General features: G+C 46.8%; 2 protein-coding genes and 2 pseudogenes across 4 annotated transcripts; 2 read left to right on the plus strand and 2 right to left on the minus strand.

The window, feature by feature from the left end:
- Positions 1 to 24,970: 24,970 nt before the first annotated feature.
- On the minus strand, positions 24,971 to 78,027 carry LOC112205630 (putative rhophilin-2-like protein RHPN2P1). The gene is given in 16 exon segments (XM_054665881.2): positions 24,971 to 25,987; positions 35,703 to 35,858; positions 36,998 to 37,144; positions 39,173 to 39,249; positions 41,227 to 41,421; positions 45,478 to 45,597; positions 48,159 to 48,315; positions 48,725 to 48,912; positions 54,040 to 54,206; positions 58,649 to 58,773; positions 59,608 to 59,685; positions 67,655 to 67,730; positions 72,713 to 72,841; positions 74,100 to 74,190; positions 77,337 to 77,442; positions 77,974 to 78,027. Coding segments are annotated over 16 exon segments (2,127 nt in total). The 3' UTR covers positions 24,971 to 25,726.
- Positions 78,028 to 78,688: 661 nt separating this feature from the next.
- Positions 78,689 to 87,549, plus strand: LOC107968503 (serine/threonine-protein kinase Chk2-like). 3 transcript variants are annotated; one of them, XR_010151294.1, is made up of 6 exons: positions 78,691 to 78,939; positions 79,457 to 79,620; positions 80,088 to 80,203; positions 81,211 to 81,295; positions 86,090 to 86,170; positions 87,324 to 87,549. XR_010151294.1 is itself a non-coding variant. In XM_063793944.1 (5 exons), exons 2-5 carry the CDS (start codon positions 79,502 to 79,504, stop codon positions 84,219 to 84,221), a joined length of 363 nt encoding a protein of 120 aa, XP_063650014.1. In that variant the 5' UTR covers positions 78,690 to 78,939; positions 79,457 to 79,501; the 3' UTR covers positions 84,222 to 84,406. The 3 variants fall into 3 exon arrangements, 1 of the variants encoding a protein (XP_063650014.1); XR_002942192.3 differs by lacking the exon at positions 81,211 to 81,295 and having other exon boundaries at positions 78,689 to 78,939; XM_063793944.1 differs by lacking the exons at positions 86,090 to 86,170; positions 87,324 to 87,549 and adding an exon at positions 84,179 to 84,406 and having other exon boundaries at positions 78,690 to 78,939.
- A 20,390-nt stretch (positions 87,550 to 107,939) lies between these two features.
- Positions 107,940 to 108,779, plus strand: LOC112207755 (uncharacterized; annotated as a pseudogene).
- A 32,240-nt stretch (positions 108,780 to 141,019) lies between these two features.
- On the minus strand, positions 141,020 to 141,115 carry LOC112205513 (small nucleolar RNA U13; annotated as a pseudogene).
- Positions 141,116 to 144,179: the final 3,064 nt, after the last annotated feature.

Raw genomic sequence — 144,179 nt, forward strand, 5'->3', positions numbered from 1 at the left:
GACGGGGTTTCACCATGTTGGCCAGGCTGGTCTCAAACTCTGGACCTAATGATCTGCCCACCTTGGCCCCCCAAAGTGCTGGGATTACAGACATGAGCCATAGTGCCCAGCCCAGATGACTACACTTTATGAGGGTGATGTTGCTGTTCTAGTCTCTTTCTAATGACAAACGGATCTTAAGTTGCTCAGGTGACTACATTTCAGTCCTTTTCTCTCATTGTCTCCACACTGTCTTCTCTTTTCATTCCCCTCCTGTCCCGAGCTGTTCTCAGCAATAACTTCACTAATGTTTACCCATGCCTGTGCAAAAGCCAGCACTCCCAGAAGGTCCTAGCATTCTCCAACTCTCTACAAAAAGGGTCTTGGCTTTTGTTTTCTTTCAGAATATTTATATTTTAAGCATGGAGAGCTTTAAAAAAGAATCAGCTACTAAATATTCTTTAAAATGACTATCCCACACCTGTCACCCTGTTTATTCTCTTTTTTTTCATAATTACACATTTGTTTTATTCCACATTATACATACAACAGTCTCAGAACAATAATGCCAATACCACCACCGCTCATGTAATTACTGAAAACAGCTAAATCATTTTTGTATATACTTTCTTCATCTTCCCCACTTTTAAAAAATAGATCTATAGCACAATTGCACTGTATCAACAATGTTAATGCATATATAATCCTTGCATACAATATGCTTTTATAATTCTCATCTAATCTTAGTTCTTTTTTTTTTTATTGATCATTCTTGGGTGTTTCTCACATAGGGGGATTTGGCAGGGTCATAGGACAATAGAGGAGGGAAGGTCAGCAGATAAACAAGTGAACAAAGGTCTCTGGTTTTCCTAGGCAGTGGACCCTGCGGCCTACCGCAGTGTTTGTGTCCCTGGGTACTTGAGATTAGGGAGTGGTGATGACTCTTAACGAGCATGCTGCCTTCAAGCATCTGTTTAACAAAGCACATCTTGCACCGCCCTTAATCCATTTAACCCTGAGTGGACACAGCACATGTTTCAGAGACCACCGGGTTGGGGGTAAGGTCACAGATCAACAGCATTCCAAGGCAGAAGAACCTTTCCCAGTACAGAACAAAATGGAGTCTCCCGTGTCCACCTCCCTCTACACAGACACAGCAACAATCTGATTTCTCCATCCTTTCCCCACATTTCCCCCCTTTCCATTCGACAGAACTGCCATCATCATCATGGCCCGCTCTCAATGAGCCGCTGGGCACACCTCCCAGATGGGGCGGCGGCTGGGCAGAGGGGCTCCTCACCTCCCAGAAGGGGTGGCTGGGCAGAGGCGCCCCCCACCTCCCGGACGGGGCGGCTGGCCGGGCAGGGGCTGGCCCCCACCTCCCTCCCGGACGGGGCGGCTGGCTGGGTGGGGGCTGCCCTCCACCTCCCGGATGGGGTGGCTGCCAGGCAGAGACACTCCTCACTTCCCAGATGGGGCGGCTGCCGGGCGGAGGGGCTCCTCACTTCTCAGACGGGGTGGCTGCCGGGCGGAGGGGCTCCTCACTTCTCAGACAGGGCAGCTGCCGGGTGGAGGGGCTCCTCACTTCTCAGACAGGGCGGCCGGGCAGAGACGCTCCTCACCTCCCAGACGGGGTCACGGCCGGGCAGAGGCGCTCCTCACATCCCAGATGGGGCAGCGGGGCAGAGGCGCTCCCCACATCTCAGACGATGGGCGGCCGGGCAGAGATGCTCCTGACTTCCTTGACAGGATGGCGGCCGGGAAGAGGCACTCCTCACTTCCCAGACTGGGCAGCCAGGCAGAGGGGCTCCTCACATCCCAGACGATGGGCGGCCAGGCAGAGACGCTCCTCACTTCCCAGACAGGGTGGCGGCCAGGCAGAGGCTGCAATCTTGGCACTTTGGGAGGCCAAGGCAGGTGGCTGGGAGGTGGAGGTTGTAGCTAGCCAAGATCACGCCACTGCACTCCAGCCTGGGCAACATTGAGCACTGAGTGAACAAGACTCCGTCTGCAATCCCGGCACCTCGGGAGGCGGAGGCTGGCAGATCACTCGCGGTTAGGAGCTGGAGACCAGCCCGGCCAACACAGCGGAACCCTGTCTCCACCAAAAAAAATATGAAAACCAGTCAGGCATGGTGGCGCGCACCCGCAATCGCAGGCACTCAGCAGGCTGAGGCAGGAGAATCAGGCAGGGAGGTTGCAGTGAGCCGAGACGGCAGCAGTACAGTCCAGCCTCGGCTCGGCATCAGAGGGAGACCGTGGAAAGAGAGGGAGAGGGAGACCATGGGGAGAGGGAGAGGGAGAGGGAGAGGGAGAGCCACCCTGTTTATTCTCAACACCCTATAAATGATACTGCTTTAGGCAAGACTGGTTGTGTGAGCATTTAACCAACAAATATCAGCAACTGGGAAGCCCATAAATAACAGCAGAGAGGACAAATAGGATGACTCAGTAAGCCCTCTGAGTCGGACTGGCAGAGACTGGCCTGCCTTCATAATTATGGGGCATTAAACCCGTCATCTGTGAAGTCACCTCCAAGTCTCATCTCACCAATATCATGCATCTAGTTTCCTTTGAAGATGTGCAATCTTCCTCCTTGTAGCTACTAAGAAATTAAAGTGCTTGGGCTGAGAGGGCTCCTGTAAGCTAATAGTCTATGTCTTCAGCAATTAACCCCTTTCTGAGATCGGCTGGTGTTCATGCTTTTAGCTGGTCCTAGTCCTGGCTTGGGCACCCTTGAGCATGAGTCCTCAGATAAGTCACTTCATCTCACTGAACTTCTTTCATCTGAGATGAGATAATAAAACTTGCCTAGCTACAGAGTTGTCATGAAGATTAAAGTCAATTTGGCCAACTACATGACATTTTGGAAAAGGCAAACTATACAGACAGGAAATAGACCAATGATTGCCAGGGACTCGAGGATGAACAGGTGGAACACATCATATTTTTAGGGCAGTGAAACTATGCTCTATGATATTCTAATGGTGGATACATGACATTTTACGTCTTTCAAGGCCCACAGACTGCACAACACAAAGATGAGCCCTGATGTAAACTGTGGACTTCATTTAATAATAATGTATCCATACTGATTGATGAATTGTAACAAATATACCTCAGTAATGCCAGATATTAATAGTAAAAGAAACTGCAGGGAGAAGAAAATATAGGTAAGTGGGAATCCTCTTCACTTTCAGGCCAATTTTTATGTAAACCTAAAACTGTTCTAAAAATAATTTTTTGTGACATTACCAGGCCAAAATGAATGAATTAATTTAATTTAAAAAGTAAAATACAAATAATTTTTTAAATCAGTTTGGATAAGATATGTGAAAGTATTTGACAAACTCTAAAGAGCTAAATAAACATAAGGCATAACACCCAAATGATCTTAAAGAACTTAATTGTGAAACTTCATTTGGGGATCTGACAAGTAGAGCCCCAGGTGATGTCTTAATTACTTGTCTCCATGCCTTCGAAGTTGGTTGAGATAGAAGGGTGGGTAGGACTTCTATGACCAGTTTGCCTTCACTGCTGACTGAAAAGATTTCTACCAAATCCAAATCATGGTACAAATATTCTACCCTTCACACAACTACTACCTCTTTGAAATTGCTCAGGAAAGTTTAATACACATACACACTACCTTTCAGCATGTTTCCTTTTGATTCTCTGTGGCTCTCACCCTGTCCAATATTTAGCAGTCATGTTTGATTAAGGTCACATTTTTCAGAGGTGAAAAAGCGATGAGAAGATTTCAGGATTAAGTTCAGGATTAAGTTCAGTTAGGTTAGGAAGGAAAATCTTTCCTCCTTGTAAGCCAGAGAATGCCTGACATAGACAAAGCTTCTTACAGTGTTTCGTTGTTGGGACTGGGGGCTGAAAGGGTGGCTCTTGCTGGAGCCTGGAAAACATTATCTCTGATGCCCGCTATATCCATGTCAGTTAGGGAGGATAAATTGTAGGGCAAGAAAGAGGACCAGTGGGGTCAAAAATTAGCATAGATCATGCAGAAATGACAGACAGGGATTCAAACTCAAGACAGAGGAAGCTGTTGTTCAGGCCTTGCCAAGTGAGATTAGCTAGCTAATTTCAGCCAACTTATTCTGGGATAGTGGTGGTCAATTGCATTTCCTCTCCTGGATAATGCATGTATTTTTGACAAGAACCTTCAAAGCTTCTGAAAAAGACCTTCAGTGTTCATCACACAATGATCATTGGAACTCTGTTCTAGGAGCTATTAATAGACTTGCCATGAAAAAAGAAGTTCTATGGTCAAATAACTAGGAAATGCTTAACATGATGGAGCCCTTTGTGAAAAATTATGACACACATTCACACGTTGCAGGCTCTGGGCAGCCTGCAGCTAAGAAAACTATTTAGTTTTGTTTAACTCCAACATGTCAGGTTTATGTGCACTTTGAGCACATTTTACTGTATGCTTACTAACATTTCCTGGAATGCCAGCATAGGAAAAAATTGGTTTTAAAAAAGGAAGCAGGCTGAACACGGTGGCTCACGCCTGTAATCCCAGCACTTTGGGAAGCCAGGGTAGGCAGATCCCTTAAGGTCAGGAGTACGAGCCAGCCTGGCCAACATGGTGAAACCCTGTCTCTACTAAAAATACAAAAATTAGCCGGGCGTGGTGGTGCATGCCTGTAGTCCCAGCTATTTGGGAGGCTGAGGCATGAGAATCACTTGAACCCAGGAGGCAGAGGTTGCGGTGAGCCGAGATCACGCAACTGCACTCCAGTCTGGGCAACAGAGTGAGACTCCATCTCAAAAAAAAAAAAAAAAAAAAAGGAAGCAACTAATGGTGGAAGTAAAGCCACCCTGACATGATAACAAAAGCGTCATTTTGGGGAAATGACCTCATATCAGCAGTTTCCCCACTCATCCAGAGGTGAGTATGGTGTACTCTCCATGTAGTGACAATAAATATATTTATTAAATAAATAAATCCTGTGTCCATGATTTCCCCACAACTCCATGTTAGATCCTGTTATCGTCCATTAGGTATTAAAGTGCTCTCAGCCAAGGAGCACTCAGGGGTTAGCTCTAGATTCTGAGGTAATACTACCAGAAACTAGAAAACGAGGAGAAACAGGTGTCTGAAAAGAGAATCAGAATAGAGAACAGAATCTGATGCGAGGAACTGAAGAAAAGCAAGCTGCAAAACTGACATCTCTTGCACTGCCTCCACTAACTATCTGACTACGTAGACAGAAACATCTAGGTTTTAGGTTGGTGCAAAAGTAATTGCGGTTTTTGCCATTAAAAGTGTATTTAAGAATTAACATCCCTAATGAAAGGTACTAGAAGTTTAAGCCACTCTAAATACTAATAAGATACATAGTGTTTGCACACAGAAGGATGGAAAAACAGGCAATGAGAAAGACTTCTTTGCTGCATATAACTGTCAATGAATGTGGAAGCTTAGTTGTTCGGAATCTAATAGTTGAGACCGGTTTTCAAAACCACTCCCAATTTCAGGGCGCAGAATGTCTTAGTAACACCCACAAGTTTCGTCTAACGAATATGACTAAAGCCAGAAAGCAGCCCTGAGGTTTTTCCGCAGAGAGTCCACCCTGCCTGGGTCATACATGCCCCTATGCAAAGTGGGCCCAGCTGCTGTCCCCTCCTGGTGCTCACCCTGTGGGGGAGCAGAGCCAGGGTGGAAACCTGCTATGGGCAGAATGAGGCTGTGCTGGGCTGGAATGAGCCACTCCTTTAGAGAATCTAAATGAGGATAAAGAATTTCTGAACCAGCTAGGGGCCAAAACCCACCCAAGAATAGAAGTGGAAGGGACTCAAGCTTTTTAAGTTTCTTCCACAGCAATCCAGATTCCAACATTGTTTCTAAGGAGGCTTTTGTTTCCCTGGAGAACTCTAGTTTCAAAGTGGACTTTCTTGCACAAAGAGCACTTCAATAAAATTGGTTGCGTGAGTGAGTGTTAAATGTGAATTCAAAGAAGAATATTAGGCTGGGTCTCAGGCATACGTTACTATTACACTATGTATCTTATTAGTATTCAGAGTGGCTTAAACTTCAAGTACCTTTCATTTGGGATGTTAATTCTAAAACATACTTTTATGGCAAAAACTGCAATTACTTTTGCACCAACCTAATACCTAGTTTCTGTCTACATCTCAGAAGCCAGACGTGCCTCATGAGAACACTGAGGTACCCAGACAAGGACCACATCCAGACAGGAAGAACACACAGCACAGTGGCTGTGAGCATGGGTTTTCCATGAGATAGACCTCAGTTAGAATCTCAGCCTCAACACTTACTAGCCATGCAATCAGGGGAAATCTTGCTGTATGATCCTGCTGAGCCTTGGTTTCCTTAACTGTAGAGAGACTAAGAATCTCTAACTTACTTGGGGATTCAATGCAATAATATGTATCACAGACCAGGCACAGTGGCTCACGCCTGTAATCCCAGCACTTTGGGAGGCTGAGGTGAGTGGATCGCTTGAGCCCAGGAGTTTGACCACCCTAGCAACATGGTGAAACCCCATCTCTACCAAAAATACACACACACACACACACACACACACACACACCAGCCAGGCATGGTAGCACTTGCCTGTAGTCCCAGCTACTTGGGGGGCTGAGGTGGGAGGATCACCTGAACTTTGAAATTTGAGGCTGCTGTGAGCCAAGATGGCACCACTACACTCCAGTCTGGGAGACAGGAGTGAGAGCCTGTCTCAAATAATTATAATAATACATGTAATATTTAGCATTTTACCTGGCATATCATAAGTACTTGATATATTGTAGTCATTATAAAGGTCAAATTTCTCTCTAGGACTGGGTTAGAAAATATGAGGAAAATAGATAAGTTCATAGAACTAATTAGAAAAGAGAGAAAGTTAAACTCTCCTATGACTTGATAAAATGTCTGTAGAAAAAGACAATTTCAGCAGGGTTGCATCAGATAAATTGAACCCATCCCCTGCCACATTTGTCCCTGGGCCTTTATATCCTCAGCATGACATTGAACTGATAGGACCAGAAGGTACTGGGAGAAATGTAAAGATGGGATGTGACTGAATTTGGGGTGGGTGCTTTGCTTCATAGGAATTCTTTGGTTTTTGGAGAAGAAGGCCAAACTGTGATTTTGTCATGAAGCTGTCATGAAACTGGCATTTTATGGTCATTTTTAAACTTCCATTATAGTTTTAAATAAGTTCCTGGCAGTCTTCAACTTTTACAAAGTCTTCCTGGAAACAGGGTCAGAAAACAAAAAGGGTGAAGCCAAATCCCTTTCCCCTGACATTTGCTGTGCTAGAAAGACAGACCAGGGTCCCTCTCAAAGCTGGCTGCCCCTCACTTCCCAGTTCCCCTGGTTCCTGTGTGCCATTCAGACACCCCACTGCAGTGCTTTCAGCCCACAGGATAGAAAGGAAAAGCTCATGGCTATTGTTATAAAACACAGTTATAACATCAATGGAATGGTTTTGAATGCATTTGCTTGCTAATGGGAATTTTTACAAGAGGGAAATAAAAGATAAATTAGTTCAAATTTCCCTAGACAGATGTCTTAAAGAAATCTGAGCCTTCCAAAATGCTACCAAAAAGCTTTTCTAAATTCTGCAAACGAAGCAAAATTGTTGTTAGTTAAATGCGTAATGTTTATTATCACCAGCATATTAGTTTTAGAGCAAATTTACACCACAGTGGAGTTGTATTTTCATGTACTATGAGTACATTTTGTCAATCATTAGGGTCCCTGCTAAAATCAAAGTAACAATATAGTAAGCCCATTTTAAAGAAGCTAGAAAACAGTTTTACTATTTTTTTTATTGGTTTGAAAACTTGTGCTGTTGTGTTTTTTCTTTAATGATATCATTAAGTATCCGGCCAAATATCCCTGTCCAAGGAATTCAGTCTTTAATTATTACATTATTTCCATGGGAATAAACACTGTCACTGAGTGTTACAACTTAGTTTCTAAAAGTACATGGTGGCCAGAAGCCTGCTAGCCTCAGAGGTATTTCCACAAGTTTAGCAGTGTCCAAACTAACTGAGTTACATCAGCTATTTGTTGAAAGAGTCCCACCAAAATCTGATAAAAGGCCCATAAAGGAATCAGAATGTTTGCTTATTTGTCTGTTTAAATAGTGTCAGAGTAACAGATCAATACAAAATAGGGGCTGCCTATATTGTTCAGAGGAATAGTATATTAAAAAATGCTATTCTTGATCAAAGTAGACCCCCAACATGATAACACATAAGAGAATCTGGAATTCTAAAACTACAAGAAATGGGGAGAGATAGGAAGTAAGCACAAAATAAGGAGAAACCTTCAATAATCAGCTTTAGTTTAGCTGATCATTGAATGACAATATTTACTATAGTGTTTTCTGTCTTTGCTAGTTTAACCACATGTTCTGTTTTTCAATTCAAGATCAGGGCATTTTTATATTCACTTTAGGGAAATCATATGTCAAGAGACATTTACTTGTATAACCCCAAACATTCAGATTTCATGGTAAAAATTAATGTATATGACATACATTTAGACAACAGCTACTGGTTGCCCCCTCCAAAAAAAGTCAAGGTGCCACAAAGACTGAGCTCTTGATGTGAGGAAAACAGTCATTATAAGCGGTCCTGTGGTCCCTGAGAAAAAGGATTCCTTCACTCTCTGAAGAGGAATTTATTTATACAGCATGAACAACTATCAGCTGAATTTTAATTCCGTCCTTTCTCAGAAATAAGTTTGGGCTCTGCTTTTAAAAACAAGCCCAGGAAATAACAGTTTGCAGGGGCCTGAAATCAGAAGCCTGCAGACTGCTGGCAGGAATGTTCAATATTCATATTCCTTCTACAATCGACCTCATGTACCAGAAGGCTTTTCCTCAACTTCAAATCTCAGTGTTCCCTCAAACAAGTCGCAGCATGTGTTTGCCTCACGCGTGACACTAACTCTTACTTTTGGACTGAAACAAAAGCCAAAGGTGAATCCTGGTGACCGTCAAGACTCCAGGAATGACCCAGCATTGATTATGGGCTCCTTGGAGAAATTCAGACAAATATGAGAAAACAAATAGGGGTGGAGTCAGAATTTAGGGTGGTGGGGCACTGAGAAACTTTTTTTCTCATTTGCATATTTTCCTTTATTGTTGTAACACATGCTTCATTCACAGGGTATGTGACAATCCAGAAGGACACCACTCTCCAGGATGACCTGTGTCTGAGTGTAGAGTTTCAGAGACCAGGCCATTCACTTGACACAGTTACCAAGAATGGTCTTTTGGAGTTTTTCAGAGTGGTTGGAGTTTCTCAGAGATACGTCCTCATTGTTTGATTTTCTTACATAATATGTACTCCCTTGGTAATCACATCCGCATTTTTAATTATTAACTATATTCAAATCCTCTGGCCCCTCCACTGAGCACCAATGATATATAGCCAACTCTTGTGGACATCCCCACTGCTGGTCCTACAGCCCATCACATTCAGCAATGCTTGCATCATCCCCCTCTCTTTCCCAAACCACTCCCCTTCCTGTCTGCTGCCTAAGCAAATAGCACTTCCATCCAGCAAAGCTCCTCAGCCAGACACCTGACTTTCTCTCCCTCACAACCACCCATGACCAAGCCTGTCAATTTCACCTCCTATTAATAATTTCCCCTGAACCAGTCCACTCCCCTCCATCTCTATCATCACCATCCTGGGGGAGGAGACCACTACCATCTCAAACCTATGTTACACACAGTCTTCCTAACTGAAATGCTGAGCCTCTTCTAAAGCACTAGGACTTTCAAAGGCTCAGTCCTAACTTTCTCACCCTCCTGCTCAAAACCTACTCCCACTGCCATTGGTCTAAACAAAACTCTTTTATGTGGCATGAAAGGCATTTCTTGATCTATCTCTTTTATCTCGAAAATTTCATCCCTTGCACTCCATAATCTAGTCATGCTACAATCTAGTCATTGTATTTTGATTATCTGTTTTGTTTTAATTTTGTTTTTCGTGTTTTTTTTTCAGAGACAGTGTCTTGCTATGTTACCCAGGCTGGAGTGCAGTGACTATTCTCAATCCTGATCATAGTGCACCATGGCCTCAAATTCCTGGGCTAAAGCCATCCACCCACCTCAGCTCCAAGGACTACAGGCTCACACCACAACACCTGGCACTCTGTTTACTTCTCTTTTTCCCCTACTAGGTTATAAACTCCTCCAAGGCAAGGATTTAGTCCTGCTTACAGTTGTAACATAACACCTAGCTCAGTGCCTGCACATAGCAGATGTTCAATCATTAAACTAAAATTTATTTCTCCCATAATTTTTTCTTAAGTTTTGGTGGTTCCAATTGAAAAAAAGACAACATGAATGAACATTAACAAATAAATAAAAAAGCTCAGATGCGTGAGACCTGCCTGCATCCTTATAATAAAAGCTGTATTTTCTTCAAGTAATTTTTCCTGTTTTATGTGAGGAATTAAATATATCAATATGTCATAGTGTTAGAAAAGGAGAACTTTGGCCTTCAGGTAATACAACAGCTCAAAAGTTTTATGTCATTTGTATTAGAAAATGTCACGTTCCTAGGCTGCTTAGATACTCAGGATTCACTAGCTATTTCTCATTGCAAGTGCCAGAAAAGTGCCAGAAATCCAACTCAATCAACTTAGACACTCCACCCTCACAAAAACTGATAATCGGTTCATGTAATCCAAGAAAAGATTGAATAACCAATACACAGAAAGGACAGTCATGCATTTAGGTCTCAGAAAGGACTCAAAACCAAGATTCAAAAGCTATCAGACTCACTGTGACTCTTCTCTCAAAAAAAAAAAAAAAAAACCTGCATACTCTCACTGGTTCTCTCCACTCCATATGATGAGAAAAAAAAAAAAAAAAACACAACACAGTATTATTTTCTAGGGCTGCTATAACAACACACTAAAAATGAGTTGTCTTAAAACAACAGAAATCTATTGTCTTACAATTCTGGAGGTTAGAAGTCCAAGCTCAAGGAGTTGGCAGGGCACGCCCACTCAGAGGACTCGGGGAGAATCCTTTCTGGCCTCTCCCAGCTTCCCATGTTTGCGGGCAATCCTCTTCCTTCTGTGTGTGTCTGTCTCTGAGTCTAAATTTCCCTTTTTTATTATATAAGGACACCAGTCCTATTGATTAGGGCCTACTCTAATGACCTCATTGTAACTTGATTACATGTATAAACACCCTATTTCCAAATAAGGTCACATTCTGAGGTACTGGGGGCTAGGACTTCAACATACCTTTTTTCAGGAGACATAATTCAACTACAACAACGAATAATAACAGTTTCCAATATTTGCATCTAAAGCCTCCCCTACCAGAGGAAAAGTCTAGAAGTCCTTGACCTGGTTTGTATGGTGTCCCCAACCCCTGGGCCAAACAACAAGAGATGGGGGCAGCAGAGTTCTATAAGAACATGATTGTTTCTGTGGTAGTCATATAGATGGGGAAAGTGGTACTATGGAACAGCTATGCTCACATCTGCTTCCCTTCTAGTGACAAGGAGATGGGTTAATGTTAGAGGGTAAAAAAAAGATACAGACACTCAGCAGAGTGACAGGTAAACATTCACAAGGAGAGGAGTGTTAGGAAAAATATCAGGAAAGGAGTGTGTGCCATGACATATCAAATGTCTTCTTTAACACTGTAAGTGGGAAACAAAGCAAAGCATTTGTTCAATTTACTGCTGCTACAAATGAGAGATGCATTATTTTTGTCAGGGGTTATGGTCAACCCAATTTTCTCCCTACATACAGCATTGCATTACATATATTTTGCTCCTAACTTATTTTCTATTCCGTAGGTGAAAGCATATAAGAACAAATCTGTAAAAACTGTGGTGATATTTTGGCACCAGAAATAAAGTTCTTTTTTAACATTATGAACTATGGCTAAACCAGGACAAAGGTGACTCAAAATTTCCTTAACTTAAGCTGGGTATGGTAGCACCTGCCTATATTCTCAGCTACTCAGGAGGCTGGGGCAAGAGGAGTGGATGGCTTGAAGCCAGGAGTTCTAGGCCAGAGTGCACTGTGATCACACCTGTGAAGAGCCACTGCACTCCTAGGCAACAAAGCAAGGCCCTGTCTTTAAAAAAAAAAAAAGTTAAAAAAATTTCCTTTACTTAAAGGTTTGCATGACTATTTAGACATACATTGAAGCCAAGTGTGGTGGCTCACATCTGTAATCCCAGCATTTTGGGAGGTGGGGCAGCGAGGATTGCTTGAGGCCAAAAGTTCATGACCAGCCTGGGCAACATAGCAAAATCCTGTCTCTACAAAAATTTTTAAAATTAGCTGGGCCTGGTGGCATGCGCCTGTAGTCCTAGCTGCTTGGGAGGTTAAGGCAGCAGGATCGCTTGAGCCCAGGAGTTTGAGGCTGCAGTGAGCTATGATTATGCAGCCTGAGTGACAGAGCAAGACCTTGTCTTTAGAAAATATAAAAGTAAAAATAAAATTAAAATAAAAACATACATTGCAATTGTTCTAATTGTCAAATTTATTTGCTCCAAAATAAAACTGGGCAGGTCTATTTTGGATACCATTTAAACTCCACCATTAAAGAAACTGTATTTTAAAGTATTTTTTAATTATAGAAAAATAATATTTGTTAATTTATAGACATTTTGGAAAAATCTATGAAAGACTGTTTAAAAAATAAAAGTCACCTATAATCCCATCACTAATTACCGTTAACATTTCAATATCTTTACTTAGTTGTTTTCTCTATTTACATAAGTACATTTTTTAAAACTTTACAGAGTTAGATTTATATTATACAGTTTTTGTTTTTTGTTTTTTTGAGACAGGGTCTCACTCTGTCACCCAGGCTGGAGTGCAGTGGCATGAACATGGCTCTCACTGCACCTCTGCCTCCTGGACTCAAGGGATCCTTCCACCTCAGCCTCTAGAGTAACTGGGACCACAGGCATGAGCCATCACACCCGGCTAATTTTTGTATTATTTTGGTAAGGTTCTGCCATGTTGCCCAGGCTGGTCTCCAACTTTTGGGGTCAAGCAATCCTCCTGCCTAGCCTCCCAAATTGCTGGTATTATAGGCATGAGCCGCTGCACCCAGCCAGATACATATTAAACAGTCTTATGTCCTCATTTTTTCATTTTATATTTTGGAAATACCATGTTTAATCACAGCATAATATTCTATGCTATGCCATAATTCATATAAACACTATTTTATTGTTGGACATGTAGGTTGCTTATTTTTTATTATAAGAATGTTCCAAATATATATATGCACAGTTTTATTGTAAGCATAGCTAATCACCCCTAAAAGAGATGCAAAGCTTTCTGCCATCACTAAGCAAATTTCAATTTATTCTATACAATCTGCCTCTAAAATGAGATAAAGTATCAATCATCACAAGAAATATACCAAAATGCATACATACAATTAACAAAGATATCTAATTCCTAATTACAAATTGTTTCATATATTGAAAAGCACAGTATTCAAGTTCCTTGAGGGCAGGCACAGTGGCTCACACCTAGAATGCCAGAACTGTGGGAGACCAACGTGGGAGGGTCGCTTGAGGCTGTTACAGTAAGTAGCTAGTCAGACATGGGTGGAGCAGGGCAGGGCAGGAGAGGGGACGAGTGGGCAGGAGAGGGAAGGAATGGGCAGGAGAGGGTTCCCCCATCCCCAGCCCAGGAGTCTTGGGCAGGCGAGGGGGTTGTTAACTGTCTCTCTAAAGTAATAATTGGTCCCAGCCGGTGCTAGGGAAAGGCAGGCTCACAATAAATACAAAACACCTGAAACTGATCAACTTCTGGATAAGCTTTCAGGAGTGGGGAGAAGTAACCCAAGATCCTGGAAGTATGCCGATGTATAAAACCCCAAATCAAAAGGTCAAACTACACATTTGTCTTTCAGGTCACCCACTTGGCCCTCTTCCAATTATATTTTCCTCCCTTTCATTCCTGCTCTAAAGTTTTTAAATAAACTTTCACTTCTGCTCTAAAACTTGCCTCAGTATCTCCTTCTGCCTTCTGCCCCTCAGTCGAATTCTTTCTTCTGAGGAAACGAGAATTGAGGTTGCTGCAGCCCTGTGGGATTTGCCGCAGTAACAAAGCCAGGAGTTTGAGACTAGCCCAGAAAACGTGGTGAGATCTTGCCTCTAAAGAAAAGGGGGGAAAAAAGTTTTTTGACTCTCTTCAGATCTTTTGGAAATCTTATCCCTTGCTAATAAATATTTGTAGAGTCAGAAAGAGGAGACGGCATTAATTTCTGCATTGATGTTTATATTTTGGTGGTATATGGCTGGGTCAAAGGGCTACATATTCCACCTCTGCTCCAGAGCTGCTTATCCAAGTTCTCTGGGATGTAGCTGGTATACCTAGGAATTATGTCCCTAGAAAGACGCAACCCTGCAGCAGCTAGAATTAGTGCAATTTAGTGAGAAGAGCACAGGACTTTCTCTACACCTGGGTTCAAATTTCAATGCCAGCACTTCTGGGAGCAAGTCTTTGGGCAACTCAGTGTTTGTGAGTCAATCTACTATTTCTAAAATAGGGAAGGAGACAGGTGAACATTCATTGAATACAGAGGCTTTACACAAGTGATCTCGTTTAACTCTCACTAAAAAATGACTGATCCTTTTAAAAATAAGACAACAGGCTCAGACTGGGTAAGTAATTACTCAGACTGATAAGGAGGCAAGGCAGGATTTAATTCCAGATCTGTCTAGCCCTAAAGCTCACATTCCCTGCCCCACTTGACATGTTGCTTCCTGGACTCACTTGGATTGTGGAGAAATTAGTTGGATTTGAATGTCTCCTCTAGCGTAGTCAGCATAGTTTTCATTCCTGTAGCAGTTTTTGTATTATAGTTTGTTGGGATAGAGGGTTGGGACCAGGGCCAGGAATAGGTTAAGGCAAGCGAAACACTAACCTCAGGCAGAAAATATAAGGGACGGGGCACAAAAACTCAGTCGTCAAGATAAATAATATTTTAATATAATATTTTTTTAAATCTAAATTAATGCAAAAATCCATAAAGAACAAAATAACATTTTAAATGAAAACAAGAACTGATAGTGCCGTGTTAAGCCATATTGGAGCCTACAACAGAAAAACATACAACCCTATTCACATGTTTTTTATGTATTTTTGATGTTTAATTATGATAAATGCTATGTAATAATACCTTGGCCGGGCGCGGTGGCTCACGCCTGTAATCCCAGCACTTTGGGAGGCCGAGGCAGGTGGATCATGAGGTCAGGAGATCGAGAACATTCTGGCTAACACGGTGAAACCCCGTCTCTACTAAAAATACCAAAAAAATTAGCCGGGCGCAGTGGCAGGCGCCTGTAGTCCCAGCTACTCAGGAGGCTGAGGCAGGAAAATGGCGTGAACCTGGGAGGCGGAGCTTGCAAGTTTGTGCCACTGCACTCCAGCCTGGGCGACAGAGTGAGACTCCGTCTCAAAAAAAATAAAATAAAAATAATACCTTAAGCAGATATGAATTTTTTTCAGAACACTAGTTTTAAAATATTGAAACAATTGAAAAGTAGATATATTAAAACTCACATTTTAAGTATTTGATCAGAATTTATTATAAATTTATTTTGCTGGTTTTAATGGAAGCAAATTCATAGGTGGTATTTTTATCTAAGTCAATAGCCTTTTTTTTTTTCCAAGACAGTTTCACTCTTATTGCCCAGGCTGGAGTGCCATGGCGCCATCTCGGCTCACTGCAACCTCCACCTCCTGGGTTCAAGCGATTCTCCAGCCTCAGCCTCCCGAGTAGCTGGGATTACAGGTGCCCGCCACCATGCCCAGCTAATTTTTTTGTATTTTTAGTAGAGATGGGGTTTCATCATGTTAGCCAGTCTGGTCATGAACTCTTGACCTCAGGTGATCCACCTGCCTCAGCCTCCCAAAGTGCTGGGATTACAGGTATGAGCCACCGCGCCTGGCCGCCAATAACTAGTTTTAAAAATACGTAAAATCATGTATCCAGTTATATAGTATGTAGTACACATCCTTCCTTTTGCAACATGGCTCAGCACAGCACTGGCTGGAACTATGACTTGCGGCTACCAGCCTCAAAGATTTTCAGGACTCTGTAAATGGAAACAGAACATCTGATAATATCTGACTCCTCAGGTCTCCTATCACAGCTCCTTTGGGTAGTAGTCTCTCTTTTCATAGAAGAATATCACTGTCAGGCTGACTTTTAGGGTCATGTTCCTAAAGGCCAATAAAGACAAGCTGTGTTCTCATGACAACAGGCAGAAATCAACCTCACACATCTGCTGATGCTCCAGAACATCTATGTGGACTTCCAAGCACTAAATATCTGAGAGTTACTGTCTTTTAAATACCCCCAAATGAAGGTTTTGAATAACTTTTCTGGAGCACATATGTTCATTTAACATTTATTGAAGACTACATCCCTACTAAATAAAACAGCCTATATCTGGGTTTGCAGACTCTATTATCCAGCCTTATGTTCTTTACCAATTAGTAGTGTATGTCATTATATCTTTTGTCGTTTAAAAAGCATGTATTATGCATCTTTTATTACAGTAAGGGCTATATAATAATGCCTTATGCTTTTACGATTTTTCGCTTGCATTCAATGCTTATGAAGGTTCTATGAGGTAGGTAGATATGATATTTTATAGAAATTAATGTATTAACTTTTCTTTGAAGCTGCAGATTATCTAGTGATCAGCCCTCTCACTTTTTACTCACTGTCCTCTGATTCCAGTTCTAATGCTCTTTCCACACTGCCAAGTTGCCTCTTCTAACAGACACACAGCCTAATAACATAGGATTTCAGATAGACAAGTGTAGACAAAACAGGACTGTATGGTGGAATATAGGATGTCTAAAGTGATCAAATGAATATGAAATTATGATATAACCTGCCAAGGAAAAGATGAATTTTCCAGAAGGGAGAGTGAAGAGGAGTCATAGGGTGACTCAGTCCCGGACACAGCCACAGAGCTGGGGAGGCCTGGGCCTGCCGGAGAGGTGGTGCCATGTGTGGTTACCATATGGCTGGGGGCAGAGGCGTGGTCGGCAGCACAGGCAGAGCTCAGAGCATGACAGCCTCACCAGAGACAAAAAGTTGAGTCACAAACCTGACCTAATCAGAATCAAGAAACAGACCAGGCCGGGAGCAGTAGCTCATGCTTGTAATCCCAGCACTTTGGGAGGCTGAGGTGGGTGGATCACAAGGTCAGGAGTTCAAGACCAGCCTGGCAACACAATGAAACCCTGTCTCTACTAAAAATACAAAAATTAGCTGGGTGTGGTGGCGGCTGCCTGTAATCCAAGCTACTTGGGAGGCTGAGGCAGGAGAATCACTTGAACTAGGGAGACAGAGGTTGCTGTGAGCCGAGATCGTGCCACTGAACTCCAGCCTGGGCGAGAGAGCTAGACTCCATCTCAAAAAAAAAAAAAAAAGAAAGAAAAAGAAAAAAGAAACAGACCAATTCTCAGAATGAATGCCAATGAGAAGACCTAAGAAAACAAGAGACAGGCCAGGTGCGGTGGCTCACGCCTATAAACCCAACACTTTGGGAGGCCGAGCAGGTGGATCATGAGGTCAGGAGACTGAGGCCATCCTGGCCAACATGGTGAAACCCCGTCTCTACTAAAAATACAAAAATTAGCTGGGTGTGGCGGTGGGCGCCTCTAATCTCAGCTACTCGGGAGGCTGAGGAACAGGAATCGCTTGAACCCAGGAGGCGGAGGTTGCAGTGAGCTGAGATCACACCACTGCACTCTAGCCTGGAGACAGAGTGAGACCTCGTCTCAAAACAAAAAAAAGAAAAAAGAAAACGAGAGACAAAACAGACTACTGTCCGTGATTTCTTTAAAAAACCAGGAGGAGAAGATAAAACTGTTCTGGAGATGGATAGTGGTATTGGTTGTACAATAATGTGAATGTTTAATGTCACTGAACTATACATTTAAAATGGTTTAAATGGTAACTTTTATTATATGTAAATTTTTAACATATATTGTGTTATATATAATTGTGTATATGTGCACAATTTTTAACATAAATAATTTTTTAAATCAGACTCAAGTTGACCTAATTCTCTGTACCTCAGAGGAAAATCCTCCCAGGTCCAAAAAAGAAAAACAGTCAGGAGCTGCTTAACCAGTGATTGAGGTGAAGGCAGGGGAATTATACCCACCTAAAGGGACAATTTGTAAGTTTGTCAGTATTTGGGGGTTTTGCTTTATTTTTCTTTTTTGAGACAGAGTCTCACTCTGTCGCCCAGGCTTGAGTGCAGTGGTGTTATCTCGGCTCACTGCAACCTCTGCCTCCCAAGTTCAAGCAGTTCTCATGCCTCAGCCTCCCAAGTAGCTAGGATTACAGGCACATGCCACCGCACCCAGCTGATTTTTGTATTTTTAGTAGAGACAGGGTTTCACTATGTTGGCCAGGCTGGTCTCAAATTCCCGACCTCAGGTCTACCCGCCTCAGCTTCCCAAAGTGCTGGGATTACAGGCATTAAGTCACCATGCCGGGCCTAGTTTGTTTGTATTTTGGCTCTAACAATGAATGGGGTACAACTGGCTGGGGTCCTGGGATTAGAGATGCCCAATAATATGTGGGTCAGTCGTGCAAAAAAAAGCTGTCTCATGTCAGACATGAGCTTTGAATGTCTTTCAAGTAGAGGAACAATCTATTTACAATGATGTGAGCCTAAAACCTAACTTTAATTTACACATAAAACACAAAATACTTTTGAGTAGTTTCAAATGCACTGAATTTTCTAGGAATACAATTTATAAATGCAAAGAAAATTGGACGTTGCCTCACTGAATTTTTAGGAATGCACTTTATAAAGGCAAGGAAAACTGGATGTTGTTTCACGCATAACTTAACCCATTGTAGTTCATCATTCTGGAAAATTACAATACCAATGGTGATGCCCCCTGTGGTATTTGAGTCATCAATGTATCACTCCAGTATCAGTCTGCATTTGTAGGTGTCACATTCACAACGATTCTAGGTATAAGTACAAGCATCTGGCTATAATGTATGTTTACTATAAATTAAATTTTTAAAATTTCTCCTTTATGTTACGCTTAGGTTATGTGTGAGATTAGCTTGTATTTTCTATTCACTTTCTTTTAGAATAGAAGATATTTATGAAAGAAAAAGGGTATTGAGACTGGTGAAATGTATCTACATCCAACCAGGATGGCTTGGAGTACACAGCTACTGGGGATTTTCCAAGCACTTTGGGAGAATGCATGCATTCTATTGTTTGAACAGAGACAACCCATTTATCACTGACATCCTGTATCCCTTTTCTGCTGCTATCGGGGGTCTAACCTTGTACGGACAAGCCAGAAATATCTCGTTTTCTCTTCCAAGTACTCTGCAGCATCTTCACTGGAAAAGAGGAATTACAGATGTTTGACTATTAGAGGCTTGACAAGGGCAGAGAGAGCAGACACCTAGCACAGAGTTTAGTCAGTAGGAACTCTGAGGAAAAGGGCAATGATCAGTTAAAAAAGGTCAGCTATAATATGTTTCCTATCCTCAAAGCCTGCTGCTAAATTAAGGGAAAAAATTTTAAAGATGTATGCAAAAAATTTATTGTACACAATCAAAAGGAAGTTGAATCTAACTACAATTGCAATTATTCATTAGGTTTATCAATTTGTAGATCATTTTGAAGAATTGACAAAATTTTGTATGCTCCTAGGGGAGACACTGAAAAAGTCATTAAAGCAAAGGAATCTCATTAGCAAACATGGTCTCTGTCCTCACTGAAAGTTAAAGAATGACTCAACTGACAGATAGTTTCCATACTTCCTTTTTAATAGCCATATCTTATATCAGTTTGCTCTCATACATGAGAATTAGAGACCACATATTTTTTCAGAGCAATTTAAAAACAACTGTTTCGCCAAGCGCGGTGGCTCATGCCTGTAATCCCAGCACTTTTGGAGGCTGAGGCAGGTGGATAGCGAGATCAGGAGTTCAAGACCAGCGTGGCCAAGATGGTGAAACCCCGTCTCTACTAAAAATACAAAAATTAACCAGGTGTGGTGGCAGTGCCTGTAATCTCAGCTACTCGGGAGACTGAGGCAGAGAATTGCTTGAACCCGGGAAGCAGAGGTTGCAGTGAGCCGAGATTACACCACTGCACTCCAGCCTGGGCGACACAGTGAGACTCCGTCTCAAAAAAAAAAAAAAAAAAAAAAAGCAAGAAAGAAAAGAAAGAAGGATGTGCATGATATATTTAATTATGAGAACATTACTGAAATCCTTTAAAAATGCATATATTTACACATATGTGCTTAGAAAAAAAGGATACACACCAAAGTGTTACAAGTCATTGTAACATTGCATTTGTGTAACAACATTTTCTTTGGCTTGTCTGTAATTTCTAAATTGTCTGCGTATATATTACTTTTGCAATAAAAACAATGTCTTATCAAAATAAATACATTTAACTTTTATTGACAATATTTTCTCTGGGGCTGTCACGTTTTTTTCTAAGGCCTCAATAAACTAAACAACTAGACAGAACAGAAGGTAAAAAAGTGAAGCTCACTTTCTTTATTAGTTGTTTATGACCATCATCATCTCTACTCATCACCTTCAAGCACCAAGCTGGTTCTTCCCCACCATCCCTGCCTCATGAATGGCATCACCTCACTGGCTGCCCAAGTGAGAATTTGTTACCTTTACCCATCCCCAATCCAGGGGCCCACCTCTAATGTTTCTCCATAATAGCTCCCAAACTCTAACACCCTCCTTATCATTTCTACCATCTTGTTGCTCTATGACTGCAGCAAGCCCTGTAACTGGCCTCTCTGCCTCCAGGCTTCTCCCTATCTAGACTTGCTTATATTGCCGTACAAGTGAGGTTTTTGACATTCTCAGTCTTGTCACTCACTGCTTAAACTCCTTCAAGAGTTTTTACTCCCTTCAGGCCAAGGGCTATATGAAGCCCTTCAGATGTGGCCCTTGCTTGCGTCTCCAGCCCCATCTCTCAGCAGTGCTCTTAACACTCCCAACCATCATGAGCTAATTACTATCCTTCCAACACGCCATGCTCTTTCACACTCCTCTTGCTTTGAACACGCTGACTCTTCTGCCTGAAATGCCTTTCCCAGTTCCCTTCTGATATGGTTTGGCTGTGTCCCCACCCAAATCTCATCTTGAATTGTAGATCCCATAATCCCCATATGTTGTGGGAGGGACCTGGTAGGAGGTAATTGAGTCATGGGGGTGATTACCCTCATGCTGCCATTCTCATGGTAGTGAATGTGAGTTCTCACAAGATCTTATGGTTTTATAAGGGGCTTCTCTCCCTTTTGCTCAGCACTTCTTGCTGCCGCCATGTGAAGGACACGTTTTCTTCCCCTTCCACCATGATTGTAAGTTTCCTGAGGCCTCCTCAGCCATGCTGAACTGTGAGTCAATTAACTTCTTTCCTTTATAAATTACCCAGTCTCGGGTATGTCTTTATTAGCAGTGTGAGAATGGACTAATACACCCCGTTCACTCACTTTTCAGTCTTCAAAGTGCACAGCCATCCTTTACTGCCCCGTGCAGCACCTTCAGGCCTTGAGCTCTATGCAGGGAGGTAAGCCACAGAAGTCACAAGCACATCTTTTATACTAGTGCACACAGCTGAAAACTCACAGACTGGTGCCAAACCAGCTTGGTTCTGTTCTGCTTCCACTGCCTGTCAAGACTGTGTGCTCTGGGCAAGGTACTTCAACCACTGGGTCTTGGCTTCCTCATCTGGAAAATGAAAATAAAACTGCAACTTTATAAAGCTTTTCTGAAATCAAATGCAGCAATGTACATAAAAGGCAAATAAGCTCACCCTATGTTTTACCTAATTTTCTTTTTATCCTGCTCTGTGTATTTCTTAAGCCAACCATCTTACTTCCTTTTTAGAATGCATCAGGATAGACACAAATAAATGGAAACACCGTTACAAAGCCCCTGTTCACACTTCAGAATTCAGATTGCATTACCTCCTCCAGGAAGTCTTCCTTAATCATTCTCTGCTCGAGTCTCATTTAGATGATCTCCTGTGTGCTTGCATATCGTCTGTGCATACCTCTGTGTTGAGAGGAGTGGTAAGAGATGGGGCTGGAGACTCAAGAAAAGGCCACATCAGAAGGGCCTTGATCCTTTCCCCTGAAGGGAGTAAAGGCTCTCCAAAGAGTTAAAGCAGTGAGTGAAAAGACCAGCCGAGAATGTGAAAAACCTCATCTGGACACAAGGAAAAATAATTATTTTCTCCCTTGGTTACCTTTTCCATTCCCTTTCTTCAAGGGAAAGAACCATGTCTTAATTTACTTGGCATCAGCAGCTCTCAGAACAGTGGCTTGACCAATACCAAGCATTCAATAAATGTTTATTGAAGGAATGAATCAATGGCCACCCACAACCTATACCTCTTACAGCCCATTTAATGCCCTTTAGCCCCTTCTATAGGTATTTACCTGGAATGTTTGTAAGATTTTTGAAAATCTCAGAAACAACACCAGCCCTCCACCCATGGGAAGATGTGTTTCAGGCTAACAGCCCTCCACCCATGGGAAGATGTGTTTCAGGCTAACACCTGTGCTCTTGTTGATGCCATTGCCCCAAAGAAGACCAACCTCTCCTTCTTGCCCATATAAGTTGGCTCTAATTTCAATGCTGCTGAAAACCTCTCCTCTTCCATAAATTATTTTTTCAGATTGCTCCAGCCCATTGTGATCTTTCATCCTTCAAACTCCTTTAACATCTAGGGCCTACACCATTAATCTGACAGTCACCATATACTGCTTAATATTGTTGTAGTCTGCTATTTACCTTCAGTCTGCAATTTAACTTCCTTAAGTTTATTTCTTGTTCCCCATTGTAGAGAATATCTCCCTTAAATAGCTGCCAAGTCTTGCCAATCATGGCCTTTCCTGTAGTGTTTTGCATGTGTGTGCACACATGTGTTTTTAATTCACTTGAAGACAAAGAGACTCCCCTTAGGAAGCTTTATTTTCTGTTTGCCACTTCCTTAGGACCCAAGATACCCTGATCCCCCTCAATTCATTCTCTGCCTTTCCCTGCTCTTCTTCCCAAGGAAACGAACACCGTCCAACTTTATCACCAGGGCTCCTTTGCCTTCTAGCTTGCATTTGGGTTCAACCAATAGAAGGCACAGATAGGTAATGGATGGGTGGGAGGACAGTGGTAGGGAATGTCTTCCCTTGCTTGGCCCATTCTGTAGTGTTTGAGCCTTTCCAGGACTATGGCTTCTCTAGGGCAGCCGCTCTTCAAAAGCTGTGTCCCCCAGGTAAGCTCCAATGGCATCATTTCTTCCCTTTACCTTTTCAGGCCTGGTGCCTCAACATCCTTTTTTGATGCTCTTAACTCTGCCCACACTTCTGTAAATAGTCCCTTTATTAAAGTGACTTTTATCTCTTCAAAAATCCCCACAGAATATTCTGTTTCTTGCTGGGATCTTGACTAACACAGGAACTTTCCGTTTAGTTGGGATAAGACTATGGGAACCTTCTAATTTATCATCCAAACCAGTACACTTCTGAGAGTGAAAGGGGGCACTATTAATTAAACCATGGCAACGGGCGCAAATCAGAACTGTTCCAGGCTACCTGGAATGAATTAGCATCCTAGGTAAGTCAGGCACATAAAAAGATAATTGTTATAATGAAGAGATAAAAACATTTCTAAAAGAGATAATATTACAGCATAGATTAAGGTAAGTGCCAAGGGTGTAATAGACTTTCAGTGCTACAGCCATTCCAAGACAAGAGAGATTATTTCTCCTGGGGAAAGACATTTGAGATCAGTGGGTTGCTCAGTTCTCCTCCAACTAAATGAAGTCACACAATCCACGTATGCTTGACTGATTTTGTAGATTTTCTCCAAGAAATTTCAGTCCCAGTTGGGTCCCCCAGTGTAACTGTTCCTATTTCTATTGTTTAGGCTCTGGGTTTTTAAGGAAAGCAAATTAATTTAAATCTTAGCCAATTATTCCTTTTAAAAAATACCAAATGCATTCCTGATTCAATTATAAATCATTGTAAATATCTTATATTTTTGATTCTTTAAACCATGTTTTAGCTTCATTTTGCAAAGATATCTAAGAGGTGATTTATAAGCTTTGCTTGCAAATACAAACATTTCTGCTAGTAATCACATAAAGCCTAAGTAACCCTAGAAAGCTTCTCTATGTATGTATGTATGTATGTTTACCTTGTCTCTTAAACAAAAGAGTTTGACAATTAACCAATACTCTAAAGCCTTGTCACCCTGAGCAAAGTGAACCCAGACTCATTGCACCCCTACTCCTAGCTGATTCAAGGCTACTTGGCCAGGAAATGTTTCTAATGCTCACGTTGCTAGCAGAAGCAAGTTACTATGAGCCCCAGTGTGTGACTTCAGGCTTGCCAAATCACTGCTTTGTTCAGGCATTTCATACTCAAGAGAATAGTATATAAAAACACCCACACCTCTGCCCAGGAGCAGAGAGCACCATGTAGATTAGGGCAGCCAGAGTTCCTGCTCTACTTCCCAACCAGCTGGTGCTGGTTAGGATTAGACCAGCGGGAGTTGGGGTTGAAAACGTCCCTCTTGAGAGAGTCAGAAAGGGTCCTGCAAGAACAAGACAAACAGGAAAAGAAAGCAGTAACTAGAGACAAAAAGCAATGGCAGACGTGCAAACCACACACAGGAAATAGCACAAATCAAAGCAGATAGTGTCAATAAATGCAGATAGTGTCAGATATTGAACCAAGTAGGTCCATGCTATGCCCAACATCAGAGAAAACAGTTAAGTATGCCTCACCATGTACCTGAAAGGCAGATAGCTAGAAGGCTTTTGCTATTGACACTAGCAAGACTCTATCTCAAACAACAACAACAAAAAAGTCAAATAGAGCTTTAAACCTGAATCATTTACATCTTTACTTTATAAAATGTAAAACTACATTTTTACCCAAGACTTAAAATATAGAATTATGTAACTTCTACTTTAAACAAAATGAAAAATGTTTTGAGTATCAAACAGTATATTATCTACCTTGTAGACAGCATCTTCATCTAACACTGCCACTGTGTTAGCAATTCTTAAATGACATCAAACTAGAAGAAAAGCTGCTCCTACGTTGTTTTTATTTAATAAGACAAATTTGGCACTAGACTTTTTCTAGAAATAGCATTCATAGTATATCGATATAATAGTAACATCTTGTTTTAGGTTAACGAATTCCTATTAGGAAGCAGCACTTTGGGACAGTTTTTAGTGACACTAATTTAATTCTATCATTATAGTCCTCTGACCTGCCTTAATTCCAGGATCATCTGAATTCTAGGTTAAGGAATGATTATTAGCCAAACCTGGAAACAACTACAAATTGTATTATTATAGGTAACCCAAATTTAATAGTGACTAAAAGTCATAATTTTCACCATTAAAAATAGCCATATTTCATATCTTCAAAACTATTCTATTTACAATACTTTATATAATAAATAACTTACAGCAGTATAGTAACACGCCTCAAAAAAGTTCTTTTTTCACTAATTCCCAGAGGTTTCTTGGTTACTTTCCTTCATAAAAACACATCAAATGTGAGTTTACACTATGAGAAGGACAGGATTTGAGAATAGATAGATATTTTCCATTATGGCACAAATGTTTAAGGCCGAGTCAGCACCAGAAATGTTCGGGGCCTGAACGTGTTTGTTTCCTCACATTAGTATGGAGAACTGTCTGAGTTGAGAAGGCTGAAAGGGGAGGGCAGCTTCTTCTTGACCTGAGGCCGTGCAGCCCCGACCGATGGGAGGCACAAGGTGCTGGCTGACTTCTGTCTGTTCTTTTTGGTGCCCCAACTCAGGAAGGAAAGCTTCTTGGAGATTTTCTGGGTTTTATCAGTTTTGTCGTCATCATCAATGGCTAAGCAGATCATGGAGTACGTTTTCTGCATTCCCACGGAGTATGTGGCACTCTTATTATGCTGCACATAGAAAAGAAAGAAAAAGGGCGTCAGGCATCATCAAGATAGATGATAAAAACTACGAAGTTTGGCCAGGCGCAGTGGCTCACACGTGTAATCCCAACACTTTGGGAGGCCGAGGAAGGTGGATCACTTGAGGTCAGGAGTCCAAGACCAGCCTGGCCAACATGGTGAAACCCCATCTCTACTAAAATACAAAAATTAACCAGGTGTGGTGGTGGATGTCTGTAGTCCCAGCTGCTTGCGAGGCTGGACACGAGAATCACTTGAACCCAGGAGGTGGAGGTTGCAGTGAGCTGAGATCGCACCAGTGCACTCCAACCTGGGTGACAGAGCAGGACTCTGTCTCCAAAAAATAAATTAAACAGACATAATTCGGAAACTCAGGTGACCAATGCTTATATAGAATTAGGTTCTTAAAACAAGGACAAACTGTTTTTCTTTTTTGAGACAGGGTCTTGCTATGTTGCCCAGGCTGGTCTTGAACTCCTGGGATCAAGTGATCTTCCTGCCTTGGCCTCCTGAGTAGCTGGGGCTCTAGGTGTGTGCCACCAGGTGCAACAAGGATAATTTTTTGTTTGTTTGTTTTTTGTTTTTGTTTTTATTTTTTTTAAGATGGAGTCTCACTCTGTCGCCCAGGCTGGAGTGCAGTGGCACGATCTTGGCTCACTGCAAGCTCTACCTCCTGGGTTAATGCCATTCTCCTGCCTCAGCCTCTCTGAGTAGCTGGGACTACAGATGCCCGCCACCACACCTGGCTAATTTTTTGTATTTTTAGTAGAGACGGGGTTTCACCATGGTCTCGATCTCCTGACCTCGTGATCCACCTGCCTCGGCCTCCCAAAGTGCTAGAATTACAAGCGTGAGCCACCGCGCCCGGCCCAACAAGGATAATTTTTAAGGAAAGTACTCAATGTAACAATTTAAGCTTAGGAGCCACAACTCACATTTTAAGGTTCTTCTTCTATTTGAGAAAGTAATAATACTAATGGTCACGAATATGAAAGTACAGGGTGGGGCGCGGTGGCTCACGACTACAGTCCCAGCTACCTGGGAGGCTTAGAGGGGAGGATTGCTTGAGCCCAGGAGGTTGAGGCTATAGTGAGCTGTGATTGTGCCACTGCACTCCAGCCTGGGCAACAGAGTGGGACCTGTCTCAAAAAACAAAGGGCGGGGGAGAGGGGAAGAGGGGAAAGGAAAGGGAAGAGGAGAAGGGAAGGGAAGAGGGGAAGGGAAGGAAAAAAAAAAAGAATATGCAGTGAGCAATAGGTCTCCCTGTCACCTGGGCTTCTAGGCCCTCCATGTTATACTTCTAGAGATGATGTGCATGTACAGGTATTTCTGTATGTACATAAGTATATTACCATTCATTTTCTTAAAAGGCATATACTATGCTATTCTACACCTGATTTTCTTTTTTCTTTTTCTTTTTTTTTTTTTTTAAGATGGAGTCTCGCTCTGTTGCCCAGGCTGGAGTGCCATTTTCATCATTTTCAAGTGTAGAGTTCAGTGGCATTAACTACATTCACATCATTATGCTCCACTGCCACCATCCATCTCTAAAACTTTTTCATCTTCCTCAGCTGCAACTTTGTACCATTAAACACTCTCTACTGTTAACTTTCCAAGAATCATGTAGGATTCAAACTGGAAATCTAAGGAAGCTTGCTTTCTGAAGACTTCCACATGGGCTATCACCAGCTTCTAAGGTTTGCCTAACATTGAGATTGTTTAGTTCGCCACATGTTTATTGATGGTCTACTGTGTTCTGGCACTAACATTAGGCATACAATATATCGCTGCAATAGTTGAGGACACTGTTCCTAATATAAACCCTAAGAGGGGCCGGGCACAGTGTCTTACACCTGTAATCCCAACACTTTGGGAGGCTGAGGTGGGCAGATCACTTGAGGCCAGGAGTGCCAGACCATCGTGGCCAACATGGTGAAACTCCATCTCTACTAAAAATACAAAAATTAGCCGGGTGTGGTGGCGCACACCTGCAATCCCAGCTACTCAGGAGCTGAGGCAGAAGAATCACTTGAACCCAGGAGGTGGAGGTTGCTTGAACCCAGGAGGTGGAGGTTGCAGTGAGCCAAGATCACGTCACTGCACTCCAGCCTGGGCGATGGAGTGAGACTCTATCGCAATAAATAAATAAATAATGAATAAATAAATAAAATAAACCCTCAGGAATCTGAGTTATGCAGCAATAAAGTAGGGGGTACTTTGAGCCCCTAAGGATGGAGATGCCTCTTCCTTTTCTGGAAAACTGACCACTAACTCCACCATGTTTTATGGAGCACACACAATGTCATTTAAAACAATAATAAAATGAATAATCCTGGAGACAGATGTGAGGCCTGAAAGCATTTCCCAACCCTCAGCTGCTCAAAGTCCATTGTGTATCAAAACCACTGCCTTATAAATATCCTCAGTTCTCTTCCATCTGCCCCCAGCAATGCTAACTCGCTCATCTCCACCCTCTGCCTCCCCTAGGGCCTGTATCTGAAAGGTTGTGCATTGCAGGAGGACACTCACCAAGGCTTCCCTTGGAATTCTAACCTGACCCCAAACCTCTAATAGGCACCCATTTCCTGGCACTCTTGTGTGTCCCTAGTAATTTCATTTCCTTTTCTCCTGTATGCTTGTTTCTTATCTTCGCTCTCCTCCTGAAGCCACTCACGCACCCTCCTGAAATCCCTGTCGTATACTTCATGGCATCCGTCCCCCAAGACCAAGCCCTTCTGTGTGCCTGGATCCCATTCCCTCTCTCCTCCAGGCACCCTTGCCTCCCAGATCTCTACACACACACACACACACACACACACACACACACCCCTCTCTCTCCACACACACACACACCCCCACCCCTCTCTCTACACACACACACACACACCCCTCTCTACACACATACACACACCCCTCTACACACACACACACACACACACACACACACACACACACACACACTCCTGCAATGCGTACCATCACATTCTTTGAAAAGCCTTTCTTGGCCAGGCACAGTGGCTCATGCCTGTAATCCCAGCACTTTGCGAAGCCAAGGCGGGCGGATCACAAGGTCAGGAGATTAAGACCATCCTGGCTAACATGGTGAAACCCGCCTCTACTAAAAATACAAAAAATTAGCTGGGCGTGGTGGCGGGCACCTGTAGTCCCAGCTACTCAGGAGGCTGAGGCAGGAGAATGGCGTGAACCAGGAGGTGGAGCTTGCAGTGAGCTGAGATAGCACCACTCACTGCATTCCAGCCTGGGCGAAAGAGCAAGACTCTGTCTCAAAAAAAAAAAAAAAGTAAAGCCTTTCTTGACCCTGTTCCCCAGCACTTTTGGGAGGCCAAGGCAGGCCGATCACCGGAAGCCAGGAGTTCAAGTTCAGCCTGGCCAATGTGGTGAAACCTCATCTCTACTAAAAATACAAAAATTAGCCAGGCATCATGGTGGGTGCCTGTAATCCCAGCTACTCGGGAGGCTGAGGCAGGAGAATTGCTTGAACCTGGGAAGCAGAGGTTGCAGTGAGCCAAGATTGTACCACTGCACTCCAGCCTGGATGACAAGAGCAAGACTCTATCTCCAAAAAAAAAAAAAAAAGCCAGGTACAGTGTCTCACACCTGTAATCCCAACTATTCGGGAGGCTGATTCAAGAGGGTCTCTTGAGGCTAGGAATTCAAGATCAGCTTGGATAACTTAGTTAGATCCCATCACTACAAAATTAGTTAAATAAAAGACAAAAGGAAATTACTTTTGGCCTGGTGCACTGGCTCATTCCTGTAATCCTGACGCTTTGGGAGGCGGAGGCAGGAAGATTGCTTAAGCCCAGGAGTTTGGGACCAGGCTGGGCAACAAAATGAGACTGTCACTACAAAAAAAATTAAAAATTAGCTGGGTATAGTGGTGCACGCCTGTAGTCCCAGCTACTTGGGAGGATCTTTTTTTTTTTTTTGAGATGGAGTCTCCCTCTCTTGCCCAGGCTGGAGTGCAGTGGCATGATATCGGCTCACTGCAACCTCTGCCTCCTGGGTTCAAGCAATTCTCCTGCCTTGGCCGCCCAAGTAGCTGGGATTACAGGCACCCACCACCACCACACCCAGGGTTTCACCATGTTGACCAGGCTGGTCTAGAATTCCTGACCTCAGATGATGAGAAGGGAGGATCTTTTGAGCCCTAGAACTCGAGGCTGTAGTGAACTATGATTGCACTATTGCACTCCAGCCTGGGCAACTGAGTGAGACCCTGTCTCAAAACAAACAAAACAAAACAAAAAACAACAATAAAAGAAATTATTTGGCCGGGCATGCTGGCTCATGCCTGTAATCCCAGCACTTTGGGAGGCAAGGTAGGTGGATTGCTTGAGCTTAGAAGTTAGAGAACAGCTAGGGCAACACGGTGAAGCCCCATCTCCACAAAAAATATGAAAAATTAGCTGAGTATGGTGTTGCATGCCTGTAGTCCTAGCTACTCAGGAAGCGGAGGTGGGGGGATCACTTAAGCCCAAGAGTAAAGGCCACAGTGAGCCAAGATCGCACCAGGGCAATGAGAGCGAGATTGTGTCTCAAAACAAAAAACAAACTTTTTTTTTTCTAGACAGGGTCTTACTCTGTTGCCCCGGCTGGAGTACAGTGGCACGATCTCGGCTCACTGCAACCTCTGCCTCCCAGGCTCAAGCGATTCTTATGCCTCAGCCTCCCACGTAGCTGGGATTGCAGGTATACACCACCACATCCCGTTAATTATTGTATTTTTAGTAGAGACAGGGTTTTGCCATGTTGGCCAGGATGGTCTCCAACTCCTGGCTTCAAGTGATACACCTGCCTCGGCCTCCCAAAGTGCTAGGATTATAGGAGTGAACCACTGTGCCCAGCCTAAAAACATTTTTTTTTTTTTTTTTTGAGACAGAGTCTCGCTCTGTCGCCCAGGCTGGAGTGCAGCGGCGCGATCTCAGCTCACTGCAAGCTCCACCTCCTGGGTTCACGCCATTCTCCTGCCTCAGCCTCCCAAGGAGCTGGGACTACAGGCACCCACCACCACGCCCAGCTAATTTTTTGTATTTTTAGTAGAGATGGGGTTTCACCGTGTTAGCCAGGATGGTTTCGATCTCCTGACCTCGTGATCCACCTGTCTCAGCCTCCCAAAGTGCTGGGATTACAGGCGTGAGCCACTGTGCCTGGCCTAAAAACATTATTTTTAAAAAAATTAAAGACATCCTGCTGGGTGAAAAGAATAAACATCATGATCATGGTTATCATCATTATAATGTCTATTGTGAATTGAAATGTAGCTCATGTTTGGCCCTCTTGGAAGGGCTTTATGTAAACTCAGTTTATCCTGAGGCTCACAGCTATTCCCTGACTTGCTGAAGGCCACACAATGGTGGTGGAAAGCCAGGATACACATCTAGACTGTCTGAGTGCAGAACCCTTGCTTTCAGCTACTACAGCAGCCCCTTCCTTGGCCTGGTGTAAAGATGTCACAGGCTTGAAAGTCAAGCCTTTGCACCTCTCACAGGGGGCAGGGCATGCCCCATAAACTCAGGCCTCTGCTGATGGGGTCCCTACTCCAACCTTCAGTGTGTGGCTCGGCTCTTTTCTCTAACCTCCTTTTGGACAAACTTCTTTTCTGTTTCTGCTGGGGACCTTAATCACTTGTCCATAAACTCCATGCATTTTTGTCCCTAAAAATATAATTTCTTATGATCCCTTCTCCCAAGATGTTCTGAGTCCCTTGACTTTATCTTCTTTTAAAATTTGACGTATATCAGGTGTGGTGGCTCACGCCTGTAATCCCAGTACTTCGGGAGGCCGAGGTGGATGGATCACGAGGTCAGGAGTTCGAGACCAGCCTGACCAACATGGTGAAACCCTGTCTCCACTAAAACAAAAATTAGCCAGGCATAGCGGTGCCCGCCTATAATCCCAGCCACTCAGGAAGCTGAGGCAGGAGAATCACTTGAATCCTGGAGGCAGAGGTTTCAGTGAGCCAAGATCATGCAACTGCACTCCAGCCTGGGCGATAGTGTGAGACTCCGTCTCAAAAAAAAAAAATTTTTTTTTGAGATATAATTCACATACATGCATAAAATTCACCGTTTTAATACCCTTCTGTGGCTTTTATTTATTATTTTCGAGACAGGGTCTTGCTCTGACACCCAGGCTGGAGTGCAGTGGTACAATCATAGCTCCCTGCAGCCCCAACCTCCCTGGGCTCAAGTAATCCTCCGGCCTCAGCCTCCCAAGCAGCTGGGACTACAGGTGTGTGCCACCATGCCTCGCTAATTTTTATTTTTTGTAGAGACAAGGTCTTGCCATGTTGCCCAGGCTGGTCTCGAACTCCTGGGCTCAAGCGAACATACTGCCTCAGCCTCTCAAAGTGCTGGAATTAGAGGTGTGAGCCAGTATGCCAAAACATCAGTGATTTTTTAGTATATTCACAAAGTTAGGTGACCATCACTACTACCTAATTTCAGAACATTTCCATCCCCCCAAAAAGAAACCTTCTACCTTATGACCCTTCAGCAGTCCCTCCCCACTCCCATTGCCCAGCCCCAGCACCATCTACTTTCTGTCTCTGGATTTGCCTATGCTGAGCATTTCATATCCACGGACTCAAAATCCACTGGCTTTCTGGCCCTCTCTCAACTGACTTCTGTTGCCACCTCTCCACCAAAGTGTCTTTTCATCCTGCTGCCAAATACAATAGGCACAGCTAAGCCGACCTCATTCTCCACCTCTCAACTGCATTCAATGCAACCCATCACTCTCTCACTGCAAAGCTTTCTTCTCTTAATTTGAGAAGCTCCTTTCCTCCAACATCTCTGAACTCTCCTGCATTTTCTTTGCACTTGCTTCTCTTCCAACTGATCTCTAAATGTTTAGCCCTCAGCCCTAGCCCCCTTGAAGGGAACTGCATTTTGTCTCACAGCCTCAAATACCATCCCTGTGCAGTGATTCTCAAATATTGATTTCTAGCTCTGATTTCTTCCTCGAACTGAAGACTTCACATCCAATCTCCTCCTTTATGCTTATGTCTGACTGCTAATAGCATCTGAAACATTCAAAACACGACTCTTGATTTCTCTCTCCTTCACCTCCCTCACACCCATTACCCATCATTATGAAAAATAACCAGGCCAGGCATGGTGGCTAATGCCTGTAATCCCAACACTTTGGGAGGCGGAGGTGGAAGGATCATTTAAGGCCAGGAGTTTGAGGCCAACCTTGGCAATATATCAAGGCCCCATCTCTACCAAAAAAAATTTACAATAGGTAAATAAACAAATTAGCCAGGCATAGTGGTACACACCTGTAGTTCCAGCTACTCGGGAGGCTGAGGCAAAAGGATTGCCTCAGCCCAGGAAGTCAAGGCTATAGTGAGCTATGATTGCACCACTGCATTCCAGCCAAGCAACAGAGTGAGACCCTGTCTCAAAAAACAAAAAACAAACAAAAAAAAAACAACAAGAGAAAAAGGAAATTAAAGGTAGAAAAATAACCACTACCCATGAGATTGATCAAGCCAAAAACTGAGGCCTCACCTCCCTGTTCACTGTCTCCTTTACACAAATCATCCACAAATCCCCCATCAGCTCTACCTCCAAACTATGTCCCAGGGACACTCATGTCTCTCCAACTCTACAGCCACCCCCATCACCTCAGCCACTAACGTCACCAGCCTGGACAACTGCCATGGCCAGTCTCCGGCAGCAGACGCCCTTCTAAAACAAACATCACACCACGCCGTTCCCCTTCTGAAAATGCCCAGTGGCTTCCAAGCTCCCACCACTGCTGCCGAGGCCTCCTTCCTACCTCACTTCCCACGGCTCCCTTCCTTGTCCTGGTGCTCTTGCCAAAAGGCCTTTCTTTTGCCTCTCTGGTAGGAGAAGCTTATTCTGCTGCAGGGGCCCTGTACCTGTAGGTGCCCCTGCCCAGAAGGCCTTTCTTGTCTCTCTGCCACTGGCTCGAACCTCCTGGTCACTCTCATGTCTGTTCCAGCCCTGCCTAGATAGAGCCTCGCCTCCTCCCCAGTCATTCCACCCCATTACAGGTCTTTTTTCCTTTATAACACTTATCAAAATCCTGACCATTTATTTGCTGACTTAGTGCCAGCTTCATGGGGGGGGGGGGCAGGGACCTTACCTGTGTAATGTAAACTGGAGCTCTGACACCTAAGAGAGTGTCTGGCACCCAATTGATCCTCAATCAATATTTGTTGAATGAATAAATGAGTGTTGTTACAGAGGGAAGGTTGAGGGTACGTCATTAAGTGTGGCAAAGTGCAGAGGAGAACGTCATTAAGTGTGGCATGAACCCTAGCACTTGGGGAAAATTTTAGGGTTTTTTTTGCAGACAGAGTCTCACTCTGTTGCCCAGGCTGGAGTGCAATGGCGTGATCTCCACTCACTGCAACCTCCACCTCCCAAACTATTCTCCTGCCTCAGCCTCCTGAGTAGCTGGGGTTACAGGCACACACCACCATGTCCAGCTAATTTTTATATTTTCAGTAGAGACAGGGTTTGCCTTGTTGGTCAGGCTGGTCTTGAACTCCTGACTTCAAGCAATCCACACACCTCAGCCTCCAAAAGTACTCAGATTACAAACATGAGCACCGTGCCCAGCCTCACCTGGGGAAAATTAAAGGTGGTAACTGTGCAGGTGAACTTGAGAGACTCAAATGCTTCCCAAGTCTCCCAGAACATGGCTGACATTGCCTCTAGGGTGTACAGAGGAATTGTCTTAACTTTCACAGGTCGTCTTAAGCTCTTCTGTACCATTAGAATTCTTTTTGGTTTTTTGTTTTTTTCACTATGAGTATGTATTACTTTTGTAATTAAACAATTTGATCAGAAAAATGGATCAGTTGATTATTGTTATCTACAGGATATTTTTAAAAGTTTGCTAGCAGGGTGCAGTGGCTCACGCCTGTAATCCCAGCACTTTGGGAGGCCAAGGTGAGAGGATGGCTTGAGTCCAGGAGTTCAAGATCAGTCTTGGCAACACAGCGAGAACCTGTCTCTACAAAAAATAAAGAATGGGCTGGGCATGGTGGCTCACACCTGTAATCCCAGCACTCTGGGAGGCCGAGGCGGGTGGATCACGAGGTCAGGAGATCAAGACCATCCTGGCTAACACGGTGAGACCCCATCTCTACTAAAAATACAAAAAATTAGCCAGGCGCATTGGCAGGCGCCTGTAGTCCCAGCTACTTGGGAGGCTGAGGCAGGAGAATGGCGTGAACCTGGGAGGCAGAGCTTGCAGTGAGCCGAGATTGCACAACTGCACTCCAGCCTGGGTGACAGAGCAAGACTCCGTCTCAAAAAAATAATAAAATAAAAAAATGAATAAATAAATAAATAATGAGCCAGGGGTGGTAGTGGGTGCCTATAACACCAGGTGTTCATGTGGCTGAGGTAGGAGGATCACTTAAACCCAGGAGACAGAGGCTGCAGTAAGCCATGATCATACCACTGCAAACCAGCCTGGGCAATAGGGCAAGACCCTGTCTTTAAAAAGAAAAAGTTTGCCAATTTTCTCTTTGACCCAAGGTGAGCACATTACAGTGATTACAAGCCTGGGAGTCCAGTCATTTGTACCATGTTACACAGGCAGGAGACAGAGGGTCTGATAAACACCTCTGGGGCTGAACTCATGCAGATTTCACTCCACACCACTACTGACTGCCCAGGGAGGTGTCAGTGCTCACCATGGATGATGTGGAGTCCAGGAGGCTCACAACTTTCATCTCGATCTCGTCCTCACCAAAGCTCTTCAGCAGCTTCATAACCTCACTCACCGTCAGCCACTTACAATCCACAAGCTGAATGGAGACAATATAATCTCCTTCCCGGGCTCCTGCCACCTGAAAAAGTATTGTTGAAAATAAGTCAACGTTTTGTTCACTCAAATCCTTGAATCAGTCCCCATTAACAAAATAGGTATTTGCGTAAGTTCGCATCAAGAAAGCAAAAATTCACTTTGGGTGGCTGAGACGGGTAGATCACTTGAGGTCAGTAGTTCAAGACCAGCCTGAACAACACGGTGAAACCCATCTCTACTAAAAATACAAAAATCTGCCAGGTGTGGTGGTGGGCACCTGTAGTCCTAGCTACCTGGGAGGCTGAGGCAGGAGAATTGCTTGAACCCGGGAGGCAGACATTGCAGTAAGCCGAGATCGTGCCACTGCCCTCCAGCCTGGGTGCAATTAAAAAAAAAAAAAGTCAAAATTGGCCAGGCACAGTGGCTCACGCCTATAATCCTAGCACTCTGGGAGGCCAAGGCAGACAGAATACTTGAGGCCAGGAGTTCGAGACTAGCCTGGCCAACATGGCAAAACCCCGTTTCTACTAAAAATACAAAAATTAGGCCAGGCCAGGTGGCTCACACTTGTAATCCCAGCACTTTGGTAGGCCGAGGTGGGCAGATCACAAGATCAGGAGATCAAGACCATCCTGGCTAACACGGTGAAACCCCGTCTCTACTAAAAACACACAAAAAATTAGCTGGGCATGGTGGCACGCACCTGTAATCCCAGCTACTCAGCAGGCGGAGGCAGGAGAATTACTTGAACCCAGGAGGTGGAGGTTGCAGTGAACCAAGATCGCGCCACTGCACTCCAGCCTGGGCGACAGAGCGAGACTGTGTCTCAAAAAACAAAAACAAAAACTAAAATTAGCTGAGTGTGGTGGCACGTGCCTGTAATCCCAGCTACTCAGGAAGCTGAGACAGGAGAATCACTTGAACCCAGGAAGCAGAAGCTGCAGTGAGCCCTGAGATCGCGCCACTGCATGATGACGACTCACTGCAGCCTCCACCTCCCAACGTCTAAAAAAAAACTAAAAACAAAATAAAGACAGTAAAAATTAATCCTTTTCTTTTAGGGAATGTAGCACCCATGAGGCCTTTCACATCAAGTCAGGCCTTTGACGTGGGTGAACCCGCCCTAAATTCAATCACCCAGATATCTGTATTTGCTGCCAACCAAGAAAAGCATGTGCTTACCGAGGCAGAGCAGTAAGGATCCAGGAAGTGAACCTCAACGGGGGCGTTCCCTCTTAAGGTGAACCCCAAGTCCCCTTCTTCTGCAGTGAAGCGGATGCTTCGAGGAGGCATCCACTGCTTGTTAGCCAAAAACACAGATAAGGGGCCCTTTGGAAGAGAGCATCGTTAGGTGTAGGATTTGAGGCTGGATCAGACGCTTGAAAGCTAAAGGGAATTTTGCCTGCTGTCCTTGAAGATCTCACTTGGCTTTGTTCAGGGACAAATGACACATCTGGGGGCATACATGCTACAGCAGTCATGCGAGAACCTGGAAAGCCATCTTCTCAAACATACCCAATATATTTTCAATAAAATTATCTTTTAGACATTGTATTAATTATCTTTTTCTTTTTTTTTTTTTTGAGACATTGTCTCGCTCTATCACCCAGGCTAGAGTGTGGTGGTGTGATCTCGGCTCACTGCAGCCTCTGCCTCCCAGGTTCAAGTAATTCTCCTGAGTAGCTGGAATTACAGGTGCGAACCACCATGCCTGGCTAATTTTTGTATTTTTAGCAGAGATGGGGTTTCACCATGTTGGCCAGGCTGGTCTCAAACTCCTGACCTCAGGTGATCCGCCCGCCTCAGCCTCCCAAAGTGCTGGGATTAAAGACGTGAGCCACCGCACCCAGCCAAAATTATCTTAAATAAAATCTCTAATATAACCAATTTAAGACCAGGCATGTCATGCCTGTAATCCTAAGCACTTTGTGTGACCAAGGCAGAAGGATTGCTTGAGGCCAGAGGTTTGAGACCAGCCTGGGCAACATAGCGGGAACCATTCTCTACTAAAAACATAAAAGAATTAGCCAGGCATGGTGGTGCACGCCTATGGTTCCATCTACTCAGGCTGCTGAGGCAGGAGGACTTCTTGAGCCCAGCATTTCGAGGCTTCAGTGAACTGATTGTGCCACTGCACTCCAGCCTGGGTGAAAACAGAGTTAGACCCTGTCTAAAAAAAAAAAAAAAGGAAAAAAATCTCAGGTCAGGCATAGTGGCTCATACCTGTAATCCCAGCACTCTGGGATGCCTAGGCAGGAGGATAGTTGGAGCTCAGGAGTTTGAGACCAGCCTAGGCAACATAGCAAGACCCCATCTCTACAAGAAATAAAAATTAGTTGGACGTGGTGGTGTGTGCCTGTAGTCCCATCTACTAAGGTAGCTAAGGTAGGAGGATCGCTTGAGCCCAGAAGGTTCAGGCTGCAGTGAGCTATGACCATGCCACTGTAATCCAGCCTAGGTGACACAGTGAGACCACATCTCTAAAAAAAATTTAAAAATATTTAAAAAAATTTCAAATAGACAATACCTAAAAACTACTTTTAAAATATGCTATGGGGCCGGGCACAGTGGCTCAGGCCTATAATCCCAGCACTTTGAGAGGCCGAGGTGAGGGGATCACTGGAGCCTGGCCAACTCCTCCGAGGGAGGAGTTCAAGATCAGCCTGGCCAACATGGTGAAACCCTGTCTCTACTAAAAATACAAAATTAGCTGAGCGTAGAGGCACAGGCCTGTAATCTCGACTACTCGGGAGGCTGAAGCTGGAGAATCACTTGAACCTGGGAGGTGCAGGCTGCACTGAGCCGAGATCGCACCACTGCACTCCAGCCTGGGCAACAGAGTGAGACTCTGTCTCAAAAAACAAATAAATAAAAATATATAAATAAAATAAAATATGCTATGGTCTGAATGTTTGTACCCTCCCAAAGTTTGTATATTAAAATATTAAAATTTTATTAATATTTATTAAAATTTAAAATGTATATTAAAATCATCAATGTAATTATTAGGAAGTGGGGCCTCTTGAGAGGTGATTCAGTCTTGGGGTGGAGCCCTCAAGAATGGGATACATGCTTTTAAAACAGGCCCAAGGGAGCTCATCACCTTTTCTGCCATGAGGACACAGGTAGAAGGCCCCACCTATAAACCAGAACATGGGCCTTCAGCAGATACCAAATCTGCCAATACCTTGGTCTTGGACTTCCCAGCCTCCAGAACTGAGAAATATATTTCTGCTGTTCATAAGCCACCCAGTTTGAGGCATTTTGTTATAGCAGCCCACATGGACTAAGATACCATACTCGCCAAAGTGAAGAGCTGTCCCCTCAGGTCATTTATGTAGAGAGCTTTCAACATACCAGCTTCTAGAAGAAGTCCGTGACTGTCAGCTTGGAGAACTGGGGTAATATAATGTCAACCTCTTGCTCAGTTTTAGCTAGAATAGAGGATTAGAAATGGGAGGAAAAATGTTTCTGTAATTGAAAGTGATCCTTATAGCCCGGTGTTGTGGCTCATGCCTATAATCCCAGCACTTTGGGAGGCCGAGGCAGGTGGATCAATGAGGCCAGAAGTTCAAGACCTGTCTGACCAGCATGGTGAAACCCCGTCTCTATTAAAAATACAAAAATTAGCCAGGTATGGTGGCAGGCGACTGTAATCCGAGTTACTTGGGAGGCTGAGGCAGGAGAATCACTTGAACCCAGGAGGCAGAGGTTGCAGTGAGTTGAAGTCTTGCCACTGCACTCCAGCCTGGTGACAGAGTAAGACTCCGGGGGGGGGGGGGGAAAAAGAAAGTGATCCTTGGGAAGGAGACAGTACAGAACTTTCTCTTAGTCACACATCCTTCCCCTCGGTTTAGACAAGTAGTACAAGAAGATGGAACACAGCTCAACCCCCGACCTAGGTTGAACTCTACCTTCCATTTGGGTACCTCCTGTGAGCCATAGGAGGTATAACTCATTCCCGAGCTGGGACCAAGGAGTGATAACCAGACACATTCCCATGGGGTTTCCTGATATTTAAGGGGCTTAGTGGGCTTCTCTGGCACTCATAAAACCCTAATGAGGAGGCTGGGCACGGTGGCTAATGCTTGTAATCACAATACTTTGGGAGGCCGCGGTGGGAGGATCATCTGAGGTCAAGAGTTCAAGACCAGCCTGGCCAACATGATGAAACCCCATCTCTACTAAAAATACAAAAAATTAGCCAGGCGTGGTGGCACGCACCTGTAGTCCCAGCTCCTTGGGAGGCTGAGGCTTGAACCAGGGAGGCAGAGGTTGCAGTGAGCTCAGATCACACCACTGCACTCCAGCCTGGGTGACAAGAGCGAAACGACCTCTCAAAAACAAACAAACAAACAAACAAAAAACCTATTGAGAAGTCATCTATGTTTCAAGTGTTATTGTTATGGAAGTTCCATGCCTCACTGGACACAGTCCCGGGATACTGAGCTTTCTGTTTTCAACATTATTACTATTTTGAGACAGGGTGTCGCTCTGTCGCCCAAGCTGGAGTGCAGTGGTGTGATCACAGCTCTCTTGCAGCTTGACCTCCTGGACTCAAATGATTCTCCTGCCTCAGCCTCCCGAGTAGCTGGAACTATAGGTATGCACCACCACACCTGATGAAGTTTTTAAAATTTTTTGTAGAGATGGGGTCTCACTATGTTGCCCAGGCTGGTCTCAAACTCCTGAGCTCAAGTAATCCTCCTGCCTCGGCCTCCCAAAGTGCTGAGATTAGAGGTTTGAGCCACCGTGCTTGACCTTTTCATTATTAATGTGGTATGAGGATTGCCCAGTGAAAAGGAGGTTTGGCAAATCATAACCATTGACAGCTACATACCCCCACCAGCATCTTCACAGCACGCTCGGACTACCCTTAACATAAGGCTGGTCAATTTCTAACAACGGATCCCAGGGCAGGCTGATTCTACATGAGAACAAATAGCATAAAAAGTGTATCTAGGCCAGGTGTGGTGGCTTACCCTCGTAATCGCAGCACTTCGGGAGGCCAAGGCAGGCGGATCACTTGAGGTCAGGAGTTCGAGACCAGACTGGCCAACATGGTGAAACCCCATCTCTACTAAAAATCCAAAAATTAGCTGGGCGTGGTGGTGGGCGCTTGTAATCCCAGCTCCTCGGGAGGCTGAGGCAGAAGAATCACTTGAACCCAGGAAGCAAAGGTTGCAGTGAGCCGAGATCATGCCACTGCACTCCAGCCTGGGCAACAGAGCGAGACTCCATCTCAAAAAGAAAAGAGAACTCCAGGGCAAAATAAGCACCTCGGTCCCTGCCCTGTGCAGCCCTCCTTGTGCCAAGCACACAGCAAGGGCTTGCTCAACCCCCACAGGCCAGGCGTACTCTTTCCGCGGCACAGGCACCCCCACAGGGGGAACACAGTCTAGGTTACTCACCAGCAACACTGGGGGCATGGATCAGGTTCAGCAGGTCATCATCCTCCTGGTGCTGGGCGTACATGAGCCGGGAGCGTTCCTGTGCCACACACAGCACCTTCTGTAGCACCTCAATGCTCCGCAGCTTCTTGCAGAGGCTGGCCTCCCACACTGACTCCTCGTGATGAGCCATGGCTCTGCGCAGGTGGGACTTCCCTGCAGATGGAAGCCAGCACCCACGTGACTTGGAGATCCACCAAACAGAGCATAAGGGCCCAAGGGGCAGCCAAAGAGGTTGGACGTTCTCTTTTCTAAAGGATCTGCCTGGATAGCTAGAGCCCGTGATACCCTACCTTGTTTTAACCTGAGTGACTCTCTCCTAGCAGAGAGAGCCGGACAGACTACATTTTAGTTTCTTCACTTGCAGCCCCCTTTATCCCCCTTAAGGGAATAACTAGTGTAAGCTGACTCCAAGCACATCCAGGAATGCAAACTGCTGATAAGATACTGAGGCAGGCTGTACCAGCAGCTCCTGGGGATGTGCTCAGTGGCAGGTACCTAAAGCCCCTGCATTTATCTCTCAGTGATAGTTTAAGCCCCTGCACCTGGAACTGTTTATTTTTTGTAACTGCTTCTATAACCAATTACTTTTTATAACTTTTTGCCTATTCTTCTTCTGTAAAATTGCTTCAGTTAAACCCCCCTCCCCTATTTAGACCATAGTATAAAAGAAAATCTAGCCCCTTCTTCAGGCCCGAGAGAATTTCGAGCATTAGCCGTCTCTCGGTTGCCGGCTAATAAATGACTCCTGAATTAGTCTCAAAGTGTGGCGTTTCTCTACAACTCGCTTGGTTACAACAAGCCTTTTATTAAAATATTATTTTATTTCATTTTATATTTTATATTTAGAGACAGGGTCTCACTTTGTTTCGCATGCTGGAGTACAGTGGTGCAATCATGGCTTACCACAGCCTCAAACTCCTGGGTTCAACTGAAATTCCCGCTTCTGACTCTTGAGTAGCAGGCATGCACCACCACACTTGGATAATGTTTTCATTATTATTATCATTTCATTATCATTGCTATGTTGCCCAGGCTGGTCTCAAACTCCTGGCCTCAAGCAATCCACCTGCCTTAGCCTCCCAGAATGCTGGGATGACAGATGTGAGTCACAGCGCCCAGCCCAAGCCTCCCTTAAATGCATATGTAATAAGCTCACTTGTGTCCATAAGATGTTCACTCAACAAATATTTACCAAATGTGCTGGGCACTAGAGATAAAGCAACGAGTAAACAAACTGCCCCCACATTCATGGAGTTTACATGTAGTGGTTGAAGACAGATAACTAACAAGACAAGAAATATGTAACGGATGGGGTGGTGATGAGGTTATAGAGAAAAATAAAGCAGGGTAAGCGGAGATGGTAAGAGAAGACTGGGAATGGGGTTGTCCTATGATGGGTGACCAAGAAAGGCTTTTTTTTTTTTCTTGAGACGGAGTCTCACTCTGTCACCCAGGCTGGAGTGCAGTGGCACAATCTCGGCTCACTGCAACCTCCGCCTCCCAGGTTCAAGTGATTCTCCCACCTCAGCCTCCCAAGTAGCTGGGACTACAGGCACACACCACCACATCTGGCTAAGTGTTTGTATTTTTGGTAGAGACGGGGTTTCTCCATGTTGCCCAGGCTGGTCTCAAACTCCTGACTTCAAGCTATCCTCCCACCTCAGCCTCCCAAAGTGCTGGGATTGCAGGCATGAGCCACCACACCCAGCCAAGGAAGGCTTTGTGATATGGTCCTTTTTGAGCAGAGCCCTGATGGATGTGAAAGAGCAGCAGGTGCGAGGGCCCTGGAGCAGGGGCACACACAGGTGTTCAAGGGCAAGGAGGAGTTAAGGTGTGCCTGGAGGCAGGGAGGGCAGAAGAGAATGAGTGCAGGGAAGGAGCAAGGCCAGATCATGGCGGATCTCACGCATGTGAGATGAGGGCTCTCACTCCTGTTCTGCGTGAGATGGGAGCCCACTGGGGTGTGAGCAGGGGACTGATGTGATCTGGCCTGCATGAGCAGACTCTGAAGGGGCAGCAAGAAAACCAGCTATGAGCAGGGCAAGCCACGTGACCGCTCTGGGTCTCAGTTTCCTCAGCTGTAAAATGGGGATGCCATGAGACCCACCTCATAGTGTTGTGTGGGGTTTAAGTGAGTAAATGTTTCTTACATAAGCACTATACACATGTGGCTTCCACCAGGGCAGCAGGGTTAAAGTGGCCAGATTTGAGTGTGTCCTCTAGGTACAGCCAAAGGGATTTGCTAATCAAATGTAGGGTGAGAAAGTAAGACAAGAGGTTAGGTGTGGTGGCTCGTGCCTGTAAACCCAGCACTTTGGGAGACAGAGGCAGGAGGATCGCTGGAGGCCAGGAATTCAAAACCAGCCCGGGCAACATAGTGAGACGGCATCTCTACAAAAACCTTTTTACAATATTAGCCGGGCATGGTGATGCATGCCTATAGTCCCAGCTACTCAGCAGGCTGAGGCAGGAGGATCACTTGAAGCTAGGAGTTCAAAACCAGCCCGGGCAACATAGTGAGACCACATCTCTACAACAACCTTTTTACAATATTAGCCGGGCATGGTGGTGCATGCCTATAGTCCCAGCTACTCAGCAGGCTGAGGCAGGAGGATCACTTGAAGCCAGGAGTTCAAAACCAGCCCGGGCAACATAGTGAGACCGCATCTCTACAACAACCTTTTTACAATATTAGCCGGGCATGGTGGTGCATGCCTATAGTCCCAGCTACTCAGCAGGCTGAGGCAGGAGGATCACCAGGAGTTCGAGGAGTTCGAGGCTGCACTGAGCTGTGACTGCACTACTGCACTGCAGCCTGGGGGACAGCAAGACGCTGTCAAAGAAAGCAAATGAAAGAAAAGGAAAGAGGAAAGGAGGGAGGAAGGGTAGATGGGGAGGAGAGAAAGAAAGAAAGAAAGAATAAAGGAGAGAGGGGAAAGGAAAGGGAAAGAAAAGGAAAGCAACAAGGAACAAGAAAAGGGGAGGAGAGGGGAGGGGGGAGGGGAGAGGGGAAGGGTGAGGGGAGAGGAGGAAGGATGAGAGGAGAGGGGAGGGGAGAGGGGAAGGGTGAGGGGAGAGGAGGAAGGATGAGAGGAGAGGGGAGGGGAGAGGAGAAGAAAGGGGAGCGAAGGGGAGGTGGGAGAGGGGAGGAGAGGAGGGGAAGGATGGGAAGGGAGGGGAGGGGAGGAAGGGAGGGGAGAAAGGGAAGGGAGGGGAGGAGAGGGAGGAGGGGAGGGGAGGAGAGGGAGGAAGGGAGGGGAAGAGAGGGAGGAGGGGGGGAGGAGAGGGAGGAGGGGAGGAGAGGAGAGGGAGGAGGGGAAGGGAGGAGAGGGAGGAGGGGAGGGAGGAGGGGAGGGGAGGAGAGGGAGGAGGGGAGGGGAGGAGAGGGAGGAGGGGAGGGGAGGGGAGGAGAGGGAGGAGGGGAGGAGAGGGAGGAGGGGAGGGGAGGAGAGGGGAGGAGAGGGAGGCCGGCGGAGAGAGGAGAGGAGAGGAGGGGAGAAGAGAGGAGGGGAGAGAAGGGGAGAAGAGAGGAGGGAAGAGAAGGGGAGAGGAGGGGAGGGTAGGGTAACAGACAGGAGGGAAGAGGAGGGGAGAGAACGGGAGAGGAGGGGAGGGGAGCAGAGGGGAAGAGAGGAGAGGGGAGCAGAGGGGAGAGGAGGGGAAAGAGGAGGAAAGAAAAGAAGAGTAGACAGTGAGTCCAAGGTTTCTGGCCTGAGCACCTAGAGGGGTGGGAGTTGCCATCACTGAGACGGGGAAGCTGCATATGTGTGCGTGGGTGCAGATTAGGGTGGTGGAGGTGAGGTCTGCACATGGGAAGAGATATTCACACTGAGACATGGCAGAGACCAAACCAGGACACTTCATTACAGTCATTAGGTGTTCTTAGTAATTCAGCCATGCATAAGGAAATCAACAAATGTCTCCTTCCGTTAGCATGATACAGGCCACCCTGTGGACCCCAAGGGAGATGGTTAAAGTCCTGGCTCCACAGTGGGAGGCCTGGGTGCTATGGAACCCATGAGAACACAGCCTGGGAAGCCCTCTGAGGCTCAGGACTGCGCCTCATGACTTCTGAACCCAAAGTGGCCACAATGACTTGGAACACCCCCCTCTCCCGGGCCCTCTTCAGGGACCTCTCTGTGGCTGTCTGTGAGCAGGACCAGCTGGGCACCAAGTGGGACCCACATCTGGGTGCAGAGGGACACGCACCCAGCTGTCGGCGCTGCTGATCATTCTTCAGTGTGGTCAAGGGTGTCAGCCCCTCTGGCATGTGGTCGTAGAGCTGGGACAGGCACTTCTCCTGGTGGTCCAGATCCGTGCCTGGCTTCACTGCAAAGAGAACCACAGGTTAAATCCCCTCTCATGGACCTGGCCACAGACCCACATAGAGATTTCTCTTTCTACCATGTCTCTAGTTTCCTTTCTTCTGCAGTTTCACAAGGCATTTGGGATCATGGCTCTCCTTTCTGCCCCTGGACACACCCCAGGCAGTCTGACCCTCAAGCTTTTTTTTTCTTTGAGACAGTCTCACTCTGTCACTCAGGTTGGAGTGTGGTCTCACTCTGTCACCAGGCTGGAGTGCAACGGCACAATCATAGTTCACTGCAGCCTTGAACTCCTGGGCTCAAGTGATCCTCCCACCTCAGCCTCCTGAGTAGTTAGGACTACAGACATGCACCACCACATGCCAGGCTAATTTTTAAATTTTTTTGTAAAGATGAGGTCTTGCTACATTGCCCAGGCTGGTCTCAAACCCCTGGGTTCAAACGACCCTCCTGCCTTAGCCTCCCAAAGTGCTGGGATCAAATGTGTGAGCCACCATGCCTGGCTACCCTGAAGCTCTTGCTCATTGGAACCAGTCATGCTCCAGAGGTTCAGAATTTTTTTTTTTTTTTTTGAGATGGAGTTTTGCTCTGTCGCCCAGGCTTGGGTGCAGTGGTGTGATCTTGGCTCACTGCAACCTCCACCTCCCGGGTTCAAGTGATTCTCCTGCCTCAGCCTCCTGAGTAGCTGGGATTACAGGCACGTGCCACTATGCCCAGCTAATTTTTCTATTTTTAGTAGAGACGGGGTTTCAGCATCTTGGCCAGGCTGGTCTCGAACTCCTGACCTCATGATCCACCCATCTCGGCCTCCCAAAGTGCTGGGATTGTAGGTGTGAACCACCACACCCAGTGAGGTTCATAATTTGACCCTGAGCCCCCACACGCTACCTCCTCTGACTCACCCACCACACAGAACCAGCTAGCATAGCCCAGACCCTGTCATGCCTGGCCTGCACCCCTCTGCAGGCCTGCACACCTGCAGCACAGCCCCTTCCTGCTTCAACCACACCCTCCCTGGTGCGTATCCTGCTCTCAAACCTCACAAAACCACTCTCCACTTCCCCGGCACCCTCGGCCTCTGTTCCTGTGCTCAGACACTTTACTCCCTCTAGGCTGACCCTGCCCTCCTGTGCAGATGGAAAAGTTGAACTCAAATGTCATCGCCTCTGAGACGCCATCAATGACTGCACCATGGAGTCCACCTGCTGCTGCATTTGTGTCTCTGCAGCGATCACCAAGGCACTATATGGTATTTCTATTTGTTTCCACATTTTGTCTCACCTAATAGACTATATAGTACTAGGAGTGGTGGCTCACACTTTCAGAGAACCTACAGCGTATAAAGCATTATTGAGCTTTGCATACAGGCCCTTCATTTTCATGACAGCCTGTGAGGTAGATTCTCTCCATATACCCATTTTACAGATGAGAAAATCGAGGCAGAGGACAGCTAAGTAACTTGCCCAAGGTAATACAGCTCATTCATGGCAGAGCTGAGATATGAACCCAGGAAGTCTGGCTCCAGAGGCTGTCTTTTTAATTCCTTGGGAGGCTGCCTGGATTAGTACTCATTAGATCAAAAATCCCTGGCCAGGCACCGTGGCTCATGCCTGTAATCCCAACACTTTGGGGAGGCCAAGGCAGGACAATTGCTTGAGGCCAGGAGTTTGAAGCCAACCTAGGCAACATAGTGAGACTCCATCTCCTCAAAAAAATTTTTTTTCAATTAACTGGTGTAGTGGCATGTGCCTGTAGTCCCAGGTATTAAGGAGGCTGAAGTGGGAGGATCGCTTGAGCCCAGGAGTTCAAGAAGGCAGTGAGCCATGATCATACCACTGCACTCCAGCCCCATCTCTAAAAATAAATAAAATAAAATAAAATAAAATTCCGATCATCACAGTTTTTTTTGCATTATTTTTTATTTTATTATTATTAGTTTTTTTGAGATGGAGTCTTGCTCTGCTGTCCAGGCTGGAGTGCGGTGGCACAATCTCGGCTCACTGCAACCTCCACCTCCCCGGCCCAAGCCATTCTCCTGCCTCAGTCACCGGAGTATCTGGGATTAGAGGCACATGCCATGCCCGGATATTTTTTGTATTTTCAGTAGAGACAGAGTTTCACCATGTTGGCCAGGCTGGTCTCGAACTCCTGACCTCAAATGATCTGCCTGCCTTGGCCTTCCAAAGTGCTGGGATTACAGGTGTGAGCCACTGTACCCGACCTGCATTAATTTGGATTCTTTTAAAATATTACCTTAAAATGTTACTTATCTTGATGCCAGCATTTTTGGCATTCCCTTAGATTCTAGATTCCAGGTGAAAATTCATCCTCTTGCACACAGGCAGAATTAAAGGTGCCTCCTCTTCCTCCCTCTAAAGAAGCTTATAACCCCTAACCCCACCATGGCCTGTGCAGCAGCTGCCTCAGTCATGGGTCATTCTCATCCTCTGCCTTCAGCCTGTGAGCATCTCCAGGGAAGGCAGTTAGCTCTCGCTCAGCTCAGAATCACCCCTGGGGCAGCTGGACCACAGCCCTGGCCAAACCCCTGAACCCCACAGGCCTTACCCTGGTGGTCGATGAGGAGGATGGCAGTGAAGTAGTGGGCCAGGGCCGCGTAGTGGTGGGCCTTCACGCAGGCCAAGCTGGCCCAGGAGTAGGGGATGTTCTCTTTCACCGGCGCCTGGCTCATGGCTGCGTGCAGCTGTTGGTAGACCTCTCCCACCTGAAATAGAAGGGGCATTGGGAAGGGACAGCCCGGCACAAGGGCCCTCACGAACCCATTTGCAGAGAAAGAGCCCTTTCTTCTTCTCATACAACAGCCCCTGCCAGGGGCTGCTCCAGAATCTGGGAGCAACTCCAAGCAAGCCCTCATTCTGTCATTGTCACAGTTAACAGGGGGATCAGGCTGCTGTCATTATGCTGGTTTTTAGGTTAAGCGGCAGATGGAATCAGTGATCCATATCTGAAACACCAACACTTGCCAAGAAAACTCAAGCCAGCAGTACTGGCCGGAGCTGGCACAATGCCCAGGTCACAGGCAAGCTCCCGTGGGAAGGCCCCGCTACTTCCAGTGCTCCTGTGCCAGCATTTCCTGCCCACTCCCCAAAGTCACAGGAACCAGGGAGTCTTACCTTGGCAGCCTCCTGAGCCACCTTCACCAGCATGAAGAATTCATTCCGGATCCCAGGAAGGCTGATTTTCTCAAACACGCTTTCTTGGGCTTCTGCAAGCATCATTTTGACAAGCACGCTGAGCATGGCAGGGCTCATGTCATAACTTGGAGTATGGGTAAATGTCTCTTTCAGGTAGTTTAAAACCCCTAAAAGTGGAAAATGTTTTGCCCATTAGTTCGGGTTTACATTTACTTCATCACGTTGCTGTAGAGAAAGATAGGAGGCCAGGTGCGGTGGCTCATGCCCATAATCCCAACACTTTGGGAGGCCGAAGCGAGCAGATCACTTGCGTCAGGAATTTAAGACCAGTGTGGGCAACATGGTGAAACCCTGTCTCTACAAAAAATACAAAAATTAGCTGGGTGTGATGGCGTGCGCCTATAGTCTCAGCTCCTCTGGAGGCTGAGGCAGGAGGATTGCTTGAGCCCAGGAGGCAGAGGTTGCAGTGAGCTGAGATCTTACCACTGCACTCCAGCCTGGGTGACAGAGCAAGACTCTGTCTCAAAAAAAAAAAAAAAAAAGGAAAGATAGGAGAAAAAAAAAAAGAACCAGTGTCCTACAACATATTAAAAAGTTTGATTCTCAATTATATGGTCCAGCATTTCCAATCCTATGATATATATCCCCAAACAGTTGAAAGTGGGGGCTTAAATGATACTTGAACACCCGTGTTAATAGCAACATTATTCACAAGAGCTGAAAAGTGGAAACCACCCAGACATCCATGAGCAGTTGAATGATTAAACACAATGTGGCCTATCCATACAATGGAATATTTTTCAGCCTTAAAAAGGAATGAAATTCTGACATATAGTACAGTGTAAATAAGGGCATTATGCTAAGTGAAACAAGCCATTCACAAAAGGACCAATATTGTAGGATTCCATTTAGATAAGGTACCCGGAATAGTCAAATTCACAGAAACAGAAAGGAGAATAGAGGTTAGCTGGGGCTGGGAAAGGGGGCAATGGGAAGTTATTGCTTAACTGAGTACAGAGCTTTGCTTATCCATCATCCAGATGAAAAAGTTCCGGAGATAGCTGGGCACAGGGGCTGCTGCCTGTAATCCCAGCTCCAAGGGAGGCTGAGGTGGGAGGGTGGCTTGACATTAAGAGTTCAAGACCAGCCTGGGCAACATACTGAGACCCCTATCTCTTAAAAAATATATACTTTTTAAAAATGTATTTATTTTATTTATTTTTGAGACAAGATCACACTCTGTTGCCCAGGCTGGAGTGCAGTGGCACGATCATGACTCACTGCAGCCTTAAACTCCTGGGCTCAAGCAGTCCTCCCACCTCAGTCTCCTGAAGAGCTGGGACTACAGCCATGCACCACCCCACACCCAGCTAATTTTAAAATTTTTTGTACAGATGGGGTGTGCCTATGTTGCCCAGACTGGTCTCCAACTCTTGGATTCAAGTGATCCTCCTGACTCAGCCTCCCAAAGTGCTGAGATTTCAGGTGTGAGCCACCTTGCCTAACCAACAAAACAAAATTTTAACTTCTGGAGATGTTTAGTGGTAATGGCTGCACAACACTATGAATGTACAAATGCACTTAATGCCATTGAACTGCACACTTCAAAATGGTTAAAATGTGCTTCTGGTTGGCAGGATAATTTTAAAATTTTAAAAATTTAAGATAATCGTTAAAATGGTAATTTTATGTTGTGTTATTTTACTATAATAAAAAAACTGGTTAAAATAGTCCATTTTAAGTTATATATGTATATTTTAACACTATTTATTTATTTATTTATAAATAAACGCCCAGGCTGGAGTGCAGTGGCATGATTTCAGCTCACTGAAACCTCTGCCTCCCAGGTTCAAGCGATCCGCCTGCCTCAGCCCCCCAAGTAGCAGGGGATTACAGGTGCCCACCACCATACACAGCTAATTTTTGTATTTTTAGTACAGACGGGGTTTCACCATGTTGGCCAGACTGGTCTTGAACTCCTGACCTCAGGTGATCTGCCTGCCTCGGCCACCCAAAGTGCTGGGATAACAGGTGTGAGCCACCCCACCCAGCCTTTTAACCCAATTTTTTAAAATTGGATTATCTTCCAAAACACTTACATCTCTATTGAGTAGAGAAACCAACCTGCTCCCCACAACTCCTGTGTCACCTGGGACAAAATTCCATCACGACAGGTATGGAGATGCAAGCAGAGAGCAGGCAGAAGGACTGAGGGGCTCACAGGCAGCCAGGCTCACACATAAGATCTGAGTCATTCAGCAGTCCAGGGCTTTTCCCCTGGACCTCAGGAAAGATCTATTCTGGCCAGGCGCGGTGGCTCATGCCTCTAATCCCAGCACTTTGGGAGGCCGAGGCGGGTGGATCACCTGAGGTCAGGTTCGAGACCAGCCTGGCCAACATGGCAAAACCCTGCCTCTACTAAAATTATAAAAATTAGCCAGGCATGATGGTACACACCTATAATCCCAGCTACTCAGGAGGCTGAGGTAGGAGAATCACTTGAACCCGGGAAGCAGAGGCTGCAATGAGCCAAGATCTCACCACTGCACTCCAACCTGGGCGACAGAGTGAGATTCCGTCTCAAAAAAAAAAAAAAAAAAACTCAATCCGTCTGCTCCAATGGAAATTTTCATGCTGCAGCCTTCCACTGACTTCTTTATAGTTTAGAAAATTAACTGTCCAAAGCGCTAACTGACAATCAATCTGGAACTGAAATAGATTCTCTCATATGAATCCCATCCAACTGGGTCCTCTGGTTTTGTTGCTAAGCAAAAAAAAAAAAAAAAATCCCCGCCCTGCGGAGGGATGGCACCTGCTGTTTTGAGCTGTGAGCTCCGTGGGGGTTCCCTCACCCTCCCCACTGCTCTCCCACTTGCTTCATTTCATCTGTAATTTGTCTCCACTGCTATAATCTCAGGGACAGGACACAGAGTGCCTGCCTAAGATTCCCCAGAAAGATGAGTCCAGAAAAAAGATTTACAACAAAAGAAATCAACTCATACTTGGAATCTTAGCATATCGCTTCATCCCAAGAGACCAATCTTTCATTTTTTTAATTAATTAATTATTTTTTGAGACAGGTTCTTGCTCTGTCGCCCAGGCTGGAGTGCAATGGCACGATCTTGGCTTACCACAACCTTGGCTGATCCTTCCATCTCAGCCTCCCAAGTAGCTGAGACTACAGGCATGCACCACCAGCTAATTTTTGTACTTTTTGTAGAGATGGAGTTTTGCCTTGTTGCCCAGGCTGATCTCAAATTCCTGAGCTCCAGCAATCCACCCACCTCAGCCTCCTAAAGTGCTGGGATTACAGGCATGAGCCACCATGCCTGGCCTATTTCTTTAATTAAAAAAAAATATTCTTTTTGACAATCATAGTTCACTGCAGCCTCAAACTCCTGGGCTTAAGTGATCCTCCTGTCTTAGCCTCTGGAGTAGCTAGAACTATGGGTGTACACCACCACGCCTGGCTAATTTTAAATATTTTGTAGAGACAGGGTCTTCCTGTGTGGCCCAGGCTGGTAGGACCAATCATTGTAACATCAGAAATTTCACAATGAGTTGAAGTGGCAAAGCTCTGGTTCTTCACAAGCTTGCAGGGCAAAGTGATATCAAACAATGATCCACATGGGTGGAAGGGGATCACACCCCAAAGCAGAATGTCGATGATCAACCTAGAAGGCAACACACTATAGAGCTAGTGTGGAGAACACACTGTGGTCTACACTGTGCCCTGCTCTTGCATCCATCCCCACGGGGAGTCTGACCCAGACACAGGCCCTGCTATGGGGGAGCAAGGCAGAACCCGTAGGCAAGGGTGAGCCGTGCCAGGCTCACCCACAGCACTGGGTCTGGTGACCCCGGTCCTCTACAGGTGTAAGCACTAGGCTGCTTTTCTCCTCGACCCCACACCTCGTTCTCATACTAGGATTACCTGAGGTCAGGAGTTTGAGACCAGCCTGGCCAACAGGGCAAAACCTCATCTCTACTAAAAATACAAAAATTAGCCGGGCATGGTGGCAGGCGCCTGTAATCCCAGCTACTTGGGAGGCTGAGGCAGAAGAGTTGCTTGAACCCAGCAGGCAGAGGTCGTAGTGAGCAGAGATTGTGCCACTGCACTCCAGGCTGGGTGACAAGAGCAAGACTCTATCTCAAAATAAACAAATAAATAAAATAAAATAACAAAAGACAGTTCCCAGAAGAAGGGAACTGAGCTATGAGAGACATCCTTTGAATGCATCACTTGACAAAGGGTTGAGAACACCCACCTCATGCTGGAGAAGTTGGCAGAATGCAGGTGACATAAAGGCATGGAGGGGCAGGGTGCGGTGGCTCACCCTGTAATCCCAGCATTTTGGGAGGCTGAGGCAGGCGGAACACCTGAAGTCAGGAATTCGAGACCAGCCTGGCCAGGATGGTGAGACCCCATCTTTACTAAAAATACAAAAATTAGCCAGGCGTGGCAGCGGATGCCTGTAATCCCAGCTACTCAGGAGGCTGAGGCAGGAGAATCACTTGAAACTGGGAGGTTTCAAGCAGTGAGCCAACATTGCGCCACTGCACTCCAGCCTGGGCAACAAGGGTGAAACTCCATCTCATAAATAAATAAATAAATAAAGGCACGGAGAGTAATACGCACAGATAGGGTACACCTAATACAAGAAAAAGAAGCCTACAGTTTCACTATTTGGGAAAAGTTATTCTGCTCTTCATGACAGTGTTGAAAGAAACAGTTATGCACTGCCATCCCAGGGCCACTTGTCTGGAAAAGATCAATCATCAGCCACAGGATTCACCATGTACATCAGCCATCCCAGACTGAGGTCTGAACCACCGAGCAAGTTTCTTTTTTTTTTTTTTTGAGATGGAGTCTGGCTCTGTCGCCCAGGCTGGAGTGCAGTGGTGCGATCTCGGCTCACTGCAAGCTCTGCCTCCCAGGTTCATGCCATTCTCCTGCCTCAGCCTCCCAAGTAGCTGGGAATACAGGTGCCCACCACCAGGCCCAGCTAATTTTGTGTATTTTTAGTAGAGACGGGGTTTCACCATGTTAGCCAGGATGGTCTCGACCTCCTGACCTTCGTGATCCACCTGCCTCAGCCTCCCAAAGTGCTGGGATTACAGGCATGAGCCACCGCGCCCGGCCAGAGCAAGTTTCTTAATGGGAAGTTACACCAGAGCTGAAGACTGGTCTGGCCCTTGCAGGGGATGACCTGTAGACCCTCTTCAGTGGTGGGTCCCCTGGTGCCACCAGGCGGGGCCAAGGCTCTGTCCAGTCAGCCCTGGAGGAGACATACCTGCAGCTCTCTGAAAGGCATCTATGGCACTCTGCAGCCCAGCCTGCATCTGCCAATAGCGCCGGGTCCCAATCTGGGTGTAGAGGGCCCCAGTGTTGAACAGGACACTGGCCTTCTCCAGCAGCAGGTTCTGCTGGCTGACCAGAACCCCAGTGAGGGAGTCATACCTATGTGAAAGAAATGCATTCAGGGAATACAGATTACTTGGCTAGTTAATGCTACTTTTGGATGCAAGTGGAAAAAATTATTATTATTATTATCATTTTTTTTTTTTTTTTTGAGACAGAGTCTCGCTCTGTCGCCCAGGCTGGAGTCCAGTGGCGTGATCTCGGCTCACTGCAAGCTCTGCCTCCCAGGTTCACACCATTCTCCTGACTCAGCCTCCCAAGTAGCTGGGACTACAGGCACCCGCCACCACGCCCAGCTAATTTTTTGTATTTTTAGTAGAGACAGGGTTTCACCGTTTTAGCCAGGATGGTCTCGATCTCCTGACCTCATGATCCGCCCACCTCAGCCTCCCAAAGTGCTGGGATTACAGGCGTGAGCCACTGTGCCTGGCTCTATTATTATTTTTTTAAGAGTCAGGATCTCACTCTGTTGCCCAGGCTGCAGTGCAGTGGTGTGATCATAGCTTACTGCAGCCTCCAACTTTAGGGCTCAATTGATCCTCCCGCCTCCACCTCATGAGAATAGCTGGGATTACAGGTGCATGCCACCATACCTGCCTAATTTTTTTTTTTAATTTTTGTAGAGATGGGGTCTTACTATGTTACCCAAACTGCTGTTAAACTCCTGGGTTGGCTGGGTGTGGTGGCTCACACCTGTAATCCCAGCACTTTGGGAGGCCAAGGCGGGTGGATCACCTGAGGTCAGGAGTTCGAGACCAGCCTGGCCAACATGGTGAAACCCAGTCTCCACTAAAAATACAAAAATTAGCCAGGCATGGTGGCGGGCGCCTGTAATCCCAGCTACTCAGGAGGCTGAGGCAGGAGAATTGCTTGAACCCGAGAGGCAGAGGTTACAGTGAGACGAGATTGCACCACTGTGCTCCAGCCTGGGTGACAATAACAACAACAACAAACTCATTTCTTCAATAAAATTCAAGAATGCACATGCACTGAGGCTTTTGTTTCCAAGCAAGATGACAGGACTAATCACACTGACCGCCACAGCCACACACACAAATATCTGATGGGGTAACTTTATAAACACAGCATGGGACATCCAGACAATGGACTATTACTCAGTACTAAAAATGGAGCCTTTTCAAGCAAGCCTTGAAAAGATGCAGAGGAAACATTACTAAGAGCCAACCTGAACATTGCTACCTACTGTATAGCACACTGTGTGAGTCCAACATTCTGAAAAGCCAAAAACCCTGGAGACAGAAGAAAGATCAGGGGTTGCCAGGACTTAGGGGGGAGGGAGGGAGGAACAGGCAGAGCACACGGAGGATTTTTTCCAGCAGTGAAACTCTTCTGTATGACACTGCAAAGATGGATCACTGTCACTCTATGTTGGCCAAAAGCCGCAGAATACACAAGTGCAAGAATGAACCCTAATGGGAACTATGGACTCTGGGTGATAATGATGTGTCAGGTAAGTTCCTCAATTATAAAAAAAAAAAAAAAATGCGCCGGGTGCGATGGCTCACGCCTGTAATCCCAGCACTTTGGGAGCCCGAGGCAGGCAGATCACAAGGCCAGGGATTGAGACCAGCCTGGCCAACGTGGTGAAACCCCATCTCTACTAAAAATACAAAAATTAGCCAGGCGTGGTGGGGCACACCTGTAGTCCCAGCTACTCAGGAGGCTGAGGCAGAAGAATCACTTGAACCCAGGAGGCGGAGGTTGCAGTGAGCCGAGATCACGCCACTGCCCTCCAGCCTGGGCAACAGAGCAAGACTCCGTCTCAAAAAAAAAAAAAAAAAAAAAAAAGGCCGGGTGCAGTGGCTTACACTTGTAATCCCAGCACTTTAGAGGCCAAGGCAGGTGGATGGCTTGAGCTCAGGAGTTTGAGACCAGCCTGGGCAACATAGTGAAACCCCTCTCTACCAAAAATACATGGTGGTGGCATGTGCCTTTAAGCCCAGCTACTTGGGAGGCTGAGGTGGGAAGATGGCTTGATACTTGGAGGCAGAGGTTGAAGTGAGCTGAGATCACACCACCACACTCCAGCCTGGGTGACAGAGTGAGACTCCGAGTCAAAAAAAAAAAAAAGAAAGAAAAGTGTGTGTGTATATATATATATAGCTTCTCCTAAATGAAATATAGCAATTACTAACCCCTCATAATTCTTTCTGAAATCTAAAACCTCAGGATTTGTTTTACTTTTTTATTTTTTCAGACCAAGTCTCACTCTGTTGCCTAGGCTGGAGTGCAGTGGCATGATCATGACTCACTGCAGCCTCAACCTCCTGGGCTTAAGCGATCCTCTCATCTGAGCCTCCCAAGGAGATGGGACTACAGGCATGTGCCACCCATGCCTGGCACATTTTCTCTAATTGTTTTGTAGAGATGGGGTCTCACTGTGTTGCCTAGACTGGTCTCAAACTCCTGGGCTCAAGTGATCCACCAACCTCGGCCTCCCAACATGCTGGGATTCCAGATGTGAACCACCACACCCAGCCTAGGACTTGTTTTATTTATTTATTTATTTATTTTTTATTTTTATTTTTTGAGACAAAGTTTTGCTCTTTCAACCAGGCTGGAGTGCAGTGGCGCCATCTCAGCTCACTGCAGCTTCTGCTTCCCGGGTTCAAGCAATGGTCCTGCCTCAGCCTCCTGAGTAGCTGGGATTACAGGCGCCCGCCACCACACCCGGGTAATTTTTGTATTTTTAGTAGAGACATGTTTGTCAGGCTGGTCTCGAACTCCCGACCTCAGGTGATCCACCCACCTCGGCCTCCCAAAGTGCTAGGATTACAGGTGTGAGCCACCGCACCTGGCCCTAGGACTTGTTTTAAAGTTTACTCATGAACCAAGGGGTATGCAGACAGCTTCTCCCTAATTCATGACTAAGGAGAAACCACCTTTCACCATGCAGACAGCCTGGTGCATTGTTAGGAAAAGTCATCCCCCTTTCCTTTGCTTTCCATGACGAAGGCATCAGTAGCCAACCATCGGCTATAGAAACATTCAATTCTGATATGCCCCGACCTTCTAGGATGTATTCTCCTTTCACTGACACTCCTAACGACATTCACAGAAGGGGTGCAGCATCTCCAAAGTACTTTTTTTTTAGGTTTTTGGTGGGTTTTTTTGTTTGTTTGTTTTTTTAATACAGACTCTCACTCTGTTGCCCAGGCTGGAGTTCAGTGGTGCAATCTTGGCTCACTGCAACCTCTGCCTCCCAGGTTCAAGCGATTCTCCTGCCTCAGCCTCCCAAGTAGCTGGGACTACAGGCATGCACAACCATGCCCAGCTAATTTTTTGTATTTTTTAGTAGAAGCAGGGTTTCACCATATTGGACAGGCTGGTCTCGAACTCCTGACCTCGTGATCCACCTGCCTCAGCCTCTCAAAGTGCTGGGATTACAGGTGTGAACCACCGCACTCAGCCTTTTTTTTTCTTTTTTGAAACAGGGTTTCACTCCTATCACCCAGGCTGCAGTGTGGTGGTGTGATCTAGGCTCACTGCAACCTCTGCCTCCTGGGCTCAAGTGATTCTCCTGCCTCAGCCTCACGAGTACCTGGGACTACAGGTGCATACCATCGTACCCAGCAAATTTTTGTATTGTTTGTAGATATGGGGTTTTGCCACATTGCCCAGGCTGGTCTCAAACTCCTGGGGTCAAGTGATCTGCTTGCCTCAGCCTCCCAAAGTGTTGGCATTATAGGCGTGAAAACCACTGTACCCGGGCTCCCAAGTATTTAAAGTATACTAATCTTTGAAAACACCACTTGGGTCTACGGCCATACCACCCTGACGTGCCTGATCTTGTCTGAAAATACCAATTGTGGAGAAGAATCAAATCCTCTACTTCCATTTTTTAAATCTGATCTAAGCTGAGTGTGTAGCTCATGCCTATAGTCCCAGCTACTCAGGAGGCTGAGGCAGAAATATCACCTGAGCCCAGGAATTCAAGACTAGCCTGGGCAACACAGTGAGACCCCATTTCAAAAGAAACCTGATCTATTTCTGTTTGGTGCTTTTGTCTCACTGGACAAGACCGAATTTTCTCTCTCTCTCTCTCTCTCTCTCACTCACTCACACATACACATGCATGCCCCAGTCCAATCTGAGACAAGAATCTTGCTTCTGACTAATTCCATTTCAGAGCCCTGTGCTTCCCCAGTGATACAACAAGCAAGAAAAATGTCTCCTCTCCTTGGCTCACTTGTTCTGAGAAGCAAGAGGCCACAGTCTGTTGGGGCCATCTCCCTCGGATCACCTTCATAAATAAATACCAATGTATTGACATCTTTCTAGACTTCCCTGGATAAATGCAAGATAGGAAAGGGGGCTGAGGTGCACACGGGTGCACCCCGGATAAATGCAAGATAGGAAAAGGGGCTGAGGTGCCCGCAGAGGGGTGTCTGTGATGCTGAGGCTCCGAAACTGTGGCTGCCATAACACGTGAAGCGCCAGCGCAGACCTCAAGCACCTACCAGGTGAACAGGAGTCCCATCTGCCGCGTGGGTGGGAAGAATCAATTCTCAACAAAGCCCAGCTGCATGAAGTATGTCATCAGCAGTTCCACCCTGGCCTCATCCGGGCTGGGCGTCCGACAAGCCTGCGAGGAAAAGAACCCCAGAGGGCATGAGCAGAGGAGGACACAGCTGACAGCCCTTCCCGGAAGGTGCCCTGCACATACGAGCAGGTGCCTGTAACTATTTCTGCAGTATGACGACCTCACTGCTGGCATCATAAACTCTAGGAGGGGTGGAAAGAAACTGGCAGGAAGTCAGAAATCCTGGAATCCAGTCCCAGCCCTGCCAGGAGGCAGGTCTCTCCCCTTCTATGGTTTTCCTTTTTTTTTTGAGACGGAGTCTTGCTCTGTCACCCAAGCTGGAGTGCAGTGGTGCGATCTTGGCTCACTGTAACTTCCACCTACCAGGTTCAAGTGATTCTCCTGCCTCAGCCTCCCGAGTAGCTGGGATTACAGGTGTGTAGCACCATGCCCGGCTTGTTTTTGTATTTTTAGTAGAAATGGGGTTTTGCGATGTTAGCCAGTCTGGTCTCAAACTTCTGACCTCAGGTGATCCACCCGCTTCAGCCTCCCAAAGTGCTGGAATTACCAGCATGCACCACCACGCCCAGCTAATTTTTGAATTTTTAGTAGAGACAGGGTTTCACCATGTTGGCCAGGATGGTCTGGAACTCCTGATCTCAGGTGATTCTCCTGCCTCCGCCTCCCAAAGTGCTGGGATTACATAGGCGTGAACCACCGCGCCCGGCCTCCTTCTACAGTTTTCTTATGCAGCAAATGGAATGGATGATTCCAGCACCCCCCAACCATCACCTCAATCTGCCCACGATTCTGTTAAGACCACAAGCATGCAATAATGGGGTTCCCTGAAGACTTGGAAAAGCTACCCTCCCCTCTCTGCTGCACACAAAAACTTACTTGTCTCGGATCCATAAGATCTGTGATTTCATCTTCATGTAAATAGCCATCTTCACTGTAATGTTCCAGGATAAAATCCTTAAAGAAAAATGAGGTTAGATACTATAAAATGTGATTGAAAACCATGTATGTGCATAACAGTAATATGTCATTTGTGAACCTGTTTCTAAAAAGGCAGAATAAAGAAAAACTTACAGTGATTTTCAAAGTGGGGGAATTTATTTTCTTAATTTATGTAGTTATTTTTATATGGAGTCTTGCTCTGTAGCCCAGGCTGGAGTGCAGTGGCACAATCTCGGCTCACTGCAACCTCTGCCTCCCAGGTTCACGCAATTCTCCTTCCTCAGCCTCTCAAGGAGCTGGGGTTACAGGCGCCCACCACAACGTCTGGCTAATTGTTGTACTTCTGACCTCAGGTGATCCACCCACCTCACCCTCCCAAAGTGCTGGGATTACAGATGTCAGCCACCGTGTCTTGCCATAGAATTTTTTTTTTTTTTTTAAAACAGGGTTTCACTCCCGTTGCCCAGGCTAGAATGCAATGTTGCGATCTCGGGTCACTGCAACCTCCACCTCCCAGGCTCAAGTGATTCTCATGCCTCAGCCTCCCAAGTAGCTGGGATTACAGGCATGTGCCACCATGCCCAGCTAATTTTTGTATTTTTAGTAGAGATGGAGTTTCACCACATTGCCCAGGCTGGTCTCAAACTCCTGGGCTCAAGCAATCCATCTGCCTCAGCCTCCCAAAGTGCTGGGATTACAGGTATGAGCCACTGCACCCCATGCCTATGTTTTTAAATGCTGTGTTGCTTCAGTAAAAGTGAGAGTTGAAGTTAATTTTTTGCTTAAAAATGTCTTTGTGTCTGCGCATCATGGCTCATATCTGTAATCCCAGCACTTTGTGAAGACAGGGCAGGTAAATCACTTGAGCCCAGGAGTTTGAGACTAGTCTATGGCCTATACATTCAACTATACTGCAAACACTGCAGATATTCAGGGGCTCAGACTTGCAATTCTGGGCCTCCCTCAGGACCCAGACAAGTTTCCCAGCACAGACCCTGAGGGTAGTCATAACAGTCCCCAGATACAGGTTTCCTTTGCCAAGAAGACCCTTAACCATGTTATAAAGGCATTTTATTTTATCTTATCTTTGAGGCAGGGTCTCACTTGGTTGCCTAGGCTGGAGTGCAGTGGTGCGATCGCGGCTCACTGCAGCCTCGACTTCTCTGGGCTCAAGTAATCCTCCTACTTCAGCCTCCCAAGTAGCTGGGACCACAGGCACGTGCCACAAGCTAATTTCATTTTTGTATTTTTAAATAGAGATGGGGTTTTGCCCTGTTGCCCCACCCCCGCCCCTACAAGTGCTGGCTCCCCCAAGCTGCAAGAAAGGGGATCACATAGATGGCTCAATTATGTCTTCCCAAGTGACTGTGTAACCTCTTTACACAACTTCTACATTAAAGCTCCTCCTGTTTTTGTGTGTTCAACATACAGACACACAGACAAACACTTGTCTTACAAAAATGGATTTGTACTAAATATACAACTTTGCTGTGCCTTCTTTTTCTTTTTTTAAGAGATGAGGGTCTCGCTCTGTCATCCAGGGTGGAGTGCAATGGTGCAATCATAGCTCACTGCAGCCTTGAACTCCTGGGCTCAAGTCATCCTCCCACTTCAGCTTCTCCAGTAGAGGGGACTATAGGTGTGCACCATCACACTCAGCTAATATTGTTATTTTTCATAAAGACAGAGTCTTCCTATGTTGCCTAGGCTGGTCTCGGACTCCTGGCCTCAGGTGATCCTCCCACCTCAGCTTCCCAAAGTGTTGGAATTACAGGTATGAGCCACTGCGCTCAGCTGACTATGCCTCTTTTCTTTAAACTTGGCCATGGACTGGGTATGGTGGCTCACACCTATAATCCCAGCGCTTTGGGAGGCTGAGGTAGGTAGATCACTTGAGGTCAGGTGTTCCAGACCAGCCTGGCCAACATGGTGAAACCCTGTCTCCATTAAAAATTTAAAAAATAAAAAATAAAATAGCTGGGCATGGTGGTTAAAAGGGGTCAGGTGTAGTGACTCATGCCTGTGATCCCAGCACTTTGGGAGGCCAAGGTGGGAGAATCACTTGAGACCAGGAGTTTGAGACCAGCATGGACAACATAGTGAAACCCCATCTCTACAAATAATAAAAAATTAGCCAGGCGTGCTGAGGCAGGAGGAGGATCACTTGAGCCCAGGAGGGTGAGGCTGCAGTGAGCCATGATCACGTCACTGCACTCCAATCTTATGTTCACCTCATAAAAGTCAAAGAGGATTTTGATTAAATTATATATGTGATCCTGAATTTGAAACTTAGTAAGCTAGGGTAGATTAACGTACTTAGTGGGATAAAAAAAATTATCTAACTGGCCAAGCATGGTGGCTCACCCCTGTAATCTCAGCACTTTGGGAGGCCGAGGCAGGTGGATCATTTGAGGCCAGGAGTTCGAGACCAGCCTGGCCAACGTGGTGAAACCCCATCTCTACTAAAAATACAAAAATTAGCCAGGCATGCTGGCAGGTGCCTGTAATCCCAGCTACTCAGGAGGCTGAGGCAGGAGAATAGCTTGAGCCCAGGAGGCGGAGGTTGCAGTGAGCTGAGATTGAGCCATTGCACTCCAGCTTGGATGACAGAGCAAGACTTCATCTAAAAAGAAAAAAAAAATCCTAACTGAAACCCACTGTAAACATTAGGGACAAAACGAGAATTTCTACCATCACTGTTATTACTTAGCCTAATTCCAAACATTCTCCAGCCCACACATTAAGAAAAATAAGAGACATAAAATATTGGAAAGAAACAATCAGAATAATTTTTTGCAACACAACAGCATGTTTATAAAACCCAATAGCATCAACTGAAACATTACTAAATTAATAAGAATTCAATAAAGTGGCAAAGAAGTTAACACATGAAAGTCAATAGTAAAAAAGAAAAGTCAATATTCTTCCTTTCTTATACAAGCAATAACCAATTAGAAAAACTTAACAGACAGCCAGGTGTGGTGGCTCATCACATCTGTAATCCCAGCAGTTTTCAAGGCTGAGGTAGGCGGATCATTTGAGGTCAGGAGTTTGCGACCAGCCTGACCAGCAAGGTGAAACCCTGTCTCTACTAAAAATACAAAAAATTAGGTGGGTATGGTGGCAGGTGCCTCTAATCCCAGCTACCCAGGAGGCTGAGGCAGGAGAATCACTTGGACCTGGGGGGCAGAGGTTGCAGTGAGCCAAGACTGCACCACTGTACTCCAGCCTGGGCGACACAATGAGACTCTGTCTCAAAAACAAACAAACAACAACAAAAAAAAACCTAACAGAGAAACAATACCTTTCACAATAGCAACAAAAATACATTTCTAGGGATAAAATTAATATAATTAAGCAGAAAACTATTAAACTTTACTGAAGAACAGATGTGATTTCATTTTCTTTCATTGATTCGATTTTTTTTTTTTTTTAATGAGACAAGGTATCATTCTGTTTTCCAGGATGGACTGCAGGGGCTCAATCACAGCTGACTGCAGCCTCGAACTCTTGGGCTCAAGCAAGCCACCTCAGCCTCCTAAGTAGCTGGGACTAAAGGTGTGAGCCACTGTGCCTGGCCCTATTTCCTCAAAATAAAACAAAATCAGCCAGCTGCAGTGGCTCACGCCTGTAATCCCAACACTTTGGGAAGCTGAGGCGGGTGGATCACTTGAGGTCAGGAGTTCGAGAACAGCCTGGTCAACATGGTGAAACCCTGTCTCTACTAAAAATATAAAAATTAGCTGGTTGTGGTGGTGGATGCCTGTAATCCCAGGTACTCAGGAGGCTGAAGCAAGAGAATCGCTTGAACCTGGGAGATGGAGGTTGCAGTGAGCCAAGACTGTGCCACTGCACTCCGGCCTGGGCTTCAGAGCGAGACTCCCTCTCTAAATAAATAAATACGTAAAATAAAATAAAACAAAATCACACTGTGAAGCTTCACTGATTATTAAAAAAAATCACACGGACACACAAGTCAGATTTGAAATGGAATTGCCCTAATTCAGTCTGCTGAACCACTTCTGCAGTACCTGTGTTTCTCTCAAATATGGAAGGGAAAAAATACAACAGAAAGCCCCTCAAACGTTCTAATTTTCATATGACTGACATTTGTAGCATCTCTTTTAGGCTAAAATGACATGGTTGGAAGCCTGTGCCGAATGGCAGTTGGCCATGTCCACAACATGTGAATATTTTCATTTGCTTTAATGTGGAATTCAGAACATGACCCAGTTGAATCCTTAAAAATGCCTATAAAATTCCTAAGTTTCTCCAAGAGACTCTTCCTTTAAAATGCTTGCATTCTTGGCCGGACGCAGTGGCTCACGCCTGTAATCCCAGCACTTTGGGAGGCTGAGGCAGGCGGATCATCTGAGGTCAGGAGTTCAAGACCAGCCTGGCCAGGATGGTGAAACCCTGTCTCTACTAAAAATACAAAAATTAGCCAGCATGGTGGTGGGTGCCTGAAACCTCAGCTACTCAGGAGGCTGAGGCAGAGAATTGCTTGAACCTGGGAGGTGGAGTTTGCAGTGAGCCGAGATCACGCCACTGTACTCCAGCCTGGGCGACAGAGCGAGGCTTCACCTCAAAAAATATACATATATACACACAAAAATTAGTTGGCCATGGTGGTGCATGCCTGTAGTCCCAGCTGCCCAGGAGGCTGAGGAAGGAGAATCGCTTGAACCCAGAAGGTGGAGGTTACAGTGAGCTGAGATCGCACCATTACACTCCAGCCTGGGCAACACAGTGAGACTGTGTCTCAAAAAAAAAAAAAAAAAGAGAGATAGAGAGAGAGAAGGCCTCATTCTGTTGCCCAGGCTGGTCTCCAACTCCTGGCCTCAAGCTGTCCTCTTGCCTCAGCCTCCCAAAGTGCTAAGATTATAGGCGTGAGCCATTGCATCTGGGCATAAGTCTCACGTAAAAGTTCAGGCAGGCTGTGGCAGTGTGGCATAAAGCTGCAATTCCTGGATTGTTTTCATTGCTTTCTACCCAGAACATAAACTTTCCGGTAAACTTGAGTCCTGAAACACTCAGAATACCAACTTCCCTTCTCCAGTTCCAAAATAAACCCCAAACTCACAGGATTTAAACAAGGCAGCAGTCAAAAAGGCCTCTATTTATGTCAAACAACTCACCGTCTCTGAGAATGAAGGTCAAGTGCTTCCAAAGTATTAACCAATTGCTTTTAAAAGTAGTAGTTGGCCGGGAGCGGTGGCTCACACCTGTAATCCCAGCACTTTGGGAGGCTAAGGCGGGTGGATCGAGTTCGAGACCAGCCTGGCCAACATAGTGAAACCCCATCTCTACTAAAAACACAAATTAGCCAGGCATGATGGCGGGTGCCTGTAATCCCACCTACTCAGGAGGCAGGAGAATCACTTGAACCTGGGAGGTGGAGGTTGCAGTGAGCTGAGATGGCTGTCACTGCCCTCCAGCCTGGGCAACAAGAGCGAAACTCCAGCTCAAAAAAAAAAAAAAAAAGAATGAAAAAAAAAGTAATAGTCAAAATGTGATAAGATGTTTTCTTTTCTAAACTAAAAGTAGTCCAAGATGAGCCAACTAAGAGGATTATCATGGAAAGTAAAATAAGCCAGGCACAGTGGCTCATGCCTATAATCCCAGCATTTTGGAAGGCTGAGGCAGGAGGACTGCTTGAACCCAGGAGTTTGAGACCAGCCTGGGCAACAGTGGGAAACTCTGTCTCTATGAAAAATACAAAAATTGGCCGGGCATGGTGGCTCACGCCTATAATCCCAGCACTTTGGAAGGCCAAGGCAGGTGGATCACCTGTGGTCAGGAGTTCGAGACCCACCTGACCAACATGGAGAAACCTCGTCTCTATTAAAAATACATAATTAGCCAGGCATGGTGGCACATGCCTGTAATCCCAGCTACTCAGAAGGCTGAGGCAGGAGAATCGCTTGAACCCGGGAGGTGGAGGTTGCGGTAAGCCGAGATCATGCCATTGCACTCCAGCCTGGGCAACAAGAGCTAAACTCCATCTCAATAAAAAAGAAAGAAAAATGCAACAATTAGCCAGGCATGGTGGCACACGCCTGTAGTACCAGCTACTCAGGAGGCTAAAGTGGGAGGATCAACTGAGCCCAGGAGGCAGGGGTTGCAGTGAGCCAAGATCATGCCACTGCATGCCAGCCTGGGTGAAACAGTGAGACTCTGTCTCAAAATAATAAAGAAAAAGAAAAAAAAAGAACATAAAATATTTCTTCGAAGCAATTTTCACAATGCTAGGATTAATTCCTATAACCAATGCCTGGGCTGCATGATGCAAACCTGGGCCACCCTGCACCTCATCCCCTTTCCCTTCCTTGAAGGAATTTGGAGGTGACTGGTTGAAAACTCAAATTGATGGAGTTGAAGAGGGAAGGAAGAGGAGGGTATTCCAGGCACAGGACGGTCTCCCGGCCCCAGCCTCCGGGCACGGTCTCTCCTGTGTTCTCCATTGAAGCACCCCTTCCACTTCCCACTTGAATCCCCCACTGACCCAAGGGCCCCGCAGGCAGTGTTTGTGGCACCTCTGGCACCCAGCACAGTGCCAGGCACAGGTGGGCTTATGAGGATCTGCCAAATGGGAGAGGAGTCCAGATACCCAGGAATGTGGCAGGGGGACACACAAGCAAGGACTCTGGTTATTCAAATATTTAAGGGGAGTGAATTGACATCTTTGATTTCCTTTGAAATTGCATCACAAATAAGACAGATTGATATTAGCCATTACTTTCATTCTCTTTTTTTTTTTTTTTTTTGAGACAGTTTCACTGTTGCCCAGGCTGGAGTGCAGTGGCACAATCTCAGCTCACTGCATCCTCTGCCTCCTGGGTTCAAGCGCCTCTCTCGTGCCTCAGCCTCTCGAGTAACTGGGATTACAGTCATATGCCACTATGCCCAGCTAATTTTTTTTTTTTAGATGGGATCTCGCTCTGTCACCCAGGCTGGAGGGCAGTGGCGTGATCTCGGCTCCCTGCAACCTCTACCTTTACCTCCTGGGTTCGAACGATTCACGTGCCTCAGCCTCTGAAGTAACTGGGATTACAGGTGTGCACCACCATGTCCAGCTAATTTCTGTACGTTTGGTAGAGACCAGGGTTTTACCATTTTAGCCAGGCTGGTCTTCAACTCCCGAGCTCAAGTGATCCGCCTGCTTCAGCCTCCCAAAGTGCTGGGATTACAGGCGTGAGCCACTGTGCCCAGCCTTTAGCCATTACTTTCAATGGCAAAAACTGCAATTACCTTCAAACCAACCTAACAGACACAAGAATGCACAGATGGACAAATATGTCAGGAAGCAATGCTGACAGTATGTTCTCAGAAGAAGTGAGTACACAGGGGTTTGCTATAAAATTCTTAAAATTTTTGAAAAGTTTGGAAATTTTCATAATCAAATGTTAGAGAAAAAACTTTAGCTATTCTTCCAAAGACATAACCTAAACTGGATACATGATTTAAGAAAAAAATACACTATTAATAAAAGAGGATGTAAGTTTTAAATTTGAAAGCATATCCACTACAGACCCTTTGACTTGGCCTCTCGGGGAAGGCCCTCCTGGGTTTCCAACCTGCCTTGTCCAAGACCCAGGAGGAGCTTCAGAAGCCATCAAAGGCAACAACAAAAATATGGCAGGAATAAACATATCAATTATGCATGTAGCTGGCTGAGAAGGGCCTCAGGGTCACTCTGTAGATATCAACTGACTCTGCCTGTTGAGCCTAAGGCCATTGCAAGGGATACATATTTTCTCTATATCCATTTTTTTGCTTTTTTTTTTGGAGACAGGGTCTCATTCTATTGCCCAGGCTGGAGTGCAGTCGTATGATCACAACTCACTGCAGCCTCCAATTCCTGGGCTCAAGCGATCCTCTTGCCTCAGCCTCCCAAGTAACTGGGACTACAGGCATGCACCACTGCAAATGGCCTATTTCCATTTTAAACACTGAGTCCGGTGCCCATGGCTTTGAGATTTACCTTGAGGATGACTGAAAAGTCGACGTCTTTCGTTTCCTTCAGGCCAAGAGGAATCAGGGGAACTGTAAATGCCTCCCTGAGGAACACAACAAGGTATGTATGAACACCCCCAACCGGACCCCTGTGCATGCCACAGCCTTGCCCTCAGCAGCCCAGCTCAGGTGTGTGCCCCCTCCTTGCCCCATCCAGTACTCACCTGGCTGACAGGCTCATTTTCCATAAGGATGACTCTGGTCATGCCCCACCCTCTGCTCTAAAACTGACCCTGCTCCCTAAGACTGCTGGACCACCCCGCCTAACACATCAGGCCCCTGGCATCTTGACACTGATTTATCTTCTGGTTTCAATGCCTCAGTGGTTCCTTTTTTATTTTATTTTATTTTTTTTGAGAGACTCTTGTTCTGTCGCACAGGCTAGAGTGCAATGGCGCAATCTCAGCTCACTGTAGCCTCCGCCTCTCAGGTTCAAGCAATTCTCCTGCCTCAGCCCCCTGAGTAACTGGGATTACAGGCACAGGACACCACACCCGGCTAATTTTTGTATATTTTTTTAGTAGCAATGGGGTTTCACCATGTTGACCACGTTGGCCAAACTGGTCTTCTGACCTCGAGTGATCCTTCCACCTTGGCTTCCCAACGTGCTGGGATGACGGGCACAAGCCTCTGCACCCAGCTCAGTCTCAATGCTTCTTTCGGCAGCTGTGCTGAGAGTCTATCGTGTGCCAGGGCCTGTGCATGGTGCACTTGCTGCTCCCACCTGGGTGCACCACCCTGCTGCCCTGCGCCTCCTTTGTCAGCTCCTCACCCCCTCCTCCTCTGCTCCCGTCAGCGGGCCCCACAGCTGTGGCAGCTCTCCAACACCCTCACATTCGCAACTCTGGGTTCGTAGGGGCCTCTTCTTTGGAAAGTGTCTAGGCGTCCCACCACCAGCACAGAAGATGCCGTCAGGGCAGGAGGCCCATCCGACACCGAAGTGCACCTGCCTCCCAGCCCAGGGTCAGACACCCTCCACCTCCTCTCCCCCAGCTGACCACTCTGTAACCACAGGTCTCCTGGGGAGTGCTCCCTGAGCCTACATTCCTAGGGGCAGGGCCAGCAGGAAGTGAACGGAGCTCAGGCTGTGTTTTGCAAACAGGAATTCAGCTCCCTGACCTGTAACAGGAGACCTCCTTGGGCTGCTCAGCCCAGCCCCACAAGAAGGCCAGGAAGGCTGGGCAGGGCGAGGGGACAATGCAGCTGTAAGCTGAACCTGGCTCTGCAGCACAGCCATGCTACGGCCAGGTGAGACCCATCCCGGGGGCATGGAAAGCCGAATCCTGTTGAAGGCTCCTCCAGGCTACGCAGGGCGGGAAGCCAGGTTTGTGGCTGTCCAGGCAACGACAAGAGGAGGAGCAAGTGTCCTGAGCCCCAACTCCAGGGCACCCCAGCCCCAGTGTGGCACTGACAGCGCCCTCTAGGTGTCCTCCGGCCTCCCTGAGTTTTCCCATGAGGGAGGGAAATAACCTCATGCACCATGAGGTTATTTCTTTCCCGCCTACCTCCCAGAAGACTGTAAAGATCAACCATGCTAAGAAAGAAACAGTCTACCTTGAAAACAGAATAGTACAGGCCAGGCGCAGTGGCTCATGCCTATAATCCCATCACTTTAGGAGGCTGAAACAGGCAGATCACGTGAGGTCAGGAGTTCAAGACCAACTTGGCCAACATGGTAAAACCCCGTCTCTACTAAAAATACAAAAACTACCTGGGCATGGTGGTGTGCGCCTGTAATCCCAGCTACTCAGGAGGCTGAGGCAAGAGAATCGCTTCAACCAGGAGGTGGAGGTAGCAGTGAGCCAAGATCATGCCACTGCACTCCACGCCTGGGTGACAGAGCGAGACTCCATCTCAGAAAAAAAAAAAAAAAAAAAAAAAAAAAAAAGATCAACCATACTAAGAAAGAAACAATCTACTTTGAAAACAGGGCCGGGCATGGTGGCTCACGCCTGTAATCCCAGCACTTTGGGAGGCCGAGGCAGGCGGATCACGAGGTCAGGAGATTGAGACCATCCTGGCTAATGGTGAAACCCCGTCTCTACTAAAAATACAAAAAATTAGCCGGGCAAGGTGGCGGGCGCCTTTAGTCCTAGCTACTCGGGAGGCTGAGGCAGGAGGATGGTGTGAACCCGGTAGGCGGAGCTTGCAGTGAGCCGAGATCGCGCCACTGCACTCCAGCCTGGGCGACAGAGCGAGACTCCGTCTCAAAAAAAAAAAAAAGAAAAAGAAAAAAAAGAAAACAGAAGAGCGCAGGACCCAAATGCATGGTGCCGTGTTGAATCTGCACAGCTCTCCCTCTTCCCAATGACACAGGGCAGTGACTGGCCACTCTAGAGCCCAGGGACCACTCCAGAGATCTTTGGTTCACTCTGTGGGAAGCCCTGTGTTGCACGTCCCTGCTCTTCGGCACAGCAAATGAGAGTGTGGAACAGCCGACATTTATTACCAAACCTTGGCCCCATCTTGCCTCCTCCAGAACTTGAACCTTTTGGACAAACACTGGAATTGAACACCAGAGCATAGGCTGGGAGAACCTTCCATTAGCTGTCACACTGACTGGGTGTTCAAAACTGCACAGTAGGCCGGGTGTGGTGGCTCACACCTGTAATCCTAGCACTTTGGGAGGCTAAGGCCGGCAGATCACAAAGTCAGGAGCTCGAGACCAGCCTGGCCAACATGGTGAAACCCCATCTCTACTAAAAATACAAAAAATTAGCTGGGCATGGTGGCATGCGCCTGTAGTCCCAGCTACTCAGGAGGCTGAGGCAGGAGGATTGCTTGAACCTGGGAGGTGGAGGTTGCGGTGAGCCGAGATCGTGCCACTACACTCCAGCCTGGGTGACAGAGAGAGACTCCATCTCAAAAAACAAACAAACAAACAAACAATAAAAACCGTACAGGAGCCCACAGGTAAGCCAGGCACGGGGTATCACAAAGGGAAGAGCCAGCGAGCTTTCACACACTGACACTTCCCCTCCAGCTCTGAAACCACCCCGGTGCCCTGTGGAGGACCAGCACCAGGAAACACACATTCCATAGGTGACTTAAGGTTCCCAAATCCAGGGAGCTATTTTCCGACTGAGTTTCCCCTGGGGCCCACCTACTTTTTGAGAAGTCTCATGCCCGTACTAAAAAAGCATGTAAACCCTTCTTCGAACTGTCTCAAAATTATTTCTCCTTAAAAAGAAGCATTTCACTTAGGGTTTTGTTTTGTTTTTGTGTTTTTTGAGACAGGACTTCTTTCTGTTGCCATTACTGCAGTCTCGACCTCCCTGGCTCAAGTGATCTTCCCACCTCAGCCTTCTGAGTAGCTGGGACTACAGGTGTACACCACCATGCCTGGCTAATTTTCCTATTTTTTGTAGACATGGGGTTTCACTATGTTGCCCAGGCTGGCCTTGAACTCCTGGGCTCAAGCGATCCCCCATCTCAGCCTCCTGAAGAGCTGGATTACAGGCATGAGGCAAGAGGGGCATTTCTTTCATAGTTAGATCTCCATTTTTGGAGATGTATTGCAATTCTGAGGGATGGTGTTGTTGGCTTTCACCTTGCAGAAATCGATTCCAAAATTGAGTTATGGAGAATGATACGATAGAGTGTCTTCAAAATTGACCTAGGAGCCAGATACAGTGGCTCACATCTGTAATCCCAGCACTTTGGGAGGCCAAGGCGGGCAGATTACTTGAGACCAGGAGTTCAAGACCAGCCTGGCCAACATGATGAAACCCTGTCTCTACTAAAAAAAAAAAAAAAAAAAAAAAAAAAAAAAAAAAAATTAGCCAGGTGTGATGGTGCACGCCTGTAATCCCAGCTACTCAGGTGGCTGAGGCACAAGAATCGCTTGAACCCAGGAGGTGGAGATTGCAGTAAGCTGAGATCTCACCACTGCACTCCCACCTGGGTGAGAGAGGGAGACTCTGTGTCAAAAAAAAAAAAAAAAAGGAAATACAACCTTAAAAGGAGACTGGTGTGTTACTTTGTTTTAATTTGGATTTTTCTGTTTCACTTTGTCACCTCCAGCTAGGAAACAGACTGCAGTCCAACGTAAGTACAGTGCACAGAATCTCTGTGTGTGCATAGTGGCCTCCCCTTACAGGGTCAATTTTGGCCTTTGGCCTTAATCCCGAAGTATTTGTGTATGCTTTCTGTTCCTTGGCAAATAAATGAGAAAATAATTAGCCAACATTGGAAAGGTATTGTCCTAACAATGTCCCTTTAATGTTTCTTAGGAAAATTATGGTGACCCACTAAAATATCCTTGCTCAATGTCTGTTCAGTTGAATTTAATAACATATCTTGCCAATGTTTGCATGTCTATGAAATGTGACTACGCAGAATTACTGAAACTTAACTATAAAATCCAAGGCATCTAACTTTTAAACTTATCTTGGTTCATCACGTATATTTACACTAGATTTTATACTGCCTTCATTTGTTTTTTTTTTTGTCTGTTTGTTTTGAGACAGAGTCTTGCTCTGTCAGCCGGGCTGGAGTACAGTAGTGTGATCTCGGCTCACTGAAATGTCCAACTCCCGGGTTCAAGCAATTCTGCCTCAGCCTCTGAGAAGCTAGGATTACAAATGTGCACCACCACGTCTGGCTATTTTTATTTTTAGTAGAGATGGGGTTTCATTATGTTGGCCAGACTGGTCTCGAACTCCTGACCTCAGGTGATCCACCTGCCTCAGCCTCCCAAAGTGTTGGGATTACAGGAGTGAGCCACTGTGCCTGGCCTCACAAATGCCTTTTTGTCACTGCAGATATTTCCCAACACTACAGATATTTCCCAACACTGCAGATATTTCCCAACAAATGGGTTCATCCCTTCCAGTCTAGCACTTCACTCAACCCCAAACCTGATGGTTCTCTCACTTCCCAAAGTTAGGGCTGCCACACCCCAGTCTAGAACCCTATCTGGCCTGTTTGTGCAGATAGGGTTCGTACCCAGGTACCTCTTCATACCCTGGATGTATGAAGGATCTCTGGCTCAGAGGCTTCTGGAAGGTGTGCTGCTCCCACTTACTCTGTGTTCTGATAGACGCCCACCGAGATGTTCAGCCCCTCCAGCTCTTCCTTGAGCATCTGCAGGTCTGAGTTGACGAAGCTCAGCTCCAGCCCCACTTGTTCCCGCACCTTTGGGTTCACGGCCACTCTGTTCAAAGAGAAGAGGGAGAGAAGTGCCCTCAGCCAGGTATCCCAGCTTCTGGGTGAGCAGAACCAATCCCCAGTCCCTGCAGGGACGATCAGAGCACGGCTTGCAGAGGAGGGCCGGGAGAGTTGGGTAAGGTATCCCAGGGACACAGAGCACCTGCCCAGCTTGCAGCACACCTGCCAGTATGTGGAGCTGGGGACACAGGCAATGACACTGTGAGCTGCAGACATGAACTCTATGACATCCTGCAAAAACTCCGCCTTGAGAAGAGAAAACAAAACTGCTCCCAGTCATTCCCTAAAATACCATTAGATATCCACTTGAAAAGAAATGAATGATTCCGGTTGGGCGTGGTGGCCCACGTCTGTAATCCCAGCACTTTGGGAGGCCGAGGCAGGTGGATCAGCTGAAGTCAGGAGTTCGAGACCAGCCTGGCCAACATATAGTGAAACTCTGTCTCTACTAAAAAATACAAAAACTAGCTGGGTGTGGTGGTGCACACCTGTAGTCCCAGCTATGCAGAAGGCTGAGGCTTGAACCTGGGAGATAGGGGTTGCAGTGAGCTGAGATTGTGCCACTGCACTCCAGCCTGGGCAACAGAGCAAGGCTCCCTCTCAAAAAAAAAAAAAAAAAAAAAAAAAAGAAATGAATGATTCCTTTTGGTAGGAGAAATCCAAATAAATAAATAAATAAACATAAAATTTGTTTTAAAAACAGAAAGAAATGGATGGTTAGCTGGGCATTGTGATGCATGGCTATAGTCCCAGGCAGGAGGATTGCTTGAGTCCAGGAGGTTGATACTGCAGTGAGCTATGATCACACCACCGCAATCCAGCCTGGGTGACAGGGAAAGACACTGTCTCTAAAAACTAAAATAAGATAAAATGAAATAAAATATAAATATATATATATGATAAAAAGTAAAATAAAATAAATGAATGAGAAAATGAAGGCAGAGGTAATGCTTCCCAATTCATTCTGTAAGACTAGTATTAGCAACCCAAGCCTAGCAACATATAAATAGGATTATACACCATAACAAAGTGGGATTTATCCCAGGAATGCAAGGTTGGTTTAACATCTGAAAATCAATATAAGATAATATATTATATTAACAGAATAAAGAACAAAAAACACATGGTGACTTCAACAGATATTGAAAAAACTATGTGACAAAATCCATCACAGATTCATAATAAAAATTCTCAACAAAGTAGGAATAAAAGAGAATTTATGAAATCTGATAAAAGACACCTACAAAAACCCACAGTTAACATCACACTTAGTAGTGAATGACTGCTTTCCTCTTCTCACCACGAACAAGGCAAAGATGCCCACTTTTGCTATTTCTAATCAATGAGGCAAATAAAGAAATTAAAGGCATCCAGATTAGAAAGGAAGAAATAAAACTGTCTTTATTTACAGACGGCATTATCTTATATATAGAAAATCCTAAGGCATCCATAAAACAAATATTAGTACTAATAAATTTAGCAAGGTCACAGGGTATAATCAATATACAAAAATCAATTCTTTTTTTTTTCTCTAGACAGGGTATCACTCTGTCAGCTAGGCTGGAGTGCAATGTCACCATTATGGCTTACTACAGCCTCAACCTCCCAGGCTGAAGCCATCCTGCAGCCTCAGCCTCCCAAGGAGCTGGGACTATAGGTGCACACCACCACACTGGCTGATTTTTGTATTTTTTTGTAGAGATGGACTCTCACTATGTTGCCCAGGCTGGCCCAGAAATCCTGGACTCAAGCAATCTTCCTGCCTCAGCCTCCCAAAGTGCTGAGATTACAGGCATGAGCCACTGTGCCTGGCCAATTCGATTTCTATATACTAGCAATGAACAATCTTGAAATTGAGAAAACCATTCCATTCACAATAGCATCAAAAAGAATAAAATACTCAGGAATAAACAAAAGAATCACAAGACATGTAAACTGAAAACTACAAAACAATGCTGAGATACATTAAAAGAAGAGCTATTCCATGTTTACAGATGGGAAGGCTCATTATTGTCAAGATGTAAAGCCTCCTTAGTCGGTACATTCATTCAATGCAACCTCAATCAAAATCCCACTAACCTTTTTAATAAAAATCAGCAAGCTGATCTTAAAATTCATATGGAAATGCAAAAAAAAAAAACCTACAATAGGCAAAATAATTTTGAAAAATAAGAACAGAGTTGGAAGACATATTGATTTTAAAATTTACTAAGAAGCTGGGCTGGGCATGGTGGCTCACGTCTGTAATCCTAGCACTTTGGGAGGCTGAGGTGGGTAGATCACCTGAGGTCAGTAGTTCGAGACCAGCCTGGTCAACACAGTGAAACCCCATCTCTACTAAAAATACAAAAAATTAGCCAGGCGTGGTGGTAGATGCCTATAATCCCAACTACTCGTGAGCCTGATGCAGGAGAATCACTTGAACCCGGAAGGCAGAGGCTGCAATGAGCCAAGATCGTACCATTGCACTCCAGCCTGGGCAACAAGAGCGAAACTCCACCCCCCAAAAAAAATAAAAAATAAAAAATAAACTTACTAAGAAGCCATAGTCATCAAGATAGCATGGTACTGACATAAAGATAGGCAATGAAACAGAATAAGAGTCCAGGAATAGGTTGGGTGTGGTAGCTCACGCCTGTAATCCCAGCACTTTGGGAGGCCAAGACGGACGGATCATGAAGTCAGGAGATCGAGACCATCCTGGCTGACACGGTGAAACCCCATCTCTACTAAAAATACAAAAAAAATTTGTATTTTTAGTAGAGCGTGGTGGCGGGCATGGTGGCGAGCACCTGTAGTCCCAGCTACTCAGGAGGCTGAGGCACAAGAATGGCGTGAACCCAGGAGGTGGAGCTTGCAGTGAGCTGAGATCGCACCACTGCACTCCAGCCTGGGCAACAGAGCGAGATTCCGTCTCAGGAAAAAAAAAAAAAAAAAAGAGTCCAGGAATAAATGTTTACATTTATGTAGCAAATCTTTACAACTGATTTGAACAAAAGTGCCAAATCAATTCAATGTGGAAAAGATTATTGTTTCAACAAATAGCGCTAAAGCAGGCGGACATCCATAGGTATGTCAGGGTCCCTAAAACCACCCCCAAGTTCAGTGTTAATCTAGGAGGACTTGCAAAAGTCATGGCTGCGGTTTACTACAGCAAAAGACACAAAGCATAATGAGCAAAGGGAAAGGCATACGGGGTGAAATTGGGAGGAGGCCCGGCCCAGGCTTCTAGGGGTCCTCTCCCAGTGGAATCCCACAGACCATGCTTAACTCCCCCGTCAAGGAGTTGTGACAACACACATAAAAAGCCAAGAAAGCCCCCTGAAAGTTCCAATCAGGACTCAGGTCCCACCGGGAGGTCCCTCCCTAGCTGACTTCTTGGGCTCCCTTCCAAAGTGGGCAGAAGGGTCTGGCTGAGGGACCCGAGCCTGGTTTTCACTCCCCTAAGCCCGAGGGTCCTCTTCCTGGCACAAGGCCTTGAGGACGCTTGGGAAGCCAGCCTTCAGGTCCCGCTGTTTTGTTATTTTGCTAAAGCATGTCCTGTCTGTAAGTTTGCCCCCTCGGGTCACTTTCTTCACCTTATCAGCAGGGCCCATCATTCCTTCTGCTTTCCAACAAGACGCCAGAGCATATTTTTAGACCAATGAAGTCGGTGGGACAGTGGGTGGGACAGTGGGTGGGACCCAGAGAGTGACGGACAGTGAGTCGGCCTGGAGGGTGGGAAGGTGAAGTGAGTTGCCCTCCTGGGACGGGGCTGGGAAGGGACATGGAATGGTCTGTCAGCTGTGAGTTTGTGGAAGGCAGAGTCAGTGACTTTCAGCTGACCTGCCTCGGTCTGGAAGATTCCAGTACAGAAAGGGAGGGCCAGGGGCCTGGAGGCTGGTTCCAGGTCTGGGTGCTGGGCCTGAGAGCATTTCCAAAGCACTGAGCCTGGGACTGAAGGTAATTCACCATGAGGGTTCAGCTGGGGAGGACTGTCTGTGTGCTTCCCCCACCTCCCAGTCCCTCAACTCACCCCCAGTCCCCCCACCCGCCTTAACTCAGGAAAAACGCCTCCCTCGTGAGCACTGGCAGCTGCCTTTGGAGGCATGTCACAGTCACACCCCAGGACACAACGCAGAATCTCAGGCTGGCAGGGGACATTTGAGATCAGCCAGCCCAGCTTCTCATTTTACAGCTGAGAATGGGTGCACGACGGCCATGGCGCCCAAGGTCACAGAGCCTAGGAGGGAGCAGCAGGCACAGTGGAAAAAGTAAGGTCATGTGAGCCAGGTCTGGGCACCGGGTCCAGGTCTGCCACTCCCCGGCATGTGGCTCAGGTCGATGGCTCAGCCTCAGCCTCAGGTCCACAGCTGAAGCAGCAGAGGAACAGCTGTTTGAAGGGCTGCCTGGGGAGGAGCGGGGCTGGGTGCCCTGTGCGCACAGCGTACACTTCATCAGCCACTCTGTAGGCAGCCAAGCCAGGAGGGCCCTTTGGGCACCTGGGCCTCTCCGTAGGAAGAGGAGCAGGGACCCACTATCCTTTGGGTCAACAACGGCCTTAAGCAATGGGCTCGAAAATCCCTGATTAGTGACCACCTTCTGTTGCTAGGCAAGATGGGGACAAAGATGGGGTCCAGTTCTCCAGCTGTTAAACATCTGTCTCATCAAGAAGATGGGACAGCACATGGAAAATAAATTCCTATGGTTATAATAACTGTCCCAGATTCTGTGTGCAGTAATGGCAGACCCACTTTCCCTCTGAAAACAAGCAAGAATTTTGGATAAAACAATAAAAAAATTACGTTAAAAGCATCAAAGGGCTGCTAAGCTAGTGGGAAACCTCCAGGCCAAGTTTCAGGGGAAAACCAAGAACCTAGAGAGGAGCGCTGGGGCCATTGTTGCCTGTGAGCATTTGCCAGCCTGGCAAGTTGGGCTTCGACCTTGGAGTGAGTAGGGGGGTAGACAGAGGTCAAGGTATGAGGAGACTGATAGGGGATTCACCCCCATATCAAGCTGGGAGCCTGAAAGGCCTCACCTGGGTGAAGACAGAAGCAGAGATAACCCTGGTCCCTGCCCCAAAACAAGGAATTCATTAGCATTAAAAGGAGTGGGAGGAAAAAAGGAAAGGAAACTCACAGATTCAACCACAAAGAGCCTTGGATCTCCGGCAGACTTGGACCCCTCACCCATCACACCTGGGAGGCCCGGGGATGGTGGGGCTTCTGTGCACTTGGTTCCAGGTGGTCTGGGCTGTCCATGTGAAAGCAAACACCATCCTTGTGAGAAGGAACCTCTGTCTTTGGCCTCACGGAAACCCCACAGACACCCTTCCAAGGGCCCCAAGAAGCACACAAAGATATCCAAGTCTGAAAGGGAAGAAGGCACCATGAGTAAGAACCAGCAGACAAGCTAGCAGACACCCGCACAGTCTCCCCATATTTTTATACAATTACCAAACAAGACACTATGGTACATTTCAATCCATAATAGGAGAGATGGCCCATGTTCGGTGGCCAAGCATAGCACAGAGCTCCTCACTCCTCCAGGAATTCCACTGAAGGGTGGCAAGTTCTGGAGTTCAAGCCACTGGGGAGGCAACAGGAGTGCAAGTGGCCACGGTTCAGGCGCTGATGGGCAGAGGTGGGGAGGGGGCGCTCCCAAGGAGTCCACTGGGAGATGCAGGCAGGGGGCTTCCCAGGCAGCCTCACCAGCTTCCCTTCACACTGATCGCCTGTAAACGTGTGTCCAGCCTCGACGTAGGAGGAACAGGGAGAAACTGATTTTCTAGTCATAAAATGTGCGCCTCTCTGCGCCGGCGCCGGCGCTGTGCGCCTTTGCGAGGGCGGAGCTGCGTTCTCCTCAACACAGACCCGGATTGCATCGTGAGGGCGAGCTGAGTTCTCCTCTGCACAGACTTCGGAGATACAGCGAAGGCGGAGCAGTGTTCTCCTCAGCACAGACCCGGGCGGGCAGGCAGGCCGGGGGCACCGCGAGGGCGGAGCTGCGTTCTGCTCAGCACAGACCCGGGGGACACAGCGAAGGCAGAGCAGCGTTCTCCTCAGCACAGACCTTGGGAACACTGCATCGCTTTGGGCAGAATAGGTGAATGAATGAATGAATGAGTGTAATCACATGCCCTCCCTTTCCCTGTTTATCAAGCCTGGCATCACTTTAGAATCTCTTGTTAGAATTTATGACACCTAGGCTTTACCTCAGAACCTGAGAGTGGCACTCAGGTATAAGCATGTGTTTCCAAGCTCCCCAGGTATTCCATAGCGCAACCAAGTTTGAGACAGTGGGGTCTAAGAACCATGTAGAACTAATCAGAATCCTGAAGTGTCTGTGATAAAGGTAATAAGCTTTTTGTAAGATTACAGAGGACATAGATTAAGTTGGAAAGCCTGAGTGTTGAGATTCCTAGGCTCAGGAATTTTAATTTAACCAAAGTTAAATGTCTTAACTTGCAAAGACATGAATCTGTAGATTCCAGATTAATGGCAGGTGTGAATTGTACAATAGAAACTGATCTAGCCTACGTGTCTTCTTGGACTGGCAGACTATGTTAATCTTTTTATTTTATGACAAGTTCAACATTATTCCCTTTTGTACTGAATTTTAGATTACTGATTTTGGGCACTCCAAGATTTTGGGAGAGACCTCTCTCATGAGAACTTTATGTGGAACCCCCACCTGCTTGGCTCCTGAAGTTCTTGTTTCTGTTGGGACTGCTGGGTATAACCGTGCTGTGGACTGCTGGAGTTTAGGAGTTATTCTTTTTATCTGGTGAGAAATATTTTCATTGCTTCACAGACTGGTAGGAGGTGATTAGATGAAGTCACAAATGTGTCTTGCTCTGTTGTCCAGGCTGGCATGCAGTGGCTTGATCTTGGCTAACTGTAGCCTCTGCCTTCTGGGTCAAGTGATCCTCCCATCTCAGCCTCCCGAGTAGCTGGGACTACATGCACACACCACCATGCCCAGCTAATTTTTCTATTTTTTGTAGTGATGGGGTTTTGCCATGTTGCCCAGGCTGGTCTTGAACTCCTGGGCTCAAGTGATCCTCCTGCCTCGGCCTCCCAAAGTGCTGGGATTACAAGCATGAGCCATTGTGCCCAGCCTAGCTCACTTTTTGACCATTGATTTAAAGAAAAATCTGACTTTTCATTATGCTGAAAAAGAAATCTTTATATCTGAATGCCACTGAGAATGTCACTTGATTTCTTTTCCTTTCTCTCTCTACCAATATTAAGCCTTAGTGGGTATCCACCTTTCTCTGAGCATAGGACTCAAGTGTCACTGAAGGATCAGATCACCAGTGGAAAACACAACTTCATTCCTGAAGTCTGGGCAGAAGTCTCAGAGAAAGGTATGAATATGAAAGGGTTAAGAATTTGTGGTATGCTAAAATGTGTGTGTCCTGTGGTGGGAGTTTCTTTCCAAATTCCATGGTGTTTTCTCCTGTCAATTCTGTTCTTATTTTCTATGGTTAGTTTCACACCATTTGAGAGGCACTGGAAATTATTAAAAGCATGCACTCAGGTCCTGGGTCTGCTACTACTTAGCTGTGTGGCCTTAGGCAAGTTATTTAACCTCCGTCTCCAATTTCTTTCTGTGTAAAGGGACCCTCAATAATCCCTACCTTAAAAGCTTTTTGAGGGTTAGGTATAATGTACACAAGTGCCTTGTACCTATTTTAGTGAGCAAAATAAATGCACTTGTAACTTTTTAGTTACAAGGTTTCCTTTGAGTAAGCAAGCATGTAAAAACTATATGTCTTTAGTTACCTTGTATTTTATAATTTATCCTGGCAACTTTAGTTCCCTGAAGAGAAAATAGAAAATTAAATGTCAAATAACGTAACATAGGTGATTGTGTTAAATGTCAGAATATTTAAGGAATAATAATGTTGTGATATACAGGCCAGCATGCATTTGTTGCTTGCTGGAGTAGTCAAGTTTTATTTCTGACAAATCTGCAGTTCCAGGGAGCCTCTCCCTGGCTGAGTAACTGTCACCCATCCATCTGTAGATGTCAGGGAGAGTTTGCTGTGCATCCCAATTATCTTAGAATTGGGTAGAAGTTTAGCTTTAATTAGTTTGACCTTGAGTCTAGCAACAAGAGAGGGAACAGGCAGCGAAGAGGTCGTGACTGATGTCCCAGCAGCAGGAGACAGGGAGTGTCATTATCATTCCTGGTCTTCTCACAGTACGCTGAATACAGAGAGTGAGGAAGATTAGGGGGCCCTGTCTTCTGACTCCCTGATGATCTCAGACCCTCTCTGCTCTTTCTGGATGGTGGCCTGTTAATTCTGGCATACTGTTACTGATAATATATTTATCCTTTTCACTGTGATTTGCCCAATTGTTGCTTTAGCTCTGGACCTTGTCAAGAAGTTGTTGGTAGTGGATCCAAAGGCATGTTTTACAGCAGAAGAAGCCTTAAGACACCGTGGCTTCAGGTGGGTGTGGGACAGTACCTGCTAGCATAAAATACGTGGGAAGCCCTGCTGCCTGAGAGACATGAGACAGAGGACAGAAACATGTTTACTTTGTTGAATGTGTTTAATTGTTTAAGATGTATGGGGGGTATCTTGGAGGATGGGTTACAACTGTTTTTGTTTTTTTTTTTTTTGAGACAGGTTCTCATTCTGTCACCCTGGCTGGAGTGCAGTGGCACAATCTCAGCTCACTGCAACCTCTGCCCCCTGGGTTCAAGTGATTCTCCTGCCTCAGCCTCCCAAGTAGCTGGGATTAAAGGTGCATGCTACCACGCTCAGCTACTTTTTGTATTTTTTGTAGAGATGGGGTTTCACCGTGTTGGCCAGGCTACAACCTTTTTGATATTACTCATGGCTGTTGGATGTACAAGCTCACTTTATGTCCTGTTCTGGTTACACTTGGCTGCCCCAAGTCTCCAGTTTTGCCTGTGTTCTTTTGAGGGCTTGTTCTGGCTCTACCCCCAGCCATGTCCACTGCTCTTCATAGGTGGGGTGCATTCCAGCCATCTTCAACCTTAAATCAGGGAAGAGGGGGAGGGGGAGGAGGGCAGCCTCCCTGGGGAGAATCCAGCTATTTCTCAAGCCCAAGTGACTCGGTATAAAGGGTCCCACTGCTTGTTCATTCAGGTGAGTAAATGTGTCCTTAGTGAAGGCTGTCACTTGCACCTTTCATCTGTGTTACTGCTGTGCTCCTGCTAGGAGTTGGGGCTGCCATTATTAAATGCTGACCTCATTTGGAACTGCCAAGAGTTGGAAGTACGTTGTGGCTTTGCTGGGTTAATCTTTAGTTTTGGAATTAGCTACGGCATTGGGCAGGTTTTTCTGATAGATGTCTGGTCTTCTGTAATGAGCAGTTCCATTCAGCACAGCCGTGCCCCTTTCTATTAATTTTCTTTTGGTCTGTGTATTAGTCTGTTCTCACACTGCTATAAAGAACTGCCCAAGACTTGGTAATTTATAAAGAAAAGAGGTTTACTTGACTCACAGCTCCACATGGCTTGGGAGGCCTCAGGAAACTTACAATCATGGTGGAAGGGGTAGAAGGCATGTCTTAATGGCAGCAGGTGAGAGAGCTTGTGAAGGAAGTGAAGGGCGAAGAGCCTCTTATGAAACTGTCAGATCTAGTGAGAACTCATTCACTATCATGAGAATAGCCTGGGGGAAACTGCCCCCATGAGCCAATCACCTCTCAACAGGTCCCTTTCTCAACACCTGGGGATTACAATTTGAGATGAGATTTGGGTAGGGACACAAAGCCAAACTGTATCAATCCGTTTTCTGTGGAGATGGGGGACAGAACTGGTAGCTTGAGCTAGAGGCTGTTACTTGAGCTAAATGCTGTTTCTCTGGGGATTACTGATCCAGGAACTCCCTGGGCAATCCAGCCTCAGCCCCGTACTTCTGGAACTCTGGGAAGACTGTCCCTGTTCTCTGTTCTAATCCTCTACACCTAACAGTTTTTCTCAGGCCAGCTCAGGTTGAGAACAACAAAAACTTTTAAAAAAAGACAGATATATGTGTTTTGGATGTTGCCCTGGAAACTATAGTCTCCCCAGAAGAAATCTGTCAGATGATTTAGCATTTAATAGACCACACAGATTTGAAACAGCGGGACCCTGGAGGAAAGGGGTTTGGAAACAAAGGGTGCCTTTGCATGTGGGGATTTTAATTTTGATGAGAAAGAGAAACATGTCTTTGGGCTCTTTTCATGTGTCCTAATAGGGAAACTCTTGGGTCTAAATGTAGAAGTACAGGAGCTGTGTTCATCTCTAGCAAAAAAATAGAGCTGGCCAGTTGAGCCTGGGAACAGGGTTTGCATCTGCCTGAAATTTATGAGCAAGCGTAGCCTATTTTTCTTGTACTTCTTTGTCTCAAAAAAACTTATTAACAACCAAGGAGAAGGTGAAGTTCAACTCTGTTGCAGGATCTCCCTGGAATACTCTTTTAGCCACCTTTTGTTTTTGCAGTAAAAGGAGGAATGAGCATTGAATGAAGACAAGGATGAAGACTGACCATCTAAAACATCTGTTAGTGATAGTTTGGGTTTTATTTTGGGAAAATTCAGTGTTTTTGCAAAAACCAAATGGTTTTGTGGGTCTGGCGCTGGACTGAGTGTTGGGAATGTGGATTCTGGTCTCTGTTTTGTCATTAACAGAGTGGCTAGTTTTGGGAGCATCCCTTACATCTACTCTCTGCCTCATATTTACTGCCTGAAATAGAGGATTTCCTCTGTTTGCTTTCAAGGGATATTATAATTTAATTTTTATTTTATTTATTGTTGGAGACAAGGTCTTCTTCTGTTGCCTAAACTAGAGTGCACTGGTGCAATTATAGCTCACTGCAGCCTCGACCTCCTGGCCTTAAGGGATCCTCCCGCCTCAGCCTCATAAACTGCTTGGATAATAGGCACAAGCCACTGTTCCTAGCTAATTTAATATTTTGGAATAATTGTAGACATCATGAAGAAAATCAGTGTTTATTTATTTATTTCCTTTTTTGAGATGGAGTCTCGCTTTTGTCTACCAGGCTGGAGTGCAATGGTGTGATCTCAGCTCACTGCGACCTCCACCTCTGGGTTCAAGTTATTCTCCTGCATCAGCCTCCCAAGTGGCTGGGATTACAGGTGCCTGCCACCATGCCCAGCTCATTTTTGTATTTTTAGTAGAGATGGGGTTTCACCATGTTGGTCAGACTAGTCTCGAACTCCTGACCTCAGGTGATCCACCCACCTTGGCCTCCCAAAGTGCTGGGATTCCAGGCATGAGCCACTGTGCCTGACCTGATGACTTGTTTTAAATATAGGCCTGATTAGGCTTGTGACCACTCTGTTTGGCTTCACTGAAGGGCTGCCAAGAGATGGACTTTTGAGAGTGACACTGCAAGATAATTGAGATCCTAAGTAAGGCCGTGAGAGGGTGCCGAGAGGAATCCAGATGAGCTTGCTGCTGTCAAATGGCAATGGGGAGCTACACTGAGAAACTCAAAACATGGTGACCTCAAGTGATCTGCCCTGCCTTGGCCTCCCAAAGTGCTGGGATTACAGGTGTGAGCCACTGTGCCTGGTCCTTCTTTCCTTCTCTTTCTTCCTCCTTCCTTCCCCCTCCCCTCTCCTCCATTCCTTTCCCCTCCCTTCTTTCGTCCCCCCTCCCCTTTTTCCTTCCTTGCTTCTTTCCTTCCTTCCTTCCTCAGGGTCTTGCTGTCTCACCTAGGCTGGAGTGCAGTGGCATGATCACTGCACCATGACTTTCAGGCTCAAGTGATCCTCCTGCCCCAGCCTCCCAAGTAGCTGAGACTACAGGTGCATGCCACCATGTCTGGCTAATTTTTTTTTTTTTTTTTTTTTTTTTTTTTTTTTTTTTTTTTTTTGGAGACAGAGTCGTACTCTTTTGCCCAGGCTGGAGTGCAGTGGTGTGATCCTGTTTTACTGCAACCTCCGCCTCTCGAGTTCAAGTGATTCTCCTGCCTCAGCCTCCTGAGTAGCTGGGATTACAGGCATGCACCACCACGCCTGGCTAATTTTGTATTTTTAGTAGAGATGGGGTTTAACCATGTTAGCCAGGCTGATCTTAAACTTCCGACCTCAGGTGATTCACCCACCTTGGCCTCCCAAAGTGCTGGGATTACAGGCGTGAGCCTCCATGCCTGGCCTAATTTTTAAATTTTTTTGTAGTGACAAAGTCCCAGTATGTTGCCCAGGCTGGTCTCAAATTCCTGGCCTCAAGCAATTCTCCCACCTTGGCCTCCCAAAGTGCTGGGATTATAGGCATGAGCCACCATGCCCAACCTAGTGTTGTAAAATTTCCATATCCATCAAGTTGCCAAATGGTGGAGGACTTTGCTGTATCCTCTCCCTTTCCCCACTGTGGTATGCTTGGCTCAGTGGGAGGAGGGGCTGGAGTTGGGTGGGAAAGTACATGAGGCATTGGAATCAGATAACTCTGGGTCTGTATTCTGCACATGCCACCTGTGAGTGTCTGAGCTGGGCTTCTGGCCAGCACTCAAAGGCCACATTACTAGATATAGATGTTCCTTTCACCTTGCTGAAGATGGGGATAGCTGCACCGGACCACCTCTCAGGGTTTCCTAATGCAAATCCTTGAACCCTGCAGAAGTGAGCATCCAGAGAGGTGGGAGCTACCCGTATACACACTGTCTGTGCCCTCCTCATCTCCCGCTCCTGCAGCATGAAACACCTGTAATGCTTTGTTCTGTTTATTGTCTCCCTTTCTCATTAGACCTGAACTCTGGGATATTGTGGGCTTAAGTACTTCTGAAAATTTGTATGGCATCTGCTGGGTGAATTTTCCTAAGGTGCTGGGCTGGTTGTTAAGACAGCCTGGGTGACTGGCCTCATTCACGGCAGGGGCAGCAGGTGGAGAGCGGTCCTGGAAGGATTTGAGGAGCTGTATGGAGTCAGACCCAGCCCCTGGCCCCCTGATTGTCACCTTTCTCAGGATCTGGGATGCTAATTCAGAAACTCTTGACTGCTGGAGGCTGTGATTGACCCACTGAGAGCTTTTAGGCATGTGGATGTGAGTCAGCCAGGATCGATGGAGCATTGACTGCTGATTGGACTCCTGTGGGAAGGTAGAGGGGGGCAACACATAATGCCTTCACTGTGGGAGCTTCATCAAGGGGATGATTCTTGGACGGACATCTTTTCCTCCCTCTTTCCACAGAGGCATGCTAGCCCTGTCATTCTAGAAGTTTATTATCCTTCAGACACAGCTACTTATGTTTTTAATTCCCTCACAGGATGAAGACATGAAGAGAAAGTTTCAAGATCTTCTGTCTGAGGAAAATGAATCCACAGCTCTACTCCAGGTTCTAGCCCAGGTATTCGTATTCCTAATGATCACTAAATGTAGTCTGGGCTTAAGGAGCTGATAAGCAAAGATGATGAAATTCAAGATTTTCCTGAGTAGCAATTGCTTAACATTGTTTCAGTTATAAAGTAGTAGAAACTTTGTTTGAACTTGATTCAATCCAGCACCCTTAGATTTAAAAATGCAGGATATGTTTAATATCTAACACATAATAGACAGATAAGCAGAGCTAGGGATTGTCATCCAAAAGGTCACCTGCAAGGCAATTTCGAAAGACTCTATTAGAGGCTGAAATATAAATTTGTTGGAAAAATTAAAATTTGGGTCAGTAGTTGATTCCTTGATTACAATTTTATTCTTTAAAGTTCTTTGTGAGTATAAGTTAATTCCAGTCCTACTTTTTTGTTGTTGTTGTTGTTGAATGGTAGTTGTCCTTTTTCCCACTGTTTTCCCCCCCACCAACCCCCGATTTTTATTTTCTTGAGACAGAGTCTTAGTCTGTCACTCAGGCCAGAGTGCAGTGGTGCAATCTCAGCTCACTGCAACCTCTGCCTCCTGGGTTCAAGCAGTTCTCCTGCCTCAGTCTCCCGAGTGTCTGGGACTACAGGTGTCCACCACTGCGCCCAGCTAATTTTTGTATTTTTAGGTGAGATGGGGTTTTGCCATGTTGGTCAGGCTTGTCTCGAACTTTTGACCTGAAGCGACCTGCCCACCTCAGCCTCCCAAAGTGCTGGGATTACAGGCGTGAGTCACCACACCCAGCCTTCCTCCCAATTTTATGTATGGGAAAACAACTAAGGCACAAAGGTTGTCTTCCCGCAAAAGACCAAGACTTGGGGCTTCAACTGAGAGGTATTATAGTCCTTTTAAACTTGATATTTAGAAGAGGATGATCAAGAGGAAGTTGGTTATGCTACTTGCTTTCAGTATACATCGTTCAGAGGTCAGAAGCCATAGGGAGAGAAATATCTATTAGATAAGCATGTCTGAGTTGGGGGCTGTGGTGAGGACTCAGTTGTCAATGATGACAACCAGTAATTTTTGGTACTAGAATTTCACATCAAATGCCCCCACTTTACTGGAAGTATATTGAGGAACTCTGATAATCTTAAAGAAGCCAGTGATTTTCTTTTGAACATTTCTCCATTTTGCTTTATTTTCAGCCTTCTACTAGTCGAAAGTGGCCTCGTGAAGGGGAAGCCGACGGTGCCGAGACCACAAAGCACCCGGCTGTGTGTGCTGCTGTGTTGTGAACTCCGTGGTTTGAACATGAAAGAAATGTACCTTCTTTCACTCTGTCATCTTTCTTTTCTTTGAGTCTGTTTTTTATAGTGTGCATTTTAATTATGGAAATAATTGCTTTTTCACAGTCACTGATGTACAATTAAAAACCTGATGGAAACTGGGCTTTGTGCCTCTGCTTGATAATCGGTTCTTTAGTTGAATGGCTTTATTATTTATTTATTTGAGACGGAGTCTCACTCTGTTGCCCACCCTGAAGTGTAGTGGTGCAAGCTTGGCTCACTGCAACCTCTGCTTCCCAGGTTCAAGCGATTCTCGTGCCTCAGCCTCCCGAGTAGCTGGGATTACAGGTATGCGCCACCATGCCCAGCTAATTTTTATATTTTTTTGTAGAGACAGGGTTTTGCCATGTTGGCCAGCCTGGTCTTGAACTTCTGACCTCAGGTGATCCACCTGCCTCGGTCTCTTAAAGTGCTGGGATTACACACGTGAGCCACTGCGCCTAGCCTGAATGGCTTTTTTATATTTAAAGTTGTTGTGTGCCTTTCATCTGGAGCTACACCTTGGCTATCACTAGGCAGGTTTCCCAGGATGTCACCCTGGTCTCAGCCTGTGAGAGCTGAATAAAAATTCTAAGGGCCCCTTGGAAAGTTCCAGGGAAAGGAGCATAGTGAGGTTGGGGGTGGAGTTTGTAGAGACTGGCTGGCTGGCTGCTGACATCTTCATGAGAACAGCAGGTACCTTGGTGCCTAATAACAGGCCAGGTTATATTCTCATCCTTGCCCTCATAAAGATACAGGTCTACAGTCTCTGAAACCTTTGGGCTAGATAAGTTGTGAAATTTAATTATCCAATTTTAGGAAGGTGGTAAGGCATATCTACTATGTGTATGTGTAGCACCCCAGCGGAGTCCTACACATGTGGAGTCCTACCCCAGTGGAGACCAAACATGTTAATATTTCCACAGCAAATATTCACAGTAAGAGGGATAGAGAAAGATTATAGGTAGTTGCATATTGATTCATATCAGTCTTTTCTTCCAAATGAGCTACAATGACTCGTTTTTGAGAGCCGTTTGGGTTTTGGAAGTGGAGATAAGGCATGGTTCTGTCTTGTTGACCCAATAATGACCAGGGAGGCCCTGTGCAAAGACTTACCCTTGGCTGCTCTTGTCCTCACAGTGATTCTATGAGTGAGGTCCTCTAGCCACTGTCATGTCACAGGTGAGGAAACCAAAGTTAGAGGACGAAGGTAACTTTTCTGATGTCGCACAGCTGGTAAATGGCAGAGCTGGGACCCAACTCAGGTCTTTTTGACTCTAATGTTCCTTATTGTCCACTGAATCTGCTTTTACACCTTTGCTTGGTTGATGCTAGGACACTTTGTAGCTCGCTGGCCGTGCCATGAATTGAGTGCCGTGGTTCAAAGGCCACTGGCGATTCAGTCAGGGCAGAGTCAAGGGCACACAGCCATTTCCTTAGGAAATGGGGATGGTGGTTGGAAATTTCTATTAAAGGGTATATAAGCATTCTGAGACTTGGCTGGCCTGGTGTAGGGGGTTTGTTGGGAATTTAGTTGGTTTGCATGTTTAAAGGAATAAGGCTGAGATAGCCCTAGATGGGTTTTAGCTCATTTGAGTATTTAATGTGGAGGCTGTGGTTTCCTGGGACATTTTTCCCACTGTGGAGAGTTAGCCAGCTTTTCTCTGTTTCTTTTTTCTTTTTTTAAAATCGAGATGAAGTCTTATGCGTGTTGCCCAGGCTGGAGTACAATGGTGCGATCTTGGCTCACTGCAACCTCCGCCTCCTGGGTTCAAGCAATTCTCCTGCCTCAGCCTCCGGAGTAGCTGGGATTACAGGCACCTGCCACCATGCCCAGCTAATTTTTGTATTTTTAGTAGAGATGGGGTTTCATCATGTTGGTCAGGCTGGTCTTGAACCCCTGACCTCAGACAATCCGCCTGCCTCCCTCCCAAAGTACTGGGATTAGAGGCATGAGCTACCGTGCCTGGCCGCCCTTCTCTGTTTCTAGAGCATTTTGTATTAACTCCCTCTCATGATATCTTCCATGGTAGGCTGAATAATGGCCCCTCCAAAGTGTCCTCAACTTAATCCCCGGAATCTGTGACTATGTTCCTTTCCATGACAAAAGGGACTTTGCAGATGTGATTAAGCATCTTGAGATGGGAACTTATCCTATGTTGCCTGTGGGCCCAGTGTCCCATCACAGTGCTTTTTTTTTTTTTTTTTTTTTTTTTTTTTTTTTTGAGACAGAGTTTTTTGCTCTTGGTGCCCAGGCTGGAGTGCAATGGCACAATTTCGGCTCACTGCAACTCCACCTCCCAAGGTTCAAGTGATTCTCTTACCTCAGCCTCCCGAGTAGCTGGATTACAGGCGCTTGCCAACATGCCCAGCTAATTTTTGTTTTTCCAGTAGAGATGGGGTTTCACCATGTTGGCCAGGCTAGTCTCGAACTCCTGACCTCGTGTTCTGCCCACCTTGGCCTCCCAAAGTGCTGGGATTACAGGCGTGAGCCACCACATCCAGCCTACAGTGCTCTTTTAAGAGGGACTCAGCAGTCAGGGGAGATGGCAATGTGATGATGACTGAGTGTCTTAGTCTTTTTTGTATTGCTATGCAATATCTGAGACTGGGTAATTTATAAAGAACAGGTTTATTTCTTACAGTTCTGGAGGCTGGGAAGGTCAAGATCAAGGGGCCTGCTTCTGGTGAGGGTCTTCTTGCTGTGTCATCCCATGATGGAAGGTATCACATCAAGAGAGAAAGGGGGCTGAACTCAATCCTTTTATTAGGAACCCATCCCCATGATAATTAACCCTCTGCTGAGATAACATCATTACTCTGTTAATGAGGGCAGATCTTTCATGACCTAATCTCCTCTTAAAGGTCCCACCTCTCAACACTGTTGCATTGGAGATTAAATTTCCAACACATGAACTTTGCGGGACACATTCAAACCATAGACTGTGCAGAGATTGGAGTGGTGTGCTTTAAAAATGGAGGAAAGGGCCACAATCCAGGGAATATAGGTAACCACTAAAAGCAGAAAAAGGCAAGAAAATGGGTTTTCCCTTCAGAACCTCCTGAAGGAATCAGTCCTTTACAACTTGACTTTAGCCAAGTGAAACTGATTTGAGGCTTCTGACCTATAGAACAATAAGATATTAAGTCTGTGTTGTTGTAAGCCAATCAGTTCATTGTAATTTGTTACAGCAGCCATAGAAAACTAATTGACTCACCAACGGGAGAAATCAGCTGCTGATTTAAGGCTACCAAGCACCTACTTCCTCTCCTAACCTCACTCTAATTTTATCTTGGAGGAATTCTTTTCCCTATCCCATTAAATTATGGGAGATGGGGCCAGGCATGGTGGCTTAGCAATCCCAGCACTTTGGGAGGCTGAGGTGGGTGGATCACTTGAGGTCCGGAGTTTGAGACTAGCCTGGTCAGCATAGTGAAACCCCATCTCTACTAAAAATACAAAAATTAGCCAGGTATGGTGGTGGGCACCTGTAATCCCAGCTACTCCAGAGGCTGTGGCATGAGAATTGCTTGAACCCAGGAGGCAGAAGTTGCAGTGAGCTGAGATCACACCACTGCACTCCAGCCTGGGTGACAGAGTGAGAATCCATCTCAAAAAAAAAAAAAAAATTATGGGAGAGGATGGTAAAGCTAAGTATCTTTTGCACCTACTCCCCAGCCCCACCACTGCAGAAGCTGAAGGGGTTCCTAGAGGCTTCTTCTGCCATGGAGCTGTTCCCACTGGCCCCTAGCTAGAGGTGGGTGTAGGACTTTGAAACATGAACAAATGGAGCTGGGATGGCAATGGCGGGAACAATATTGTGCTAATCTGAACTCTGCACTTCCTAACTTTGGCTCTGGGTAAATTACCTCAAATTGCTGAGCCTTTGTTTCCATATTTATAAAATGGGTGCGGTAAGAGTACCAAGCTCTTCTATGCTGTTTGGAGGAGGCAGGTCCATAAGGTACCTGGTGTGTGGTAAGGGATTCATGAATGTTGGCTTCTATCATTAAGGGTGGAGGAGCCACATAAGTAGCCAGAGGGAGTCATAGAAAGTTCTTGAGCCAGAGAAGTAAGATAATCTTTTCAGCTTTTTGTACAGCATAAAAGGTGGGTAATTTGCTTGCCTTTGACCAAGCAAATTTGGGGCGTGCCAGGCCTGGGGTGAATGGTGGGAACCCAGGTAGAGGGATATTTCTCATTGGCTGAATTAACTGTGACTCTGTTTTGCAGAGCAGCCAGGTTGCTTCATGGTGGACCTGCTGCCTGCCTACATGATGGTGCCGTGGATAGCTCTTGTTTGTGCCAGCCCTGTACCTGATACCTCTTGTGGTAATTGCATCCCTATTTTTCAGAAGGAAGCATCCCTCCTCCCACTTTCTGGTTTTCCCCATGTCCTTCTGGAGGGGATGACCCCAACCGCTTCCAGAAGGGGCTTCATGAAAGCCAGGTCTGGCCAGGCTGGATGTGGTGATTGGCTCAGGCAGGGGCATGTGGCCCAAATGGGTCCAGTGAAAGTCAGTCCTGGGACTTTGGCTGGAACTATTGGGGAACAGCCTCTGCTTTCTTGGGCAGATGTGAGTTAGGAGCTGCTCAGGTCACTATGTGGAAAGAACTGCATGAGAATGAAATAATCAAAGGGAAGCAAGCACTGAGAGATTAGAGAGACTTATCTTGTATAAGTGCTTGTATCCAGCTATGCCTGAAGTGAGGTACCACCCCAGGCCTTTTCAGTCATGCTATCAGTTTTGTTCATTTTTTCTGTTTTACTCTTGGTGGGGTTATTTTTTTTCCTTGTTACTTGAATAAGAAAAATACCAAACTAGAAAGCTGGGTGCGGTGGCTCACGCCTGTAATCCCAGTACTTTGGGAGGCCAAGACAGGTGGATCAAGAGGTCAGGAGTTTGAGATCAGCCTGATCAACATGGCGAAATCCTGTCTCTACTAAAAATACAAAAAAATTGGCCGGGCGTGGTGGTGCGTGCCTTTAATCCCAGCTACTCAGGAGGCTGAGGCAGGAGAATCGCTTGCATCTGGGAGGCGGAGGTTGCAGTGAGCCGAGATCATGCCACTGCACTCCAGCCTAGGTGACAGAGCAAGACTCCATCTCAAAAAAAACAAAAACAAGAACAAAACAACAACAACAACAAAAAACCAGACTAGTAAATGCAACCATTTACAAATTCCAAGAGACTCTTGAAGATTCTTTTTGTTAGTAGGGAAAACATTCTCCATTTTTCTGCCAACTTTAGGGTTTTCAGAGAAGTTTGGGGGAGAGAAAGGAAAACAAAGATGTGGGAAGACAGAGTCCTTGCAGCCCCAAGTTGGGCGAACTCCTCCCAGCTACTTATACCACAGGGTTTTGGGAGCGGAGCCCCTTTCATTAAACTTTTAGGAGTCTTGGATGGATAGGGTGGGAATTACACCAGTGAAACTCAGCTTTGTGTGTGCCAGACATTGGGCCCTGGGATATGCAGTCATGTGTTATGTAATGACATTTTAGTCAATGACAAACCACATGTAAGTCAGTGGTACCATAAGACGATTACGGAGCTGAAAAATTCCTATTGCTTAGTGACATAGCCATTGTAATGTTAGGGTAATGCATTTCTGTGTTTCTGGTGATGCTGGTGTAAACAAATCTGTGCTGCCAGTTCTATAAAAGCATAGTGTGTACAATTACATACAATATATAATACTTGATAATGAACAACTATGTTACTGGTTTATTTTATTTTTTTGAGACAGAGTCTTGCTCTGTCACACAGGCTGGAGTGCAGTGGCATGATCTTGGCTCACTGCAACTTCTGCCTCACAGGTTGAAGTGATTCTTCTGCCTCAGCCTCCTGAGTAGCAGGGAATACAGACACCCACCACCACGGCCAGCTAATCTTTGTATTTTTAGCAGAGATGGGGTTTCACCACACTGCCCAGGCTGGTCTCAAACTCCTGACCTCAAATGATCTGCCTGCCTCAGCCTCCCGAAGTGCTGGGATTACCCGCATGAGACACTGTGCCCAGCCCTGGTGTATTTAGTGTTTTTCATAATTTTAGAATGTATGTCTTCTACTTACATTAAAAAATAGTTAACTATTAAACAGCTTCAGGCAGGTCCTTCAGGAAGTATTCTGGAAGAAGAAGGCATTGTTATCACAGTAGATGACAGCTCCATGCGTGTAATTGCCCAGGCTGGAGTGCAGTGGCACAATCTCGGCTCATTGCAACCTCCGCCTCCTGGGTTCAAGCGATTCTCCTGCCTCAGTCTCCTGAGTAGCTGGGACTACAGGTGCACACCACCATGCCTGGCTAACTTTTGTATTTTTATTAGAGATGAGGGTTTCACCACGTTGGCCAGGATGGTCTCGAACTCCTGACCTCAAATGATCTGCCTGCCTCGGCCTCCCAAATTGCTGGGATTACAGGTGTGAGACACCACGACCGGCAAAATTTTTTAAGATACATTTCAGTAAGCTAAGGTTAATTTATTGAAGAAAAGCTTTAAAAAATTTTGGTGTAGCCTAAGCATATGGTGTTTATAAAGTCTACAGTAGTGTACAGTAAGGTCCTATGCCTTCACACTCACTGACTCATCCACAGCATCTTCCAGTCCTGCAAGCTCCTTTCATGGTAAGTGCCCTATACAGGAGTACCATTTTAAAATCTCTTATACTCTATTCTTACTGTACCTTCTCTATGTTCAGGTACACAAGTACTTACATTGTGTTACAACTGCTTATAGTATATTCAGTAAAGTATCAGGCTGTACAGGTGTGTAGCCTAGGAGCAATAGGCTACGCCATACAGCCTAGGTGTGTAGTAGGCTGTACAAGGCTATACAAGGTTTGTGTAAATGCACTTTGCTGTTTGCACAATGATGCAATCACCTAAAGAGGCATTTCTCAGAACCATCCCATGATTGAGAGGCATGATCGTACAGTCATCATCTCCCTGAAAGCTCAGTCAGCCCTGTGCAGTGCTACTGCCACACTCCCCTTTTGCACATGTAGAAATCGAGGATCTTTGGCTCCTCTGAGTGACTTGTTCAAGGTTTCTCAGTTTTCAAGAGATGGAGGTGGGACTTGAATTGAGATTTCCCTTTCTTGAGAACCTGTGGTCCTTAACCATTAAAACCACTTAAGAGGTCTTCTCTCTCGATCACTACCTACTAACTGCTAGGCGCGGTGCTGAGGCATTCTCTTGATTATTATATTGAGTCTTTAGATTTAGGAGAAACAGGCCAAGCGCGCTGGCTCACGCCTGTAATCTCAGCACTTTGGGAGGCCGAGGCAGGAGGATCATGAGGTCAGGAGATGGAGACCATCCTGGCTAACACTGTGAAACCCCATCTCTACTAAAAATACAAAAATTAGCAGGCGTGGTGGTGGGCGCCTGTAGTCTCAGCTGCTCGGGAGACTGAGGCAGGAGAATGGCGTGAACCCGGGAGGAGGAGCTTGCAGTGAGACGAGATCGCGCCACAGCACTCCAGCCTGGGTGACAGAGAGAGACTGTCTCAAAAAAAAAAAAAAAAAAAAAAAAAATTTAGGAGAAACAAGTCCTGAAGCCCTGACCCTAACACGCAAGGGTTAGTGGAGATGTGGGAATTGAACTCAGCTTCTCCGTTGAGTCTGGCTGTCACCGGGACGCAGGCACGTGCTTGCACACCTCCACGGTGGCGATCCCACCCCCTTAGTAGCGTCCTTAGCTCAGCACTTCTTGCGGGGAAGTTCTTCTTGGCTCAGACCCTCGTCCTAGGCCCCGCGTCGTGGGGGAAGTGAAAGGGGCAGTGTGAGGAAATGGCCGAGAGGTCGGGTCAGGGGTGGTCTGCAGAGAGGCAGGCGGCGGTGCTGAGTCGGGAACCGCGCGCTCACCTGCCCAGTCGGACGGTGCGGGCGGGGGTGGGCGAGACACTGGGAACAGCGGCCAGCTGCAGAGGGCCCAAGGCCGGGCGCGCGGGAAGCGGGGCGCGGCGAACGCGCGCGTGTGCGGTTCGTGTGTGGGCCCGCGGGGGCGTGCGCGGCTGGGGGGCAGTGAGGGTCGCCGCGGCGGCGCGCAGCACGGCGGGATCATGGCGCGCGGAACCGGCGCGCGCGCCTAGCTGGCGGGACCCTTAGCTCGAGGCGGACGCGGCCCAGACCCCGTGGATATGGAGCAGTCGCCGCCGCCGGCGCCCGAGCCGGCCCAAGGGCCGACCCCCGCAAGGAGCTGAAGGCGGCGGGAGACCGAGTCGCCGCCAGCGTCGGCGCCGGTGAGTGCGTGAGGGGCTCGGGCCCGGAGACTTTCTTTGTCAAACTCCAGCGGTGGGAGCCGGGCCGGGCCTCAGCGACTGAGGAGCGCCTGCGAGGCGGAAGGTGTCTCGCAGTCCAGGTTCGATCCCAGCCGCGAGCCGTCAGGCGGCGGGACCTGGTCGGCTGCCTGCCTGCCTCAGTTTCCGCGAGAGTGTGTGTGGGTGTGTGTGGGTGTTGGCCTGCGCACACCGGGGGTGGGGGGGTCGGTATACAGTCGGCGCCTAATGCGCGCGGTGCCTCCCCCCTCCCCCCAGTCCCCGTGGGGCGGAAACTGGGGACTGGAGTCCACCAGAGCAGTAGGCGGCACCCGCGGGGAAACAGGTGTCGGCGCAGCCCGGGAGGCTCAGGTGCTACCTTTCCCGGGTGGGGTTTGTGAGGAGTGAGCTCTTCGTCCCCGGAGGCAGGTAAGTCTGTCGGTGGCTCATCACAGAGCACTGTTTTGGAAAGCGTTCCACCCACCTCAGCTTCGTGCTGTGTTTGGGCCACTAGTCAGGGGGAAGGATGCTGAGCGACATGGACTTTAGAGGTGGGGCTCCCGCTGGACGGGATGGCTCTGGGCTCTCGAGCTTACCCCCACCCTTGCCTCCTAACCCCCTTAGAGCGTAGGAATCATTGGGAGCATCTGATAAAAATGCCACGGATTGTGGCTCACCAAAGCAGGGAAGCCGATTTGGAACTTAAACAAGCTCCCAAGCTGTGATCAGTCGAGCTTGGCAAGCACTGTTTTAGAGAGTAGGCTTCCTGCAAGCAGGAGCTGTTTTTGTGTATACCTCACCATGGCATCTTGGTACCTGGCATGGTGCCTGGCACACGGTAGATGATCAGAAAATATCTGTAGAAAGTCTAAATTATTAGGGAGAGTGCAACATAGGAGTTCTTGAGACATTTTCAGGAGCTTCTTGAAATTAATATCTGTCAGATTTGTTTTACAGTATATGATTTTTCTCAGCTCCCAACTTTTGTGATTGTTTTTAATGCCATGTTTTCAGTATGTTCTAGGCAAAAGCAGGGTATATGGTGCTTAGTATACACTATCCACTAGGCCGGGTGCGGTGGCTCACTCCTGTAATCTCAGCACTTTGGGAGGCAGATTGTTGAGCCCAGGGGCTTGAGGCTGTAGTGAGCCAAGGAGTTAGAGACCAGTGTGGGAAACATAGCAAGACTCGTCTCCGCAAAAATTAGCTGGGTGTGGTAGCGTGCACTTGCAGTCCCAGCTACCCTGGAGGCTGAGGGGGGACGATCGCTTGAGCTCGGGAAGTACAAGTTGCAGTGAGCCAAGGTTGTGCCACTGCATTCCAGTCTGGATAATACAGCGAAACCCAGTCTCTTAAATAAGTAAATAAATACATAAATGATTATGTATACTCCAGCTAGGTTAAAATTAATTCTGAATCAAAATTCTAAATTAAAATATGCATATTTCTTTCTCTTCATCATTTGAGAACACTAGGCTTTTAGGATTTCATTCTGTTGGGGCAAGTAAATATCTACATTTTTGACAAAGCAAATGTGAATTACTGTTAATTCAAGAAAGGTGGGAATTTGCTTAAACCTGAGTATTTGTAGTCTGTGATTTTTTAAAAATTTAAATGTAAATTTTCTTTTCTTTTTCTTTTTTTTTGAGATGGAGTCTCACTCTGTCGTCCAGGCTGGAGTGCAGTAGCACAATCTCAGGTCACTACAACCTCCACCTCCCGAATTCAAGCGATTCCCCTGCCTCAGCCTCTGGTGTAGCTGGCATTACAAGTGTGTGCCACCACACCCAGCTAATTTATGTATTTTTAGTAGAGAGGAGGTTTCACTATGTTGCCCAGGCTGGTCCCAAACTCCTTGACCTCAAGTGATCTGCCCACCTTGGCCTCCCAAAGTGCTGGGATTACAGGCGTGAGCCATGGCACCTGGCCTTATTTTTATTTTTTTGAGACAGAATCTAAGTCTGTCGCCCAGGTTGGAGTGCTGTGGCATGATCTCCACTCACTGCAACCTCCACCTCCCAGATTCCAGTGATTCTAATGCCTCAGCTTCCTGAGTAGCTGGGGTTACTAGACCCGGCTAATTTTTGTTGCTTTTTTTTAGTAGAGGCTGGGTTTCCCTATGTTGGCCAGGCTGCTCTGGAACTCCTGGCCTCTAGTGATCCACCTGCCTCGTCCTCCCAAAGTGCTGGAATTACAGGCATGAGCCACTGCCCCCAGCCAATCTTTGTGATATTTTGAAATTGAGGTTTATATTTTGTTCAGAGTCAAAGCTAAAATAGAATTGTTTGAAAATTAATATTTCAGGAACTGTTTTTTAATTAAGTTGAATTTTATTAGTTTCATTTCAGTAGGGTTTTAACTTAAAAAAATAAGATATGTATGTATTTAACTTAAAAAATAATATATAATATATATTATGTATATATATTATATATTATATATATAATATTATATTATGTATATATATTATATATTATATATAATATATATTATGTATATATATTATATATTATATATTATGTATATATATTATATATTATGTATATATATTATATATTATATATTATGTATATATATTATATATTATGTATATATAATATATATAATATATATTATGTATATATAATATATATAATATATATTATGTATATATAATATATAATATATATTATGTATATATAATATATAATATATATTATGTATATATAATATATATAATATATATTATGTATATATAATATATATAATATGTATAATATATATTATGTATATATAATATATAATATATATAATATATATTATGTATATATAATGTATATAATATATATTATGTATATATTATATATAATATATATTATGTATATATATTATATATTTTATATATAATATATATTATGTATATAATTTATATATTATATATAATATATATTATGTATATAATTTATATATATTATATATAATATATAATTAATATATATATTATATAATATATAATCTATATTATATATTATATAATATATAATCTAGATTATATATTATATAATATATAATCTATATTATATATTATATAATATATAATCTATATTATATATTATATAATATATAATCTATATTATATAATATATAATATATAATCTATATTATATAATATATATTATATAATATATTATATAATATATATTATATAATATATTATATAATATATATTATATAATATATTATATATTATATAATCTATATTATATAATATTATAGATTATATATTATATATTATATAATATAGATTATATATTATATATTATATAATGTATATTATATAATATATAATATATTATATATTATATAATGTATATTATATAATATATAATATATAATTAATATATAATATATATTATATAATATATACTGTATATATTATATATAATATATACTGTATATATTATATATAATATATACTGTATATATTATATAATATATACAGTATATATTATATAATATATACAGTATATATTATATAATATATACAGTATATATTATATATAATATATATAATGTATATATTATATATAATATATATAATGTATATATTATATATAATATATATAATGTATATATTATATATAATATATATAAATTATATATATTAAAAAAAAATATATATATATATATATATTTTTTTTTCCTGAGATGGAGTCTTGCTCTGTCACCCAGGCTGGAGTGCACTGGCATGATCTTGGCCTCACTGCAGCCTCCACCCTCACAGCTCAAGCAATTCTCCTGCCTTAGCCTCCCGAGTAGCTGGGACTACAGGTGCCCACCACCACACCCAGCTAATTTTTATATTTTTAGTAGAGATGGGGTTTCACCATGTTGTCCAGGCTGGTTTTGAACTCCTGATCTCAAATGATCTGCCCTCCTTGGCCTCCCAAAGTGCTGGGATTACAGGCGTGAACCACTGTGCCTGGCCTAAAAAATATTTTTAAAGAAAGGATCTAGCTATGTTGCCTCAGCTGGTCTTGAACTCCCAGTCTTGGCCTCAAGTGATCCTTCTGCCTAAGCCTTCTGAATAGCTGGAAGCACAGCTGTGAGCCACCACACATGGCTTTTTTTATTTCTAATAAAAAAATTAATAGAGTGTCTTGTTTCACTGGACAAAATACGCATATATAGGAAGGAAAGACTTTTGGACTTGAGATTGCGCTGAAGAAGAAAAATGGAAAAATTAGGCATTTTAGTCTCTCAGTGTGTTATTTTTGTGGCTTATACAGATATGTCTTTTTAAAGTGTCTTTAAAAAGCTTTATTGAGATAAAAATAGATAAATTCACCTACCATGAAATCAACCCCTTGAGTGCAGAATTTTGTGGTTTATAATATGTTCACAGAATCGCACAAACAAGACAGATATCTAGATACTTTCAAACCATTTTCATCAGTCCACAAGAAATCCCATACCCATTAGCAGGCATCCTTATTCCCTTTTCCCCTAGTGCCTGGCAATAACTAGCCTACTTTCTGTCTCTGAGTTTAGCTCTTCTGGAGGTTTCACAGAATGAAATCTTACTACGTATGGTCTTTCGTGATTGACTTATTTCACTTGGCACAGTGTTTTCAAGGTTTATCCATGCTGTAGCGTATATCAGCACTTCATTCTTTTTTAATGCTGAGTAATCTTTTGAATGGACATACCATATTTTATCAGTTCCTCTGTTGATAGGCACTTGAATTCTTTTTCCAATTTTTGGCTATTATGAACAATGCTGCTATGAACATTTGTGTACAAATTTTAGTGTGGATGTATATTTTCATTTCCCTTGGGTATATCCCTAAGGAATAGACTATCTGGGTCATATGATAATTGTTTAAGACTACAGGCATGTGCCACCACACCTGGCAAATATTTAAAAATTTTTTGTAGATAAAGGGTCCGCTATGTTGCCCAGGCTGATCTTGAACTCCTGGCCTCAAGAGATCCTCTCACCTCAGCCTCCCAGAAAGTGTTGGGATTACAGATGTGAGTCACTGCACCTATAAAAGAGGCTCATACCTCTTTTTACATATTTTTTTTGAGACAGGGTTTCACTCTGTTGCCCAGGCTGGAGTGCAGTGGTGGGATCACAGCTCACTGCAGCCTGGACCTCCCTCCATATGATTCTAGCTGTGGGTGTCTTTCCTGTAGTTTTTATTATGTTGTGGTATGTTTCTTCTGTACCCGTTTCTTTGAGGATTAATAGCATGAAGGATGTTGAATTTCATCAAATGCTTTTTCAGTTTCAGTTGACATGATCATACTGTTTTTGTCATTTATTTGGTTGATATGATGTATCACATTGTATGTTGAGTGACCCTTGCATCCCAGGGATACTTCGCACTTGATCATGATGAATTATCTTTTTAATGTATTACCGAATTTGATTCACTGGTATTTTGTTGAGGATTTTTGCATCAATATTTGAAATACTGGCCTGTAGTTTCCTTCTTTGATGCCTTTGTCTGATTTTGGTATCACAGTAACAATGGTCTCATAGAATAAATTTGGAAGTATTCCTCCTGTTTTTCAAAATACTTTGAGCAGGATTTGTACTAGGTCTTTAAATTGTTTGTTGTGAAGCCATCAGCAGTGAAGACATCAGTTCCTGGGCTTTTCTTTACTGGGAGACTTTTTCTGATGGCTTCAATCTCATTACTTATTACCAATCTGTTTTGGTCTTGGATGTTTTCATTATTCAAACTAAGTAGGTTGTATGCATCTAGGAATTTGCCAATTTCTACTAGGCTTTCCAATTTATTGGCACATAATAGCTAGTTATGATCCTTTGAATTTCTGAAGTATTAGTTGTAATGTCTCCTTTTTTTTATCTGTTGATTTTATTTATTTGAATCTTGTCTCTTTTTTCTTAGTTAGCCTGGTTTGTTTAGCTTTCCAGAAAACCAACTTTTCATTTAATCATGTGTGTTTTTTATTTCAATTTTATTTCTGCTACGATCTTATTTATTTTCTTATTTTCAGTTTAGTTTGTTCTTACTTTACTAGTTCTTTAAGATGTATTGTTTATTTAAAGTTTTTCTTTTGTTTGGATGGTAGGCACTTATAGCTGTAAATCTCTGCCTTTGTACTGCTTTCTGCATAACAAGTTTTGGTATACTGTGTTTTCATTACCCTTTGTTTCATGAAATTTTTGAATTTCTGTCTTAGTATCTTCATTGACCCGCTAGTCATTTATTGAGGAGGGTAGTGTTTAACTTCCATGTGATTGTATTGTTTCCAAAATTACTCGTCTTATTGATACCTAGATTTATTCCTTTGTAGTCAAAGAAGATGGCCATGGAGACAGCAGCATGGTCAGAGTGGTAGGAGCCGGCCATCAGCGAGAGCTGCTCCGTGCCTGGCTGCTGGGTGCTAGATCCTGTGGCCCACTGGCTTGCCTCACTGTGGTTGCTGGTGGCGGTGACAGAGACTGCAGCACGAACAGAGTGGTAGGACAGGGGCTATCCAGGGCTGCACCTTTCGCAGTGTGGGGTGGGTTGGGGGCGCTATCCAGGGTGTCATTGCCTGCATTAGGGGTACTGGTTGGTAGCACTGTACAGGGCTGCACTGCCCATGGCAGGGAGGGTGGGTTATGGGCCTTTCTGGGACTGCAATGCCCATGGAGAAGGACAGATTAGGGCACTATCAGGTATACGCTACTGGCAGCATTGGGGGATGGAGGTGGGGGGAGCTATTGAGGGCAGGACTAGCCGTGGAGGGGGGCGAGTTCAGTGCTATCAGGGGCTGCATGCTGGCAGCAGTCAGCAGAGTTGGCATCCAAGGAAGGAGTGGTTCTCCTCTCCCTGACTCCACACTCCAGAGGGCGACCCACTCTTGGTCATACTGGAGTGCGGCAGGCATGCAGCGTTTGCATGGGAATCCTGAGCATGGCAGAGCCCCCACACCCACCGTGGTTCCTGGGCCTCTGCACTCTGGGTCTGTGCCTCAGAGGCTGCCAGGCACCCCTGGGGACACCACGGGGGACAGGGCCCTGTGCGTGGAGGCGTCCGGAACAGGAATTGGCACCTGGGTGCAGAGGGCTGGCTGGGTCTGAATTTTTCTGCTTCTCCTGCTCCCTGAGGAGTGCAGCCCCAGTGGGCCCAATGGTTCCTGTGGAGTGGGGAGCTGGGTACTGTGGTGTCTCCAGCACCTACCCCAGACCCCAGTTCCCAGCCAGCTTGGGCCAAAAGGAGAGGCTGGACTTTGGAGGGTGGGTGTGAGTGCCTTTGCTGAAACTGGCCCCTGCCACCCAGTGGCCGGCATGACAAGTTGAGGCTCTAACCCTTCCACCACTCACATCTTCCTCTAGGTTTTTCTGGCTTTGCCCGCCCAGCTGCTCCATGCCAGGAGGAGGAGGAGACACCTACAGCCTGCGACGCCATGGCTCGCCTCGCTGCGGGAGGGTGGCATCGACGGAGACTGCAGTGCACCAGAGCGGTAGGAGAGCGGCCGCACTAGGAGGGCAGGCGGCTGCAGCCAGGGTTTGGGGTCAGGCTTACAGCGATGGACGGGCTGCAGCAGTGGCCAGGTGGTAGGAGCCTTCTAGGGAGGGCTGTGCATTGGCAATGGGCCTGGCTTTGCCCTGCCCGTGCCATGGATCTGGCCCTGTACTGCCCTGCCTTGCCCTGTACCTGCCCTACTGTTACCTGGACTGTCTCGGCCCTGTCCTGCTCGGGTCCCATCCTGACCCTGTCTTGGCCCTGTGCTACCCTGTCCCTGCCCTGGTCTTTCCCTGGCACTGGCCCTGCCCTGAACCTGCACTGGCCTGACCTTGGCTCTGGCCCTGGCTCTGGCCCTGCCCCTTGTCCTGACCCTGGTCCTGTCATGGCACTGGCCCTGCCAATGGTCATGGTCCTGCTCCTGTTCTGGCCCTGACCTGGCCTTGGACATGTCCTGGCCCTGCTTTGGCCCATCCCTGCCCTGGCCCCACCATGGGCCTGCCTGTTCTACTCTCTCCTGGCACTGACCTTGCCCTGTCATGGCCCAGTGGTGCCATTGCCCTGCCTTACCCTGCGCTGGTTGTGCCTTGGCCCCGCTTGGTGCTGGCCGTTCCCTGGACCTGCCCTGACCCTGCCTTGGCTTTTGCCCTGCCCTCACTATGGCCTGGCCCTGGCCCTAGCCCTGGTCCTGCCATATCCCTGGCCCTGCCCTTATCCAGGCCCTGCCCCTGCTGCGGCCCTGGCCCTGGCCTGGAACCTGGTCCTGTCAAGGACCTGCCCTGATTCTGCCATGGCCCTGGCCCTGCTCTGCCTTGTTCCTGGCCCTGACCCAGACCCAGACCCTTTCCTGGCTCTGCACTGGCCTTTCCCTGGCCCTGAGCTGGCAGTGGTCTGCCCTTGGTCTTGCCATCACCCTGCCCTGCTGTGCTCTGGATGTGTCATCACCCTGCCCTGACCCTACTCTGCCTTTGACCCTGCCCTGGCCTTACCTTGGCCCTCAGCCTAGTCTTCGCTAGGCCCTGCTCTGGAGCTGGCCCTAGCAGAGACCTGGCCCTGATCCTGGCCCTGGTCTTTGTCCTGCCATAGCCCTGGCCCTGAAGTGAACTTGGAGGTGTCCTGGCCCCGGCGTAACATGGCTCTGCATTGGCCTGTCCCTGCCGTGCCGCTACCATCGCCTTGCCCTGCTCTGCCCTGTCCCAGTACTGACCTGGCCATGCTATTTCCCTGCCCTACCCTGCCTTGGCTGTGCCCTGGCTCGGTTCTGGCCCTGGCCCTGGCCCTGCCCCAGACATGCTCTGACCCTGCCTCAGCCTTGGCACTAGCCTGGCTCTTTCTTGGCATCAGCCCGGCTCTCTCTGTGGACTGGCTCTTGTCCTGTCCTGCACTGGCCATACCATGCCCTGCTCTGCCCTGCCCTGACTCAGCCCTGGCTCAGCCCTGGCCCAGCCTTGGCCTTGGCATTGCCCCTGGTCCTGCCATATTTCTTGCCCTGTCCCTACCCTGGCCTTGGCCCTGACCCTTACCTTGCCCTGGCCCTGCCCTTGCCCTAACGCAGCCCCTGGCCCTGTCATGGCCCTGCCCTGGACCTGTCCTGGCCCTGGCCCTTCCCTGCTTGAGACCTTGCCCTGGTTCTCCCCTGGCCCTGACCCTGAAATGCCTGGCCCTACCCTGGCCTTGCACTACTCTGGCCCTTGCCCTGACTCTGGTCCTGTCACTGGCCTAGCCCCAGCCCTGTTGCTGGTCTTACCATAGCCCAGACCTTGCCTTGGCCCTGCCCTGACACTGTCCTGTACCCTGGCTGTGCCAAGATCCTGCACTGACCGTGTCCTTGTTTTGCTCCTGCCCCAAACCTGGTCCTGCCCAGGCCATGGCCATGGCCCTGGCCCTGGCCCTGCCCTGGCTGTTCCCTGGCCCTGCCCAGGTCTTGGCACTGGCCTGGCCCTGCCCTGCCTTGGCCCTATGATTTCCTGGCCCTGCCTTGCCTGTCCTGGCCCTGCCTTGGCCCTAGCCTGGCTTTGACCCTGCCCTGGCCCTACCTTGGCCTTCACCCTAGCCTTACCTGGGCACTGTGTTGGACCTGGCCATAGCACAGACCAGGTTGTGGCCCTGGCATTGCCATGGCCCTGTCCCAGACCCTAGTCCTGCCAGGTACCTGTCCTGGCCCTGCTCTGGGCCTGGCTTTGTCCCTGGTTCTTAGATGACCCTGGCCCTGCCCCTGCACCTGCCCTTGTCCTTGCCCTGGCACTGGCCTTGGACATGTCCGTGGTCCTAACCCTGGCCCTGCCCTGGAGCTGCCACTGTCTTGGCCCTGCCCTGGCTCTGGCCCTGCCCCAGCCCTGGCCCTGCCCTGGCCCCAGCCATAGACCTGCCCTGGTTGGTCGTGCCCTACCTTAAACCTGTGCTACCCTGGGCCTACTCCACCCTGCCCTGGCCCTGCCCTCCCTTTGGCCCTGCCGTGACCCTGCCTTGGCCCTCACACTGGCCCTAGCACAGACCTTGTCCTATCTGTGGCCTTGGCCTGGCATTGACCCCTGCTCCTGACCCTGGCCCTGCCATGGCCCTGGCCCTGCCAATGACCCTGACAGCCCTGGCCCTGGCCCTGTCTTGGCCCTGGCCCTGGCCCTGGCCCTGAACTGGCCCTGCCCTGACCCTGGCCCTGAAGTGGATTTGCAGGTGTCTTGTCCCTGATTTTACCTGGCCCTGCCATGGCCCTGTCCTTCACCTGGCTCTGTCCTGGTCTTGTGCTGACCCTGACCCAGACCTTGACCCTGCCCCAGCCTTGTCCTAGACCTGGCCATGGCCCTGCCTCTGCCCTGGACCAGCACTGGCACTGGCATGGACCCTGGCCCTGGCCGTTCGCTACTTAAGGCCATACCCTTGCCCAGCCCTGCTCCTGACCCTGTCCTGGCCCTAATTTGGCCTGGCTCTACCCTGGCATGCTATTCTGGCCCTGGCCCTGACCATGTCCCTGTCCCGGCCCTAGCCCCGTTGCTGATCCTGCCATGGCCCTTGTCCTGACATTGCCCTTTCCTGGTCCTGGCCCTGGCCCTGTCCCAGCCCTGCTCATGCCCTGGTCTGAACCCTGGCCCTGCAGTGGACCTGCCTTGGTCCTGCCCAGACCCTGGCTCTGGACCTACCTCTGCTCTGGCCATACCCTTGCCCTGGCCTGGACCCTGGTCCTGGTCCTTGTCCTGCCCCAGCCATGGTCCTGGCCATGCCCTGCCTGTGCCCTGTTCTATCCTGGGCTGGCCCTGCCATGGCCTGGTCTTGCCTTTGCCCTGCCCTAGCCTGCCCTGCTTGTGTCCTAGATCTGCCCTGGCCTTTGCCCCTGTCTTGGTTCTAGCCTTGACGCAGGCCTGGACCTTCCCTGACCTTGCCTCAGCCCTGGCACTACCCTGGCCTTGCCTTGGCATTTGCCCCACTCTCTCTATGGCCTGGCACTGGTCCTGCCCTGCTCTGCTCTTGTTCTGTCCTGGCACAGCCCTGGCCCTGGCCCTGGCCATGGCCCTGCCGTATCACTGGCTCTGGTCCTGCCCTTATGCAGGCCTGACCCTGCCCCTGCCTTGGCTTTGGCCTGGACCTTGGCCATACAGTGACCCTGCCATGACCCTTTCCTATCCCTGGCCTGGAACCTGGCCCTGCCAAGGACTCACCCTGACTCTGTCATGGCCCTGGCCCGTTCCTGGATTTGGATATGTCCTGTCCCTTATTTGCCCCGGCCCTTCCCTGGCTCTGCCATACCCCTTCTCTGGGGCAGGGCCAGGGTCAGGACCAGGGTAGGGCCATGGTAAGGCCTGAAGATGGGAAGGGCCAAGGCAGTGGCAGGACCAGGGAAGGGTCAGGGCCAGGGATGTGGTAGGACTAGGGGCAGAGCCGGTACTAGGGCTGAGCCGGGGCAGAGCAGGAGAGATTACATTAGGCTATTACGTAAAATTTTTATTTTAGATTTTTAAGATAACTATAGTAGTAGTAATAATGTCTATACTATGTTGTTTGTAATAGTAATAATATTTGCAGTAAATAATCACTAACTTTTAACTAATACTATCTTTGCTTCTAGTAGTGTTCTATGAGTATAATTTTATCAATATGTAAATATGTGAGGCATTGATTCTCACAATAATTCTATGTGCTAGGTACTTAAAGCATCCCCATTTTCCAAATGTAGGAAACAGGCATAAAGAAGTTAAATACTTGGCCAGATTACTCCTGTAATCCCAACACTTTGGGAGGCCAAGGCAGGCAGATGGCTTGAGCTCAGGAGTTTGGAACCAGCCTGGGCAACATTGTGAAACCCCATCTCTACTAAAAATGCACAAAAAGAGCTGATTTAAGTTTCTTGTAGGATTCTGGTTATAAAACACTGGTCAAACACACAGGGCATGGATAGGGCAGGGCCAGGGACAAGGTCAGGCCAGGAAGGGGCCAGGGCCAAGGCAGGGCCAGAGCTGGACTTGGAGGTGTCCTGGTCTGATTTGCCCTGCCCCAACGTTGGCCCAGCCCTGCTCTGGCACTTCCTGTCATGCCCTGTCCCTGGCCTGAGCATTGGCCCTGGCCTTGTCCTGCTTCTGGCCCTGCCCCGGAGTTGACCAGGCACTGCCATGGCCCAGTCCTGCATTGCCCTGCCCTCCTCTGCCCTGGTGCTGCCATGGCCCTGCTTGGGCCCTAGCTCTGCCTTGACTCTGGACCTGCCCTGACTCTGCTCAGCCCTGGATCTACCCTGACTCTGCCTTGGTGTTGCCCTCCCATCTCTATGGCCTGGCTCTGCCCCTGCCTTGCACAGGCCATGCTCTGCCCTGCATGTCCCAGCCTGGGCCCAGCCCTTGTCCTACCATATTCCTGACCCCAGCCATACCCTTGTTCTGGCCGTGACCCTGCCATGGCCCTCTCCTGGCCCTTCCTTGGTCCTGCCCTGACCTTCCATGCCCTGGCCTTGCCCTCACCCTGCATTGGCCCTGCACTGGTCCTGCCCTGCCCTGGCACAGCCTTGGCCCCGGCCCTGCCTTCTCCCTGGCCTTGCTCTTGCCCTGCCCTGGCCTGACCCCAGGCCTACCGAGTCCATGAAATGACCCTGGACCTGCCTTGCCATCGTCTGTCCTGGCCCTGTATTGTCCCCTCCATGCTCTGTTCCAGCACTTACCCTGGCCCTGTTGCTAGTCCTGCCACTGCTATGGCCCTGCCCTGTTATTGGCCATGCCCTGTGCTACCCTAGCCCTGCCCTGCCCTGCGTTGGCCTTGGCCCTACCATGGCCTTCTCCTACCCTGGCCTGGCCCTGCACTGGCCTTTTCTACCCTGGCCTTGCCCTTCCCTGGTCTTGCCCTGCCCTGGCCTTGCCCTGCCCTGGCCTTGCCCTGCCCTGGCCTTGGCTTTGCCTTATCCTGGTCCTGGTTCTGCCCTGGCCCTGCCCTTGATCTGGATCCTCTCTGGTTCTGCCTTCTCCCTGGCCCTGCCCTTGCTCTGGCCCTGTCCCTGGCCCAGCCTTGACCCTGGCCCTGGCCCTGGCCCTGGCCCTGACAATCCCCAGGCCCCACACTGGCTATGCTTGGCCTTGGCCCCTCCTTTGGCCCTGCACTGGCCCTGTGCTATCTTAGTCCTACCCTGGCCCTGAACTCGCCCTGGCCCTACCCTCATCCTACACTGGCCCTGCCCTACCCTGACCTTGCCCTGGCCTGGCCCTGCCTTTGGCCTGCCCTGGCTCTGGTTCTGCCCTGGCCTTGCCCTTGCCCTGGACCCTCACTGGCCATGTTTTTTCCATGGTCCTTCTCTGGCCTTGCCCTTGCCCTGTCCCCTTTCTTGTCCTGCCATGTTTCTGGCCCTGCCCTGTCCATGTCCTGGACCTGACTCTGGCCCTGGACCTCCCTGTCCCTGCCCTGCCATACCCTGGCCCGTTCTTGCTCTACACTGACCCTGCCCTGCCTTGGCCCTGTGCTACCCTAGCCCTGCCCTGGCCTTCTGCTGGCCCTGATCCTGCCATGGCCCTGGCCCTGCCCTGGCCCTGGTTCTGCCCTGCTTCTGGCCCTGGCCTTGGTCCTCTCATGTCCCTGGCTATGACCCTGCCCCTGGTTTTTCTCTGGCCATGACCCTGCCCCGGTTCTGTCCTATCCCTGGCCCTGTCTCAGTTCTGTCCTAGCCCTGGCCTTTCACAGTACTTTATGCTTAGTAAGGGCTCCATAGTGTCTGTGAGTTGAATGTTGTGTTCATAGTATCTGCCAAAACAGAAAGAATAAAAACAAAATCTGATGATGAGAAGTTAAAGCTTTGTATATAATATGCCTTGAATTGTAAGTGCTTGTTATTAGTTGTATTACATATAGGTCATGGTTTTGTACACATAACTCCAAACCATTCATACTGTTAAAAGAGTATATGAATATATGAAAGAATGTATAAACATAAGAATGTATGAGTATCTAATGACCTTTCCAAATTAATTTTTATTTTTAGCTCTATTAGATTTTTCTCAGTGTAACAAATGTTTATTCCTATGTAATTAAGGGCGTATTTCCTGTACAGAGTATTCATATTACCTAATTGAAAATTATATAATACAAAAATATAATACTATTTTTAGGCCAGGCATGGTGGCTCATACCTGTAATCCCAACATTTTGAGAGGCCAAGTTTGGAGAATCATTTGAGTCCAGGAGTTGACCAGCCTGGGCAACATAGTGAGACCTTTTCTTTATTAAATAAATAAATAGGTTGGGCACTGTGGCTCATATCTGTAATCCCAGCATTTTGGGTTGCCAAGGCAGGAAGATTGCTTGAGCCCAGGAGTTTGAGACCAGCCTGGGCAGCATAGCAAGACTCCATCTCTACAAATAATAAAATATTAACCAGGTGTGGTGGTGTGCACCTGGGGTCCCAGCTACCCGGGAGGCTAAGGTGGGAGGTTTGCTTGAGGCTGCAGTGAACTGTGAATGCACCACTGCATTGCAGCCTAGGCCGCAGAACAGGACCTTGTCTATAAATAAAGAAATAAGTAAAAACATAAATAAAAATAAGTAAAAAGAAATATAAGTAAATATAAATACATATAAATATAAAAATGAATACATGAAAACAAACAATTTTTAAATTTAACATCACTGAGGGCATCCTATCCATTTCATGATTCCATTACATCATTTCACTTAGATGAAATGATAATATGACTTGAGATGAGATGAAATGATGAAATGATGAGATAAGATGAGATGAAATGATGAGATGACATTTTGAGATGAAATGGTGAGTAGAAATGATGAGATGAAATGATGAGACAGAATGACAAAATTGAAAAGAAATTGAAAGGAGATGAGATGAAATGAGATGAAATGATGAGATGATGGATGAAATGATGAGATGAAACGAGATGAAATGATGAGAAGAAATGATGAGATGAAGTGAAATGAAATAATGAAATGAAATAATGAAATGATATGAAATAATGAAATTGAAATGAGATGAGGAGATGATATGAGATAAAATGATGAGATGAAATGAGATGAACGATGAGATGAAATGATGAGATGAAATGAGATGAAAAATGAGATGAAATAATGAAATGAGACAAAATGAAATGAAATAATGAAAGGAAATTATGAAATGTAATGATGAAATTGAAATGAGATGAGATGAGATGAAATGATGAAGTGAGATGAGATGAAATGAGATGAAATGATGAGATGAAATGAGATGATGAGATGAAATTATGAGATGAAATGAGATGAAATGATGAGATGAAATGAAATGAGATGTAATGAAATGAGATGAAATGAAATGACATAATGAAATTCAATAATGAAATGAGATGAAATGAAATAATGAAATGATGAAATGAAATGATGAAATAATGAAATGGAAATGAAATGGAAATGATGAGATGAGCAGAAATGATGAGATGAAATGATGAGATGAGATGAAATGATGAGATGAGATGAAATGAGATTAAATGATGAGATGAGATGTGATGAAATGAGATGAAATGATGACATGATATGATGACATGAAATCAGATGAAATAATGAGATGAAATGACGAGATGAAATGATGAGATGAAGAGATGAGATGAAATGTGATGAGATTAAATGACAATGAAATGAAATAATGAAATGAAATGATGAAATGGAATAATGAAATGGAAATGAAATGGAAATGATGAGATGAGATGCAATGAGTTGAAATGATGAGATGAAATGAGGTGAAATGATGAAATGATGAGATGAAAAGATGAGATGAGATGTGATGAAATGATGACACGAAATGATGACATAAAATGAGATGAAATAAGATGTAATGATGAAATGAGATGAAATGATGAGATGAGATGAAATGGTGAGATAAAATGATATGAAGTGAGATGATGAGATGAAATGATGAGATGAGATGAGATGATGAGATGAAATGATGAGATGAACTGATGAGATGAAATGAAATAATGAGATGAAATGATGAAATGAAATTGAAATAAAATTGAAATGAGATGAGATGAAATGATAAGATGAAATGATGAAATAAAATGATGAAATGATGAGATGTGATGAGATGAAATGATGAGATGAGATGACATGAAATAATGAAATGAAATAATGAAATTGAAATGAGATGAGAAGATACGAGATGAGATGAAATGATGAAATGATAAGATGAAATGAGTTGATTGAGATGATGAGATGAAATGATGAGATGAAAAGATGAGATGAAATGATGAGATGAAATGAGATGAAATGAAATTAGATGAAATGTAATGAGATGAAATGAAATGACATAATGAAATGAAATAATGAAATGAGGTGAAATTAAATGAGATAATGAAATTAAATTATGAAAAGAAATAATGAAATTGAAATGATGAGATGAGATGAAATGACGAGATGAATGATGAGATGAAATGAGATGAAATGATGACATGCAATGATGAGATGAAATGATGAGATGAGATGAAATGACGAGATGAATGATGAGATGAAATGAGATGAAATGATGAGATGCAATGATGAGATGAAATGATGAGATGAGATGAGATTTATTGATGAGAGGAAATGATGAGATGAAATGAGATGAAATGAATGAGATGAAATGAAATAATGAAAGGAAATTGAATTGAGATGAGATGAGATGAAATGATGAGATAAAATGAAATGAAATAAGAAATGATGAGATGAAATGATGAAATGCTGAGGTGAGATGAGATGAAATGAGATGAAATGATGAGATGAAAGGATGAGATGAAAGGATGAGATGAAATGATGAGATGAGATGAAATGATGAGATGAGGTGAGATGAGATGAAATGAGATGAAATGATGAAATGAGATGAGATGAGAAGAAATGATGAGATGAAATAAGATGAGATGAAATGATGAGATGAGATGAAATGAAGTGAAATGATATGAAATAATGAAATGAAATTGAGATGAGATGAGATGAAATGAGATAAAATGATGAGATGAAATGATGAGAAGAAATGAGATGAAATGATGAGATGAGATGATGAGATGAAATGATGAGATGAGATAAAATGATGAGATGAATTGAGATGAAATGAAATAATGAAATTATGAAATGAGATGAAATGAAAAGAAATGATGAAATGAAATGATATTGAAATGAAATTGAAAGATGAGATGAAATGATGAGATGAAATGATGAAATGTTGAAATGAAATGATGAAATGAAGAGATGTGGTGAGATGAAATGATGAAATGATGAAATGAAATGAGATTAAATGATGAGATGAAAAATGATGAGATGAAATGTTGAGATGAAATGAGATGAGACAAATTGAGATGAGATGAGATGAAATAATGAAACTAGGTGAAATAATGAAATGAGATGAAACGAAATAATGAAATGAAATTGAAATGAGATGAGAAGAAATGAGATGAAATGTTGAAATGAAAGGAGGAAATGAGATGAGGAGATGAAATGATGAGATGAAATGAGATGAAATGATGAGATGAAAAATGATATGAAAAATGAGATGAAAATATGAGATGAAATGAAATGAGATGATATGAAATGACATAATGAAATAAATGAAATTAGATGAAATAGTGAAATGAAATGAAATAATGAAAATGAAATGGAGATGAGATGAGATTTGATGAAATGATGAGATGAAATGATGAGATGATATGATGAGATGGGATGGGATGACATAAAATGATGAGATGAAATGATGAAATGAGATGAAATGATGAAATGATGAGGTAAAGTGATGCACTGTCACGTGTGTGTCTATTCTTTTTCACAAGCAACAAAAATTATAATTCATTATAATATTATTTAACAATATTCTTAAGAGTTGAAGGAAAAATATTATCTACATTATGGGTTACAATCTAAGTATAAATAATACATAAATATATTAAAACTTACAAAGAATATGTTTTGGAATCGAATATACCATGCTTCTGTGATGACAGTTATTTCATGCTGGTTGTCACAATTTTACATTGCTTCTTGATGACACCCTTCACCCTATCCATATTGTCACTACCAAGTGGTGATTACTTTTCAGGTTCACATACTTATTCTTCAGAAAAATCTTCTCTGCCTTATAAATAATATGATTGTCGGCATTCAAAAGCCAGTGAAGTGTGCATTATTAGCCTGTTGCCTAACTCATTTCTTTAATAAACTACACTAATTACCCACATACTTATGTTTTTGTTTCCTCATTATTTCTGGAGAAAACAAATACTGCTAACATGATATTTGTAAGACAGAAAAAAGTCTTTTCTTGAAAAGTGCTGTCATTGTAGTACTAACTTATAGTATCAACTTCTTTATCAACTCCTTATACACTTTTTATTCTGAGACAAATAAAAAAGCTAAAAGTGAAATGACTTTTTTTTACTCTCCATATTATAAGCACCCATCTTGGTAATTTAGGGTCTTTATAGTTAGGGTAAGTTGTGTCATACCAAGGTCACAAAATAAAAAGTATTTTGTCTCTTTGGGCCTTTCCTTATTCAGTAATACTGTCAGTTTGGCTTTTTTTGTAGGTCAACTTATTGAACTCAGTATTCTGAAATAACATGTTTACTATCTTTTGATAAGCATTTAAAATATTAGATTTATTGTTACTCTTCTGCCTTTATTGGGCTGGAAGAATAATTGTTTCACTCCACAAAAGCCAAGTTGCGGAGAAAAACACATAGACATTCAACTGCAAAGCAGAGAAACTTGACTATTTTCTGCAATTTTAAAGTGTATATTGAATAAAACCATCATTTTATTTTCTTTTTTGCTCACTGGCAAATATTAAAAACATCAAGTGTGTTATTATAATGTTATCTAGTTAAAAATCTCAAAAAGTTTTCATAATTACCATTTTAAAATATATAAATAGGTGACCTAATGTTAATTTTTATTGTCTGACACCATGTCTGTTATTTCACTCTTTAAATTCAGTTAGTAATGCAGAACCTAGCACTTAGTAGATACTCAAAAATTATTTGCTGAATAAAAAAAGGTTAAACATGTAATATATACAAAATGTACTGGAAAAAATGCACCAAACAATTTTGTTATACCAGTTTAATGTAAATATTGCCTTTAAAAGATAATATAGTTTTCAGGTGTCTACAGTGATTTTGTAATATTTGTGCACATATAAAATAATATTTCCAAAAATGTTATCCAGTGGGGAAATATGCTTTCTAAATTCTAGATTTATAATTTAGGGTTTAAATTATAAAATCATTAAATAAGACACAAGTGAAATATAGTCGAATATCCCCTAGGAAAAAAATTAAGTGGCCTCTAAAGTGAGATATTAATATATGTAATTTTACAATCCTCTAGTGATAGAATTAATTAAATACGCCACCAAATTGATTAACTCCTACAGTGTTAAAAGAGAAGCACTAACAATGCCAGTGACCATGTAACATGGATTTAAGCTACAAGTCATAGAAATGTGATGAGAAGCCTCAGCGCTGTAAAACAGAGGGTGGAGGAAAGCTTTTCCTCTCTCAAATGAGCTTTGCGAGGTATACTTCTTGAAGGATAGGAAGTTGAAGTGTTCAGGACTTTTATGTCTATTCTACTTTGGCTTAGCTTACATGATTCTTAGTGTATTAGCCTAGAAATGGCCAAGAAAACTTAAGGTTCAATAATTAGTTATAAATATGAAATATCCCCAATTTTTAAGATAAAAACAACTTATAAATGTATTTTCTGTAAAAATTGTGTATATTTTTACAGAACATCTATTTCTTTTTTTAATATTTTTTATTATACTTTAAATTCTAGGGTACACATGCACAATGTGCAGGTTTGTTGCATATGTATACATGTGCCATGTTGGTGTGCTGCACCCATTAACTCATCATTTATATTAGGCATATCTCCTAATGCTATCCCTCCACCCTCCCCCCACCCCACAACAGGACCTGGTGTGTGATGTTCCCCTTCCTGTGTCCAAGTGTTCTCATTGTTCAATTCCCACCTATGAGTGAGAACATGTGGTGTTTGGTTTTTTGTCCTTGCGATAGTTTGCTGAGAATGATGGTTTCCAGCTTCATCCGTGTCCCTACAAAGGACATGAACTCATCATTTTTTATGGATGCATAGTATTCCATGGTGTATATGTGCCACATTTTCTTCATCCAGTCTATCATTGTTGGACATTTGGGTTGGTTCCAAGTCTTTGCTATTGTGAATAGTGCTGCAATAAACATACGTGTGCATGTGTCTTTATAGCAGCATGATTTATAATCCTTTGGGTATATACCCAGTAGTGGGATGGCTGGGTCAAATGGTATTTCTAGTTCTAGATCCCCGAGGAATGGCCACACTGTCTTCCACAATGGTTGAACTAGTTTACAGTCCCACCAACAGTGTGAAAGTGTTCCTATTTCTCCACATCCTCTCCAGCACCTGTTGTTTCCTGACTTTTTAATGATCGCCATTCTAACTGGTGTGAGATGGTATCTCATTGTGGTTTTGATTTGCATTTCTCTGATGGGTCTATTTCTTTAAAGCAAAGGGAGGGGAGTCTCTCATTTACATTAGTTTTTTTCATAGCCTTTTGAACTTTGCAATTTCTATGTTTCAGAACCTATTTGTTACAGTTTTTCTATGCTAAACTCTGTCCTAGTCAGTTCTAGAGTGTATGAAGAACCAAGTGATGTAATTGTATGCGACCTGGCTGTAGTGGAACAAATTTGACTCTAAAGTATGCAGGCTCTAATTTTCCTGTCTGGTTTTGGTAAGTATTCCTTACATAGGTTTTTTCTTTGAAAATCTGGGATTGAGAGGTTGATGAATGAAAATTAATCCTTTCACTTTGTTGTATATAGGTTTGCAATAATTAGGTCAGAGTGGAGTTTGAAGGTCATGGAGGGGTCTGATGACTTACAAATAATGGGCTCTGATTGGGCAACTACTCATCTGAGTTCCTTCCATTTGACCTAATTAAGCTTGTGAAATTTACACTAAGCAATGAGCTCATCTTTAAAAAGTTTTATTAAAAGATTTTCAGCTGTTCCAAATGGGACTTATTAGTGGAATGTGTTTTAAAGGATCATATCAGATGAATGAAAGGTATTTGATTCTTCGTTTCCTTAATAATAAAATGATGGTTTGGAAAAATAGGCTACAGTCTAACCACAGTGCTATTATTAGGCTTTCTTGTTAAACATAGGTCTAAGCCTAAGTATGTCAATACAACAAATACTTACTGTTTCATTTCTAGTAATGAAAAAAAAAACAAGTCTTTCTGGCATAAGGATGATTTTCATCTGGTTATTTTGAAACATTTTTGTAAAATAAATTTACATCTGTAAAGAACATTTTTATTTGTAAGGAGGGGTATGTCTCTGTGCACTGGAAGAGAGGGAGTACTAAATCACTGGGAAGTCTTATGATAAAGAAGCCATTGGCTTAAATCAGCAAAGCAAGCCGTCCCTTGGTTTAAGGTGTTTTTCCTGGCCATCCTGTCTTGACTAGAACTTTACCTACACCTTCCTTTTTGGTTTAGGCAAATTATAGTATCTAAAACTGAAGTCTCAGCTCTGTGTCTTTGAGATATAAATGTTCGACCACGTCTTCTCTGGAACCTGATAACTATCTATCTCTTTAAAATGCAAGTCTAGGGAGATGACTCATCAGAAAAAGAAGAAAAAAGAGGTATTTGGAAATTGTGCAAATTAAAGCAGCCCCTGATGCCAAAGTCTACACATTCCTGAGTGAGTCAGTTCTGGCCAGTTCTAGCTGGATCAAGAGAGCTCTGCTGGGCAGGCCTGAAGAGCAGCTGGATGGCAGACACCTGAGGAGCCAGGGGCCTGAAACTTCCTCCACCTGCTTGAGGAGCGCCAAAGCCCAGGTGCTGGCTAGACAACCCCTTCTGGCTGCCTAAGCAGGTGGCAGAAGAAGGAAACAAGGTCAGAGGCAGAGTGTTGAACCCTGCCTCCCAGGTGGGTGGAAGATGCCTGTCGCCAAACTAGGGCCCAGCTTGCTGGGTGAGATGGGTGAACTGGTGATCCCCCGAGAGAGTGGACGTCAGAACTACATGTTGCCGGACTTCACCTCGGCCAGTGAAGGAGAGAGAGGATTAATGTTAACTGCACGAGACCCACTCTAGCCTTAAATTCTGTAATTCAAACCCTTCCCTTGGAGACAAAACAAACATGAGAAGGAATTCTGAAGTCAGGGGACAAGAATCACAAGTTCCCTAGTGGGAGACTGAGGAGGCAGTGTCCTTCCTGCCCTTGGTCTACTGGCTAAGAACCTTCCTCAGCCTGACCTTTGCACATTGCACTTTCAGCTCTATTTGCAATTTTCCTCCTTTAGTGCTGAGGGAATCCCAATGTTCGATCCTGAAATCTATAGGTTCCTAATGGGTGGTTAAAAAAAACCTCAGCGAGAGAAGCAGAAAATGTTTCCTCTTCCTGAAAAACTGTAGAAAGGCAGGCACCATTCTGGGTGAAGACATGGTCCTTGCAAATGTCTTTGTGTTTTTTTTGTTTTGTTTTGTTTTGTTTTGTTTTTTTGAGATGAAGTTTTGCTCTTGTTGCCCAGACTGGAGTGCAATGGTGTGATCTCTGCTCATTGCAACCTCCGCCTCCTGGGTTCAAGCAGTTCTCCTACCTCAGCCTCCTGAGTAGCTGGAATTACAGGCACCTGCCAGCACACCTGGCTAATTTTTTGTATTTTTAGTAGAGATGGGGTTTTGCCATGTTGGCCATGTTAGTCTCGAACTCCTGACCTCAAGTGAGCCACCCGCTTCTGCCTCCCAAAGTGCTGGGATTACAGGAGTGAGCCACCGTGTCCAGCCTGCAAATGTCTTTAACGACAGCGTGTTTCAGAGGGTGTGACAGTGCCCTGTGAACATGCCAATTTTCGCAGTCCCGGGAGCTCTGAGGAGCAGGCCCGGCTCTTTGCCAGGCTGATGGTACTGAAACTCTGCTCTCCAAGACATAACTTCATGGCTGTGGAAGATTTCTTAATCGACTGTGGACCGTGAGAGTCTGCATCTCATTTTAATTAAGATGGGAAAAGAAAGAACAAAAGAGCAACTCCCAGGTTATAGAGAAACTGGATTTTAGTATAATATTCAAGTGTAGCACTGCTAATAATAACAAACCTTTCCCCTCCCAAACGGTAAACACTTGCACTGCCTATTATACAAAAATTCAACCACCCTCTCTGTTCCCCCGATATCTCCTCCCCAGTGACCCCCCTTTCATGTGGCCTCATGAGCCTGGCCAGTGGTGAATGGCACTTTCATGGGCATGAGACTCCATGTGAGTGGGACTCAGCTGGGACCCCTCTCCACGTGGGAGCTGGAGAAGCCACCCTAGTAGCAGCTTAAAGTGTCCGTGATGTCCCTGCTGCTGAGCTAGGGGCCGCCTCTGAGCTGGTATCGGGGTGTGAGCTACTGCTGGTAGTGGGCTCTGCCCTGAGGGCCTGGTGGCTGGTCAGAACGGCAGGCACACATGGGTGACTCCCCAGGAACTCAGGCCACCTCCCCACCACAGCCCTGCACCGTGTGCTCCAGGCATGTGCTGAGTGCCTGGTCAATCACCAGTGCCCTATTGATCCCAGTCTCCAGAGAGATCATTTAGTGTCACTCCACAGAGGGGGAAACTGAGGCCCAGAGAAGTAAGGTGACTCTCCCCAGTCACAGGGCTGGTCAGCAGTAGGATGGGAGGCTAGTCCCTTGCTGTCTGACTCCCTGAGCCCACCCATATCCCAAGGCAGCCAACCTCTGCCCACCCTGGTTCAGGCCCCGACTGGCCCCTGTGGTGGGTGATGTCTATCTTCCTGGCCTTTGTGCTCCCAGCCAACTGGGATGGAGCCTCCAGCTGGCATGAGATGTTGTAGCTATGGACAGAAGAGTGGCTGTGAGGCTGCCAGGAATCTCACCAGGGCCCCCTCCCAGGGCCTGTCCAGAGTGAGGTCTGGGTACCCCAGGCATTGCCAGACCACAGGATCTGATGTTGACCAAGAGGCCATGGCCACAGGCTTTCTGAGGCTGGCCCCCAGGGAGAGTTCAATCCTACTATCCCAATTCCTGTCCTGGCCTTACCTCTCAGTCTCACCGAGCTGCTTCATGGTCCCAAACCAGGACCCAAAGTGCTGCTTGGGCTCAAGGTTGTAATTATTTGCAGCCAACTGGAGCAGCGGACCTCCTTGCTTACTTTGAATACCTGGGTCCAGAGGGAAAAACTAGGTGGTGACAGGGACTGGACAGGGATGCCACAGGGGCCCTGTGGGGGTGTTAGATCGGGTGGTGGCCAGTCTTTGCTCATAGGAGACCCCCTCTTCCTCTCCAGTCCTGTCCCCACCTGTTCTCAGAGTTGGCTCAAACAGCAGCTCCTCCAGGAAGGTGTCCTTGGTTTCAACCTGGTACTCCCACCTGCAGGTCTTCCTGGAGTGTCTCCTCTTTCTGTCTCCCTATAAATCTAAGATGAGGGGGATGGATTTGCCCACCGCTACTCACCGTATGACTCTTTGAGGTTGATCAGTCTCCCCTGGAAGGCCAACAGCTGAAGTCCATCAGAAAGGGTCCTCTGGCCCAGAGCCAGCCCCTGCCCACCCCTGTCATTCTGCACCCAGGGTGCAAGCCCCAGATCAGGTCTGGGTGACAGGAGGGGTATAGAGGGGCTGAGGCTCAGGGGCCTTCTAGCCTAACTTGTCTGGAGACAGTTGGGGAAACTGAGACCCCAAGCAGGGAGGTATGGCTCCGAGAGATTATTCTCATTAACCTGGAACATTTTTGCAAGCTGTTAGATATAGGAAGTCTGTCACAGGTAAGAGAAATGCTTTTTGAGAGCATGAGAGACAGCAGGGTTGTGACAATATTGAAACACCACCGTGCAGATTCACCAATTGCCACCACCGGGAGCCCCCTGAGAGTCATTGCAGATGCACAGCCCTCCCCTGCAACCCCTGGACCTCCCCATGGTCTGGCACCTAAAGGCTTATGCCTCATGACAGGAATCAGGGCCCTCAGGATGCCCTGCCCACTCCAAGGTCTGCCTCTGCTCTGATTGGTCACTGACATTCAGATTGTCACCCAAATATAAGGACGTTAGCAGAAAGACTCATTCAATACAAGTGGACTCAGACATAGATAGGAATTGGGTTGCAAAAAGCCCCTTTTGTTTCTTTTATTTTATTTTGGAAAAAACTTATATTGTGAAAATTCACACATATATATATAGAAAAAACTGAATCAATGCAAAAGGATAGACAATGAACAAATGAATTCCCCTTCCGCTCCAGATCCCCAACTCAGATCCAGACCTCCTGAGCCCACTTTCCCCATCTCATCACAGATCCAGACCTCCTAAGCCCACTTCCCCATCTCATCACCAGTGATTTCTTGGGCTCTGCATTAGTTTTCTATTGCTGCTGCAACAAACAGCTACAGACTCAGTGGCTTCCATTTCTGTCTTATAGTTCTGGTTGCCAAAAGTCCTAAGAGGATCTCACTGGGCTAAAGTCAAGGTGCTGGCGGGGCTATGTCCCTTCTGGAGGCTCAAGGGATGAATCGGGTCCCTGCCTTTTCTAGCTTCTAGGGGCTCCAGCTTCTAGGTTTGTGGCCTCCTTCCTCCATCCTCAAAGCCAGCAACAGCAGGTGAAGTCCTCGCCCATCGTGCATCACTCTCCCTTCTGCCTCCTTCAACTTTTGTTTTTATATTTAGGGGGAACGAGTATAGGATTCTTATATAGTCAAAAAGCTCCTTATAGAGAAGCTCAGAACTTTCAATACAGCTTTGCCTTTTTTGCCATTTTAATTTTCCATTTAATTTAAATGTATTCTCTTATTTGATCTTCATACTCTGTGGAGAAATATTCCTATTTTGGCTTGTATTGACAAGTTGTTTTCACACAGCCCCCACATCACCCAACCAACCAGCAGAGATCCTCCTTCCCAAGAAACAGATAAAGAAACTGAGGCCCAGGAAGGCTAAAAGTCCTGCCAGGATCATTCACCTTTCAAGGTAAGGAGCCAGTTCCAGACCTGGGTTTGTGCAGCTCCAAGCTCCCCCGTCTTTCTACAATGCTAGATTTAGACTATAGCAATCTAGCAAGTGTGGCCACACAATGGTCAAGTTGGATTTAGATGATGTTCTCTATAAATCCATTCTCCTCTCCCGTGTAAGCAAGACAAAGTACTCCAGGCCATGGGGAGTCCCTGAAGACTCGATGAACTGCAGTGGCCACATCAGGAGGCTGCAGGTTAACCAGAACTCACCGACACAGCAGGAGAGCAGCTTGGAACCTGCAACCTAGCCAAAACCTAATGCCTTGGATTGGGGGAGAAAACATGCAGCCATTCCTCTCTCTCTGCTGGCTAGAGGGGATTCTGGCTTTTCCTGCCAGAGCCATTCCTTTCCCTCCTCCTAAAGTTGATGGTGGTTCTTTAAGGAAAGGGAGAAGTGCACGGTGTGATAGGGCAGGAAGAGAAGAAAACGGAGGAGAGGAGGGGACTTTCCCATAAGCAGGCAGAAGAAAAGGCAGCTGTGGTGTGTGATGGACATGGATGCAGTGGTGTCCAATGTGGGGTCAGCCCTAGAGGAGAGACAGAGAGACAGAAAAGTGAGAGAGTCCTGACCCTTACGATTAACATGGGATCTGCCTGCAAATGCTGTTTAGGGCCATCGCCTCTTCCTGTACTGCTATTTTTGAGAGTGATGCTCCTGAGCCCCACGACCCAGTCAAATTTGATGTCCCCTGGAGCCAGATTCAGTGCTGGGAGTCCAGTGTGATCTGCCTGGATCTTGCTGCATTGAGAACAGGCCAGATCTTGACCCCAATACAGGGGCTGGATATGAACAGGCAACAGCTGGGTTTCTGAGTCAGAAAGACTTGGTTAATTGCTAATTGCTTAGACAAGTAATTTAATTTTGTTGAGTCAGATTCCTCAGCTACAAAATGCACATGACAGTACTTATTCCTCCAGGTTGTGGGGAAAATGGAGATTCTAAGCACGATGTCCGTTTCACAGAAAGATACCAATTTGGTGGCTTATTTTACTTTCTACCTTCAGAAGTGGCTATCCATGCCACCCAAACAGACCCTTGACTCTGAAGTGGACAGGGTCCCATTTGCACAGAGGGAGACCTTACAGCCTACGTTGAGTCTATACTTACCACTTAGTGAGCATTGTATCCGCTCAGGGGCCTCTGTGGGCATCCGTCTCCTCTGCAGCATCTTTCCTCCCCACTGCTGGGTCTGCACATGACCCCCTCCTTGGGTTAGGCCTCTGATCAGTGATGACCTTGGTATGGTGGTAATGGTCAGTCTTGGCATCAAATGAGCCAGTTTATATCATCAGCTATTCAATAAAATACTAATCTAGGTGTCACCGTGAAAGTATTTTTGTGACATTGTTATGTACGTGTTGTTACAAATGTGCATGATGCATTTACTACAGCATAGAATTTTGCCTGGGTGCCAGCCTGAAGTCTGTCCGACAGATCATAGCCATGTTAGTCCCACAGTCACAGGGGTCAATTGATTGAATTATTTTTATCTCCCTTGAGGACTAAAAATAAAATCCTAAGCCCCCCACCCGACTTAACAGACCCCCTGTTGGCCAACGGAACCTCAAATAAATCTTAAAATTCAGTTCTTGGCCATGACAGGACAGGAGGTCAGACATACCTCCCTGTACCTCCCTCCTTCTTATGGTTTAGACCCAACAACTGAGCAGCATTAATGTTAAAATAGAGATCATGAGACTGACAGAACAGACTCTTTGTGGCAATAAGACCTCAAATTATAAACAGGACCTAGGGACATGCCAGGCGGGGGTTAACTCCTGTACTAGATTCTAACTACCATATGGGTTTTATTTTTCTCTAGCAGCCAAGCAAGCACTGGCTGTGAGAGAAGCAAGATTAAAACAATTACAACTCACCCAGTTCAGACGCTGAGTAACTGATCTCCTGCCCCACTAACCTTAACGACAGCTTTCTCTGGACAAAGGACTGATTTCAGTAACTTTCTCCTGATAAGAGACCATCCTCCATGGACTGGTTCTGGCCAGTTTTAGAGGCTGTGGCTTTACAGAGGCTGAGTACCTTCATGTCCCTGCTTCACTTTTTGATGTGTAGGGCCTAACTATAATACATTTAAATGTCAAGTCTCCACCCCAGAATGAACATGCATGTTTATTGAATATGCATGCGTTAGGACCTCTTTTATGAGTAATCTCATAAATGATATAGCTCCTCTGATATCCTATTGAGTATGTATATGTAGCCAAGTCATTTGGCTCAAATTCCTGTCCTCTCCTTCCCTCCCTGGAAATGCCTGCCTCTGGCCTTGGCTGTAGGCCACACTTCCCAGCCTGTCATAATGGCCACCTTGCAGACTGCAAACCTTTATAAGAAATAAAGCTCTCCTTTCTAAATTTATAAAATTGTGTGACTTTTCAGTTGATGCTCTCTTTCTACAAACACACACACACACACACACAATTTATACAGAAGGAAATCTGGAGAATATATGTGGGAATGGATATTAAGTGTGTGGCACCATGGTGGAAGTAACATAAAGTTGGATTAGGCTAAATTTATTAATGTTGGCCCACTAAACAGAGATTCTGGACTCAGGGTTGTAGGTCAAAGCTTTAGAAAGGGCTCCAAGGGTTGGTTTGATCGGTTACTTGGTTGGTTGCTTGCTTGGTTGGTTGGTGCTTGCTTCCTTGCTTGGTTGTTTGGTTGGTTTGTTGCTTGCTTGCTTGCTCGTTGGTTGGCTGTTTGCTTATTTGTTTGGTGACTTGGTTGGTTGGCTGAAACAGAATCAGAGTTTACCTAAGGTACCTAAAGTTGAGATGCCACAACTTCCTTGGTTTATGTGTACAGAAAGGTATGCAAAAACTCAGGGAGACTGGATTTATTATGTCAGACCTGCTCACTCACACTGAAGGGTCTACAGAACATACTCCTCACAACGATCATGAGAAAGAATATTGTGAGAGGAGCCCAGTACCCTGGAAGAGCTTTGAGCTTGTGCTCTCAGTAGGCAAAATGTTACAGCAGGACCTGCAGCCACTGGACTGGGATCTTTAAGTAAAATGAGGATAATTGAATCCTGGGGTGGCAGGGAACATGGGCTGTGCTCAATCACCAAAGATGAGGTGGGTGTGGTCACCACAGTGGAAAGCAGTGTCAAAGCAGCAGTCAGAATGGTTTGACTCACAGACACCCACGGCATTGTGTAGTCCATGGTATCCACAGGGAGAGCTAATGGGCTGTACCAAAGTCTTAGTTGTTCTTTAAAAAATGAAGAATTCTAGGTCAACTGAATAAAAGACTAACTCAAATTAATGAAACACAGATCTAAAACCCTCAATCAATTCCCAGACTTGAGCCAGTTCACAGGCCCACAACCCCTTAAGTGAAGGGGAGGCTGGGTGATCTTGGGGAAGTACGCTGCTACATTGCCAAAAATTTACATTGTTAATCTTTTTCCCAGTCTTCCCCAAAGGGACCTACAGCCTTCTGCCAGGATGACTGTGACTTAAAGAAAAGAAAATTCTCAGATATTTGGGGAATTACCGGACACTGGCTCTGATTTGACACTATTATCACTATGTTGCCTAGGATGGATTCATGCTCCTGGGTTCAAGCAGTCCTCCTACCTCAGCCTCCCAAAGTGCTGGGATTACAGACATGAGCCACTGTGGCCAGCAGAGCTTTGAAACTAGAACATGGAGGTCCAGTGGTAAATATTTGACAAGTCTGGGAAGAGATTGGGCCAAGGCAATGTTGATGATTCTTTTTTTTTTTTTTTTTTTTGCAGAGTCTTGCTCTGTTTTCTAGGCTGGAGTGCAATGGCGTGATCTCAGCTCACTGCAACCTCTGCCTCCAGGGTGCAAGCAATCCTCCTGCCTCAGCCTCCTGAGTAGCTGGGATTACAGGTGCCCACCACCACACCAGGCTAATTTTTTATTTTTTTATTTTTTTGAGACAGTCTCACTCTATATCACCCAGGCTGGAGTGCAGTGGCGCAATCTGGGCTCACTGCAAACCCCGCCTCTCAGGTTCACACCATTCTCCTGCCTCAGCCTCACGAGTAGCTGGGACTACAGGTGCCTGCCACTGTGCCTGGCTAATTTTTTGTATTTTTAGTAGAGACAGGGTTTCACCGTGTTAGCCAGGATGGTCTTGATCTCCTGACCTCATGATCCACCCGCCTCGGCCTCCCAAAGTGCTGGGATTACAGGGATGAGCCACCATGACCAGCCACACCAAGCTAATTTTTGTATTTTTTTTTAGTTGAGACAGGGTTTCACCATGTTGGCCAGGCTGGTCCCTGACCTTGTGATCCGCCCGCCTCAGCTTCCCAAAGTGCTGAGATGACAGGCGTGAGCCACCGCGCTGGCCAATGTTGATGATTCTAAACAGCAGCCACTAATGTGAAAACCATCCAACTGGAAGCCCTGGCCTTGCCCAGAGGACACAGTCTGGGTGGTGGGCAGAGACTTCAGCTGCCTTCCAAGGCAAGTAGCTCCTTGCTGCCCGCTTGCTGGGGATTTTACTTACAGGACAGAAGCTGGCAGGTGATTTGGGGGCAGGAATTGCTTCCTGAATGGTATAGGATGAACCACACTCCCCAGGAAGGCACTCATCCTGGTGGGCTAACAGAAGCAGCCCTCACCCCAAAAGGCAACGCTGCTCCACTAGTTTTATGGGGTGACTCTTTCCTGTAGGTTCCTTCCAGCTTTACCAGAAACAGAACATCTTTCCTGACAGGGCATTGGTTTTGTTTTTGAACAGAGAGATCCTTCTTTTAAAAAGTTAGTTTTTTCTTTTTTATTTTTCTTTTGTAATGGAATCAACCTAGGTCCTAAGCCTAGCAGGTTATTATTATTATTTTTATGATTATTTTTTGAGATGGAGTCCCACTCTGTGGCCCAGGCTGGAGGGCAGTGGCACGATCTCGGCTCACTGCAATGTCTGCCTCCTGGGTTCAAGAGATTCTCCTGCCTCAACCCACAGAGGAGCCGGGATTACAGGCATGCACCACCATGCCCAGCTTATTTTTGTACTTTTAGTAGAGATAGGGTTTTTCCATGTTGGCCGGTCTGATCTCAAACTCCTGACCTCAGGTCATCCACCCACCTCAGCCTCCCAAACTGCTGAGAATACAGGTGTGAGCTGCCACACCCAGCCACAGGTTATTTTTGCTGATCTTCTCCCTCCTCCCACCCTCTGCCCTCAAAGAAAATGCGGTACATCTACACCATGGAATACTATGCAACCCTGAAAAGGAACAAAATCATATTTTTGTTTTTGTTTTTTTTTTTGCAGCAACACGGATGTAGCTGGAGGCCATTATGTTTTTTAATTATTTTTATTATTTTTTATTTTTTCTATTCTACTTTAAGTTCTGGGGTATATGTGCAGAATGTGCAGGATTGTTACATAGATATACATGTGCCATAGCGGTTTGCTGCACCCATCAACCCATCATCTACATTAGATATTTCTCATAATGCTGTCCCTCCCCCAGTCCCCCACCCCTGCAACAGGCCCCAGTGTGTGATGTTCCCCTCTCTGGGTCGATGTGTTCTCATTGTTCACTTCCCACTTATGAGTGAGAACATGCACTGTTTGGTTTTCTGTTCCTGTGTCAATTTGCTGAACATGAGGGTTTCCAGCTTCATCCATGTCCCTGCAAAGGACATGAACTCATCCTTTTTCATGGCTACATAGTGTTCCACAGTGTCTATGTGCTACATTTTGTTTATCCAGTCCATCACTGATGAGCATTTGGATTGGTTCCACATCTTTGCTATTGTGAACAGTGTGGAGGCCATTATCTTAAGTAAATTAACAGAATGCTGCATGTTCTCACTTATAAGTGGGAGCTAAATGTTGTGTATATGTAGACACAGAGAAGGGAACAGATACTGGGTTCTAGTTAGGGGGAGAGAGGAAGGTAGAAGGACAAGAGTTGAAAAAACCAACTGTGGGGTATTATGCTCACTACCTGGGTGATGGGATCACTCATACCCCAGACCTCAGCATCACACATCGTACCCATGTAAGAAACCTGTACATGTACCTCCTGAATCCAAACTGCTCCACCATTTGCGCCAGCAATTCCAAGACTGGGCATCTACTCAAAGGAAAAGAAGTCATTCTACCAAAAAGACACATGGATGGTAAAGTTCCTTTTTTTTTGTTTTTTTTTTTTGTTTTGTTTTGTTTTTTGAGATGGAGTCTCACTCTATTTCCCATGCTGGAGTGCAGTAGCAATCTCGGCTCACTGCAACCTCTGCCTCCTGGGTTCAAGTGATTCTCCTGCCTCAGCCTCCTGAACAGCTGGGATTACAGGCATGCGCCACCATGCCTGGCTAATTTTTGTATTTTTAGTAGAGATAGGGTTTCACCATGTTGACCAGGCTGGTCTCGAACTCCTGACCTCAGGTGATCTGCCCACCTTGGCCCTCCAGAGTGCTGGGATTACAGTGCCCGGCCCTGTAAGGTTCGTCACAGCATGACTTACAATAGGAAAGTCATGGAATCAACCTAGTTCCCCATCAGTGGGGTACCGGATAAAGCAAAAGTGGTTCTTCTACAGCACTGAATACTACACAGCCATGAAAAAGAATAAAATCATGTCCTTTGCAGCCACATGGATGTAGCTGGAGGGCATTATGCTTAATGAATTAACACAAGAACAGAAAATCAAATACCACATGTTCTTGACTGGAGAAAGCAATTGTGGCCCTTCTATGCCATGGAATACTGCACAGCCATGAAAAAGAATAAAATCACGTCTTTGCAGCCACATGGGCGCAGCTGAAGGGAATTATGCTTAGTGCATTAACGCCAGGAAAAGAAAATCGAATACCACATGTTCTCCACTAGATAAAGCAAATGTGGTCTTTCTGCATCATGGAATACTACACAGCCATGAAAAAGAATAATATCATGTCCTTTGCAGCCACATGGATGCAGCTGAAGGATATTATGCTTAGTGAATTAATGCCAGGAACAGAAAATGAAATACTACATGTTCTCAACAGGATAAAGCAAATATGGCCCTTCTACACCATGGAATACTACACAGTGATGAAAAAAATAAAATCATGTCTTTGCAGCCACATGGATGCAGCCTGAGGGCATTATGCTTAGTGAATCAATACGAGGAACAGAAAATCAAATACCACATGTTCTGCACTAGATAAAGCAAATGTGGTCCTTCCGCATCATGGAATACTACACAGCCATGAACAAGAATAAAATCATGCCCTTTGCAGCAACATGGATGAAGCTGAAGGGCATTATGCTTAGTGAATTAATGCCAGAAACAGAAAATCAAATACCACATGTTCTCAATTAGATAAAGCAAATGTGGTCCTTCCACATCATGGAATACTACACAGCCATGAACAAGAATAAAATCATGCCCTTTGTAGTCACACGGATGAAGCTGAAGGGCACTATGCTTAGTGAATTAACACCAGGAACAGAAAATCAAATACCACATGTTCTCGCTTATAGGTGCGAGCTAAACATTGCCTGCACCTGGACACAATGAAGGAGCACCACAGAACCTCAGGACTAATAAAGCAGGAAGCAGGGGCAGGGGTACAAGGGTTGAAAAACTACCCTGAGATTCTTTGAATTTCAGGCAGAAGGCAGCAACTGGAGAGATCTTTGGGTCACGGATTTTTCTGTTGCATTTTCTTGCTTGTTTGTTTTTTCTCTCTCTCTCTCTTTTTTTTTTTGAGATGGAGTCTCGCTCTGTGACCCAGGCTGGAGTGCAGTGGTGCAATCTCGGCTCCCTGCAACTTCTGCCTCCTGGATTCAAGCAATTGTTCTACCTCAGCCTCCCAAGTAGCTGGGACTACAGGCACCCGCCACCACACCTGGCTAATTTTTGTATTTTTAGCAGAGATGGGGTTTCACCATGTTGGCCAGGCTGGTCTCGAACTCCTGACCTCAGGTGATCCGCCTGCCTCGGCCTCCCAAAGTGCTGGGATTACAGGCATGAGCCACTGCGCCTGGCCTCTCTTCTTACATATTTCTAGAACTCCTCTAGAATTTGGGGTTTGTTTTTCTTAATTACAAGGAATCAAGTTGAATCATTAGTGCATATATAAATATACATTTTATTTTTAGTACACATTATATACCTCAGGAATGTACAATGCTCAGTGCCTGGGTGACGGGATTATTCATACCCCAAACCTCAGCATCGTACGATATCCTCAGGTCACAAAGCTGCCCGTGGATCCCCTGAATCTATAATAATAATAAATAAAAAGTGACTTTGTCATTCGCAGGGAAATGTGAATGACATTCACTCTGCCTCTCAGGCCCTTGGATTCCCAAAGTTTGTTTTCATCACACCCAGGGGACACTCAGAATCTCATTTTCAGAACACGGGTTGTTTTTCTTAGAAACACTTTGCAAAACAAAATAGGAAGCAAAATCTTTCTCACTCCTTCCGCTCCGTAATAGACAAAATAAAATGAGGGGGCAGGAATCCAGAGACTTTGACCGCAGCTGGCAGATTTATTGTGGTACAGACATGAAGGCAAGCAGTGTTCTCTCTGATTCTATGAACCATACAGCCCAGGCCGGCTGCCTTCTGCTTTCTGGATGGTGCAGGCGTGAGCTCCAAGCCCAAATTTCACTGGAGCTCCAGGAATCGAGCCTGGCCCAGGCACTCACTGCACGCGGGCCAAGCGTGAAACCAGTGATCACTCCAGCAAGGTAACAGGACAGCTTGGTGATCCTTCTTGCCGGCCACAAAAGGTTATAGCCAGAACTCCACCGAATGTGGTCTTTCTGTGTCTCTCCCCAGACAGCGAAGCTGGACAAACCTGGGGGTTGGGGATGGGGGGTGCTGACCTCAGTGGGGTGTCCTGGAGAGGCAGGAACCAGGGTTTACAGGGTGCAGATCCTACTGAAGCAAACGGACGTGGCATCCACGGGCAGAGCTGGCTGTAGCATCCCCCATCTGCCTGTGGTGTCACCAAATCTACCCAGAGACCGCTTGTAAACCTGGAGGGTGTGCTAACGTCAGTGGGGTGTCCTGGAGAGGCAGGAACCTGGGTTTCCAAGGTGCACATCCTACTGAAGCAAATGGACGTGGCATCCGCGGGCAGAGCTGGCTGTGGTGTCCCCCCTTCTGCCTGGGGTGTCACCAAATTTCACCGAGAGACCCCTTCTAAACCTGGGGAGTGTGCTGACCTCAGTGGGGTGTCCTGGGGAGGCAGGAACCAGGGTTTACCGGATGCAGATCCTACTGAAGCAAATGGATGTGGCATCCTTGGGCAGAGCTGGCTGTGGCTGGCCTTCCGGCCTGGACGTCTCCCCAATGCCTGGGGTGTCACCAAATGCACCCAGAGACCTCTCATCCGAAAGCCCATGCATGGGAAGCCTCCAGGTCTCTTCGGCAGGCAGCATCACGTCTGATTCAACTTGTTATCAGGTAATGCAGGCCTGTTCTGCCTGTGTGCGTCAGCGCATGGGTGCCGTGTGGGAGTGTGTGTATTGATGTGGGTGTGGGTGTGTGCTTGTGTGGCTGTGTGTGTGTGCCTGTTTATGTGATGATGAGTGTGTCTGTGAGTCTGTAAGACAACGTGTGTTTCCATGCGTGTTTCTGTGTGAGCATGCATTCCTGTGTTTTATGGAACTGTGTTTTTGTGATGGTGTTTGTGTATGCCCCTGCATTTATTGTATTTGTGTGTTTGTGAATATGAGTGTATGTGTGTGAATCTGTATGGCAATGTATAAATTCTTTTTTGTTTTTTTGAGACAGAGTCTCGCTCTGTCACCCATACTGGAGTACAAAACATGGTGAAACCCCATCTCTACTAAAAGTACAAAAATCAGCCGGGTGTTGTGGCTCAGGCCTGTAATCCCAGCTACTCGGGAGGCTGAGGCAGGAGAATTGCTTGAACCTGGGAGGCAGAGGTTGCAGTGAGCCAAGATCATACCGCTGCACTGCAGCCTGGGAGAGCCAGCCAGCCGGCCAAGCCAGTCAGCCAGCCAGCCAAGCCGGCCAAGCCAGCCAAGCTGGCCAACCCAGCCAGCCAGCCAAGCCACCCAGCCAGCCAGACAGCCAACCCAGCCAAGCCAGCCAAGCCAGGCAAGGAAGCCAGTGAGCCAAGCCAGCCAAGCCAGCATGCCAGTCACCAAGCCAGCCACGCCAGCCTGCCACCCAAGCCAGCCAAGCCAGCCAGCCACCTAAGCCAGCCAAGCCACCCAGCCAGCCAACCAGCCAAGCGAGCCAGCCAAGCCACCCAAGCCAGCCAAGCCAGCCAGCCACCTAAGCCAGCCAAGCCACCCAGCCAGCCAACCAGCCAAGCCAGCCAGCCAAGCCACCCAAGCCAGCCAGCCAGCCAAGACACCCAGCCAGCCAAGCCAGCCAAGCCAGCCAGCCAGCCAAGTCAGCCAGGCCACCAAGCCAGTCAGGCCGGCCAAGCCACCCAGCCAGCCAGAAAGCCAACCCAGTCAACCCAGCCAAGCCAGCCAAGCCAGCCAAGGAAGCCAGCGAGCCAAGCAAGCCAAGCCAGCTAGCCAGCCACCCAGCCAGCCAAGCCAGCCAAGCCAGCCAGCCAGAAAAGCCACCCAAGCCAGCCAGCCAGCCAAGCCACAAAAGCCAGCCAATCCAGCCAAGAGAGCCAAGCAAGCCAAGCCAGCCAGCAAGCCAAGCCAGCCAAGCCACCCAGCCAGGCAAGCCAGCCAAGCCACCCAGCCAGAGAGCCAGCCAAGCCACCCAGCCAGCCAAGCCTGCCAAGCCACCCAGCCAGCCAAGCCAGCCAAGCCACCCAGCCAGCCAAGCCAGCCAAGCCACCCAGCCACCCAACCAACCAAGCCAGCCAGCCAGCCAAGCCAGCCAAGCCACGGAGCCAGCCGGCCAGCCAAGCCCACCAAGCCACCCACCCAGCCAAGCCAGCCAAGCCACCCAGCCAGCCAGCCAGCCAAGCCAGCCAAGCCAGCCAAGGAAGCCAGCCAGCCAAGCCAGCCAAGCCAGCCAGCCAGCGAAGCCAGCCAAGCCAGCCAGCCTCCTAAGCCAGCCAAGCCAGCCAAGGAAGCCAGCCACCCAAGCCAGCCAAGCCAGCCAGCCAGCAAAGCCAGCCAGCAAGCCAAGCCAGCCAGCCAGCCAGCAAGCCAGCCAGCAAAGCCAGCCAGCCAAGCCAGCCAAGCCAGCCAGCCAGCCAAGCCAGCCAAGCCAGCCAGCCAGCCAGCCAACCAAGCCACCCAAGCCAGCCAGCCAGCCAAGCCACCCAAGCCAGCCAGCCAAGCCACACAAGCCAGCCAGCCAGCCAAGCCAGCCAAGCCACCCAGCGAGCCAACCAGCCAAGCCAGCCAGCCAGCCAAGCCAGCCAAGCCACCCAGCCAGCCAGCCAGCCAAGCCAGCCAAGCCACCCAGCCAGCCAAGCCAGCCAAGCCACCCAGTCAGCCAGCCAGCCAAGCCAGCCAAGCCAGCCAGCCAGATCCAGAGGCCTCCTTGGCCTGGGGACCGGGTGGATTTGACGCTTGCACAGGTAGAGATTGCCCCATGCAGATGAGCCATATAGGGGGCTCGGGCCCTAGGGACCCAGCCTCTGGGCCAGGGATAGGCCTGCCCAGGCCTGCTGGTGTCTCAGCTGGTGGCCGAGGGCCATAAGGCAGGCATTGTCCTCCACAAGGTCAGCTTTGCCGCTAACTTCCTGTTTTCGTTAATAACCTGATGCAAGTAATTCTATTGCAATTGTTTATGTGTCTCTCCTACAAGGCTGTGAGCAACACTGTATCCCGAGCTCCTGGTCTGATGCCTGGCACACAGTAGGTGTTTAATAAATGATTCTTCAGTGCATAAATGAAAGAAAACATGAGTGAAGTGAGCATGGTCAGGACCATTGCAATTGCCTTCTGACCGGTCTCCTTGCTTCTCCTTAGTCTCCAGGCAGCAGTTGGAGTGATACAGTAATGGGAATCACTCTCTTCCTTCTCTGGCCAGGGTGCAGCCCCAGACTGGTGCTTCCAGGGAGCCCTTGATGCCCTGGTGAGGGGTGTGGGCTTGGAAGCTGGGCACTTACACCTGTGGGTTGTCGCCACTGTTGGAGTAGCAGAGGCATTGAGCCCCCTCCCCTGATTTTCCAGCATGACTAGTGGTGACAATATTGGGTCTCAATGGGTCTCTCCTGCCTCCAGTCCAGTGCCCTTTTTTGGGGACCACTATTGGCTTTTGGGGACCCTGAAGGAGGAATGGCCTGGTTATGCAATTTGGCTGGAGTGGAACGTCCCCATGAGGACATGGCAATGAGTCTTCCCCAGCAGGCAGATGCCAGATGCAGTGGTGACCACACCTGCCATCTGGGAGGATTCCAGGTGAGTCCCTGGTGTGGGGGCTGGGGTGGGCTCTCCATCCTCCTATCCCTGGGACAAGTGTGTGGGGGACAGCGGGGGCCACCAGGAGCCACGCTAGATGGGCCCAGCCTCACCAGGTCTACTCTGGGACCGGCTGGGCCCCAGGAGGGCTGTGATCTTTCATGGCCATGATGTTAGGAGAGAGACAAGGACCAAGGATGGTGATTCCTTCCTAAAGGGCCACAGCCATCCAGTAAGGCTGAGCAGGGAGGGGCTGAGAAAGGCAGCCTCCCTCCTTTCTGCCTCTCTCCACCATCAACATCAGCTCTGTTGCCCAAGGTGGTCGCCCTCTGCAGGGGCTGGGGCTTGTAAGGCAACGCCCCCCACCCCCACCTGGCAGTGCTTGCTCTCCGATTCCTGGGACCTGCCTGACCTTGACTGCAGCAGGGTTTTATGAGTGGCCTCACCACTTTATCAATTGCTGTTGCCTTTTATTACTTCTCAGGGGCTTTATCTCAGCGGCCACCTTGCCTCCTGGCTAAATGAGGATTAATTTTTTAACAGGATTATGTGCTGTGGGTTAGCTGTACTCTCTGGGGACAGCCAGGCGCTCCCCTCCCTCTTAGCCCCTCCCTCTCCCCAGGCCCCCCTTGCTGGTTTGCTGGCAGCAGGGGCTACATATGGGGGCCCCAGGAGCTGGGGACTGCATCATTCCAGACTCTGGGATGGGGGTGGGGTGGCGAGGGCCAGACCTGGACTCTGGGTGGTGGAGATGTCCTTGGGCAGGGCCTGCCCTGCAGGGTAAAGTTCCTTGAGGTTTCAGCCACTTCTTGAAGGACACCAGACTTAGCCACTGAGGAGCTGGGAGTGGGGAGAGAGGGAGCAGGAGCAGGAGCAGGATCAGGGGGACATGGGGAGAGAGAGGATGGGGGCCACCTTGCCAAGCCCGCCTGCCCCGGTATCTCAGAGCAGCACAGCCTGAACATGGCCAGCATCAGACTTTCTTGGTCCTTCTCCTGGAACACAATTTCAATTTTCCACCAAAGTTTGATAAAGGTGAGTCTGTTCTCACCCCTCCTGTATCTATCGCCTGGAGGAAAAAACCCAGGATCCCACCTCCAGCTCTCCGTGCCACCATCTCCTTCACAAACCAGAGGGAGGCCTCCTTCTTTGCCCATCAGGAAAGCCTCTGCGTCAGTCCAGGGTGGGCCTCCAGACACCAGTCTAGGGGGCTTCTCCCTGTTGCCCCAGGCAGAGCTGAGGCCTTTGTGGCTTCTCTTGTGATTCTTCTGTTGGGCCTCCTGTCCCCTCTGGAGTTATGAATTTGTGGGTGTGCTTACCTGCCTGCTGTGGGCCCCTGAAAGGGACACATTGATACTGCATTCATATCTAGGTGTGTGGGAGGTGCCAGGCCTGTTTATGGAAGGAGTGATGAATGGATGGCTGAATGAACAAATGAAGGGATGAATGCATGAGGGAGGAAGGGAGGGGGTCATTGGCTCCCTGAAGGGGCCCAGGGCTGACTTGTTCACAGCTCCCTCTTCCCTTGGCTGAGCCCAGGGCAGGCTGGCAGCTGTAGGCCTGGGATGTTGGTGCAGCAGCCTCGTGGGCAGCTGGGTTGATGGGGTGAGGTCCTGGCCAGAGGGGAAACTGTCCCTTTTCGGGTCTGGCTTCTCCTCCAGAGTTCCTGCTCTGCAGGTATGTGCAGACCTGGCTTAGCTGATGTAATGAATGACCACAAACTGAGTGGCTTCAAGCAGCAGTCATGCATTCTGGTGGCCTGGGCATCCTTGGCTTGTGGCTGCATCCCTCCTGCTCAGCCACCATTCTCAAGAGGCCTTCTCTGTGTCTGTCCCTATGACTCCTATAAGGACACCACCCCTTGGATGTAGGGCCTGCCTGAATAACCCAGGATGACCTCATCTCCTCATCCTTCACTTAATTCCATCTGCAAAGGCCCTCCATCCAAAAAAGGCCGTATTCACACATTCTGGGAATTAGGACAGGGTCATATCCTTTTGGGGGACCATGCTTCAACCCATAAAATACCCATATGCTTGATGACCCACCTTCCTCTTCTCTGGGAGCCTCTGTGCTCACACTTAGAATTTCCGGGTGTGAGTCTATGCCCCTCTGTGACCATCCTGTGTCCTGGCTTTTTGTTTTTGTTTTTTGAGATGGAGTCTCGTTCAGTCGCCCAGGCTAGAGTGCAGTGGCACGATCTTGGCTCACTGCCAGCTCCACCTCCCGGGTTCACGCCATTCTCCTGCCTCAGCCTCCTGAGTAGCTGGCACTACAGATGCCTGCCACCACACCCGGCTAATTTTTTGTATTTTTAGTAGAGATGGGGCTTCACCGTGTTAGCCAGGATGGTCACGATCTCCTGATCTCATGATCCACCCGCCTTGGCCTCCCAAATTGCTGGGATTACAGGCATGAGCCACCGTGCCCGGCCTGTCCTGTGTTTTTTTTACATTTATTTTTTGAGACAGGATCTCACTCTGTCACCCAGGCTGGAGTACAGTGGTGAGATCATGGCTCACTGTGTAGCCTCGACCTCCTGAGTAGCTGAGACCACAGGTGTGTACCACCACGCCCAGCTAATTTTTAAAATGTATTCGTAGAGACAGGGTCTCCCTATGTTGCTCAGGCTGGTCTTGTACTCCTAGGTTCAAGGGATCCTCCTGCCTCAGCCTCTCAAAATGTTGGGATTACAGGTATGCCTGGCGTGTCCCTTGTTTATTTGTTCATGTATACCACTCCTGGGTATATGCCCAAGAGAATGGGAAGCAGGGTCTCAAAGAGATACTTGCACACAGGTGTTCATAGCAGCTTATTCACAAAAGCAAAAATGTGGCAACAGGCCAGGCGTGGTGGCTCATGCCTGTAATCCCAGCATTTTGGGAGGCTGAGGAGGGTCACCTGAGGCCAGGAGTTCGAGAGCAGCCTGACCAATATGGTGAAACCCTGTCTCTACTAAAAATACAAAAATTAGCTGGGCATGATGGCAGGTGCCTGTAGTCCCAGCTACTCATGAGGCTGAGGCATGAGAATCACTTGAACCCAGGAGGCGGAGGTTGCAGTGAGCTGAGATGGCACCACTGCACTCCAGCCTGGGCAACATAGTGAGACTGTATCACAAAAAAAAAAAAAAAAAAAAAAAAGGCATTTAGTATGCCTACCCGCCCTGCCAGCTCAGCCCACTCAGATGTGCTCAGGACACTCCCATTAGCCTCTAGGTAGGCAAAATCAGCTCACACAAAGCCTGCTTTTTTTTTTTTTTTTTTTTTTTTTTTTTTTTTTTTTTTTTGGCAGACTCTCACTCTGCTGCCCAGGCTAGAGTGCAGTGGTGTGATAATAGCTCACTGCAGATTCAAACCCCTGGGCTTAAATGATCCTCCTACCTCAGCAACCCAAGAAGCTGGGACAACAGGTATGTGCCACCACGCCTGGCTAATTTGAAAAAAGGTTTGTTTTGTTTTGTAGAAATGGGGTCTCGCCATGTTGCCAAGGCTGGTCTTGAACTCCTGGGCTCAAGCCATCCTCCTGCTTTGGTCTCCTAAAATGCTGGGATTACAGGCGTGAACCACTGTCCCCGGCTCACGAAGCTAGTTTTCTAATCAGGTGTTGATTTTTCTTGTGCAATTTGTCGAATACTGTACTGAAAGTGAACATGGTTTTGTGGGACTTAAGTGCCGTTGCTGCTGAGTTCTGGTCACATTCTTACCATCGTGGAGTCAGGGCCCGTCGGTGGAGCCATCCTAATAAGGCAGGGCCATCTGTGTAGGAATCTGCTGTTTGCAGAGATTTTTGTTGGTGATCACCAGGCTTGGACTCTGAGAACCTTGGAGGAACCCAGTGGGGAGCACACAATGCAGAGTGGGACGTTCACTGGACCAGGGAGGTCAGGCCGTGGTTAGGAACCTGGGGGAGGAAGAGCTGAGGGGGTTGGGGATCTGAGCTTTTCTCAGTGGCTCAGCCACGACCCTGGGCTACCCCTGCCCCAGGCTTCCCTCCTGTGCCTGTGAGCTGGGGATGATCATTAGTGTCCCCTCCCCCAGCATGTAGGGCTGTGCCAGGCACAAGGAGGAGGCTTGTGGCATTCCCACTGAGGACAGACTACCTGGGAAAGCACTCAGACAGCCTCAGGGAAGATGAGGGTGGGTCCAGGAGATGCCAACGGCAGGCCCTTGGGCAGGTTTTTCAACAGTGCCTCTGCCCCACCACCCCTGTGCCCTTGCCTGTCACCACAGGGTCTCGGAGAGGAGAGCCATGTGGCTCAGCATGGCCAGGGGCAGGCTAGACTGTCCTGCTGCAGAGGACCCACTGGGACCCAGTGGGACAGCCCTCCCCCTCCCTCTGGGACTCCATGGCCTGTGCTGTCCTCCTGCCCAAGAAGCTTCCCTCTGAGGCATCTCGGGTCCGGGTCCGTTCTGCTCACCCAGGGCCAGGAGCCCACAGGAGGCCCATGGTAAGAAGGAGGGCGAGACATAAACAATTTCCCCCTCCTCTGCCAAAGGCTCTGGCGTCAGCGTGCTTTGCATGCAGCGGCCTTTCCCCCGGGCAGCGAGGGCCTGAGTGGGCGCCTCCCCCACTGCCTCCTGGGTGTCAGCCCCAGACTGCCCCACAGCTCCACCCCTGTTCAGAGCCACTCAGCCCCTGGGAAAGGTGGCTGGGTCATGAGTTGGGGATATGAGGGAGATCAGTTGCTAGTTGGTGCCAGAAAACCACCTTTGCTGGACTTAGCATTGAGGGTTGGCAAGGGGGCCTCGGAGACACTCTCCTCCCTCCGACCTGTACCCCCAGGGTACCCATGGCCACTCAGTTCCTGACTGCCTGCTTTGGGTTGGGATCCCAGGACCCACCCTCTCCCGGCTTCTGCTGAGCCATGCCCTCCGCGGTGGGGGGTCCCCTGCCTGATGCCATGGCCTTGCGAGTGTCACTCAGAGCCCCTGCTGCATGGAGCCGTGCTGTGGGTTTCTTTTCCTGTGTGGACCTGCAGAGAAGCTGCCTTGTCACTGTCCCCTCATTGCTGGGGTATAAATCCTCATTGTCACTATCTTCTTGGCCCTCTGCCACCAGCCGTGGACTCTGGGGACACTCAGGACTCAGGCCTGGAATTTTCCCCAAGGTTTTTCCTAGGTGCATTGGTGTAAACAGGGTCCCCTCTTGCCCCAGAGGCTGAGCTCCCATGGGCGGGGGAGAGTGGGAGCAGTTGTCTGAGGGCCAGGCTGCGGGGACAGGGTCTGGGGTTTCCTGTGGAAATGCTGAAGAGTGCCCGCCCCTGCCCTGGCTCCAGCCAGCATCTGGTCGCCCTGGTGGGCAGGGAGTGGCAGCTGCAGAATGCACGAAAGTGGTGGGTGGGGTGGGAGTGGCTGGTGCTGACTTTGTCCAAAGGCCAGAGGTGCGGTGGGGCCCCTGACACCATGTGGCTAAGGGCTTCTCCATTCACCAGGACTGTTCTCACAGAGTCTTTCCAGAGAGCCCGCAAAGGGCCTGCTATCTCCAAAAACGTCTATTTTATAGGCACCTGGATGTCTACTGTGTCCTGATACGGAGGAGAGGACATGCAATGGGAGATAACATGGCTACCTTTGGCCATGTCAGGTGGATAAGAGATGGCCAACAGGTCACTGCAGGGCCTGCTCCCCCTTACCTCCCCCATCAGGGGACAGGATCTCGTGTGTGTGTGTGTGTGTGTGTGTGTGTGTGTGTGGCAGGGAGGGGTATCCCTCTGGTGCAGTCCTTGGTGGTTTCCTCACCTTGATATTGGTCCCGTGGCCGTCAGTGTTGGCCTCATCATCACCACTCTCAGTCTCTGAACAGCAACAGGCTCCACTGAGCAGGTGCTCAGTAACACCTGGTGCGTTGGAGGGTGGGGCTGAGCCCCGGTGAGCCAGGATCTGCCGAAAGATCAGGGGGAAGAGCATAGACCCCCCTCCACCAGCCCTGGGGCCCCAAAAAGGAATATTCGGGCCGCCCCAGTTTGAGCCATGAGTTGTGTCCACGGCAGCCTCGCTTCCTTTGCTGGGCCTTGGCGGCGATAACGCCTGAATCTGTGCAGGTCTCAGGTGAGCCTTCTCCAGCTCAGCCTCTGTCGCCTCACAGGACACCTCGGTTCCCGGGCATTGATTCAGCACCTGCTGTGTGAAGGGAAACCAGAGAGGCCAGTCCTTGCTCCTGAGGACTCAAGGGTCTGGATGTGGGGGGAAACCCACACTCCACAACGCTCCCAGATGATGGACGCAGCGCAAGGCCTAGACTCACTCCAGGAATGTGGGGCACAGGGCCCAGAGCCCATTTGGATGAGAGAGCGCTGTGCCCTCCGTGGGCTGGAGGGACAGGGGGCCTTTGGTGGCCGGTGAAAGCATTTTGCCAGCTGAGAATATTCTTTTTGCTGGCCGCGTCTAATCTGGTTTCTGGGGAAGATAAGAGCAGGCTACATCAGCAGATGCCTGTCACCATGGACTAAGAGCTGGCTCAGGGAATCCAATTCCAGCTCAGAACCCAGGGCCCAAGGAGCCGCTTGAGGCTGTGGCTCTGTCTCTTTTTTGACTCGAGGGACTCTGACCATGGTTGTGGACTCTCCCTAGAAAACATGCACACATAGCAATTTGCTGACCTGTCCTGGGAGCTCAAGGGAGGCCCAAGGCAGTGGGGCTGGGGGGCAGGGAGCAGAGGGGCAGGGCCGGGGCCAGGGGAAAGAGAGAGCATGGGGGGGATCCTGTCCCCTTGAGGCTGCCATGCAGGGGCTGGCTGCATTCCAAGGCTGGAGGAACAGCTCTGCCTTACAGGGAATTAGCACAGTCTGCCTGTCCGGCTGCTTCACCGTGGGTTGCCCCTGTGCCATTGAGGATGGTGATGGGGGAGGAAGGGTGGTGATGAGGGAGGGAGGGTCTTGATGTACCACCTGCCCCCAGATGGCCAAGGTGACCCTCCCCAGCCTCCCCGAGCTTCGCAGGCATGTAGGGGAGCCTCGGAGGGCACATCTGTTTGCTGTTTCTGCTGTTACACATGACCACAAACTTAGTGGTTTAAAACAATGCAAATGTATTTTTTTCCTCTTTTTTCCCCCATGTAAGACAGGTAATGTGCCACGGTTCTAAAGATGTTGCACGTCCCATGCAAGAGTGTGAAAACCCCCTCACCACACATATCAGCCACAGAAGGATCAAAACAATGCCAATTTATTATTTTAGAGTTCTGGGGGTCAGAAGTCCCATGGGGTCGCACTGGGCTAAAGCCACGGTGTCAGCAGGGCTGGCTCCTTCTGGAGGCTGGGGGCAGATGCACCTCCTGGCCTTTCCCGGCTTCTGAAGGCCACCACATTCTGGGCCTCAGTCGCAGGCTGGGGCATCACCACACCCACTGCTTTTGCACCACGTCTGCTCTGACCCCCGCCTCTCTCTCACAGGGGCCCTTGTAATGCCATTGGGTTCACCTGCATGATGCTGGGGAGTCTCCCATCGCAGGACCCTCAGTCACACTGGCAATGTCCCTTTTGCCATGAAAAGTAGCCCATTCACAGTCCCGGGATTAGGATGTGGGCCTTTTGGGGGGCATCATTCTGCCCACTGTGGAGGGTGTGCAGGAGTGACCAGACCTCAGGGAGGATCTCAAATTGACCTCATCCCCAGCACAAAGTCCAGGAGGGATGGCGTGAGGTGTCCAGGATGCTGGAGCTTGGTGGGGGCTGGACAGGGACTCTGCTCAGGCACCCAGCCCCAGTGTGAGGGGCCCATGGCTGTGGGCGCAGGAGCCACAAGGGAGAAATGATGGCCCCATAGACTTTCCTTCCCCAAACTCGGATCCCTTGAAACAGAGAGGTGAGGCTTAGGGGTGAAGGGCGAGCAACTTCTGCAATAAGATTTCCATGATGCCTGACCATGTCTGTAAGAGAAAGGCTATGTCTTTCTTTATTTTTGTTTATTTATTTTTTGAGACAGAGTCTTGCTCTGTCACCCAGGCTGGAGTGCAGTGGGTTGATCATAGCCCACTGCAGCCTCAATGTCCCAGCCTCAAGCAATCCTCTCTCCTAGGCCTCCCAAGTAGCTGGGACTACAGGCATGTGTCTTGGGAGGCAATTTTTTTGTTTTTTTTAAGAGACGAGGGTCTCACCATGTTGCCCAGGCTGGTCTCGAACTCCTGGCCTCAAGCAATCCTCCTGCCTTGATATCCCAAAGTTCTGGGATTACAGGCATGAGCCACTATGCCTAGTCTCTTTTCAAAAAAAGACTTTTTTTTTTTGAGTGACAGTTTCACTCTTTTTGCCCAGGCTGGAGTGCAATGGTGCCATCTTGACTCACTGAAACCTCCGCCTTCCAGGTTCAAGCAATTCTCCTGCTTCAGCCTCCTGAGTAGCTGGGATTATAGGCACCTGCCACCACATCCGGCTTATTTTGCATTTATTTTTATTTTTAGTAGAGATGTGGTTTTACGATGTTGGCCAGGCTGATCTTGAACTCCTGACCTCAGGTGATCTGCTCGCCTCAGCCTCCCAAAGTGCTGGGATTACAGGCATGAGCCACCGTGCCTAGCCTCAAAAATTTTTAATGTAACTTTTCAAATAAACTCACACATGTGATCAGTGATCACCACACATGCTTTATCGATAATCGCCACACTTGTTTCATGCATTGCTGTTGTCTTTCTCTTTCCTTTTCCCCTTTGGCTGAAGCATTTTCCATCCTGTAGCAAATGTTCTGAAATTTTGTTCCTATGAACTTCAGGTTGCAAGGCGCCAAGTACGGGAAACTCTGGAACACAATTGCGGCTCCCTTAGGGTAATGTTCAAATTAACAGTCATTCCTTGGCACCCACTCAGGCCCCATCCGGAATCACATTCCCCTGATTGTTTGCTTACATCCATCAGATGGAACACATAGGTTCCTAACAAGGCCCACAGTTTAAGTTTTGTGGTGGCGCCTCTTGAACCTCTCTTACTCTAGATCAGGCGCCGCCCCCGACCCCCACTGCTCCTCCCACCACTTGTGATTTGTTGCAGAAACCAGATCAGCTGTCCTGCAAATGTGTCGCCTATCATGCAGCTGTTTGCCTCTCTGTGGTGTTGCCTCGCCCCATGTCTCCTGCAAATGGAAGCTGTGCTGCAGAAACGCCCTTAGATTCAGGCTCATCTTTCTTTGCCAGAAGCCTTCGTGGGCAGAGCTGTGAGAGCCACATGGAAGTACCTGTGATGCAAAGTGTGCCCCGTGGGTCCAGGTGGCCACAGCCCGAACCCACCCTGTGATGCTAAGTGTGCCCCGTGGGTCCAGGTGGCCACAGCCCGAACCCACCCTGTGATGCTAAGTGTGCCCCGTGGGTCCAGGTGGCCACAGCCCGAACCCACCCTGTGATGCTAAGTGTGCCCCGTGGGTCCAGGTGGCCACAGCCCGGACCCACCCTGTGATGCTAAGTGTGCCCCGTGGGTCCAGGTGGCCATAGCCCGGACCCACCCTGTGATGCTAAGTGTGCCCCGTGGGTCCAGGTGGCCATAGCCCGGACCCACCCTGTGATGCTAAGTGTGCCCCGTGGGTCCAGGTGGACAGAGCCCTGACCTACCCTGTGATGCTAAGTGTGCCCCGTGGGTCCAGGTGGCCAGAGCCCGAACCCACCCTGTGATGCTAAGTGTGGCCAGTAGGTCCAGGTGGTCATAGCCCGGACCCACCCTGTGATGCTAAGTGTGGCCAGTAGGTCCAGGTGGTCATAGCCCGGACCCACCCTGTGATGCCCTTGTTTTGTCATTACTGATCTCATCCATGACCCTGGCGAGAAATAATTATGTCATGAGAGGTGGCAAAATCGCGGTTTCTCTCATGATCTCATCTCTTCACAATGAGTAGCTGAAATTCTTCTATTAAAAACAACAACAGAAAAAAAGGCTGGGCACGGTGGCTCACGCTTGTAATCCCAGAGCTTTTGTGGGCCAAGGTGAGAGAGGCCAGGAGCTTGAATCCAGCCTGGGCAACATGGCAAGACCCCATCTCTACAAAAACATAAAACATTAGCCAGGTATGGTGGTGCGTGCCTGTAGTCTTAGCTACTCAGGGGCCAAGGCAGAAGGATCCTCTGAGCCCAAGAAGTTAAGGCTGCAGTGAGCTGTGATTACACCACTGCACTTCAGCCTGGGTGATACAGTGAGACTCTGTCTCTTAAATAAAACAAACAGGCTGGGTGTGGTGGCTTACACCTGTAATCCCACCACTTTGAGAAGCCGAAGTGGGTGGATCACCTGAGGTC

Source organism: Pan troglodytes, chromosome 15 (genome assembly GCF_028858775.2).
Source record: "Pan troglodytes isolate AG18354 chromosome 15, NHGRI_mPanTro3-v2.0_pri, whole genome shotgun sequence".
NCBI lineage: Eukaryota > Metazoa > Chordata > Mammalia > Primates > Hominidae > Pan > Pan troglodytes.

Bases quoted from the DNA above. Each gene is read 5' to 3' on its own strand.
- LOC107968503 (XM_063793944.1), top strand. From the start codon at position 79,502: ATGAGAACTTTATGTGGAACCCCCACCTGCTTGGCTCCTGAAGTTCTT. The intron at 79,621-80,087 runs GTGAGAAATATT...ACCAATATTAAG, and splicing joins GGAGTTATTCTTTTTATCTG to CCTTAGTGGGTATCCACCTT. The intron at 81,296-84,178 runs GTGGGTGTGGGA...GCTTCACTGAAG, and splicing joins TTAAGACACCGTGGCTTCAG to GGCTGCCAAGAGATGGACTT.